Source organism: Anser anser (genome assembly GCF_964211835.1).
Source record: "Anser anser genome assembly, chromosome: 1".
Lineage (NCBI taxonomy): Eukaryota > Metazoa > Chordata > Aves > Anseriformes > Anatidae > Anser > Anser anser.
In genome coordinates, this window is record NC_139720.1 from 189,351,614 (window position 1) to 189,495,792 (window position 144,179).

At 40.7% G+C, this 144,179-nt stretch overlaps 2 protein-coding genes and 1 long non-coding RNA gene across 4 annotated transcripts; 2 read left to right on the plus strand and 1 right to left on the minus strand.

Annotated features, from left to right (window-relative positions):
* Positions 1–1,749: 1,749 nt before the first annotated feature.
* On the plus strand, positions 1,750–17,530 carry LOC310892750. Its single transcript, XR_014578376.1, has 2 exons — positions 1,750–8,190; positions 8,943–17,530. It is a non-coding gene; the product is annotated as an uncharacterized lncRNA (long non-coding RNA).
* On the minus strand, positions 17,517–78,525 carry B3GLCT (beta 3-glucosyltransferase). The gene is made up of 15 exons (XM_083820897.1): positions 78,264–78,525; positions 69,455–69,516; positions 68,032–68,071; positions 60,011–60,120; positions 48,084–48,160; positions 44,593–44,704; positions 40,515–40,651; positions 39,136–39,199; positions 33,591–33,722; positions 32,566–32,635; positions 28,117–28,230; positions 25,786–25,885; positions 24,675–24,794; positions 22,262–22,406; positions 17,517–19,156 (listed from the first exon to the last, which is right to left on the minus strand). The coding sequence occupies exons 1-15, from the start codon at positions 78,349–78,351 to the stop codon at positions 18,989–18,991; spliced, it is 1,539 nt and encodes a 512-aa protein (XP_083677023.1). The 5' UTR covers positions 78,352–78,525; the 3' UTR covers positions 17,517–18,988.
* A 19,252-nt stretch (positions 78,526–97,777) lies between these two features.
* Positions 97,778–120,106, plus strand: HSPH1 (heat shock protein family H (Hsp110) member 1). Of its 2 annotated transcripts, XM_083848373.1 has the most exons (18): positions 97,778–98,050; positions 98,316–98,373; positions 101,510–101,650; positions 103,387–103,509; positions 104,578–104,677; positions 107,917–108,050; positions 108,494–108,738; positions 109,644–109,872; positions 110,810–110,916; positions 112,254–112,387; positions 114,048–114,253; positions 115,018–115,149; positions 115,895–116,032; positions 116,449–116,574; positions 117,081–117,188; positions 117,290–117,409; positions 118,534–118,695; positions 119,242–120,106. In XM_083848373.1, exons 1-18 carry the CDS (start codon positions 97,944–97,946, stop codon positions 119,440–119,442), a joined length of 2,571 nt encoding a protein of 856 aa, XP_083704499.1. In that variant the 5' UTR covers positions 97,778–97,943; the 3' UTR covers positions 119,443–120,106. The 2 variants fall into 2 exon arrangements, with proteins under 2 accessions (XP_083704499.1, XP_083704500.1); XM_083848374.1 differs by lacking the exon at positions 115,018–115,149.
* Positions 120,107–144,179: the final 24,073 nt, after the last annotated feature.

Below are 144,179 nucleotides of genomic sequence, written 5' to 3' on the forward strand. Positions count from 1 at the left end.
GGAAGGAAGGAAGACATTATTTGCAAATATTAAATAGCAAAGAGTTTGTGTGGGGACTTAAAGTAATTCTTAGGAGCAGGGTATGGGCTTATGTTTGTTCTGATTTATGTGTAGAAATGGGGAGTCAGCTTCCAAACTGGCTTGTGCCACTGCGTGGCCCCAGTGGAGCTGTCATACTCCAGGCTTGCACAGGGCACAAACCAGGAAATAATTTGACTCAAGCTAATAGTAACTCAAACAAAGGGCTTTACATAGCAAAACATTGGGCCAGCAGATTATAAACAGTCCCTTAGTAATGCTATATTTCAAATTTCTTGACTCTTTACAGACTACAGGAGAAGCATCAGTTAAGAGGGGATGAGCCAGCTTCTCCTCTCAGCTAATGGTGTAGGAGGGTGGGGGGGATAATTCTTTTTGTTGCTGTGATATATTTTAAGGTCTCCACTGAAAAAAACATTGCTAAGTACAATTAGCAATTTTAAAAAGAAAGAAAGAGGTGAAAATGGAGGGCAGGAAAGATCCCAAATCCCTTAATTGACATATGAAAAGTTTAAGAAAACAAGCTGGGAGCCTGCTTTACTTGCAGTCACTGGACTGTGCTGATGGGAGGCCCTTGCAGGGTGACTTCCACAGGACTCTGGAGGCTGATATTCACAGCTCCGTTGGACAAACAAGCCAGAACAATACTAACACGATAAATGTTCTATGTTAAATTTTCATAAAATTCTCATTTTTATTAACTTTACATGAAATTGGGCAACTGAGTTTCTGGGAAACAGTGTGGTGATGTACTACACTTGAACTGAGCTTTGTCTCCAGTCAAGAGTCAAAAAAGGAGGGATGATCATACTCTGACTGGTTTTACACTCAGTAATAAATGCAGGTAGCAGGTCAGCAGCACAAATACAGCAGCTATTATATTTATTTGCAAAAATTATGTGTAGTTCTGTACTAGGATTACCAGACACTTTTCTGATGGCCTATAATTGTGCTGAATTTAGTGCTCTCAACTGTTTGAACAGCTTTCATACGGTTAATATTAGACATTTTGCAAGGTTGGATTTAATTGTTTATACATGCAAAGCCATCAATAACTGGTGAGCCAAACCATTTTTTCAGATTGACCACATATTCTTTTTATTTATTTTTTTTTTCCTGAAATAAAAGAATTCTCTGCAGCAATTTTATCAAAATAGAATTAGATGCCGGCACTGGAAAATTGTTTGGAGGAGGATGTAATTAATGTTTTGTAAGATTTGGATCTGCATGGTACCTTTTATAACTCATCTCTGTTTCGCTTGATACCATGTTTTTACCAGATACCATGTTTTACCTGATGGCTGCTAGAAGTGTCTTAACTGAGGCTGCTTAAAAACGACATATTCTTCATGACATGTTCAGTGACATTTCCCCTTTGCCTAATTAGCAGAGAGTGCTCATTATTTTGATAGTGCATAGCCAAACCAGCCCGGGAAACAGAGCTGATTTCTGTCCTACCTCCTATCAAACATTACTCATCATTTGAACTCTAGCCGAAGAACTCCAGACCTAGTTCTCATTTATGGCTTTTTAAATAATAAGAATCAAAACCCTGATCTTGATTAAGAACTAATTATTTAAACTCGAAGAAACATTTTTATCTGGTAGTGTTAAAGATGTGATCTTCAAAGATGTGCAGCTCACACTGACATCCTGAAAGGTGCAAGTGGTCACTTTGTAGTGGGACCATTAAAGCTGGCAAGACTTAAAGTGGTCCTGGGCCTGCTCAGTCTTGCAAGAGATGGGAGTTTTTTTGTTTGTTAGAACCTTTCTTACGTTTAGACTCCTGCTTTCAAGCATCTATGTGTGATTTCACTTATCTATGGATAACTTTCATTTGAGACTGTATAGCTGTGGTCAAAGCCCTGTAAGGTCTCACACCTGTTAAAAGAGCTCTGCAGTAAGGCATCCCATACATTTAAGGAAGGAAAAGGAAGTAGAAAAATGACAAGGACAGAAACCTGGATGAGGCTATAGGGTTTGGGGAGAGGAAGATTTTGTTCTATCTCCACAACCAGATCCCTGATCCACCATCTCATGTTCTACATCAGGGCTGAAGACAGGATGGGAGATGTTTTCAGTGTGGTTAAAATCCTGCAAAAACTGCACATCATTCAACCATTGGATTTACTTGTCAGAATTCTGAAAAATAAGATTACTCAAATGACAGAATCCCTCCCCATATGATATCATTCAAAATATACTGCACCTATTTTTTGATGAAAAACCAGCCCAGGGCAGCGTCACCAGCTTTGATGCAGAAACAGGACTGGCATCTCCTTCACTTGGAGCAATCAGTTGCTCCATGCATGTGCCAAACAGTGCCCAGAAATCAAACTAAATAATGCAATAATTAAATGGAAAGTTTCCAGAGCAAATATGTTGGACTTTAGTTATTCCCATCCATTTATTCCTTACGAAGCTACCACATTAAAACAATCTGCTTGTAGGCAATGTTTCCAAGAAGAATTTTTTTTTTTCTGAAGGTTCTCTCCAGCCAATCCCTCGTTGAAAACAAACAGAAACAGAAACAAAAACATGTGCCAATGGTGCTGATACCAGGGAAGTGGGGACATAAGCAAGCCGAGGACAGTGTTCAGCACTGCTCTGGTTCAGATGGAGGACAGCATGTAGGTCTTAAACAGCTTCAGGTTCCTTTCCTCAGTCTTTCTTACAGGGGAACAGAGTTAAACTGTGTTCTAAATAACTCCAGCTAACCACTTTAAGAGAGCTCCACATCTTCAAAAGAACCTGATAAAACGCGCAAGCTAACATGCATTATTTAAGAGCAGCTGTTGCCATAATGACTGTGTGCAAAGAATAACAGAGCCACAAATCCCAGGCACCACATCCTGCAACAAAACCCGTGCGGATGTAACCCTAGGACCTCATTAGCCTAATGGGACTTACTACAGCTAAGAAACATGTTGACAAGGGGCAATGGCTTTAACATCTTGCCGTCCAAAACTCAGTTTTTCCCCTTACTTCTGTCTGCTTGGTCCGGCCCTGGGAATTTTGCCACTGAGAGCTGGCTTATAATAGCTGGATCGGCTCACTTTTCTGAGTGCTTAGGGAAACTGTTAATGCCTGCACTGAGTGCTAGGCAGCAGCCAGCGACACTTTGGGATATGTCTGGCCCAACAAGGGAAAAGCACAGTGCAAGTGATAGCTGGTGCTAATGAAATCTGCCTCCTTCGAATCTATGCAATATTGGCCTGTGCAATATTGATTCATTCAGAGTTTCCTCCTGAGAGTACAATTATAATGCAGAGACAGCTCATGGCGGTGTATCAGAGCTACACACACAGCAGACACACACCAGTAAGACAGAGAAGACAAAAAGAAAGCACTAGGCAGAGCTCCAGAAGCACCACTTACAAGGTCCTAATGAGAGCTACAAAAGGGAGCTTTTTGGGTGCTGTTTTAAAAGGGAAAAGACTCAAACTTGTTCAGTTTTTCGCAGGCCAGACAGTTAGGTCATTTGCATTTTGGCTAGCTGCTCACTGAGAAGCAGTAAGTAGAGACTGCATAAAAGCTTGAATGATATTCAGCGAGAAAAAGGACTCTGAAAGCACCAGGTCATACATATTCTGCTTTCCGTTACTTGATAAAAGAGTTTTTACCAAATAACTCCCAGGACTTTATGTAAAGGCAGCTCGCAGAGGTATTCACATGCATGAAGGAGGTTTCAAGAGCGTTTCCTCAAGTGGATCTGATCACTGTGCTCATGTCCATCATCTCGCTAAGGGTGAAGCGCTGTAATTCAAGTATGACCTTCACAGAAATCTCCATTTGGGCAAAAGCTCAGTTTGCGTGGCCTTTGAGAGCTGAACAAAGCGCTACCTCTCTATTTGATCCCGAGCACAGGCCCTGGGGTTGGTCTGGGCTTAGGCATGTTTGTGTTGGAGCCCTACCCACTGTTTCCTCCGAGCAAACCCAGCCTCAGAGCCTGCTTTTATTTTTCCATCAGCCACAAGGCAGCCATCGTGCTCACTGTGACAGACAACCTCACATTAATCATGTGAGATAAGCCGTCAGGCAGCTCTGCCTTCCACCCAGCTGATGTTGCAGCTCCCATCCGTCTTCCTTCCTTTTCTTTGAAAGCAAACAGTTCACCTTGGCTTTAAATCTGCACATTAAATCAAGAGGAATACCTGTCTTTTTTTAGCCTTTGAAAACATTTTAATCTGTTCCTTTCCGACAGACAGATATAGCTAGAATTACCACTAATGGGTTTCAATACACAAAGGTTTATGACTTGGTGGCTGACACTGCTTATATCATGTGGGTTTTTATTTACATAATTGTGTTTGTCTTGATTCCCCAAGCTGATATTTATTAGCACAGAAGAACTGGCAGAGCTGATATAAGGAGCAGTATTTAAAATATATTTGTCAGCCAAAATGAATCTATGATACAATGTGCCTCTCTGGGGGTTTCATAGAAAAAGCCTTATTGAAGAGCGTTTTTGCAGGGGTTGTGCAATTATCCTGCTCTTAAATACAAACATATATGTGTACCAAACCAGTACTCAGTACTCATCTATCAAGTATAACACATGAGCATAGATAAAACTAACTGTAACCAAAATACTTAGCTTTCCAGAGATACAGGTTGTTCCTGTGGCCAGAAAACTAAGGTAAAATAAAACGGAGACACACTTCATGGAAGGTGGTTTAGTTTCAGGTGTTTGGCTTTAGATATCTGTGGCTTTACAGATTCCCCTGGACTTGTCTGCACTTTAACAGCCACGAGCCTGAGGTACCAGTTGATGTCTGAAGCTATTGCACCTCACCGGGCACAAAGTAACTTGCCTGTGGTCACACAAGGTTTTGCAAAGACCCCAAACTTATTTTTCCTGTCCTGTCCTGCCCACCTCAACCAATATGCATCCTATACCCATTGTCATGCTGGTGGGCTACTGCTGCTGCTGCAACACAGCTGCTCTGGCATCTGCTCTGTGCACCCCACCGGTGCTGCTCAGGATGGAGGAATACCCCAGGAGATGGCAGAGGGAGGGGACTTCGGCAGTCCTATAGAGGCTTCTCACTGCAGTCTCATAGCCTGTAGTGGTCCTCGGGGGGATGATTCGTGTCCTCTCTGTGTCTGTGGGGTTTAGCCCCCTTTGTCAGGATGGCAAAGCTCTGGCAGGAGGAGGTGAGCAAGAGGTGTATGCAGGGAGAAGTGCTTGGGCCTCGAAGGTGAGCTGGGGAGGGAGTTCATGGGATCACCCCAAGTGTACAAGGAGATAGGCACTGCCTGCAAACCTGCAGGTGGGGAGGAGAAGGAATTTTTATGGCTGACTGCTACTAAAAAACCTTGCCCAAAGGTAAACCATTACTGAGACCTGGTTTTGAATGAAATTTTGCTTAGCGTCATAACTAAATCATCACAAAGAAGGATTTCAGTAGAAAAAGCTATGGTTAAAAATAATCGAGATGCCATCAATCTTTGAATATTTGAGACTATTTAAACCTTTTTTCCTCTTAATGTGGGGGAAGAAGCTTGCTGTGCCCAGGGGAACAAGCCCTGTCATGAGGAGCCTGAGGCTGCTCTGGTGTCACCTCCTGAACCAAAGCAGCGTGGACCCAAGCGTACAGCCTGTGCTTCACCTAACTATTACTGCCCTGACAAACACTTAGATGCAGCTCCCAAGAATGAGAACAACCAGCACCCAGAAAGCTCTCCTCATTGTGAACACAGTCAGGAAGCATTTTGAAGCTGTTTTATTACTGCCTTAATATAGCGCTGCCTTTTACTAGACACAGGTTGAAAGCCCACTGTCACGTCCCACAGGAGCCCACTGACATGCTGTGGGCCACCTCCTGCTCTTCTCAACCCCACGGGACACCGTCTGAAGGCAGAGCCACCACGGGGTTGTCCAGGCCTTTTGGCACTCCTGAATTAAAACAGCTGCTCAGTGCATTTAGCTGCAGACTCTTGGTCATAGCAGAGAGCAAAACAGCCTGGTTTCCTGGGAAAATTATGTCAAAAGGAGTCCCACAGGCTATGGAGAATTTTCTCCCAGCTTTGCATAGAAATTATACGACAGCAGTGTTCATCGGCACTGCTGAGTTTTGCCTGGTGCAGAGGAATTGATTAATGACAAATTTCTAACTGTGCTTTGGTCTTCAACGGGCAGCAAAAATCCCCCTTTTCATTTTTATAGCACTGAGCTCTGTTCCTCCTATAAAGCTATTCCACTTTGACTGTATTCACCAGGCGTTTCCAATTCCTCTTCATGATAACCCTTTGGCCAAATCCTGAACGCATTCAGCAGTTACACACAGGAACCTTGCCACCAGGTAAGGGGCTGGCTGTTAAAGTGCAGAGAAGAGATTTGCCAAGGTGCTGCGAAGTGCAGAAGGCAGCTGAGCGCTGCTATGCAAGGAAACATCAGATTTCATTTTTGCAGACTATTTCATGCAGCAGGGACTGGAAGAAGTGTTGATGCTCCGTGGACCCGGGGTGCTTCCTTACATCATTCCTGTCAGCTGATGGCACGAATATCTCCTCTGTGGGAGAAAAGCAAAGTAAATATGCTGGTATGTGAGTGCATAGAAACAAGTGCAAAATGGCAGGTGGGAGGAGCAGGAGAACAAATCTGAGGTGCTCTGGGCATTTCCTACCCATCAGATAGCCTTGGTCTGAACAAGACAGCTCTGATGATGTAAAGGGCACTCCACATTGCTAAAGTCCCCTCAGCCTCCCTGCTAAATCTCTGTGTGGATGATGGGTTTATTAGACCATAAACAAGCCTAGGTAGGAGGAAAAAGAGAAAAATATTTTGGCAGGGAAGCAGAATAACACTGCATGAAAAAGAGCCTCTAAGGGTCTGGTAAGCCATAGGATCTCTGAAGCAGTACTGGGTCTGAGAGCCAAGTGGTGGGAAAGTTTGAAGGGTTTTGGAGGTCTTTTCCAACCTTAATGATTCTACGACTCTACGACTCTATGTTTTAGGAGGAACCTGCAGACTTGTAATTATCCCTGCAGGACTGATGAAGTCTAAAGCTTTGCAACACCCTGGGAAGAAGCCCCATCAGGTTAATCCACCTCAGCTCTTTTCACAGGATATTTCTCCCTGCCTGGCTGACAGGTCTGATCTACACCCCCAAACAAACAATGAGAGAAACAAAAAAATATATACTCTACCCTGTGAGTAAATCTTTTCTTTATTATTATTATTATTTTATTTTATTTCCCATATTCATAAATAAAATGACCCAAGACACTTACCCAGCAAAGATTATAACGTTTGTTGTTCAATAGCTTGCAGTTTAAAAGTCCTGCTTCCCACTGCTAGGGGCGCAGGACAGCAGTGAGGACAGACAGCCCAGTGCTGCCCAGGAAGGATGCTGTCACTCAGGAGCAGAGGCTGCAGGGAGAGGTTGGAAGCACGAAACTTGCTCGGGAAAGGGTGGTGAGGCAGGGCAAGCCAGGGAATCCACACATCCCGCTGTAACCATCGGTGATCTCCAATCTCTTTGAACCTATCTTGAAAATACTTGGAAGTTTATAAAGGTATTTCAAGCTATTTGTCACACCCTTCATAGATTTTTAAACATTTTTGAAAGTTTATCAAGGAAAAGAGCTCTTATGCCACATGGATGTGTATTTCTTGAATAATTAATATCCTCCAGGGGATGACTCAGTCAACTCAAATGTGATTTGTATGTGTAATGTGGACTATTTCTGCTTGTGCAGTTCCATGAGATGTATGAGATGTAAGAGTGCATTTTAAGATACATTCAAGGAAGACAGAATTAAGATAGTCCTGCAACATTACTCCCTGTGCCTGAGATGTAGAAGCCCAATATCCACTCACAGTTATCACACTTTCTTTACTTTGGTCTTGCAGTTACTCTGAGGGGATGCAAATGACTCTGTGCTGCAGAGATGCTCTGTGTCCACAACAATCTGGCTGTAACTTTGCTGAACACTGCTCAGCAGGAAGCTGGGTAAGCTCAGCCTTGCCATCTGTTTGGCACCTCATACCTTTCTTTCTGCCAGCAGATCTGGCAGCCGCTCAGCCAGTGGAGAGGAAGACCTGGGATTTACACACTGCTCCTCCGGGTGTACTCTGTGCAAAGCGGAACACCTTCAGCAGCAGCCCGTCCACCACTGCTGCTCCGTGGAGTCCAGTAGCTCCAGGTAGTACAGGGGGGTCCTGCTTAAAGCCTAGAGATGGGCGTTCAGGTTCCATTTCAGATGACATCCCACCTTGTAGGTGATGCTCTCACCACCATCTGCTTGGGTAGTGAAAGGCCTTGTGCTCTGGGTGGGGTTCATAAACACAGCCCATCACCAGCAGTAGATGCAGAAATGTCTCGTCTGTAAATCCCAGTGAAGGCTCAACATCAGTGCACGCTCACAACTGAGGACAATCTGCCTGTTCTCACTAATAGGTACTTGGGTGTCTGAACAGCTTAGACAGAAATGGTTGCAGCTGTGAAGTCTAAGCCTTAAATGCTTGGATCCCTTTGGGGAACTTCAGCCTGTGGAATGCAGGCACGTCAGGAAGGGTTTTAGCCAACAAAGGCATTATCCTAATCCAAAACATAGCACCCTACCAGCTACTATGAGGAAAATTAACTCTGTCCTAACTGGAACCAGGACACACACCTGAAAAAAAATAATGCACAGGACAGGATAAATCATTAGCTGTATGCTCATGGATATTGTACCATTTCCCAGTTCAGATGTAAATAAAGGTACTTATTGGTGGCCACTAGGTAAAATGAGTTCCCCAAAGCTGTTGAACACTGTGGTTTAACAGAAACAGGTGTCTTTGAAATGGGTCTTATACATGTACAAATGTGGTAAAGAAACACTTCTATATATTGTCTTTGAGCACCTGCTCCATTGAGATTGTCACTGAAATGCGGGGTTTTCTTTATTTGCAGATGGGAGAGGAGAATATGGCTTGGACATCTGGAAATCTGCAATTAATTACTACATTTTTCACTATTCAGGGGGACTTAATGGAGAATAGGACAATTTTTCTGAGGGTTAGAGTCATTACAGAAAACCGTATTCATATCTTAAAAGATGAAACAGCTTTAAAATTGTCTTCTCTAAGCTACGACCCACAGGTCATGTACCTGAGAGCTGTCTAAAAGACAGGCATAATTACATTATATTTTTAAGTGATTTGAGTGAGAAACTTTGTTCTTCACAGCCCAGCCTGCAAATGCCTGTCCCTTCAACCAGCAATCAGTAATTCCTCTGAAGGCTGACACGGGGCTGCAGAAAGCCAACACCAGAGAGCAGCTCCTTGGAAGAGAGCAGTAATTCGGAGCTCCCTTGCCAGTCCTGGTGTGCCCTGCACTTAGCAGTGGGGCTGCCAATTAGGTAGCTGGCTGCTCTTGACGTGCTTTGAAGATACAAATTGGTTCTTCGGTTCCATCAGGGCAACGAATGAAGCACTGCAATTTTTTTTTTTTCACAGTGGAAGCAATTGCATGTGAATATTAAAGGAGATATCTGCCTGCACCAGTCTGTATTCTGATTCCCCTTAGGTGCTTTGATGCTCAGCCTCAGCAGCGAGCACTTCTCTTCTTGCACCCATGCAGAGGCCGTGGTAGGGAGAAACCTCAATCCAACCAGCGAATAACCAAAGTGTGCACTCTTACAAGCAGCCCACCTGTGAGCTGGTGTGAGCAAGGTACGTCCACGCAGGATGCGACGGCAGCCACAGACCCAGCGGGGAGCTGGAGCAGGTCACCAAGCCTCCCCAGCCCCTCCGTGTCACAGCTCCACCTTCCAGGCCGCACAGTCCCTAGGAACCCTCATGCCAGATACTGGTAATGAGCCCTGTAAGGGGGCAGAGTTGTAATTGAAAACAGCCTCTCCTTCATGAGCAGAAGATTTAAAACCTGCACATCACTGCGGTAATCGGCCAATCAATTTCCCACAGGATGAAAGCAGTGGGAGGACCACAGGCAAAAGGGAGAGGGAAAAAAAAGGGAGGCAAAATCGAGGTAACAGGAGAGACGAGCTGAGCTGTGACTTGAAGTAAGTGATACAGACAGGCTGAGCTGCTTCCTATGGGGCCACAAGCTGCAGATAACCCCTCCTGTGGAAAGCTCCTGGGGCACCACTGGCCAAGCAGGGGGAAGGAATGGGCACTTGAGTGGGGGGCTTGCCCTGAACAGATGTGTAGGGTGCATGGATCCAGGGTCGGGGCCCTGCAGAGGTCCTGTGCTGCTACCGAAAAAAAAGTGGGAGTATTTTTGTATAAATGTTACGTTTGAATCTCTCTGACATTTTCCCCTCAGTGCTAATTATTCCCAGCAGCTTCCCATCATGCAGCAAATGCCTGGCACTGTGACAATAGCTAAAAATGTGTAAATAGACTCTAGAGGAAAGTGCCTGGAGTCACCTTGCAAAGTTAAAGAGAACCTGTCAACTAAGTAAAAATAAGTCAGATCTCAATCCATATTCAGCAGCTTCAAAGACCTCTCAGAGGCAGAGGCTCAGGGAGGATCTTATCAATGTGTGTAAGTATCTGGTGGGAAAGTATAGATTAGGTGGAGCCAAAGTCTTCTCAGTGCTGCCCAGTGCCAGGACAGGAGGCCATGGGCACAGCCGGGCACCCAGGAGGCTCCCTCTGAGCACCAGGCAGCACTTCTGTGCTGGGCGGGTGACGGAGCCCTGGCACAGGCTGCCCAGAGAGGCTGTGGGGTCTCCTCCTTGGGGATCTCCAGAAGCCGCCTGGACGTGGTCCTGGGCAGCCTGCTCTGGGTGTCCCTGCTTGGGCAGGGGTGGCACCAGGGGCCTCCAGGGGTGCCTGGACTACTCTGTGATTCTGAGTTTGTGTAAACGCTGTTCTCAGGGAAGTAGATGTGACAGGTACTCTTAGAGGTAACTAAAACATGGAGGGTCTGCTCACCCAGAAGCAGCTAGTACAGCATTGCCTCCAGTCCTGTCAGCAGTGTGATTAATACTGACTGGAGTCAATGAAATACTCACCAGGAGCTGAGCTCCGTCTTCTTCACCTTCTCACACCAGGATAAATGGCCTGGCTCTGTTCACAGCTCCAGCATTAAAAAGACTTTGCAGGATTTAAAAAGCTAGAGTTCCTGTCATGTACAAGTGGAAATTACAGACAAAGCCAAGCAACTTCACTGCTTGGAGCTTCAGCTTTCAGGAAGCAAGTGCCTCAGAGCAGGGTCTGGACAATGGTGGCACTGTACAGGCCCAAGGCTGTATCTCCACCCAGCTCCCTCCCTCATCTCTCTGCCAGTTTCCTGTGGTTTTAGCAATAAATTACCATCTTTAGAGACAAATTGTGGCAGGAACTGCAGTGTGTCAGAGGATACCACAAGCCCTGGGGAGAAGATCTCACTCCTGAATTACCAGAGTTTTCTGAATGCTAGTTCTCTTGTAAATTTAGGCCTGATGGGCCTGTGGGCTGTGCAGACCCGGAGCCAGTGGCAGTACTGCTCCATGGCTTGTCATGGTTCCCCTCATGCCTGTTTGTCAGAGCTGTGCCAAAGGAGCTGCTTGCACAAAGGTGTTCAAGAACATTTGGTCTCAGCTGGACACGTAGTCAAAAGTGTGCCTTGTGTCCATTCCTTTCAACCTGTGAAGCCAGAAAGTCAGGGTGTGGCAAAGCACACGAGAGTGGGATGTATCTTCAGATGGCCATCCAAACTACTCCAAATGAGGCCAGGCAGCGCCTACCAGAGTGTCAGCAACCTAAAAGGAGGCTTTGCAGTCCTTTTGGCGAAGTTCAGCACAGTTTTGCCAAGCCAAACCCCATTCCTGGATACTAGTGGACTTGAGGGAGCAGCAGTTCCAAGGACATCTGGAAGGAAGCTGTGGCCTCACAGGGCTGTCAAAGTGAATGCTGGAGCGTGTCCAAGAAGTTTGGTCCAAGATCCATCAGAATGGACAGAGCTTTCTTAGGATCTGGGGCACGCAGCCCCTATGGTGTGATGTCAAGGGAAACAAAACAGGTCAGCTGAACACCTAGTTTGAAGGAAACCGTCATAAGCACAGGAAAAGCTTCAGATACCTGAAGGTGCATCCTACTGATGGAGAAGATTTCTAGGGATAATCTGTCATTGTTTTTAATAACTTTTAATATATGTCCAGCAGAAACAGTGGCTATCAGATCACCTTCATGAATAGCTGTGACAGTTAGTAGGATGTCCAGAAACCTAAAGGAAGCTGCTGTGACAGATGTCAGGCCTGCAGAGGTGGGGCATCCTTCATGAAAAACATTAACTGGGCCCCACCAAAATATAAGAACTGTGAGATGTGGAAACCTTTAAAGAGTTTTTATTGGAGGGTGATCAGTGGAAATGACCCACAAAGAACTGAGTCCCTCAGCCCCAGCAGGCAGCACAAAAAAATGGAAATGTAAGTCCCTTAAAGGAGACCTGGAGTTTCTTAGCACTCGGAAGAGAAGGCAGGGTCTGCTAGGTAGCCATGGGTGGCCACCAGGCCAAAAGATTTCACCCAACACCTTAGCTGTGAGGGATGACAGGGTTGCATAGCAGCTCCCCCCAGGCACTGTGTGAGCAAATGTGGCAGGAAGGGGAAGCGGCCTTGGGTTTCTCTTTGCCACATTAGGAAAGCTGGTGAAGAGAATTTTTTCACGCAGGAGGAATTTTATTGAGTTATGATGCCTTGTCTGATGAAACTGGAAGTCAGCCAAATGAAGGAGAGACATAAGTTATTCCTACGAAACACGGGATTTAGAAAGAACACAGGTTCAGCCCTGCCTTGCAGCAGACTGTCATTTCTAGTTAGACTTTGGTGCAGATTGACCTCAAAGCACTTTGTATTCAAATATAGTCCCTAGGAGATCAAACCATAACTAGCCCATGTGATAAAGAGACTACCGACAGATGGGTCTGATGCTGTTGACGTATCAGCTCCAAAGCTTGTTCACTTCCTGGCATGAAAAGTTGCTCAGTTTCTCTGGGATCCTAAAACCACATTCAGCAAGGAGAGCTTGGCTGACTGCCCTGCAGAGCCTGGGCTTTGGGATCCTTGTCTTTAGCATGTTCCATAAGTTATGGTGAATCATCACTTAAGTTTGAATGTAAGGTCCATCATGGTCCATCATCCAAGCCTTGGCAAGAGTTTTCTTGTCTGGGCTCCTCAGGCACTGACAGAGCAGAGGAAAGCAGGGATTTGACAGATGCTCCGTTTTGACTCTTCAGCTCAGAGGTGGCTCCGGTCTTACACAACCACAGGATGCTCTGATGCTCTGTGTACACAGGGACTGAAGCACTACCCATAACCACCATCAGAAGAAACCAAAAACCCAAAGTCTCGACTTTGAACTAAACTGTATGCATACAAGCATTACATGTCCTCACAGTGAGGACAAAGGTCTATTAGCCTGGTGTATCTGCCCAGTTTTAAGTATTGGTAGTTTAGAGCCTTAGCTTGAAGTTGTTTTTTGTTTGTTTTGTTTGTTTGTTTTTGAAACCATTGTGTTTATAAGTTATTTATGGACCTTTGTTCTGTGATTTTGTACAAGTCCTTTTCAAGTCCTTTTGCAGTTTTCAGCCTCTGCCACAGCCTGTGCTGTCAGGTCCTGCAGTTTAGTTTTATGCTGTGGGAAGAGTCCTTGCCTGTCTTGAAACTACTCCGACAAGTTCACTATCAGAGTGTGACAAATCATTCCCTACTCACCCTTGCTGTATCACTCATAATTAAGGGGACCTCTGCTCCACTCGTGCCTTTTCAAATGGATAATTCTTGGCTGTTTAGTCTTCCCCTGTACAACTTCCCCGTGTTCTTACAGATCCCTATCACCCTTTGCATTGTTTCTCGCTGTCTTTAAAAACAAAAACGAGCAATGGAATACGTTACTTTTTAATCCAAAAGTATGTTTCCTACTTAAGTGAGTGTTGACAAGTAAACAGCTCAAGGGGCCATAAGAATCTGACTCATCTCGTTGCATTTAAAGTTTCTGTTCAATCTCTCTTCACATCTCATACAGGCAATAACAATTCAACAAGCCTGGCCACAACGTCACTTACTGGGATCTATTCAGTCCCTCAGCTGGATGGTTCTGCAGTACAATCTTGTGTTTTTCAGTGCATCCAGTAGAGTGCTGTGGTGCTTGAATAATGCTTGCCAAGACGAACAGCGTTGTTGTTACATTTGCCGATGGAGCTGTAAGCTGCATTAGCTGTGGTGTTTAAAATTGGCTGTAACTTCTGCTATTTTGGGACCTTGCCCGTGGGCAGATGGATGTAAAGGCAGGAGTTAACCCACCTCCACTCGGAGCCTGAGCGCTGCAGAGGCTGGGGAATGGTGCTAGATTTACACACGAGGAACCAAAGCAATGGTGTGCAGCAGGAAGCTGACCATAATGAAGGTAAATCCACAATCCTTCAAGCTGGCAGTGACACAAATGATAAAACTCCTCACAAAGGCTTGGTAAGACCAACCGTAACATGACCTAAAACCTACGAGCATACACGTGCATGCACCAATGTGAAGACATAAAAGCTGCACAGACTGTGGGACTGTGGTACGTTCTTATAGCTTCACCTCAGTGTATCTTTACTTTCTGCATTTCTACAACCTCTACCCCGTTCGTTGCAACCCATCTGACATTCCAGGACACTCTTGCGAGAAACCAGAAATATCTTAAGAATGCAGTGGCTGAATTGCTAGCAAAGGTCACGAGAGCACTCATAGGCAGCGGCTATGAGGATGCTGGAAGAGCAGCAGATGTTTTATCAGATTTTGAAAGACTGTCAGGACAATTACAGGCTTCTAAGAGGAGCATTTGTTGAAGCGTTAATTATACCACTTAGATGAACAAGTGGCAAGACTTGATGGAGGCGAGCCAGCTCTTGTAAAACAAAATCATGTCTTATTCTGATACGACTTTTAATCTTTTTTCAGACATTCAAACTGCACTTGACAGAGTTCTTCACAAGGAGATAATAACTTGGTAATTATGGGATGATTGTCCACATTTTATTGAGTTAAAAATGTATTTCAGTGTTTATTAAGCATCAAGTAATTCCACAGCTAGTATTTGTAAGATCAGAAGCATTTTAGTTCTTATAATCCATTAACAGGAAAGTTCCAGTATAAACAAACCATAATGGCAAGAGAAAGAACAAATGATTAACTTGGTTTGTCAGGACAAAAGTCCCACCAAGAACTTCTCAGCAGAGCTACATGAACGGGCAGAAGGAGGCCACAGGGCTGCTGTGCTGGCTGAACCGAAGCTCGTGACCTGCTCCACGTGAGAAGGTCCCTCAGGGAAGTATCCCTGATAACCACAGCCACACTTGTTTCCAAACACAAGTTGTGTTTTCCAAACACAAAGGAGGGTTTGGTGGGGAAAGGGAAGGTCAAAGGTGCAGCCTTGGCTGCAGTGACCGTGAAATAGTGGAGTTCAGGATCCTGAGGGCAGCAAGGAGGGTGCACAGCAAGCTCACAACATGAGACATCGGGAGAGCAGACTTTGGCTTCTTCAGGGATCTGCTTGGTAGAGTACCATGGGATAAGGCCCCGTGGGGAGGATGGGCCCAAGAAGACCGGTTAATATTCAAGAGTCAGCTCCTCCAAGTTCAAGAGCCATCCAACCCAACGAAGAGGAAGTCAGGCAACAATGCTAGGAGGCCTGCATGGAGGAGCAAGGAGCTCCTGGCCAAACTCAACTTCCCCTCCAGTCAACATTAGTAAAGCTGCACTTGGAATACTGCATCCAGTTCTGGGCCTCCCAGTACAAAAAAGACAAAGACATACTGGAAAAAGCCCATCAAAGGGTCAACCAAGATGATCAGGAGCCTGGAGAACCTCTTCTGTGAGGAAAGGCTGGGAGAGCTGGGGCTGCTCAGCCTGGAGAAGAGGAGGCTCAGGGGAATCTCATCCGTGTCCCTAAATCCCTGAAGGGAGGGTGCAGAGAGGACGGAGCCAGGCTCTGCTCAGCGGTGCCCAGTGCCAGTACAGGAGGCCATGGGCACAGCCGGGCACCCAGGAGGCTCCCTCTGAGCACCAGGCAGCACTTCTGTGCTGGGCGGGTGACGGAGCCCTGGCACAGGCTGCCCAGAGAGGCTGTGGGGTCTCCTCCTTGGGGATCTCCAAAAGCCGCCTGGACGTGGTCCTGGGCAGCCTGCTCTGGGTGTCCCTGCTTGGGGCAGGGTTGGCACCAGGGGCCAAGCAGACTCAGCCCTTCTGTGATTATGTGAAACATTGGATTCATAGCCCTCATTCTCACATTCAATCAAGTGTGAGACTCAAACATTTCATCACTCACCACTTATGTGTCCTGCTATATTAAAGACATCAGTATTTCAAGATTGTTTTTGTCTCCTAAATGCAAAGAGAATTCCATGAAAGAAACAGCTTAATACATGTGAATAAACATGTTATAAACACATTAAAAGGAATCAGTCAATAAGGATCCCCATGTGTTTTTTTTGTTTATTTCACAATACAGTTCTGGAACTTCTCAGAAAAGGGAACTTCATACAACTTTACAATCCCATTCTAATTTGCTTGCTACAGAAGTGATTTGTGAATTTCCTTCTCTTGCTTTGCTTTAACATTACACCATTTATAATCCCCTTGTTTTTCTTCAAAAATCCTTGCACTGCTCAAGCTTATTACAGACCAATTTTGTCCAGATTTCAGATAGTAACTGCCTTGCTGAGTCTTCTAAAACTAACTATAGAAGGCTTCAAATTTTGAGAGTTTTTTTCAGAAACTCTGTTTGAAAAAAAAAAATCTTGCATTTTTCAGTTCATGGAGTAAAACATCACTTTTGCCATGCTGCTGCTACGGATGCATATCATTAATTATGTCTAAAAATTTAGAATGACTTTTTGGGACAGGATACTTGAGTAAATTACTCCTTCATTGTTTTCAAAACTATGAAGACTGGAATCAGAAGTCTTATACTTACTAATACCTCCAGAATTCTTGCAGTAAAGCCCAGAGGAAACGGCAAGAGAAAAGGTGGACTTTAAAAGCTACTACAACCTTAGTCACATCCGAAGAAAATGTTTAAGTAAGTAACCAAGCAATGAGTGAGTTGATGTCTTCCAGTTAAGACAGAAGCACAGAAGTGCAACACAGTATGGATCCAAAGCTTATCAGCTTTGCCTGACCTATTCTGCCTCCACGAGGCCCAAGGAGATGTGAAATGTCACCAGTTTGAAGTTGGAAGTGAATGGACTATGTGATTAGACCTTTGAAGAATGTGATAATGATAGCATCATTATAGATGGAATTTTGTGATAGCATCAAGACTGCCAATCACATGAAGAGTCCACTGCAAAAGCATTTTTCATTTGTACAAAAATAGAGGCTTGAAAATTAACCTCATCTGGGGAAGTATGTAAGAACAGAATATGACATCAAACAAAAATCTTTAAACACTCTTTTAGTACAACTGACCATCAAATATTATTCAGCTGATAAAATTACGATGCAGTTGCTTAAAGAATCCTGTATTCTCTCTGCAAAAAGGAAGAAGGCACAAAAGGTTAAACAAGAATGCTTTTATTCAGCTCTCACAGTTCTAAACAGTAAACATAATTAACGATACATCCATGGTACCAGACAGCATACTCCTGGTATCAGTAAAATGTCTACTGTTTAAGGCACTGATAGTGGGAAGGAAAAAAAATACGTAACATGGATTGCTCCTATTTAATCAGTACTTGAATCTATTATGAATATGTGCTTGCTATTCAAATGCTTCTAATTCCACAAGCTACATTCACAAACAAGTGTTTATACAACTTCAGTAATTACTGAAACAGGAATCAGTGGCTCCCCTGTTTAGGCATAAGAACAAGTATTGCATTACTCTGAATGGAATCAATTTCTAACCTACCAAAAAATAAAATAAATCCAGAAACAACCCCACAAATGACTTCAGCAGTATGGCTTTAAGACCCTGTATTTGGTTACAATATAGCAAGCAAAGTTAAATAACAGCATACAAGTGCCATAGTCTGTTCTTGAGAAGTAACAGTTTTACAGTATAAAAATTAGTTCAAAACATACTAATGCCGGTTTTTGTACAAACATTTTTACAAAACTGAATTGCTCAAAGAAAAAAAAATCAAGAACATTTAAATATGAATCACTTTTTACATGTTTTAAGCATAAAATTACTTATTATCTTGGTGATATAAATTAGAAATCCTACAAACTTTTTAAAGCTGGCATTCACATACTACTGAAATGCACACGTCAGAAATACTGAAGTGTTAGTTCGTCGAAAATCCTTAAGAGTCACATTTATACTTGCCAAATAGATACACAGCAATTTAGATTTCTAAAGGAGCCACAGTGACCTCCCGTGGCCACTTAAGAAATCCCAGTCCTTAACCTTTTCGTCTATTTTGAACATGACATTCCTCAGAAATGCTAATCAACTTTAAGGTAAAATAGTAGTTCACACTTGGTCCGCCTACCCAAGGGAACTGCAATATTTCTGTTTGAAACGAGTATCAAGGAACACGGCCTTCACAGAATCCAGCTCCTGGCCACAGAAACAAAGTCATCTCTCCCCTCTATCAGGAACCTGTTCCAGAACGGTTTAGAGAACTGTTTTCTGCAGGTCAAGCAGACACGAAGTTCAATAGATGTTTAACAGATGTTCAGTATTAGGCTCCCAAATAAAGAACTTCAGTTTTTGCAAGAACAAAGGAAGGAAATGTGAACTGATGCTGACTCAAAGTCCAAAACAGAACACAGATGAAGTTGTAGGAGACATTTTAAATGTGTGGCAAGTTCATTGGTATGTAAAGCCCTAGAAGAGAAACCAAACTAACAGAAGAATCCAAATGTCAACTACATGCCTTCTTCCATTGCTCTGAAGGAATGTAACAACCAGGAACAAAACAACAACATCTATATTACAAACAGATGATCAATGTAAGAAAAGCACAAAAATCACAGTAGTGTCAGCCTCTCATCTGCAGTACATTCATCAACAACCTGCTGCTTATAAATCCTCCCTGTTGTAACCAACTTTCTTTCCATTGAGTACCTCTTCTGCGTTTGGTGCCAGCCATGTAAAATATACCTTCACTGGATCAATATTCCAATGCTTGTGAAATGATACTGGAATCTGGTGAGAAAGGTAGTCCTTTGGGTAGTCCATTGGCCGTGCCTAAGAAGGAAGAACAAAGCAAAAGCACCAGTAATCAGTTACGAAGGATAATTTTAGAATCAGAAAGTATCACCACTCAGTGGCCTCCGTTTCATAACAAAGCAATGTGGCATTGACAAACTACATAGGATGACAACAAAGGTTATTTGACATCATCCTGTTAAATTACAGGCAATATTTTAGATCTTAAACTCATGCTGCAGTCATCATGCTATGAAGTACACTGACAATAACTCTGCCCTGTTTCTTGAAATTAAATGGCTGCTATCTGTGAATGCAAGCAGCAAGCAGCATTGTTTGTATCACATCTGTTTAAACATTCAGTTTGGATTCAATAACGAGGAAATGATTTTACCTAACGTTCTCTTTGTTTCTCCTCTTACTGAGAGATGTCAGCACTGCCAGTGTGATTGTAGGATCCTAAATATAGCAACTAAAATGTATGAAGTTTTATGATGGCAAAAGATCACCAAACGCAGGTGATACTGTGGTGCCAGGAAACCGCATCATTTTTCTTGATCACATCACATAAGAAGAGACAGAATTACAACAAATGCACATAATGCAGCTGACTTCCTAATGTGTCAAGCATGTTTTATTTTCTCTGACAATTTGATGGCAGGTAAATGCATCATTATATAAACAAGCCTAATCTGTAGTGGTCTCTGTAAACTATTCTTTTTTCCTAAATAAAAATGTTGTATAGAGAAACGCAAGAAAGGCATGCAAAAACTTACTCAGAGGGAACTCTGTTTCAACATTTTAAAAATGATTTATTAAAAGATGCATTCATTTTTTTAGAAGTAAAAGAAAATTGAATCAATGAGTTGATGCTGAAGCTCGTAACTGATTTAGTTCTGTACATTTCACCCACTTATGGTCGCATTAATGAATTCTACATGCTGCATTCTTCATGCTCTTTCATGTACACCCACTCATAAAACCAGACAAGGGAATTTGACATTAAAAATCTGAGCTTTTTTTTTTTTCCCCTTTTATGCTTAGACCATGGACTACTTATTTAAAGAATTAAAATAAAATAATTCAGTGCAATCAAGAGGGAGCCCCAAAATAACTTTATGGTTTACAGAAAACCCAATTTTGGTTTCTTGATTTTAAAAATATTTGTTTAGTAATAGTGAAATTCAGAGAATAAGCACACTCCATTTTTATTCAGTAGTCTTCCCCCTCAGGCTTAGCTTTTGTTTAAGGTATGCTAAATTAGAATTTGTTATAAGTGACAGTAAAGGTGTATTACAATTCAACTGTAATTTTCTACATGGAAAATCAAACTGCTAGGATTTAGCTTTCAAACTGATTCTGTATCAAATGTATGCTATTAAGGATTACAAAGAAGTGCTTTGTTTTGTTGTGTAAGTGCCACTCCTACAAATCTGTAAAATGAGTTCTATTCTTTCCAGCACTCATTTAAAAAACAAAAACAACAAAACCACCACCCCCAGCTTCTACAAGCAAATTATTCAATAATTCTGTTGATGAAGATGCATTACTTGCTTTCTTTCATGCTTATACTGAAAGAAGCGATAATAAACCAGGAAAGAAAAATCAATACGATTTTTTTTATATGCACAAAGAATTAAAATTCTGAATGGTGCGTTCTCAGTCATCCCATTTCCCTAAATAGTAAAAGTAATCAGAAAGAAAATCTCAATACAGGAAAAGCTGATAATTTAATTAGCAAACTTCTTCCTCCCTCCCTGACAGCTGCTTTGAATTACTTAATTTTTCAAGCAGCCTATTATCTTAATTTCAGTTTATATTCAGCTACAGATCTTCCCATTTTTTTAAACTAGATTAACATCTGAAAAACATCCAACATTTTACTGATTTAAATGCTGATTTTTTTAAAAAAGTTTTGCCCTGTTTGGAAAAATCACAAGTGCTTCTTCTCTTTACTACCATGGGAGGAAGGCAAAGTGTTTATTTGGTTCGCGATGCAACAAATCTCTCCGGGACTCAGTGCATCATGTTTTCCACTATGATATCACAGATTATGAAAAATTCTGGAAAACAGAAAAAAAAGATTCAAATCTATTCCAATCCTCTTCTCCCAGACTGGAGAATATGCTCACAAGAAAATTATGTTTTGTGACCTTCTTCTCTTGTGCTAGCACAGGCCAATTTATTGAAAGATATTTCTATGATTCTTCAGAACCCACCATCAAAACAACAGTTACAGAACACTTTAACATTATATTCATATACACTCAGTAATAAGATGTTTCAGAATACTAAATTCTGAATCACTAGAAAAATTGGCTAAGTAGATGTACCGGGTTTACATAGCAAGGGTTTGGTGGCAGGGGGCTGCAGGGGTGAGGAACTGCCCCATGTTAAGTAAGAGCCAGCTCCAGCTGATGGCCAGAGCCAATCCAGGGAGCAACACTGGTTGTGCCTCTGGGAGAACAGATTGAAGGAAGCTAAGATCTTCTGCACAACAGCAGCTGAGAGAGAGATGAGTGAGAAATGAGAGACAATCAGCCCTGCAGCCCCCCCAAGGTCAGTGCAGCAGGAGGGCAGGAGGTGCTCCAGGCACACAGCAGCAGTTCCCCTGCGGCCCGTGGAGAGGCCCCTGGTGGAGCAGGCTGTCCCCCTGCAGCCCATGGGTCCCACACGGAGCAGATCTCCACGCTGCAGCCCGTGGAGGAGCCCCCGGTGGAGCAGGTGGATGTGGCCTGGAGGAGGCTGCGGCCCATGGAGAGCCCCCGCAGGAGCAGGCCCCGGGCCGGAGCTGCAGCCCGTGGAGAGGAGCCCACGCAGGAGCAGGGGGTCTGGGGGGAGCTGCCGCCCGTGGGGGACAAGTGCTGGAGCAGTTTGCTCCTGGGGGATGGACCCTGTGGTACAGAGCCGTGTGGGAGCAGTTCTTGAAGAGCTGCTGCCTGTGGGAAGCCCACGTAGGATCAGTTTGGGAAGGATGGCATCCCGTGGGAGGAGATGTTCTGGAGAGAAGTAAGCTACAGCAATAGCATCTTGGTTATAGTTATTACACATCGGTCTGCTTTGTAATATTTATGAGTCACATTTTATGTGTATACTTAAAAGAACAAAATGTATTATAAATGCTAGTAAAAATAACTCTCTGACCTGATGGAAGAGTGGACTATGTGTTATAGGGATTCCTAAGCCACTGAAACACATCCCAAGAACCATATCATCAGGCGCATCCATGCTGTAACACCGGCATTTACTAGCAAGTAGTTTCTGAACAGCTGTTCTGCTGAAAACCATCCTGAGTTTAAAAGAAAAAAAAAGAGTATTATACAATAAGTACTAGAGAAGCCAAATGACTGTAAATGATTAAATATTAATTATAAATATTATTCATACATATTATAAAATTGAAAGACAACAAGTAGCCCTCTGGTGCAGCTTATCAGAAATTTCAGAATTTGAGAAGTCAGTACTGACAAGTAATGCAAGAGGCATTGTCTGAAAGATAATTACTTCACATAAAGAAAATGAATTATGCTGTTATTCCAACAGTTACTTATCAGCAGTAAAAACAGTGGCTAGCTAATTACTCTTGAATTTCGCCAGGACTTTCTCTTCTATCTTACTCAAATATATTGTCTAGTTACTTCTCATGTAACCATTAAAAGGAAAAGAACTCAATCTGAATTGTCATTCCTTGAATCCTCTGCTGTACAGAATTCTCTTTATAAGTGAGAAATGTTCCTTGAAGCTATTTAAAAGGCTTTTCTGCTCACCCTCTCTTGCTCATCTAAATACGAAGAGCCCCACAGCTGTTAGATTGTTATCACTAAAATAAGCCTCCAGTAGACCAGAAACATGACAATGTCTTAAATTCAACAGCTGAGGGAAGATACTCTTGTCTAGCATTCCATAGCTGTCTTTTCTGAAGTTACATCATCCACACAGTTCAATACATGGTACTCCAGCTACTAGAAACTACACTAATTAGATTCACACTCCAAAATTACTACACAGCTTCATGAGTTCGTTCACAACATGACAATCCTTTGGTTGATACAGGGAAATGGCAAAACTTGTAGAAATACTGAGGCTAAGGCAAAAAGCCTGGCGTGAGAATATTGTCAGACTGGAGTTGTAGAGTATTTCACATTAGCATTGCAACTTTGAAGACAGGTCAACTGCTTGTATCATGAAAAGACAAAAAATGGCAAGCACAATAGGAAGTCGTATTTCAGTATTCGGATCAGAGAAAGAAAAGTCAGCTAAAGCCTTGAAAAAAAGAATCAGAACTTGTGACCAGCACGTGTTGCTACGCAGAAGGTGTGGTGTAAATTGCCCACATCTGGGGAAGATACTTGCTAGTTGATTACCTGGATCATGTCCCTTCATTTATATAGAATTCTTCACTTTAGACAAACCTCAAAATTAGAGTATGGAGCAAGACGCGTGATCTGTGCCTTCATCTGCTCAAATCCAAGAATAAAAATAATCCCCAAAATTATATATCTAGATGACAGAACAGAAACACTAAAGATGCAGAGGTATAGGACTGGTAACTAACGAACAGCAAGATCTTTCTCAACTCTAGCATAAACCCTACTTGAGCAAGATCTTCTGCAACTATGCAAAACAATGAGAACGTGAGTCAGCAGATCTTTATTTACTCATGGATGGATAAGAAAACTGGTAAGTTATTATAGTCATTACTTTTCACACAGAACGACGCTAAGGCTATTTGGATGTCCACACTACTTGCTTTAGACACAGATGGACAGATCAGAATCTTAAGATGGCTCTCACTGTAATAAGAGCCAAACCAAAAGATCACGCACACATTAATTTAAACCAAATTCTATATACAATCACAGCAGCCCATCTCTCTCATGCATGAGACCAACCCACAATGTTCTCTTTCTATGAGAAACTGTTTTCCAGGACATAAATATCAAGCTCCTTGCCCAGCTACCTCTCCATAAATCATTGCATAAACTTCCAAAACAGAAACTGAATCATCATCATTTTTATCCATGCTTGGACACAAAAAAAAAAAAGAAACAGGAAGGAATGTTTTCATTGCAGCAATTTGTATCACTAAGTGTGCTTCTTTAGGTTCTCCTGCAAACTCCACCACAGTTCAGTTCAGGAGTGTATTTTTTTAGGCAAGTATCCCAATTGTCTCTGCTCACAACACTTTGAATCACATTGTGAGGTGGTCTGAGTGTGCAAAAAGAATTCTATCAAATGAAACCGAGCTGTATGATCTGCTTCAAGAGAACATGTGGTGCTGATAACTAGTAACTGTTCACAGGAACGCTCAAGCTAAAATGAACCCCCTTAAACATGCGTGGTGCTCAGCACCAACTGCTTTGCTCTACAAACCTGTTCCTACTGGGCTGCACAGCTTCTTGCTAGTTGCGATATTTAGGTCTTTGAGCATCACTACGTTTTAGTTGCACTGAGCAACATCACAGTTCCTGTTGCAACTGATTTGTATTGTAATTCAAAACATTTGCATTCAAACTAGGAACTGATGTAGTTCTCAACAGGAATTTAAATACATTACCCTCCTCCTCCAGTGATGTAACTATATCCTCCTGTTCCCAAGCCGTAACCGTAACGCTCTCCAAGAAATACTGGTTCATTTGGGTCATAGCAGCTGAGCAGTTTTCGGAGCCTGAATATACTGTAACAGGAAAATCCATTGAAAAGAGAAAATAAACCATATAGATACTTATTTTGGAAAAGACATTGCTAGCCTAAGTGGCATTTTAGTAAATAGCACAAAACTGACGGGAGAAATCCAGAAGTTCTACAGAAAGCAGAGATACCAACATTTTAACAGAAATTTATGATGGACTATTTACTGAGATATGATTGTTTGATTTGCTCAAATGATGAATCAATTAGCTTAGAAATATTTTTTCTGAAGAAGGAGGCCACATTTCTCAGCAGAACAGTCTGATATCAGAGAAAATAGAAAATTATTTTTTCCAAACAACGGTAAGAACTTTGCAAATGATCACTGGCTCAGGAATTGAAAGACAAAAAGCTAGCTTTAATTATATGAATACTGCTTTATCTACATTTACAGCTTCTTCCAAATTCTTCTGGCATAATTTGATGTAAAGTATTATCTTGAACCACATATTCTCATGTTTATGACCATGTGACCTGATGGCTGATTACTGTGCCTTATTTTTCTTATACTGCAGTGTCGGTTTTCATGCAAATGGGATCTGATTTTCTACAAAGGCAAGTCCCTAAATATAGTTCTAGGTGGCTCTGACAATTGACTACATAATCTTTCTCGCGTATCATTTATGCAAGCAACGCAAGTTAAAAAACACATTATCAGCATTATTAGCATTAGCAAATTACTAAAACCAATCAGCTTGTACATGCCTACACTAAAGAATCACGCTGTGCAACCTCCAAATTTTGAGACTATAGGATTACGTAGTAACACTATGCACATAGTTTTTTTTTCAAGTTAGAAGACTACATTGTTTTTAATATCAGTGAAGGAAAAGGGACAATTTTATTCCTTGAGGGAATACGAAGGTACGTAACTAAAAATACAGTTGTATATCTTAAATACAGAAGAAGAGATGAATACTGCTAAAAACTTCAACCAACACGAACATTGGTGATTTCTGAAATATTGCAACATATACCTTATCAGTGTGTCATCATCCACTATGACTAACCAAGGAGTTCTGGGAGAGCTATGATTCAAAAACCTTTCCAAAATGGCAAAAGTTTTCCCACAGTGACCTAAAGGAAAAGGAATAACAGAAAATATGATTTAAATATGATGAGATTTTGTAATAAACAGTTATTCATGAATTAAAAGAATATTTTACAGCACTATGCAAAACATTTTGGAAATGACAGGCAAAATATTCAAGATGCAAGTTTAATTTATATCCTTCGTTATGCTGAATGGTATTTGTACAAATAGTTCCAACACAGTCATTGCTTTCTACACAGGAACATACTTATGAAGGATGCTAAAGTATAAAAGTTCTTTGATTATAAAAACCTAGAAAATAAACTATATTTGAGCTATCCTATTGAACTGTTGGACAGTTTGGGGCAAATTACTACTCTTAATTTCTGAAAATATAAAATGAGGAGATTATGACAGAAATATCTTCTGCAAAGTACTCCAAGATATTTTCGTGGTATTTCATGATGCATCTGGTCCATTGCTTGTACATAAATATTTCACAGAATCATAGAATCGTAGAATGGTTTGGGTTGGTAGGGACCATAAAGACCATTAAGTTCCACGCCCCCTGCCATGGGCAGGAACACCTCCCACCAGACCAGGCTGCCCAAAGGTTTGCAGAGGCCCACCTCTTGAGCCCATCAGGGTCCCTCTGGATGGCATCCCTTCCCTGCAGCATGCTGACTGCACCACACAGCTCGGTGCCATCAGCAAACTCCCTGAGGTTGCACTTGATCCCACTGCCCATGTCTCTGACAGTTAAACAGTGCTGGTCCCGGTACTCAGTTCCCTGAGGAACACCGCTCATTACTCATCTCCACCTGGACATTGAGCCATTGACCGCAACTCTTTGAATGCGACCATCCAGCCAATTCCTTACCCACAGAGCGGTCCATCCGTCAAATCCATGTCTCTCAGATTTGGAGACAAGGTTGTCATGGGGACAGTGTCAAATGCTTTGCACAAGTCCAGGTAGATGATGTCAGTTGCTCTTCCCCTATCCACCAATGCCGTAACCCCATCACAGAAGGCCACCAGATTTGTCAGACATGATCTGTCCTTAGCAAAGCCATGTTCGCTTAGGTCTACATTTATCTACTGTACTTATAACCAGCAACTCAGGTCCCCGTAAACTCCTCCAAGGAGAGGTCTTAACATTTAAGATCAGACTACAGTGAAACTGAGAGGTAAAACACCCTTTACTAGGAGTTGAAAGGTGAGACATCCTGCTTTAGAACGAGCAGGACAATAAAAACATTAATCTTCAGACTTCTACAGAATCCTTCTTAGATCTTGGAAAAGTCTAACTGCAAACAGTCTTTATTCATCTAGATTACAAATGACAGTGTAAAGCAATTATTGCTATCAATATTACAATTACTAAACAAGAATTAAAAAATAAGGATGGAATGCTGTATTCGAAGTTACACCCAGTTAGAATATTTTGAATGAATGCACTAACTCTCTGCTTAAGAAATAAAATAAGCCTTAGCTCTGCTGATTTTGTGAAACCACAAACAAACTTTATTTTAATTACTATTCTCTGTCTGCCTCTGATAAGCTGTATGGAAAAAAGGACAGCTGGAAATAATCCAGAGATCAGAACAACTGAATTAGTGGGTCAGATAAAGCTAACGGGCCACAGCTTGGACACCTCTAATTGAGAAGGTAATAGCCTGTAGCAGAGACCATAAGCCTAACAACAATAGAACATTAAACCCTAAAATGAACAAATTCTTTGAAGCCATCATATCCACAGCTTTTTTTCCTATTCAAAGGAAATGAGCACTTTAAAAATCACATCATTTATCATAAAAAAAACCTTCCAATATCAACATTTAGCTTTTGAATCTAAATTGAGGCATATTAGACACAAGCATACAATACTTGAATACCATATGGGAAGTAATTTATGTTCAGAAAGCAGTTGGCACTGTCTGAGGCCTTTGGTCATAAATCCAAAGTGAGCCCAGGTTAATTACACCATTTTTTGTTTCTTCGAGTATGTCAGCACACCCTCCTTTCAAACTCACAGTAGGTTTCTACTCAAAAAAAATACAATATTCTATCTAGATGGGTGAACTTTACTCTCCATCCATTTTCTGTGTGACAAAAGCATTCTTTTAGTTTTAGCTGCAGGAATGTGCTATGGAAACACACAATTTCTAGATGTCATCCTATGCATATCATCCTATGAAATATGCATATCATCCTGAAACATGCCATCTTTACACAGTCAGTCGTGCAAAAGTGAGAACAACAGCCACCGGCTCACCTCTTTCAGTATTAGGTACGCCTAAATCTATAGTAGGAATGGAGATGTCTGCGTAATCACTGTAGTATTCAATAAGTGCAGCTTCTCTTTCCCAAGTCTGCTTTACAACTGGTACTGCAAAACAATTGTTGACATTGAAATGTAAGTAACTGCTAGATTAAAATGTTGACATCCTTGTTAACTGTCACATTCCTTCACACTGTAAATAATATTTCCAATACAACAATTTCCAGAAAATAGTATTTCCAGTAGAGCATCAAGGTTGTAAACATTCATTCTTTTTTCCTTCCTACAATATTTAGGGAAACATTTTTACATTTTTATGTCATCTAGCCAGGACAGTTTTATTTACACCATAATGAATTTCCTCTAAGAATACAACTATAGTTTCATTCATATTACACTGAAAATGGTGATGTTTACATTTGTGCAAGCCCAACTATGGAATTCATTACTTTTACACTTGCTGTGTTAGACTTTATAGCATATATAAGCAAGAACACTATTAGAGACCAATCATTCTTCCAGTATTGAAACTGTCACATCATAAAACACAGCATATCCAACTGTACAGCATATAAAATACTCTGAAGCATAAGCAGACCAAATGCATCTTTTGAAACACTATGTATCTTTTGAAACACTATATACCTAATATTTGACAGCAACACCATGTTAATTTCAGAAGCACCTATCTCTGGAGACACACTCGCAAAAGAACATTTATAAATAGACAACCAATTTTTATCCCCTGCAGATTCCACTCAAAGGACTGTTTAACGCTCATCTACAAGAATAACTCTTTCCTTATTAGTTTGCCATTTGACTTAAACATTTAAAATTCATCACACCAAATTCTAGTAATGATGCTACAAGTGTTTAAATTATTGTCAGCCCCAAAGCAGTCTGACAGTGGGACTTGATGATCTTTGTACCTCCCTTCCAGATGGAACTATTCTGTTCTATATCCTCAAGTGAATGAATTATGATTAACACACACAAAACAAAAACAATACAGAATGGTAGCAAAACCTCTAGGACGTTTGGAGGAGAGTGATCAGCTTAACATCAATGATCTTGCTTATATTTTAAAAATTAAGAGGTCAGGACTTAGATGAGCAACTACTCTGAAACATCGTGCTTCTGCTCTCATTGTTTGCCTGCTCTATGTTCCGTTAAGTCTTATTAGGAGTTGCTAGTTATTTAATTGGTCACCAAAGCCCTAAATCCCAAGCATTTTACCTGTGTATAATTTCAGTAATTTTCTACGCTAGAAAAACTACTTTCCTACTAGGAGGAAATATTTATGTAAATTCCCTTTGCCACTATTTAACTGTGATGCTTGTGAGTAACTGATTTCAGCCCCTTGCTGGAACCATCCTTCACCTAAATGTTTGCTGGCTACTTACATGCTTGCTTCCCTCTATTCATAAGGATTAATTGTAGGATTAATTATTGATTGACCAACAGTCAGTTTGATAAGATTAAAATGAATTAGAAGGGGACTGTTAGGATAGAGTAGTAAGAACTCAATCCACTAACAGAAAAGGCAGTAGTATATGCAAAAAAATGCAATTCCACTTCTGTAGCAATGTGCAATAGAAAATATTGCTTTAAAAAGTTTTAGACACTTAAAACTGCCCACAATTTTTGCATTAAAACCTAAAAGGAACTGTGTACAAAAAAATAAGTTCATACAACATTATGGTGAAGTTCTGAAATGCAAAGTCAGAAATTTCACAATACATTAACTTTACCTCCTAAATAGTAGTGCTAAATAATATTACTATATAGTAATATTATTATATATATAATAAATATAGTATGTATATAGCATATAGATCATATAAGTGCATAACCATGCACTAATTGGCAGAGAATACCATGTAAAACTTATTTCATCCAGAATAAAAAAGAACAAGTAGAGAAGAAATGATTTTCTTATTTCGTCAAAGCATTCCACTTCAAAGAAATTTCTCAGAAGAAAACCAGAAAGCTTTCAGAAACTAAGGCCCGAAAACAGAAATGTCTCAGATATACAAAACTCTTCTAACCTTCACGTGGTAGCAGATGCACACCTCTAAAGGTTTTTTTTTCCACTCTTCTCCAAATAAGGACCTAAACCTCAGTACAGTGCTTTAACATACAGAACTATTTGCTGTTACGGACTAAGCCCCTCAGTTTCTTTGGTGGAGTCCCCTTTGTACAAACAAACAAACAAAAAAGTTCACTGAAGTGGGGACCTGCATGTCACCTTAGTTAAATGTTCTAATAAGGGAGCTACTAGCTAAAGCATCTCTTTTCCTTGCTTGTTTTGATGGAAGTGTCACCATCCAGACTAATGACTATTGTAAATTTAATTCCACAAAAATTTCCAATTTTTAACAACACGTTTTCCAGAGAAAAAAAAACTATTTGAAAATTTCTGACCAACCACTGCTTCAAATATTTATCAATATGTATTAGTACTAGTGATCACAAGGAACTTTAATACCACGCTGCAGAGATACTTACTTCTGTAAGTCAGCTCTAAGCTCTTAATTTCATTTTTGTTGTGCAATTTCTAGAACCCTGATGTATGTTTGCAGTCTTGAAATCTTCTTATATTACCATATACAGTATGCGTATGGAGAGTTATATTTGAATTAAATACTTAAATTTAGCTACTTTTGTACATCAAGCTCCAAGCCTTACTGTTGTATTTATGTAGATTTTGGTATACAATAAAAAAATGACTTACCAGGTAAAAGGAGCTCTCTGAAGCTGGCATCCATTAATCATTCAAAATCTTGAGTAAGATTATCCTCTATTGCATAACACTGGAAACTGTGAGGAAAGTTCAAGAATTTTCCTCAGTCTTCAACAGGTGTTTCTTGAAGGATATTTATGCTACCTTTTTGAAGTCATATGTTCCTTATTGACTTACTAGAAGGTGTTTGTTTTTTTTTTTTTTTTAATTTTGATTCAAGAAATTAAACATGGATCCAGAAAGGAGAACTCTTCAGTGAACTCCAGTTACAGGACAGTCAATTTTGTTTTGTCAAAAGCTATTTGCTAAAAATATCCAAATGACTATCACAAAACAGTGGAAAGAGGCATTCATCAAGTGCGGTAACAACATCAACAAAATTATTAAAATATTTTCAAAGAAAAAAAAGCACCCAGTAAATAATCTAAATTTAAAAGTGACAGAACCTACAGTTTTAGATGCATCAGTATATGGGGACTTAGTTAAGAAAAGCGCTTTTATCTTCATCCTGTCCTCTGACAATAGGTGTGGCAAACACCCCACAAAATACTAGCCCTTACTTCATTTTTTTCCCCAACAATAATCGCTTTAAGCTTATGAACAAAGTATGCTGACACTACTACATACCTGGAGTATTCAAGGGCATACAAAATTCAAATAAATCCATAAATTAATAATAAATAATAAAACCTGAATTTCTTTATTAACAGAATGTCTAAAAAGTAAAATAGAATGTGGCATCAAGTAGGTAGAATGTCTACTGTTAATTTGGAATTTTTCCTTCCAAATTTTGCATACGCTGTATCTACCTCAACTTAGCTATGCCTTACTGTTTATTAGCTGAAGCTGACTGTCTCTGTGTCTTTATTTTCCTGGTGCCTGAGACAGAAGTTAATACCCACTGTACAGATTTGTTTGGGCTGTGCTACATTTTTTTTTTAAACCATGGAAATCATGGTTCATGGTCATATTTTCAAGGTGACTATCATTACTTGTAGAACACCACAATTTCCAGATGAAATACTACAGTGTTGCACACTTGAGAGATTCTTGATCTGGACCATGGCTTCAACAAAGTCCTACAGCTGATAGATTTCTACAAGAGATAGAATTTCCCATTTCAAGCATTATAAAACACCTGCGCACAACCAATTGCTTAGGGTGACAACAGGTAGAAGCGGTATGACAGCGTAAGCCACTCAATCTCCTTTTTATCCTGCTCTCCAGTCCAATAAAAGAACAAGCGGAGAGAGCTTTCATCTTACTCAATCCTGAAGCAGTCACCATTGAGTTGCACAAGTGTCATTGCTAGCACAAAGAACAGAACTGAATCAACTAGCAGGGGAACACACTGAAGGATATAAAAAATTGGCAGTATTAATATCACAATAGCACCAAGTTACATCAATATAATTATGCATATTTGTAATACAGGTATTCAATTTTAATATTGCCAACCAATATCTAGCTATGAAATACCAAACTACTGTAACTTTGTCTTAAACATTTTGCAGCCTTCCTGAAGAACTCTGAATAGAAAAACAAAAAACTACCTAAAGAATAATTCAGGAAGACTTCTGAAGCTTTCATGCTTCCCAATGAATTTTGCAACACGGACAGCATGTATCAGCTTGTTTTTATATATTAATTTCATAAACTATATTGTACAGACCTACTACCTTGACTAACCAACAACTTACTTCTGTCTCCATGAAATTTCCGACATGTTTTTACGGCAACAAAGACATCTTCCTTTTTCACTGGCTCTTTCTATTTGGACAGAACAAAAATGCATTTTGTAATTGCAGGCTCTGCCTTTAACATTTTATAGGATATGTATGTCCATACATATAGTAAAACAGAAGATACCTTTTCATTGTACAGCGTATCAAGTCAAATAGTGTATTAGTAATAAAGTAGTACTGAAATTTTTGTCTCTTGAAAAAGGATCGTTAACAGTTTAAAATTCCTAGAATAACATTATTGAAATACTTTTTCTGTTGATGTAGTATTCTAACATGAACTAAAATATCTATCATTAAGAAAAGAAAATGAGTGGTGAAACTTGTTGCACTAAGAATGATTTGTCTGAAAAAAAGTTTGTTTTTTTTTAACTTCTTTGTGAACTATATGATGATCATAAAAAGAAGCTTAAACACTACACATGAGAAATGTGAATTTCCTCAACTCTACAAAAGACAAAAAAAATCATTTAACCACCTTTATTTTCCTTTTTGGCACCTAGAGTTTTGCTCTCCTGGAATCATGGAACACTTTTATACCTCTAGCAACAGTTAATGCATAACATCATAAATGTATTCTCCTAGAGGTAGAAGAGATGGATTGTACATTAATGTACCAAATACTGTGTTACATTTTATCTTTAGCCTAAACAAGTTTTAGATTTCCATCTGTGGGGAAAAAAAAAAAAAAAGAATATCTGTACTTTAGTATCTCACAGAAACACACAGAATTACTTTAAAGATCATAGGCTGCTAAAGCATTGTGGTAAAAAGACCCATTAAAGCATATGTGATAATTGTTTGCCAGGAAATATCCTGTGCCACGGAAGGCTGAAAACAAAGACAAATGCCACAACAAACTTTTTTTTTTTTAATTGAAAAATATTTTCTTAAGCTTTGAAATTTTTTAAAGTAAAATATTAAGCATTTTAGTAAGAGTTTTACCTTAACTAAGCAAGTGGTATTTAAAGTTTGGGACTTACACAAAGTGGCAGAAAATTACTGAATGTTGTAGCACACTGATCAACCTTATACGAGTTCACGTCATCTGTGCAGAACTCAGGCACTGGTGTAAGATGGGGTCCATCCCCTTTCTGCCAAATATACAGGGCAATCTATCGAAACAGAAAGCATTTACATCAGTAAGAAAAACTCGATAAACATATTCAGGGCTTACAAAAAAAAACACATTACAAGTTAAGCTTAACAAAGGAAATGGAAAATATGAGATGCCAGAGAGGATCTGCCTTTATTGATTTACTAGCTGGATACCTCTTGCTTACATTTACCTCTTGCTTACATTTCTAGAGCCAACATCTATTTTTTTTGCTATAACAAATTCTATACATACTCAAGCTTTAAAGGACTAAATTAGTTTAATATATTCAAGCACGTCAAAACAACTGATCTCTAACTTTTGTAAGAAGAGGTGGAATGAATATTTGCACCGTCCTTTAAATTAAACACAAGTTCTTATTTTGTTGCTTTTTGGAAATTATTTTGATAATTTGGAATAGGTAGGGCTACTTCTTCCTATGTAGAAGTTTTCAGCTTTTCAAAAGAGATACATTCTCTAGTGACAATTTGAAATTAAATTTAAAATTTAAAATCAGCGATGACATTGAGAAGTTGTAAAATACACTGAACGAAAATGTAGTAAATATTCTAAACTATAGTAGATCCTTGTCTATTTTAAACGGAACAACAACCAAGAAAGGCAGCAAAAATTTACAGAAAAAAGAGGAAGAGGCAAACCCGTGATGCCTGAAGCTGACAAAGAAAATACCCTTTGAGTTTATGTTACTAATTTTATTACAAAGTAAATGAGTACTTCAATCTATATTTTCTTAAACATCAAGAACAACCAGACTTGCCCAAAATTTGTACTGCAAACCTTTTACACTGCTTATAATGCCAGACTAAATATTCATGCAGAAGAATTCTATGCTGGATGCCTTCCTCAGACCAGTTAAAAGATTAACTTCAGTTCATCTAAAATTGTTCAAAAATTTGCTAGAACAAAGTGAAGTTTCTCAAAATCTAGAAGGCAGAAAAGAGCATCTCATTAAGTACGTGAATTCAGAGCTTCCCAGCTGCACTGACATACATTTTGAATGCTTAAACTCTCTCAAGGACAGCTCAAAGATGTGAAAACATCTTCCACTTTGTACAAGAGCTCTTTGAGCATAGACTGAAGATGTAGGAATCCCCGGGTTGCTTCCGCCTAACTGTCAGAAATTACAGTTTCTACTTTTGAAGAGGTTGCTATGCCAACAAACCATGGACATTCTGGGAAAAGACTCTCCATGCTACCTCATGAAACAGAGTCAGTGTGCAAAAATTAAGAGTCAAGGAACCAACACAGTGTAGCAAAGAGGAGTCTGACTCTACCATACAGAGTGAGTGGGACTCCTCCACGCAAAGAAAATCAGTCTTGGGTTTTCAAATGTTCCCAGCGACCACTGAATGAAGAATAAGCGTGTGTTTCACTGGAATATGGGACTAGACCCAGCACATACCAAAGGCAATGAAATTGAGTCTCCTTCTCACTGTTTCATGCCTGCTTGGGAAGTAGGAACCATTAGTTTAAAATTCCCTCAGGTTATGCAGGGCCAGAATACAAATCCTCTTTTAAGGATAATTCACCATTAATCTATTATTAAGAGAGCAAAATATTTTCTCCTCACCAGTGTTTGAGAAGAACTCAGTGCAAACCAAGAGCATTAAGTATGGTCTGGACATACCCAGGTCATCACAAATTAGAGACTTCTAATATCAGCCCTATCAACAGACTGAGTCACAGAATCACAGAGGGGTGAGGCTGGCAGGGAGCTCTGGTGGTCACTTTGTCCCGCCCCCTGCCCCAAGCAGGGACACCCAGAGCAGGCTGCCCAGGACCACGTCCAGGCGGCTTTTGGAGATCCCCAAGGAGGAGACCCCACAGCCTCTCTGGGCAGCCTGTGCCAGGGCTCCGTCACCCGCCCAGCACAGAAGTGCTGCCTGGTGCTCAGAGGGAGCCTCCTGGGTGCCCGGCTGTGCCCATGGCCTCCTGTCCTGGCACTGGGCACCGCTGAGCAGAGCCTGGCTCCGTCCTCTCTGCACCCTCCCTTCAGGGATTTAGGGACACGGATGGGATCCCCCTGAGCCTCCTCTTCTCCAGGCTGAGCAGTCCCAGCCCTCTCAGACTCTCCTCATAGAAAAGGTGCTCCAGTCCCTGCATCATCTTTGTGGCCCTATGTTGGTCCATTTCCAGTATATCCATTTACCTCTTGCACAGGGGAGATCCCAAACTGGACACCACGTGGACCTTCATCAATGCTGAGTAGAGTGGAAGAAGGACTATTTCTCTTTAGCTGCTGGCAGTATTTTGCCTAATGCAGTCAAAAACACTGCTAGCTTTCTTAGTGGCAAGGACACATTGCTGACTTGTTGAAGAATTTCAGCATCCTCAGAAAAATCCAGTAACCTATGCACAGCCAATTCTGGAACTCAGGGGGAATAAAAGAGAAGGACTGCTAGGACTGGAGGCAGGCTTGAGAACAGAACTGCATTCTTGAAACTTAAGCTTAGAGATTTGAAAGTTTTTAAACAGCAAACAACTAGTGTGCAGTCACATACTAAAACAATTAACTGACAAGATTTTAAAATGTTGCTGGTTATAAGTGCGCTGTCATAACTACACATGCACTCAGACCACTTCAATTGCACAGTACTCTTCAGTTTAATCGCACTGAAAAGAGTTTAAATTACTGCATTTTAATTTGTACCTGATGGGATACAGACAACAGCTGTGAGTGCAGACACAGTTGCCACCAATGCTCAGATGGCAGTGACTAGTTAAGGCACTGTAATTAAGTTGCAGGTTCTTCATACACAAGGAGAAGTTCTGTAGTTTGTAAATTCTGATTTCTTAAAGCCTCACCATTGTTAAGTGGTCTGTTTCTTTGCTGTTTTAGCAATATTTTGGAAACACACATGATCTTAGCATTAAAAGTGAGTTCAACAAGGTACTAAAGAGAAGGGCCTCTCTGTATTGAAGAAAATGGAGAAGCATGAGTAGCAGTTCAGCTTAATACCATTAATAGTGGTTGGAATAGAGGAAGAATATGGAGAAGACATGGAACATATACACACTTCTGGTAAGGAGCAGGCAATGAACACATCCGTCTCCAAAGTTCTCTCTTTGCCTTGCTACTATAATCATGTTACAGAATATAAGTGGTTTCTGACCCTGTCTTGTAGCTGGGAGAGTACGTAACTTCATAGCCTCCAGTACATTTTAAGATTGTATTAGTTCAAAATTCAGCTATTCAGAATGAACATTTACCACGTGAACCAAAAAAAAAAAAAAAAGCAATGTTTGTGCTGCACAAATAACATTTAAGAACTGTAAATTAACATTAATTATTTATGAAGGTTTGTGATGCGCTATGATTTCCCACTAAATAATGAATCTTGAATAAAAACCCTTAGACTAGTGTCAAACTCTTCAATTTCAGGGGCAAGGATAGACTGCCCTTTCGGTTATAGAACAGGATGACACTGTCCTTAAAATAACGGAAATAGATTTACAATACAAGATGAAAGATAGCCTTAATCCTAGTTTAAATCTAATATTAGATATATTATATATACTATATACTAATATATAAACTATATATATATATATATATTGTTCACTTCCAGTACAGAATAGCAGGACTTATGCTGTATCAAGCAATTACAAAAAGTCTAAAAAACCATCTAAAAATGAACAACAGCATGACCGTATTTAAAGATAGGCATTCCAGATGGGAAGGGAGATAAATGTTATGGATGTAAGTAAGAACTTGGGGAAAAAAGAAGGTTAAAAAAAGCTGATACAGAGCACAGTAAAACACCAAGGACTAGAGGAGCACGTTATTAGGACTCTGTCAAACTAAAACATTTCTTAAAACATTTATCATCTTTCATAAACTTAAACATTACGTGCAGCCATTAAAGATCACAGATTATATCCTTTCATGTGTTGTCAATCTTGATTCACACAAGAAGGCTGTAGGAAGATAGAAATGATTTAAGAAGACAGTGATTTATAAAATAAATGAGGAGGAATGGATCTGTCTCCAGGGAGCTGTGAGACTGTGCAGAAAGAATAACCACAGAGCTGAAGCAGGTTATCAATGGCAATAAATTTGAAATGAAACATATGCAAAGAATTGCTAACAGAATAAGGAGATGGAAATAATTTTTCTAGACAAGTGATCAATTGCTTTTCATTTATCAGCGTGTGGCACACAGAAGAAAAATCTGCTAATGATTTATTCTGATGACACTGTGTTTAGAGGCTTTGTCAGTGCTGAGGTAGACTAGAATATTGTGAATATCCAAATGACTTTGAGGTAAGTTACAAACACAAGATTAACACTGTGAAGCACAAAGTCTTGAATTCAGGAAAATTAACAAGTGGAAAGAAACAGCTTGTTGGCATGTTTCATGTAGGAAAATGGAGGCTGAGGGGGTCTAATTGCTTTGGAGAAATACATCAGTCAAGGAGGGAAAACCATGTGAAAGAACAGCACTGGCACAAAATCAAACTCAATTAAATATGCTACCAATGCATACTCTATAAATACACTACAGATTTATGTTGGAAATGAGGAGCTTTCTAACCATTACAGCAAAAAGATCTGGAACCGCAGCAATAGCTTTAAGATATTTTTTTTGTGTTTTTTTTTTTTTTTTTTCCTCTCGTTTCCATCTGAGCCAGAACCACAATTTATGGCTGACTTTTAGGAGAGTTTTTGGTTTTTTAAATTCAACATCACTCATTATTTCAGGCCCAAATCAGCAAGCTTACTCCATATTCATCTCCCCATTGCCCCACCATTCAGTTCACCTTTGGCGACAATACAAAATCCCGGGCTGTATAAACATTTCGAAGGAAAAAAAAATACAAAAACATCAGAAAAAGGCAGTGATCTTCTTTCAGATCCCCACTCCTTTCTTCTCATGCTCCTTTCAGTCAACTCACCTATTCTCTGAAGACCTAGTAGCTACGCTTTAAAACTGTTGGCAGCCAGAGGCAAAGAAATTTCCAAACTGCCCCACTGCAAGTTGATCACACTGACACAAGTTTCCATTCCTCAAGCTATTTCATCTGAAGTTCAACATATCTAGCTGTTAGAGTCCAATTTAGAAAGTAAATGAGGCTTGCCAGTGTCTGAGACGCTATTTGCACCAGCGTACGTTTCATTAATTAGAAGCCTCCCTCTCTATAGAGCAAGCCTCAGAAGATACCTCACTGTACACAATCATGCATATTAATATGAATGCAATTTTATTTATGAATTCTTCCGTGCTTGAAATGCAGTTTTAAAGTGTTACGTTATAATATTCTAAAGCAAGGGAAAGAAATTAAACATGCTATCGCATTCAGAATTTTTACCAACCTCAGAAAATACATCATTGCCATTATAAGTTTATCAATATTCAAACATGAGACTTTTTTTTTTTAAACTTAATTCACAGGTATAGCACACTGCTTACCTCATGTTTTAGATCTATAGTAAAGTCTGACTTGAGTGGTTCACTTTTCAACTTGATTGCAAGCCTATACAAATAAAGATGAAGTTTACTCACTTTAGAAAGCATATTAGAAAAATAAACATTCACTATTGTACGCAGTGAAGTGGCTGGTGTTTTAGACCATCTTATAAAAAAAATCCCACTTCCATATTTATTGCCACCCAAATCAACTTGTATTTCTTTTTTGTATCTTTTTTTTTCTTTGTCTGCACGCAGTGTGATGATGTTAATACTAGTTTTCAGCACACACATTTTGACATTTTCTTCCTGCCCAGGAAGAAAGTTCTCATCTGGAGAAGACAGGAACAGTCTGGCATAACATTTTCAACAGATTTAAAGCAGCAGTGTCTTTGAAGCTCCATACTGATCAGCATCTCAAACTTCAGACACTATTCTCTTTTTTTGTGTTTTACAAATTACAATATTTAGGCACCTTCAATTTACGGAAAGATCTTGCTACGGCAAGATGCATTCAACTTCTGAAATCTATGAACTTTTAAGTATCTAAACTGAGCTAACGATCCAGGCTCTCTCTACAGCATGAGAAAAACATTTCTAGAGGGCAGGGCAGTCACTGGAAGATCCAGGAATAAAACTACTGTCTGGAGGTGCCTACATTTTTAAAATGACAGAGATGGTATTGAAAATTAGCTGACGTGATGTTCACTTTTAGATAGGCAGAATTCAGCAAAAGAGATCATGCACAGGCACAACAATGATACAGAAATGTTATTTCTGTACATATGTCTATTTAAAAATTCTTAAGTGTTTATCTATAATAGCAACTCATGAATGTATAGAATAAGGAACAAATGGAATTTTGTCAAAGGAGTATTTTCAGGGTAAGTTTATAGTAGGAGTACAAATCTGTGCATGCATACCCTGAGCTAGTTGTACATTACCATGACTAGCTGGGTATCCTTTGTACCTTAGATCCTCAAACCAAAGTAGACTTGCAGGTATTAGAATGGATGCTGATAATAAAAGTAACAACAGCAAGAGCCCAATGTAGGCTAGAAAACCAATGCATGACGTCCAATAAACAGCTATGTCATCAGCCTGCAGTGACTGAGTATATCCCAAGCTGTCTGCCCTAGCTAAGCTGCAATCAGTATTCAAAGACAGCTCAGAACGAAAATTTGACTTTGGCTATTTACATGATCTGTAGATGCTCAAGTATACTGCAGGCACGTGTTCAACTTTTATAGAAAATATTAATCCATATGAAATCATAACATGTTAAAATAATATTGATTAGCAGCTAGAAAAAAAAAGTAGAAATTTAAAACTTAATTGCTATCAATAAACAATTAAGAAGTGATTAAAAATCCAATTCTTACTTGTTAACAAGTGGAATACTAAGTGCCCATCCAGCAGCAAAATCTGGAAATTTAAAGACTGTCGGATTTTCAGCAAAGGCATAGTGGTGAATTATTGTAGATTCTTCATCATACAATGCTTTACCTAAAAACCACTCCTGTAAAGGAATATAGGAAACAATTTTGTTCATCTACAGCATCCTTTTAGTGAAGATGATGACTGCATTCATGCTGAATAAAGCAAACCTGAAAACAAAAACAAGGGAAGCATATTGTTCACAATAATTCAGACAAAAATTGTCTGTACAAATGATGAAACAGAATTCCCAACTACCCTAATGGTTATATTAAATCACTCAGGTGTGGAGTTGTCAGCAAAATGACAGAAACTCAGACTGTCCTTTTTCTTTTTCCTGACAATTTACTAGTTCATCACTAAAATGGATTCAAATTAGGGCAATTTTTTTTCACTAAAGATACTCCTTCTCCATACTCCCTACCATATTTCATTTTTCTCCTCCTTTAAAGGGGCAGCTGTCAGCAAAAATGAAAAATACCATGCATTAGAATAGTTCACACACTTAAGGTAAATAAATAATTTACACAAAATTTGAGAAAAAAGGAAAAATATTCAAGTAAAAGTACTGTTAAAGCACCCATCTCCAAAAAATGTCTGACCCCAAGAGCATCCTCCTCGGTAGCCACCATCCTACCTCCAAGCACATGTAGCTATATAGTTTGTGCTAAATTTTATACCTGCCTAGAGTAAATGAGGAAGAACGTGTGAGATTTGGCCAAAGCAGGGAAAGTCGCAAATAGGAGAAGTGAGCTCTGCATGCACAAGACACACCTCCAGTCAAAACCGACTGGCTGAGCCTGGCAGGAGCATGAAAACATGACTGCCCCATAGGACATTCAGCCTGGCAAGCACCCAGCTGCCCAGAAGGCAATAAAAGGACACCAGGAGCTGCTGGTGATATGTGTTTTCCCACACACACTTGAGTCAAAGCTATGGGATGCTGCCTGCTTCGAGGGCCTCACCTCTGTAAGGATCCCTTGGTGTGGCCAGCTCATGGCTAGGACCCATATATAAGCAACTCAAGTTGAAGCAAATGGATGCCACCCACTCCTGCCCAGAATCCTGATGCTACAAGGGACTGATGCAGGTGTAACCTGCCTTGCATACGAACGCGTGTGTGAGGTGTTGAGTGCTTTAACCCTGAATTCTGATTTTTCTCCTCGCTTTGATCAGCTACTATCAATAAAACTAAATTGAATGAAGCTTGTATTTGACTAGTTACTTCTTCAGGTAACAAAGGCTGAAAAGTTGTTTGCTCCCAAAATCCCCACGTGCCTCCTGAGGCTGAGTGCTGTTCAGGAATCTGTTGAGGAAACAGCCAAAGTTAAACTGACACTATCCATTACGTGAAAAATATAAGGATGAGGAATTTATTCACCATTTTTTTTTAAAAATCAATTTCACAGGAGTTGCTACCAGGTACCTACTTACTCAGCCCTCAATTTACATCTTCAACCTTAACAGACCCTGTTTTCTCCTTCCTTTATTGGAACAATTCAAGAGTGTTCAGTTAAACAAAATATTGGGAGGTGAAAGAAAATGGACAAACATACTAATTTTTAAGTACAGAGGTGACTGCCTTGAAAAAAATCCAAGTAATTCTTTAGGACCATTTCCGCAAAATGTTTTTTAACACTTGTAAGGCCTCCAAGATTTCAGAGTGTTCAAAACACAAGTACTCTATTCAGTTTCAGAAACAGGTAATAAATACTAACATTTTCATCTGACAGCAATATTATTATCCTAGTTACCTTAATTCTGGATGCTAACTTTTACATCAAAACAATCTATTAACTACAAAACTTTTTTTTTTTTATTTCTCTATAAAATACATAAAATTAAATCCATCCATACACCCTTCTCTGGCTTTCACAGAGTATTGTCTCTGGCATTATTAAGCCACAAATCAACACAGTGAAGGCATTCCAGTTTACAGCTGATACTCTGCAAGCTGGTTTGTTCGTAACATCGCTTATTTACTACACTGATATGTAGGATGAGTTGTTTTGTGCAGGCTGGTTTTACAAGATGAAATCAGTTATGTACTAAGGAACTTACAAAGTACTTTGCATATAGGTATTAACAGCTATTAAGTCATTACTGCCCACCAGCTTGGTTTGCTCATTCTGCATGTCTCTGGAGCTACAGTCTGTCATCCTATTAGGATGATAGGAAGAGGAGTGGCACATACAATTTGGTTTAACCTTGCTGTCTCTCATTATGAAAGCACAGGTTGAATCAATTGGCTGTTAAATCATAGTATCACAGAGGGGTTGAGGGACACCCAGAGCAGGCTGCTCAGGACCATGTCCAGGTGGCTTTTGAAGATCCCCAAGGAGGGAGACTCCACAGCCTCTCTGGGCAGCCTGTGCCAGGGCTTGGTCATCCTCACACTAAAAAAAAAAACAGTGTTTCCTTATGTTTGGACACAACTCATCATCTGAGTGCTGGCCTTGTCATCTTTATGTAAATCAGATATTCCTCACTGTTTATTAGTTTTACTGCAGTCAGTAATATCCTTGGTTAACAACACAGGTCATTCTCTTAACATTCCTCTATGGTCTCTTATGGTGCTTCAACACATCTGTTTTCACTCATATTGCATTCGCATCACTCTCTATAGCTCTGTTACTAACCTCTACATATTGAGATTGAAAAGCTGCAGATTCATCAGCTATTCACATGCCCCTTGTAGACCTTTTATTATGATTAATGTATACCAGCTTTTTATTATGCAGACTGCTGACATGATAGAATGAATTATGAATAAGCTCATTCTGGTCTAGCTCATCTTAAATTATGTAAATGATGGACTACTACTTTATATAAGGAATCGGTTATGGACTGTTACACTAAGATGACTATCACTCTATAAAAGCAAAACATTTTATTTTCCTTTTAAAGCAGGTCAGAACATAATTTGTCGCCGTAATAGGATTTACACACCTGCAAAGGAGAGATTTAAAACTGGCATGCAAGCAGCATCTACAAGAAATGTTATGTTTCTGTTGAGGAAACATCAAGTAGAAGGAGGTGTTTCTGAAACAGAAATAATTGGATATCCCAAAGGCTTGGAAATATTCAATAGGCCGTTTTGAAGACAGTGTGTTTAAAAAATGTACAATGTCTAAATAATTATTGTTATCATTTTAGAAAAGAATTGTGTGAAAATGCAACAAGGCCATGTGCCTGCAACAGAAGTAAATACGCTACAATGAGATCTGAAGCAGAGTTCAATATTCAGTCAAGGTAACAATAACGAGGCAAAGCGTATTTCTCACAGGAGATTCTGGCTTCTTTTACTTCAGGCCAAAGAAGGACATCAAGCTGAGGCATTTTTTTCTGAACATTGAGAACTCTAAATATTAGCAGATTTCTTATTAGTTGCACTGCCAAATTCAACTGTGTTCCTTGGTGACTGCTTTTTTCTTTAGTTCTGCAAGTCTTTTGGTGTTCTTTCTTTTCCAGCAGGTGAAGATTTTACTTCTGTCTTATCACCAAGACAGTTCAGAAAGAGAATGCAAATAAAACACCCTAACATATTAGATCAGAAACAGTTTGCCTAGTATTAGTCATTCTGTCTGATAATAATCAGAATAGAGAACAGACAAGAAAAAGGGGAGGGGAAGACACAGCAGATTACATCCATCTTTTTACTGCTGATACATCATTTTTGGGATATCCACAGAAGGACTTCTTTTCTGCTCAATTTTAACAGTTATTCAACAGCTAGACATGTTCTCATGGTAGTTAAATACCTTGCTCACTCTCAGCATCAAAAATCTATTCCTCTATTTTAAGCTGTTTGAAGATATCATTTCCAATGCTTAAACTATAAGCCATACAAACAAAAGTGATATAAAATTGAATTCTTGACAATAGAAACACTTCTATAACATGAAATCCTAAAATTCTGTGTTTACACTTCTGTACTTAAAAACAAAATGATTCCCCCATTTAACCTAAAAACCTATTCAAGCACATTCAAAATAAAATGAAATATCTAAATTTTTACTTCACCTTAGAAGCATCAAATCTTCCAAGAGTTTCTAGCAGCTTTACAACTTGTATTCTTGTATCTTCTTCACAGAAGAAAATCCATGAGGAATTCCTACCATAAGCAACAGAGAAGCTAACAAAAGAAATTATCGTTTTACTACTAAACTGGCTTACAAACAGAAGGATAGATTCAACATCCCACTCCCCAAATATGAGTACTTGGCAATTAATTATTAATTTACACAAACTTTTACTATTAACGTAGTATTACATAATCAGAGCATAACAGTGAATGGATAGCAGCCTCTGCTGCTATCTACTTATATAGCACTAATTAGCCCAGAAAGAAAGGAACAGACAAACATAAAGAATGTCCACTCAAAAATGTCTATGTCCTACAGGTGTAGTCATCGATCAATTCAAAGTTTATAGGCGGCAGTTTAAGTTACCATCCTCTCTGTACCTCAACTTTCTTCCAACTAGCCTCATTATTGGGCACCTAACACTGCAATTAACCTGGAACTGCCTAAAGAGATGTTTCATGACGGCTGTTTGACACTGATCACATCGTTGTCCCCAACTTAAAAACTTCATTAGCTCTTTCAATACGGTTAAACTATGTAGACTGAAGAGACTCCCCACCTTCCTCAAAGATAACACTAATCCTGATGCAGATTTCCTGACTCCTTCATGAAACTGTCATCTTTAATTTCTCCACTCTTCCCAAATGATTTTTCCACAACTTAACAAAGAAAAAAAAAGCCTTAAAAATTCATGACATTGTAATGCTAGGAAAAAAAAATCTTTAATTGTCCTTCTCATAGCTTTTATGCTGGTTTAATTAAAGAAATCATCTGAGGAGAGGGATAAGAAATTAGATTCTGTAGACATCACAGCCTTTTTCCTCTGCAGCACTGTTTACTGATAAAATCAACAGTGAAAATAAACAACAGAAATGTAAGTCAGCAAAAATAAGTAAAATAGGGTGACAGGATTATTTATGTTTTAGGGAACTATATTTTCTTTTAAAAAATACACAAAAAAACAACCAAACAAAAAACAGAACAACACATAACATTGTCTGAAGGATATTTCTGCTAGACCATGAGACATCTGCATCTACAGGTCTTCAAATAATGTGCTAGAAGCACCAGATGGTTGCCTGGTACTAAACTAGTTTATTTTTTTTTATTCTGACATAAGTCGCATATTCCTGTAAAGCTACCTTTTCTCTGTGTCTTGCAATGGTATTTGATCACTCACTGCTTTCTGCTTTTGATATTTGATTTGCTGAACTATAATAGCTGGAAGAACTCACGGTTCATTCATCCTTTCAGTTTGTAAAAACATGTACTTGTCTTCTCAACACTGAAACCTAGGCACTTCTGTCATTCGGGCAACAAACAAAATGCAGTCAGCTAGGAAAAACCTATTTGTCATAACACTTCCTAGCTGTTCCTTCTAAAACCTGTCAAATAAGTACCTGAATTGGTATCAGATAACTTCATGTTTTTAAGTATGTACAGTATTCAGTGCCCTAAGTAGGCTGAAGGCTTTTCTCTCATGTTTTAGTGAACAGCTAGAACTTTAGGAGAGAAACATCTGGATTTATGTGAAAGCAGGTGGGTGAAGGACAAGGAGAAAACCATAATAATACACAAAACAATAATTAATGTATCTTGTGAATATAGCACATAAAATTTCACTAAAGGAATGACCTGTTCATCTAGCTGCTGATGGACAGATAATGATTTTCAGGGCTATGGACTTACACAGAGTTCATACCATACAAATTTGGAATTCAGAGTGCAAGGAACTATTGGAGAAACTCAGGGAAGACGCAGTTTTAGGGTAAGGGTGCTGTATGTCAGTAGATGTCTTATGACTGCATCTTCAGAAAGCAAACCTTTTTCCAAGTTAAACCCTGCCCAAGAACTAAAAATTAAGAATTTTTGTAACTGTTTAGAGGCCTCCTTAAAATTGCTGTCAACTATGAAATTGAGGGAAGCCATTCTCGTGAAAGCAGTTTTCAGGTAGGAATGCATCTGACATCACAATTCCTACCATTGTCAGCTCCTGCAGAATGGGACAATCCCTTGAATCTTTCTCTCTTCCTCCTCTTCTTTACATTGAAAAAAACTAAATAGTACAAGCCCCACAGCATGAACTTATTTCTAAATTACTCTAAGTGTTTATTCTGCCAAAATGATAAAAGAAACAGGCACAAGGAACTTGATATTCCAGAATTCACTTCAAGATGGAAATCCAGAAAGCGATTTTTCTTTATTGATTCCTGAAAAAAATCTTCTACTTTATCACACAAATGAATATCTGTATTTTTTCATCTACGTTTTGCTACCTTGTAAGAGCTGTATCTGTAAGCCTTGTCATTGAGACATAAATAATTCAGAAGAGAAGCCATGAGGTTACTGAAAGGGGAGCTAAGAAGAAAAAACAAAGATGACATAGCTGGAACATCATCTTCCAGTTTTTCATTTTATTTCAATTCTCCTTGTGCATCTTTTTCACATGCATCTTAAAAGATAACCATCATATAAGCACCATTTTCATGTTTCTGCTCATACAGAAAGCAATGGAAAGCAGAAGAAAGAATAGTAAGAAAATCCTGTCCTGTAATCAGTCTGATGCAAAACTCCCAAACCAAGCCAAAAAATATCTTGAGTACCTCTAGTAATATCGTTGTTCTTCTGATGTGCCATTAGCTAAACTAAACCTCAAGAGGCTGCACAGCGTCTGGCATCAATTTCAAAGGCAAGTTTGAGGTGAAAGACAGCCATTGGTACCCTGGAGCTTTAGGTCTTTCTCAAACGGGAATTGTTACTTCCTAACAGTTTGTAACATACTACCAAGTAAATGCTGCAAGTCTTCCTCAGGGCAATCTGCATAAGTTAAAATGAAAAGATATTTTAAATTCCCTGTGTCCTCTGACCATGGTAAGATAAAAATTGGCCATAAAAACTTCTAAAAAGATGTCAAAACCTACACCTTTCCTCTGTGGAGGAGTATTACCTCCTAGGAACACTGTGAGCAATGGAAGATAGAAACCAATACAGGTATTATTTACTACTTTTTTTTTTTTTTTTTATGACTTATCCTCTTCAGCCGAGTAATCTGACAAGTCAAAGATTCTAAAATACCTCACTCTTTACCCTGTGAGCAAATGGAGAATATACCTTTAAAAATAGTATTTCTTTTGACTAGTTTACTTTCCTAATAATTTTAAGACCCATAACTTTTTGAGGCAGGCAGTTGTTCGTTTATATTATCACTTCCGTAATTGTTCTTAAATTTAGAATATCCTTCTCTGATTTAATTAAATTTAACAGAAAACTGCTTTAGAAAGATTAAAAAAAAAAGAGCAAGAATGTAAAAAGGTAACAACTCTGATCCAAAAGTTGTTGCTTCTGTGAAAAAAAAGTCTGAGTAATCCATATTTATATCCTTTGTTAAAAATAAATAATCTGAAAATAATTAGCATTTATTACACTTACTCTCTCATTAATGGTAATATGGTCCATGCACCTTCATGCCTGTCCATCTGATGAATAAGCAGGACTATAGGTAATTCCTTTAAGAAAAATAAATACACTCTTATTAAACATAAACAATATACACTTTTTTTCCCCTAAACACCAACTAATCTTAAAAAAAAAAATTTTACTCTGGAATGACTACTTGGTTCTTCGTTGCTCTTACTGGTATGTAGCCCTGCAGAATAGATGACTTAAAATGTTACAAAATAAGGTGACCTACAGTTTAGAGAAAGTGCTTCTTACAGCTCATGATTCCTTCTTCTGTATTAGATATAAAGCTAATATACTTTGAGATAAATATTTTGCATAAATCCTATGTAATCAATGAAGCAATATATCATACTCACTTCTTTATCTTACCGTAAAAATCTCATACTGCACAGAAAGACAAATAATGTGGGGTATTTTACAAAGGCTTCCATTGACAGTGTTATTACAGAGTTTACAAGATTTTTTTATACTCTTAACTTTGCTAAATTCAGCTTTAAACGATCACAGTAACATCCTGACAGAAACTCACAGGTTTAAACAAAAATCAAGACGAAGCGTTAACATTTTTTTGTACTGAAAAATTGAAAAAACACCCTACAAACCAAAATCTTCCTATAATTTTTTTTTTTTTTTTTGCTCTTTTGCTACTTGAAATCTCTTTAGTTTGGCATTTCAAGACATTTAGCAAAAAAAGCCTGGAGGAAGTTCCAAAGAAAACACCCTTTAAAGATCGCCCATCGATAAACCAAACAGGGTAATTTACTCAGTTGTTCATACATGTAAAAAGTGGGAAATATATAATGCATGATATATAGGCAGCTTCTTACTCCATTGATTTACTCCCTGTTCATTCACAAGTACAGTTCTCTATTGCAGCACCATTAGGGTTACAACAGCCTCACAAATGACCAAAACCTTTGTGCTAAGCGACTGCAGTAGTAGTAAAGCAAAAATCTTCCTACCAGACATGCCTAACCTCCCAAACAGTTCATCTAAACTTTGCCACCAGCCAAGTATATTCCATTGCAAAAACTAACCTAACAAAGAGCTGGTGGTGTTAACGCATTTCAACACAAGTGACTTACTACCTGCAGGCACATGATCCCAGCTTTCCATTACGCAAACTGTTAGGTAATGTGATTAAAGACGCGTCTCCATAAACACAAAGAAACACAGAGCAATAGTGACAAGGGAGGAACCCTACAAACCTTACCAGAAAAAAGTGAGCACCCTGCTGCAGCTCTGCCCAGGGCTGTCAGAGGGGAGCCGCCAGGCACACTGCCCAGGTACGGCACCCACCAGGTCACTGCAGGGAAAGGCTCCCACTCGCCTTACAGCCTGATGGGGGTCACTGCCTACAGGGGTACAGGGGGGACGTTACAGGATTCAGGGGGGGAGCATTATAGGATGGTACAAAACTTACTATGAGATGCTTAGAGGAAGAATCAAAGGTTGTGAAAAAGATGGACGTAGTAGTCTGAGGAGGAATGAATGTGGGTTAACACAGGGAAGAAGGGAAAAAAGGGGTTGGTTGATTGAAACAGGTTGCTTGTCAGGATGCTTATCAGGCCATGCCCTGTACTGATCACCACAGCTTGTCCTGGCTTCTCATTACACTCCATTTCTAGCTATCTCCTTGGGCACAGGGTATCTGTGTGCATGGGCGTGCTTGGAGGTGAGACCGCAAGTCACAGGGGTCCACGCGTCCGTGTAGGAACTGGGCAGAGTGGGGTGCACATCAGTGCCACGAGCATCAAGCTGGGCTAGGAGGAGAGAAGAGAAAGAGGAGGTGGAGAGGCTTGGGAACCACGTACTAGAGCAGCTGTGAACAGGGGCAGACACTGGAGAGACCAAGGAGCCTGAGAGCTGGTTACTGGAGGGACCGCGAGGTCCCAGCTACCAGAGAGCCTCTTGGGTGCAGGGGTTAGCTACTGGTAGGGCTGCCAGTCTGCACCAGCTCCTGGAAAGACCCACGTGCAAGTACATGGCTGGGAGGCTGGGGAGGGAAGGGGTCAACTACTGGATAGCCCGAGCATCCAAAGCTTCTGGGAGGATCCACAGAGGATCCCTAGCATGTGTGTGCAAGCAGTGCTGTGGTTTGTGTCCGTGCTGATCCATGACTGAGCACGTACTGCACGGAGGTGTGCACATACCTTTTGGGAACGCATGCTTGGCCTTGCTACTGGCTGCTCCTGGAGACACGGGGCTGCAGCAGCATCGCCTTGGCCAGGCTAGCAAAGTCTGCAGCTCCCACCACGAGGTGCCTTCACCTCCCAATGGTTTAATTCCTTTCCACTTACACCACGCACATGCCAGTCATTTTTGGCTTGATTAATGCTTCTCATGAATGTAAGCTGATGCCATTGGCATAAAATTCACATTTAAGCACAAAAATATTTTATTCTCTAAGTAACGCTGTAAGATAAAGTTTACGCTTGTTGCTATGTCAGGTTTACATTAAAACCTTTTTAAGGGCAGTTAAACCATAGCAACTAGGCGTACATAAAACCTCCTAGTTTCATACACTAAAGAAAACATCTCTATCACTCTAGAGAATAACTGTGTCTTTCAAGATTGCATTAACCATCAAAAAATAACTACCTACTTCTTTTTTATTATTATTATGTTATCGTGAACAACACAAATTGAAAATGAATTTAAATGAACTATGCCAAAACCTTAATTTGGACCAGGATATTTAGCTGCATCTAAAACATGAGCTGTTCTGATTTATGGTTCTAGTTCAAGCCAATCTATCAAATTGCTTCTGGCTACAGTTTCGATTTATTGCAAAACCACAAAGTCCAGAGCTTTTTAGTGGATGTGGCAAATCTTAGTATGATCAACATCTGGTGTTTCATCACAACAATCTAAATACACTTTATGGAGAAACAATAAAAATGATCTCTTTTGGGATTGCAGATAAGAAGGTAAAAGGACAAACCTCTGTCTTTACATGAACGGCTGTTTTTACATGCATACAAACCCTACAGTTGTGCTAGGATTTGTATATGGCCACGGATCTTATTTCATGTGCAATAGGACAGACAAGAGATACAGACAGTTAATATCAACATATTCAGTGTCTATATTACATTAAAGGCTGAAGATGTATTCTTTTAAGTTAAATTTCCCATGCAAAAGGTATGAAATTATGTGATTTAGAGAAGCTCTATCACTTACTCAACTATCTCCACTTTAACAGAAAAACTCTTTCCTTTATGCAGATCAAAGGTGTAATGATACAGAAAAGGTACTCTTTCTTGAGCTGATCTGATACTTTTAAAAGCTATCTCTTCTCTCTGACATTTTCATAAGCCTGCTCTCTTTCTGTCCCTACCCAACTCCCTCTAAAACATGAAAATACATCTCTGGCATATATCACTCTTTCAACTCATCTCTAACAATGCATCAATTCTGATTTAGTAAGTGAGATGTTTAAAAGAACTGTACAGATAGAATAGCCTCCTCCTCTCCCCCCTCAATAAAAAAATTAAAAAAAAAACTACTAACCAGGATGACCTTCGTCGCTTTTCCTTTCTTATTTTATGCATTTTCACTCTGAACCTGTTCATTTTACTTATTCTCCTTTGGTACAAATATAGAAAAAAGGCAAAAAGTAAGTGATAGCAGCTTTGGGAAGCAAAAGGGCATATACAGATTGGCTTACAGAGGATGGCTAGATAGTCAAAGTAGTGATAAGCTTACAGTAAGCTAGACACGGTTTCTGCGCATCTCAAAAACTCTCCTCCAAATGCTCAAGTCCTTACAACATCTATACCCTGTACTGTATTCATTAGTTTTCTTTACCTTGAAATTATTATGCTTCCCCAATTACAGAGCCCATATGCCTACAGGGATTAACACTTTAAATTTTACTTACACCATGTGTAATCTAAATAAGATAATGTAATCACTTTTAATGACCAAGAAACCATCCTCTCCACTTCCACAATCAAGCTGGCTTTAAAAAGGCAAAAACCAGAAAATGGAATCTCTTGTGGCCTGAAATAAAGCGTAAAACACTTTAGCTCCAAATGTCACCTGCTGTATCAGCACGCTGAGTGCAGCAATACCTGCCACACGCTACAGCTGTAAATTCTGCACACAAAATAAGCCCTAAGCAATGTGTGACTAAAGGAGTCATATCCACATCTTTAAACCAGTTCAGAAACATTGACACAGCCTCTTATCTTTAAAATTCTGTATGACATAGAAATGTAAATAAGTGGAAAATGTATCTTTAAAATCAGTTAGTATTACTTTTACCAGTTGAAGTACAAGGATGCTAGTGACATGCTCAGTTTCACAGTAAATCAGCAGCAGAACTGAATTGTAAACTCTGGCTCTTGAATCCAAATATTAAAAGTCATCCCCAACTCTCTGTTCTACTCTCAGATGCCTAGTTATCATTTTGAAAATGTACCAAGTTTCCTGAAAATATTATATGCAGTTTCAAAGGGTTCAGGGAAAGGCCACAGCAGTACGCTGCCTCCATAAATCAAGAGAAAGGTGCCGTGTATACATCTGGCTTCAGCTGATCTTACATTAAAAGAAAGATGGAAGCATTTACCCAATCACACTGAGGCAATAACTGCAACTTAAGAAAGTGATTTCGAGTGTTCCTGACTATAACTTGAGGTAAGAGGCAAAAAGAAGGAATAGATGTAACGGAGCAGAAGAATTTTAATTCATTTTCCTACTGTACATTATATTGAGATCCTCAGCACACAACTTCGCAAAGTACACGTGAATGCATACCCAAAGCACTGACTGCTGAGTGCCCACACGCTAGATCCAACAATTCAACGCCTGGCAAAATAGCTGCAATAAGTATTTCTATTTGAAAGCACATTTTAGGCAGTTAGTTTATTGCATAAGGATTGATTTTACAACTATTTCATCATGAAAATAAAGCTTTCTGCAACAATATATTCCATCTCAAAACCCAACAATTATCATTGCTCTATCTTTTTCATGTGGGTAAGATGCTGGTAGCCATTGATTTTTTGATTTTACCAGGCTGCTCCTCAGCAATAGCTGGAGTAAATTTCAGCATGCTTATTACAACGCTGTCAATTGCTAACGCGCTGCCTAGAGTTCCCACAATTAGAAAATCAGTAAAAAAAAAATATCCGGTAAGGTTTTTGTTATCCAGAAAGAATTATTTGTTTCAGTAGTCATCAGTGTTCATTTGGTTTGCATTATGTTCATGGCTCCACAGGATTTTCCTCAAATACTGGTACAATCAGGTCTCCTGCAGCAAACTGAGAAACAGTTATTCACCTAGGAATTTTTAAGTGTGTCTGTTTTCCACTACCAGGAGCAGAAAATGTGTTGACATCAACACACTTGCCTCCAATCTTGTAGATGAAAATGTGAACAGATCATCATTCAGGTGACAAGGACATGAGAAGACTCAAGAAACCACTAAAATGAAATATATATATATATTCAAAATATATGTTCATCAACAGATTAATTACACACACACACCCCAAAAGGTCTAAAAATATAAAATAGTTCTAATTCAATCTATTTTTAATCTAGACTGGCTACATGTTTCAAAGACCAAAATGAATCTGGAGTCTTCAATTAGTACTTCCTAACGGAGTTGTCAACTCCTGACTTTTTGAACTGAACGACATAAAAAGCTGATTAATTTAATTCTTATAATTACTGAGATGTGAACAGCATTCAGAGGTCTTGCCCCACTTCTAAATGATTATCATAATTGTTAATACTTACCAAAAAAAAGATATATTTACTAACTGAAGTTCAAACCTAATGAGAAGATTGAGACCTAGACCAAAACCAACCCCTACTGTTTGCTAACACTGCTCTGTATATTCAGACTAGGCTAGTCCAGCATGCATTTTCGTGCATTTTTTTTTTCTACTCACTGCATCTTCTTGCATCATAGAGTGCACAAATTATATTCCTTTGGGATGAAACTAAACCAAAAGATGTGCTCCATCTGCAAACAGATCTCCAGTTCACAGAAACAAGTCATAGCTAGTCCAGAGTAAAACCCCTGGAAACATGGTGTAACATGGGTGCTAGCTCCTCAGCAACGACTGCACTGGGCTGTGCATTTGTCCCTGTTACAACACACTAGTTATTAATGTAGAAATAGCCTAAATAAACTAGTGGGGGACATTTACTATAGTTTCAGTTAACTGGGATTTAATAATAAAATTATATGAATTTTAAGTCAGTCTAACTTGAGCAGCAGTCAGAATTCTAAGAACTAAGACAAGCATGTGAACTTGCTAATTATAAAGTGTAGCTTTGGATGAAGACACTTAATAAAGATAAAACAGATCTCACCAGTTTATTCTGCACCTTATTTTCCTTTTCCTTCCCTAGAATTATCCAACATCTTCCCTGTTCCGTTCTTCTGAGAGATAATTATCATCAACATCCCAAAGTAAGTTTTATTTTGTAACAAGACAAAAAAGATGTGGAAAAATACAGAAGAGATTCAAATGTTTATTACAATAAATGCTACCAGACATGTATGTAATGTGACAGTAGCCTAGAATGACAATAAATTGCACTGAAGCACCATTTGCTTGCTCATCACTTGTCTGGATAAAAACCAGTCTCAAATAGTGTCTGCACAGCTCACAGTTTGCAAGAATCCCATATAAAATTGATCATATAGAAGACAGACACACGACATATAGTACGCAGCTCTTATTCATGAAAGCAAGTATCAATGATGAACCGTAATAATTATATTGCTAACTGATCCAAATAAAATTCTCAATTTACAAAGTCTGTTGATGATAGATTTTGCTTTCAAGCAAAAACCCTAATATTATCAGCCACAATATTAAAATCCTTTCTCATCCAAAACTAATGCATAAAGACATTGCAAACATTGAAATTTGGCTATTTATAGGGTTTTGTTGCTCTTTTTTTTATTAGAAAAATTGACCTTTCAAAACCTATGAAGTCTATTCTAATGTCGGCCGTTTTGCAAAATCCACATGTACATAGAAATGGAGGGCAGTTTACTTCTGCTCTTTGCCTTTAATTAAGTCTTTAAATCACTCTTATTCACTCTTCACTAAGAAAGACATACCTTGGCAAAATTGTTTCAGTCAAATTTCATGATTTATGTAGAGATTATTGTAGAAGAGCCTGAGAGGCATCAGTGCTTAAATCACTTAAACTGGGCAATTTCATGGATACATTTTGTCCTGACATGATTTAGTCACCTCTGAGGAGACGTGGAGATTCGAGGAAGCCACTGATAAAAGGCTGTAACTTCTTCCTTCCTCCCTTCTGCTGCAGTATCATTCCTCCAATTTTTATTTTTTTATTTTTTTTAAAGTTCATGAGGGACCCCTTTGAGGGACTTCAATTCTGGAGGAAGTATGAGTGTCAATTGCTCCACGTACCCATCAGCATCTCTGCCCTCAGCACAGAAGCTCAGGCCTTGTCATCTCAGTGAGATACCTTCACACAATCTATTGCCAGGCATGTGTCACATTCATCATTTTCCTGTGGAAAGGGTCCCACTGATCAGCCAAAAATCAAACAAGAATCAGGCCAACCAGAGTGGAATACAAGATCCTGTCATGACATCTACGACACTAATCTTCACAATGAATTTCAGTATAGACTGCTGTCTGAGCTTTGTTCTACCTAGAGGGGAAAGCAATGGAAAGCTAATGCAGAAGGTGTGCTGAAGAACCTTGTTTTTCATAAATCAAGTCAATAAAAACTGTCCACCACCAGGCAAGATAAACTGACATCTTAAGGGATAAACACTTAAAGAACTAAAGGTGACAGAAGCAATTTGAGAGACTGCCGAATTTATTTGGCCTGAATAAATCCTTGCAGCTGAAAAGAAAGCTGCTTGGAGGAAGGAAGCAGACCTGTACACTAACATGGTAAAAAAAATGACATTTGATCTAATAACACTGGGAAATAAAACAGTGATGTGTAAAACAGCTCTGTTCTAACAAAAAAAAAAAAGCGGGGGGAGTCATGAATCATTCTACACATGGAGATGGATGGGCAGGACTGAATGCAGCCCAACACTTTACTTAAATAATTCATTAAACTTTGTTAAAACTGCAAGATGCAGAAGTGAAGCATCTGACCAGTATCAGATGGAATCGGCTTCCATGGTGTGGGAAGCTGTTCTAGAATCTAGAATTTGAGGAAGAAATCTGTGATTTGAAGCCTCAGACACATTATGGATTGCGCTGCATTGATGGTACTAATTTTAAAAGGCTTCCAGAAAATTAAGTCTATGAATAGCTCTTCTAAATATACAGATTAAACAAATCAGTCACAGCGAATAAGTTCTTCCACTAAATTTTATACGCAAAGCTTTATTAACATGCATGTAAGCTTTACAGCCACAGTAAGACACGGATCAGTTCAGACCTAGTTCAATACTCAAAATCATCGGAAAAATCTAGCTACAGAGTTTGTTGGAAAAGTATGCCTGTTCCTTTGTGGAATACATCTAATAAGGAACAAAATACAGAAACTACTACTACAGCCCACGGAAAATATAGATGCATTTTTCAGAGTTATTTCCACCACAGCCTGATACAGCATTTTGAAATTTCTTTCAGGTGAGATATGGACACCAGAACTCACAGTGGGAACCATGGACGTCAGAACTCAGAGTGGGAATAGTATCAAACAAGAACAAAACTATTTAATGAAGCTTTTGGACAACAGAACTTCACCTAGAACCCTCCAAAGAATCTGAGAACAGAGGTGGAAGTTGAGCTAGGAAAAACTTTAGAAAACATTAATTCACCCAGAAAAGGAATGCATGTCCCACTGGCAAATTAAGAAACAAAGAAAATATACTCTAGAAATCCCCCAAAAGCAGTCTTTCACAGATGGTCAAAACATGAGCAGGAACAATTTGGAGATCATTTCAGACAGGAATATGGTGAATATATACATTAAAATTCAAGCGAGCTCTTTAGACTTTTTTTCCTCTCAATGCTTTAACAAGGAAATCTGACCCTTCGTTGAAACAGTGCAATGCTGCTGCCAGTACAGCCTAGGTAATTAAAAGTAGCAGATTTTTAAAGCACATAATGCCATACTCAACAGCAACTGGCACATGAACAATAGATATCGAGGCCATGACTCTAATGGCATAATAAAACAAAGCTGAGACAGGCACCAAGAGGCTTTTCCAGGTTACAGAGGACACGAAGCAGCAAGGACACTGAGTTATGGTCACTGGGTGTTGGAGGCAAAAAAACCACAGCCTTCCGTAAGCACGAACCTGCCAGACAACAGGCCGAGCTTCTGAGGCACAGACCAACAGCCAGCTGGATTTCTGATCGTATTTGTTCCCGCTTCACTTCAGGACACGTGGATTTTGCAAAATTTTTTAAATAAACAAACAACAGCACAACTACAGGATGCACCTAACATTTGTCACCTAATTTTAAAATATATATAGGATACCATTCGATCTCTAGCCTTTTCAGAAAAAAATAAAAGCTTTGTGAACATGATAAATTGTTTGAGAGTGTTCAACATAAGAACCTTCAAGAAAAGGAAATAAAAAGTAATCTACTATACCAGTTTTCATAACGAAATACACAGTCCTTTGTCTTCAAAACAGTATCATGACCCCAGGCAATTAAATAGCATTAACTGCATCAAGAACAGTATTTCAGACAAAATCCATCATTTTTAATAACAGTATTTACCTGTGTTTTAGTCTTAAATGTAATAACCAAAAAAAGTAATATTGTTGCTAAATTTTTAAAGAAGATGGGAGGACAGTCCCAAATATTAGAATTTCATAAACTAGCAGCTTGTTTCTTCTTATGTTTTTTTTTTTCTTAGGAAGGTCTGGTTTACAGAACTTCTTAGAACAGAAATCTCAGAAAATTAAGAAAATTGGTGAAAATCTTTACAAATTTTCATCATTATGTCCTAGACCTTGTTTAATATATTTCAGAGTTTTGGTTAATATCTAATAAATAGTGATTAATTATGCTATAAGGAATGAAAACAATACTGACATCTACTGGTGACCAAAATTATAGATTAAATTTACTTTTTTTAAACGCACAATGAAAGAAATGGACAAATTACTTGTAAAGATGTAAAGTAAATATGAATGTGAGTGATATAATCCATTTTAAAGCAATGCAGATACGCTAGTGCCATTAAAAAATAATAAAAATAAATAAATCAAGCAACTTGTTTCTACTTGTTTTAAAACAGTGAAAATAACTAATAAATTCTTAGGGACTAAATATCTACTGTTTGGTACTGTGAAACAGGGAAGTGAACCTCATATAGATGATCTACTCTTTTGTTTTTATACTGCCATTGTTCTTTTAATACAAGGATTTAGCTTCCTACACCTCCAAGTAACAATTTCATATATACTCTTATTAATGAAAAATGCAAACTTGAAATGCTAATGGGCAGGGTTCTGGTGACCTTTTGTCTCTTCTCCATAATCAGTACTATTAGGTTATGCCTCTCCATGGCCTACAGTGGAATTGAGAGTTTACAAAAAACAGGCAACACACCCCAAGTACATGCCGGCTATACTCATTTTTTCCTGTATATTAATGGCTTTCCCCTTTTCCCAGATTTCAGGTATGAAATTTTTGCTGTGATATAATTCCATCGCTGCTTCTCTAAAATTCCATAAATGCTGTTTAACAGGTAGCGCTTACCGTTGGAAAAGCATTACTATTTCAGCATCCCCACAAAGGAATCTCCTTAACAACAAAATAAACTTTCCTAAAACCAATTCAGTTTGCTAAAGGCTGAGGGACTCACAGGTGTAACTCTTGATTACAAAAAAGATTTTACCTCTCTCACATAAAACATGCTTATGCTCATGCCTCACAGAAACTATTTACATTTCCACTTATTGATCTTTTAATCATTCATATTCTGCGCTATCAATTAAGAGAATTCACCTGAAATCCTTGTTTTTAACAACTAGAGTCATAATCCTCTCTGCACACTTACCCCAACCCCAAAGAGGACTCTGCAGAGCAAAGGCTGTTCACATGACTGATTTCATTAAGGGATTAAAAAGTACATTTAGAATTAATTTAATTGCAATAGTTTTGATAAGCTTGGATAAACAAAGCCTAAAGCAACCAGGAACATAACTTAGACGCTCCAGCTCAGGGCCAAGATATACCAGACACAACCTAAATCAAACTTATTTTTCCTTTACGCCGAAGATCCTGGAGCTGAAAAGTAGGTCCAAAAACCTCACAGCAGGCTGTATCAGGGTATGTAACCCCCTCCTACTTTTTTTTTTAATTTTTATTGAAGAAAAAAATTATAAAGCATTGTTTATGTACATCTTAACTTTCAATGCAAGGCTCTCAAAAAAACCTCTTCTCTCCAGGCTAAAGCTTTGCAAGTAAAATTTCATATCAGAGTATGTCAAAATCAGACCTGAACAGCATGCTACAGTTGTGCAATGAAATTCTGACAAAATCTATATAACAGCATTTTCATCGACACTAACAAAACGATGTACTGACCTAAAAATTATTCTAAGTATTACTAGAGAGATTATGGTGTTTACCTCATAAAGAAAGCAACTTTTTTTTTAATAATAAAAAAAACCACTTTACAGTAGCATGGGAAAACTACTCTTCACAGTTTTTGCTTTTTATCACTTCTATATCAAATGCCATCCAGGGAGTTCAAATTAAAATCATTTGGTGATAAATTATGGTGAACAATCAGTGAATAACCATTGAAACAGTTTTCTTATACACACACAGACGACAATTAACAAAGGCAATACAATGGAACAGAAAAAGGGCGTAATAGAAAACTATTCTTTTTTAGTAAAATGCAGACATAAAAGACATACATAAAGTACAATCTGTATTATCTAAACATACCTTTCCAAGATTTGCAGCCTGTTTCAAAATATCTCTTTTTAGATCTTCTGCTCTCTTGGAATGAAATGAATTACTTTGACTCTGGATGACAAATACAATTTCTTTTAATTCTGTGAACCAAAAAAATAAACAGATTTAAAAGACAAAAGAATTATTTTCAGTTTTGTTCCCAAGATGCTTAGAACCCAGACATGGGTGTTAATTATTACATAAGAAGCTATTTCTTTACTTATACAAACACCTCCAGAAAACAGTAAAAAGGCGTAATTTAACACAAAAATAAATCCAAGACAATCCTTTTAAGGATTAACATATAAAAACCATGTCTTGAGGATGAGATCTGCAGCAACAAAGAAAATTATGCATATAGAAATAGTAGCCACATTCATGAAATTGCCTTTTCTCCAATAGCCCTGCACTCCCAGCTACCACTGAGTTAAACATTACAGCCAGAGACCAGCATCCACCTCACTAGTCGGTAGATGAACATAAAATGGAAAAGATGCTTCCTCAATAAAGAACTGAAAACCTTAGCTGGAAGCAAACATTAGATGGAGGGAGACACACATGAGAACACTGAGGTATTACTCTTTTATATGATAGGGCAGTATCAATACCTCACGCGTTTCTTCATAGTGTTCAGAGCCATCACAACTAAGAACTTCCAATGGGAAAGGAGACTGAGAAATTTGAAAGAAAGTAATTAAGTGGCTTTGCCACTTAACGGCACTTATGGACAGAAAAAAAAAGTGCTTATTGAAAAGTACAAGTAGATGATTAAGATGATACCATGGGGAAACTGTAGATAGTCAAAGTTTTGTTGATGATAGTATATAACTTTGGAACTGTGAAGGGATTATTTTGAGAAAAACTGACAAATTTTACCCAGATCAGGAGCAGAAGACAGCAGAGGATAAGAAGGTAAAAGGAAGAGAACAGGTACCCTTTCCAAAATTCTTAGCTAGTTTGACCTGTATCCACTCAAGACCCTAACCAAATAGCAATCAAGATATGAGATGAAGAAACATAGTGCTGTATCTGGTTGGTTGGCCAGATAAGGTGGAACTTTGCAGATACCATGCAGAAAGTGTGCAGATGAGAGAAGGCGGAGTATAAAAGCTTAGAGGTCCAAGTCAACAGCCGACCAATGACTGGATAAGGAAAAAAATAAAAGGACAGTAACAATCTTTTTCAGAGCTCGAGTAGATAAATAGAGGACTAGTTAGGAGGGGAAGGATTGAAAACTGCATTTAAATTCTGTCAAGATGACAGTCATATCAAGCATGAGAGAGAAGAGATTCTAGTTAATTCAAGGAGAAGACAGCACAGAAAAGGGAGCTGAATTGATGCTTACAGGTGACTTCACTCCAAGATGAGACAGAAGGAAAGAAATCAATGATGAAGTCTAATGGGAATTGTGCAGAATGTTAAAGAAACAAAGAGCACACCTATATATATATATATATATTTATTTATTGTAACATACATATATATATGTATGTATGTTACAAAAAAAGATGTAGGAGTCAAACTCCACAAAAGCAAAACTTCAAGACCACTCTCGTTAGGAACATTATGAAATCTGGCAGGAAAAAAAAAATAAGATAAACCCTGTAGGAGAGTTTTTAAGATCAGTTACCGGCATTCCATTGAAACAAAGCTTTTACTGGGATATAGAAGATATCAAGTAGAAGATAGTCCAGAAGTGAAAGTTCAGTAGAAAAAATCCATAGTCGTAGTTGCCTGAAAACAGCCAGATTTGACTACAGGCAATGTCTGTGTGAAGACAAATCTCCCAAGGGCAGAGCACTCAGAGGAGGCAGATGAAGCTTCTTGTCAGGCAGCAGAGCATTTCAGCACTTTTAATCTGCAGTGCCACTGCAGCAGAAATTCAAATTTTACATCATGCAATATTTATTTTCAAAGCGTGTACTTCTGCATTGTAGATCGAGTCAATCTAAAAAGTCCTAGTGTCACACTGAGATTTTGACCTCTAAGATAAAAATATTACCTTGGCAAATAGAGTAGAAGGAATGAACAGGGGAACAACAAAGACGGAGAGAATAAATGCTCAAAGAAAGAAAGAAATAGTCTCAAAGAAATGTGAAACTGAGCACATGAAGAAGGATCACAAAAAACAGTGACGATAAAAAGAATACTAACCCCAAATAATCATCACTAAGTTTACAAGAACATTGCAGCGTCCAACATCTGACCATTGGTTACACTCCTTTGTCCTTCTACAATTACTTGCTTGTTAATTTAGACCTATGACAGCTCAGAGCTGCCAGTTAAATGTTTTTCTGCCTTTCCTGATATCCTTTTCCCTCAGTTTATTAGCTTATTCACCAAGACAAACCCTGAAAATGTCGAATTGTGCAAGGTTTCTGGTGATAAAGCTGGGGATATGGCCTAAGTATTGACATAGATCTAAGCTCCGATTTCACATTTTTCCCAAACAACACCCCTGCCTGTTCTACCCCAACCCTACGAACTGCTTAAAAACACCCTGAGCAATAAAATTTTATGAATAGTAACTATTTGCTATCTAGCACAGAATTTGCTAATTTTCCTGTGCAGAAATGAAAATTGGTGCAAAATTTAAAACTACACTTCACTGATGCTAGCAGGAGTCAAAAGGCTAAATCTATATGCACAATGCTGAAAATATCCCCAGAGATAAGAAGTAAAAACTAGACTGCTTTATCTAATTGCTGTTTTACTATCAGTAATCTACAAACATCTGAATTACAGCCAGTTTCACTTACGGTACATTTAACAACAGCTGTGATATCCCCCAACGAAATACTTTCGAGGAGTAATCTAACAGCCAGTTTGGTGTTACTGCTTTAATCCAGTGGAAATCGTTTCCTCCAGCACAGGCACTTCAAAATAGTTCATAAAAGGAAATATTCTCAGTATTGAAATGCCAACAGAAAGCACGTAGAATTTTCACCTTTTTATTGCACACCTGAACTGTTTCTCAAGTTGAGAAATAGCCAACCAAGCAAGACAAAGAAGAGAGTCTTTTGGAAGATTAATAAGCAGAAGAGCTACTAATACACTGATTTTCTTTCTCATTTTGTCTTCTTTTCTCTTTTATTTCCCAAAGGCATTTCTATATCTGGAAAATATCCTCAACAATCCCAAATGCTCACTGATTGGAAAGGTGCTCCAAGTTCACAATGATAAAACAAGAACTGGGAAACAGGAAGACTGAAATTTCCTGAGTGTTAACATAACTCTGTTTCATTGCTAAGCAGAATGGAGAGGTAATGAACTTTTAATGAGCCATTACCAGCAGTGTGTGTTTTAGAGAGTATACAGAGACTATGCAAAATACATCTCTTTTGGAATTATCACTAAATTAACTGAGAGGTGAGCATGATATTTTTTTTTTTTGGCAAAGTTTCACCATAAAAGGTTGTTTGATACGATTCAGAACTACTGAAAACATTAAAACAGACATTTCAGGGGAAAAAAAATAATAATAAATAAAACAGAAAAAGAGGACAAAAGCTCCAAATACTGGAAGAACGTATGATGATGCTATTGCTTGCTAGCCTTTTTCTTCTAGCCAGAGGATAAAGCATTTAGTCAGGATGCAAGAAACCCAAATTCTCATCTGTGAGGCAGTTTGGGCTTGAATCTCTGCCTTGAATGTCTTGGGTTTCTGGTGTTCCAAGTCAGACCCTTAATTACCAGGCTGCAGGTGGGTCTCACCATTCCCTCCTATTGGTCTAGAAATGGAGAAGAATGAAAACAACTCTTGAGCTTCCTAATTTCATAACTCTCCTTAAACAGTAGGAGTCTCGAACCATTTCTCAAACTTACTGAATGTTAAAACACATCATTAGAAAGGTAGAATAGGCATCAACAGAAAAGAGAGCATTACATTATGATTTATATACTTCCCTGGAGAATGGGTGACATGGTCCAAATCATTTCTGGCAAAGAAGCCAATGATACCTACATCTTTAAAACAGCTATCATGCCCTCTAAGCACTGGTCTATTAGGTAAATGAATGCTGCTGACATCTTTGCAGCTCAGTCAATGGTGCTTAAATCTAGCTCTTCTTTTCTTTGGTTTTTTCTTTCCAAAAAAACGATGGAAATAAAACCAACTTGTTTAAGTCTAAATGGAATATCTGCACAATGAAAAACGAGTTTTTATTCCAGTGAGAAAGGACAAAACGTCTCTTAATTTTCGTCTGACTAAATAATAAACTGCAGAAGCGCTGTGGTGCTTTAACTCACAAACTGGAGACTCTAGTATGTGTACCAAAAAACGGCGCTTCCAATGTCAGTATCTTAATTAGGCCACTTGCATATTCTGTAGGCTTCCATGGTATGCCAACTCTAAAAGCAACTTGAAACTCCAAATCAGGATCTTGTACTTCAAGAACCTTATTGCAGCATAGTATAAAGTTAAACCCACAGTTAAACTCAAAGATAAATCTTTTCTCACACTAAGAACGATAATTTGCAAATGTGTTTAGAGGAAATTATTCGGATCTCTCTGGATTAAAAGTAGTGTATCTTTATATATAGATAAACGTGTACATACATACATAAACACGCAATCTCAAACGTATGTGCTTATTTATTTATAATCTATTCAATACGCATTGTAATGACTGGTGGTCTGTTTATGGCCTGCAGCATGAGAACTGAAAGTCATCCTAACTTCAAACACCAACTCTCAACAGTTTGAATATTTGTGGTACTTCTGCTTTCTGATTTTACTAAACCATTTGCCTTATTAGCATCTAAAAAAAAAAACAACTTTAAAATCAGTTCCAATCAGCCATATTTTTGAGAACACTTCTTAAAATTGGAAATATAATAGTACCCAGTTGTTCTTCAACAAACTGCATACCCTTTTACAGTTTTGTGATGGATGAAGTATGTTGCTTACCACTTCAGAACTCATGATTTGTGCTAACACTTACTTAGAAAGAAAAGTCCGTCACCTATGCATTTGCTCTGATACTAAAGAAATCCTTATTGATGAATAGCAGTTCCCTACCTTACGACTTTGCAGGCAGAGTGATTTTCAAGATGATTTTTCCATGTGTCTCATGCTCATAATATCAAATACTTAACCAGCAGGATTTAAACCTTGCAAGTTGTTCTCACCTTTCCACCCAGGCTTCCCATACTAATTCTCAGAGAGCCTGGGTAACAGGCAACGCTCAGCCAGGCAGGATATTAAAAGGACATTACTGAGAAAAACCCCTTTGATCCTTTCCCAGTACTGCGGGTGTTTGCAGATCAGAGGGGTATAATATCGCCACATTCGCAAGAATCAAATCCAAGAAAAGAAGCCTGCACCCTTTTCACTTAACGCATAAGAAAACAAACAAATAAACAAAGATTTCCCCTCCAAAACAAATAGCCCCAACCCCAGAGCCAAAAGCTGGTAGCCATCCTTGTGGTGAAAGGAATAGCTCCGGAGAGGAAGACTCAACCTACCTCGGATCTCAATCACCCTCTGGAAGTTGCCCTCTCATTCCACACAAGGAATCTAACATAAGCGCTTCCTTGAGTTTCCAAAGAAGGTGGAATCACTGTACCCTAGCTCCAGTCAACACAGTGCTCAACGAGTAACCCTCTGCAACCTCTGTCTTTAGGTTTCCTAGCACACTGAATTAAGCAGATGCGAAAGGATAAGCTTAATCATCACTGGCAAGAGAACAGCCAATACTACAGACAGGATCGATGCCAATTAGTTGTTCAACACCTGTGCTGAGGCTGGACTGCTGCCTGCAAAGTTTGTAAACTGCAACCTTGGAAGCTGCCAAATCCTGCCTAGAGCTTCAAGCTATAAATAACTCCACAGATCTTCAATGCCAATGTCATCTACTTCACTGAAGCAATGATAAATATTCAATAAACTTTCTCAATTATCTACTCTGTCTAAACTCACCCACAAAGATTTATCCTACGTTCTCAGAAATCACAACATACACTAAACTCACGCAAAGTTTTCAGCAGAAGTGTTACTCCCGGAGCCCAACCTTCACACGTTTAAACATATGGAAGATGAGTAATTGCTACACTTATCTGAAACAGCCAGTGCCTCACTTCAAGAAGAGATCTGCTTTTGTTATTCAAAAATGCTAAAAGCTGAAAATACTGTTGGTCAGCAATAGCCTACCTTCTGGGGACAAATGCACCCACCATTAAAGTACCTACATGCCCATCTGAAGGGCAAGGCTTTTTGGCACGGTGTGTCAATGATGGCCCAACATCAGCACTGGTCTTGTGTCTGGACTGTAACATCCACGCAAGAAAATCCAGAAAGCCACACCACATTCTGGGTGGACAAAGGGATAACAGTTTAATAAAGATGATTGAAAAAAATCACAAGAACTAAGAACCATCAAGAATTTCACTCTGTTTCATGTCCTTTGATTCTACCCTCCTAAAAGAAATGCTTGAAAACATGCATATTAGAAAAACTTTTTTTTTTTTTTATTTGTTTCTTAGGGAGAGGTAGGGTCTCCATTAAAAAAGATAGAGAACACAAGAAATGACGTATTGGATCCACCTAGTCCAGTTTATAGTCTTTAATAACAGCAACAAGAAACGCTATGTAGGGACACCACACTTCACTTTATCCGGTACTCCTCACACTCTACCAGCATCTGCAACTAATGGATTAGGAAATGCTAGAGAATAAATCACTGCTTATTTCTCTTCCCATACATTTATGGACTTGATCCTCTTGAAAAATGCCAGTACTGTCGGCTTCCTGCAGTAATAAGTTCCTAAATTTTGCTACCTACTGTATAAAATACTTTCATTTGTCTGCTTTTAAGGGAAAAAATTGCAGATGGTAGCTACATCAGTAATGTACCATCATAATATTCCTATAAATAGCTTTCTTAAGTAATGAGATTTTATAGAAAGTTGTGAAAACAGAGCATTGGCAAAAGCCAAAAGAAGTCTGTCGATGCCTCTCTGGATGGTTTATGAAGTGAGACACAACAGGTCTGCAGAGAGTGATAAAAGCAGCAACCAGAACCTGGCTGCGCTAAGAGATTCAACAGAAAGAGATGAAAGAACACAGACAAAGAGGAAAATGACTTCGTTTGACACCACATAAGGAAAGGTGATCAAGAAAGGAGAGTAATAAAACTTCTATAAAAAGGTCCTGACCTTTCAGTGGTAAAATGGGAGGTAAGTGGGACAACGGGAGAATAGTTATCTGTACTAGGGACAGAGCTTACAACTAGGTTCAAAAAAGTCCAACAACACAAAAAAAAACAACAGATCTTCTCAGAACCATTAAGAGTTCTGTTAGCAACTCCAGTAAAAGCATGATAACGTTCCTGGCATTCAGCTTTGAAGTCAGAATGAACTCTCAACTTCTGAGAAATATGGTCAACATGTCTCTTTTTAGAAGCGGATCTAGGTGCTCAGGGTTTAGAAGAATGAGAAATACCATAACAGTCCAAATTTGTTTTACCACTTAGTATACCATTAATGTTTAAGAAAGGTGTCAGATACTTGTTCCTAGTTATTACAAAGTTATTACCAGTAATTTATAGTAATTCCAGTTATTACAATTATAATCAGAGCCTGGCAGACTGGTAGCGTTCAGTTTCATGTTACATTTTTACAGGAACTGCTACTAAGTATCATGAAATTTGATTTAAAATTCTGTGTATGACAAAAAGCAATGTGTCAATTTCATAGTGCAAGTGCACATTTTCAGAAAAAAGCTTAACTACAAGGATTGCAAATAAAAATGAAGATCAAGAGGCTTATGTCTGATGAGACTACATGAGCGAGAAAAACAAAAAAGTATTTGGGAATCAGCAATTAATTAGCAATGCTGTTGAGCATTTAGACGCTGTTCAGAGACTCGCTTTTCGAAGCATAACCATGTTATATTTATACAAAAAAGACAGCCACAATTAAAAAACAAACTAGCTGGACTCAAAACAAACTTGGAATGCAGAATCTTCAATACAAGATTAGTAGAAGTTTGCACAAAACAATTCTGTACTTACCTCTGCTTCTTTTACTCACTGTTCCACTTTTTTCAGACTTCTGGAAGGGGAAAAAGGAAAATTAGGATGCAGGCAAAAACTCAAGTATTTCTACAGAGTGGTAAACAAGGTGACGAAAAAACATTTTACAATTACCTTTATTAAAGAGCAAAACAAATTGTTTACATTTTTTTCCTGTTATACTCCTGCTTAAGAAGAATAATCCTGAAGAGTTCTAGGAGTCACCTCAGACTTCATGTGAGAAACGGTTTTGAAGCTAAAACAGCGCAAAAACTTTCATAAATTATATCCTATGTAAAAATGATAAAACTTAACATTTATGCTGGATTGAGGTGGTTCTGGCATTTCACAAAGAGTAACGAAACCATGATGACGCTATCTTGTCTGCCATATACATGACAGCATATCAGCAGTTTGCAATTAATTTACTACAGATTCAGCAATCATCATCAAGAGCAAAAGCTATTTAGAAACACACATCTCTGACCATTCTTTTATTGCATCTGATGTGAGATCACTAGATTTAAATGGCTTGTTATAGATTCTAACTCCTGATTAGTTCCAGGATTTTTATTTGATTTTTCTCCATTAAATCTTCTATGTAAACACACACTTCTGTTACAAATGTATACACGTGCACGTATGTGTACATATATATATAAATTTGCATGTAGAGGTCTATTAAAAGACATGCATGCACACACACATTATGCTCTTTAATTGAACGGCAGGGCTAGCTCTGACCATTTGTTCTTCTAATCTGTTAATTTGAAATTTCATAAGCGAGCATTACCTGAGATGTGATCTGGGTAGCAATAAAGCTAATCTGACAGGAAGGCAGCCATTTCCCTCTCAATGTATAGTACAGTTAACAAAATGGAGAAGAAAGGATGACACATCTCTAACCAGTAAGAGAGATGCTCAAAAACTATTCTGGACAGCATGTAATAACACTATCAACCTGTAGAAGCTAAGCCAAACAGCAGGGGTTTTTATTATAAGTTTCTAATGTACTCCTCAGGTTCTCTTGGAAAAAGAAAATAAATCTTCTCAATTATAATTTTGTTCCACATTAAAACTTTTAAAAACTAATTCTCTTAATAAAAATATCAACAATTAGAAAATCCAATGTAAGAAAGAATCAAAGGTGGCAAGTGTAAGTTTATTCCAGTCATTCTAAGAATCCAGGGGATAAGTTAAGATGCTAACAATACCAGAAGAGTAGTATTGTAGTAGTATTACATGTACAGTGTGTCCTGGGAAAGACATCTTACTTGCTTGACAGACCAGGACAACAAGTGACAATGAGCACCACTGAAGTCCTAACAATGTCACAGATGTTAAGACTTTTTCCTCTGGTCTCTTCTAGATGATTTTATAACGGCTGTAAAATGTTTCTGCTCTGGCAATTAAAATTTATTACCTGCAGCACTGGTAGTTCAGTCTTATCTTCTGCATCTTCAAGAACTACACTTACGGCAAAAGCTGAAAGAAAGAGCAGATGTTTTTAAATATTATAGGAGCTCATTTTCACACTTGACAAAGCTCCACAGAAAAAGAAAAAAAAATGTGCAATTTTTCACATTATATGATACTATATTGATAATCTTACAGGAACTAAGGCAGTCCTTTCTGACAAAATCTATACTTTTCATGCCTGACAATTCTATTCCTGCACATTTTTAAAAAAACAAAAATCACTCTGATGTGAAGCCAATTTACCTTGGCTTCAAGGCAAGAAAATCCCATTAAAAAAATACACACACATCTGTTCGGTACAGTAGTTCACCTGACAAGAGCATAATGTGCTATCACATGGGGACCTGTATTCCACTCTGCCTTTAGGTGAAGGCTTGGATTATCAAAGCTTCAGTCAGAACCACAGGAATGACATCACTGATGTAAATCTGAGTCCAACTTGAAGACGGTTAATATAAATCTTGAATGCAGTCTTTGGACAACAGTCTAAATTGCTGATGTTTTAGAGACCCAAATAAGTGTTTTAAAAAAGAAGAGACCCAGCAGAGCAGATTTGCACAAACTTAGTATCCTAAGTCTTTTACACTGACACCTCCCTAAGCATATCCTTTGGTTTGCATTAGGGAAAAAAAAAAAAAAAAACTAAGAAAGGGTTCTATAATTTTTTTGATTGCCTTCCTGTTGATGTACTCTAATCGATTTGTCTCAGTTTGCTCATTTGTAAAACTGTAATCCTATTAACATAAGAAAGCTTTGCTAAGGTTCTTCATAACGACTCTTTTTCTTGAATGTACTGAAGATACGCAAATTAAAGCTAATTGCTATGACTTGGAAGGAACTAAAGGTACAACTCGTCACAGTCAAGTAGATGATTTTCTTAAAAACTGAGAAAAAACAACAGATTCAAGTGGAGTGTCTCACTGCAATTTTAAATTATTTACCATCTGAAACTGATTTCAAAGTGAATTACCAGCAACTCTCAGTTCCTTAGGCTGGAAATCTGGAATGTAGGAGAAGGAGAAGACAAGATTGTGCAAAGCCTGTGATGCTCCACCTCTGATTGCCTCTAATCCTATGCTGTTTCAACTGGAGACCAAATTTGACGAAATATCCAGGAGCTGTGTTTCACACTGACCCGTTAGGTCATCTCAAACCACACGACTAGATGTAGACATCCCCAAACTTATTTTACTCATGTTGGCCATAGCCACATTTCAATAAGACATCAAGCCAGGAAGAAGAACAAGGGTACAAATAGGGGTCACCCGCCCCCCCCCCCCCTTCCACCCCAAAAGTCAGGCTGAGGAAATGTTTCGCACTTCTCTTTCAAAAGGGCACAGCAAGTATCTCGATCTGACTATTAAATCCCTTTCTCACTGCGTGTTCTGATCATTTTCATCCTCTTCTTCCAGCCTAACACTCCCTAGGACACCAGATAAGGGATATCTTCCCTTACCCAAACCAGACCCACACATTCTACTAGACACGATCCAAATTACAAGATAAACACCAACACCCTTATTCTGAGAAACGTCTTCATTGCACAGCATTAACAAGAAGAATCACCACGTACATTTGGCTTACTTGCAAAAGTGAACGCGAGCCGAAATTTCATGGGTTTATGGGTTTGTTTTCATTCTGCACAGAAGGAATGGCATACAGAGACCTGAAACAGCTGTGACTGACAGGCGGCGCTGCCTGTCTCACCGTAACATTGAATAACTCGTGTCACACAGCTCCTAGGATTTATAAAATTTTAGTGTGTGTGACGCTTGAAACAAAACAAACAAGACTCGGATAAACTGGAAAAAAAAGACCTGCTCCATACTGTGTCTTTCTGAGAACACATATAAAGCTCCTCAAGGAATTATTTTAACAGCCTATTTCATCTGTGTATCACAGAACCACACAACACTTAAGGTTGCAAAGGACTTCTGCAGACCATTTAGTACAACCACACCAATCAAGGCACCTTCTTTACTCCCCCGCCTGCCCTGTACAGGTGTTTACACACGTTAGAAAGACATTCCCTGAGCCTTCTCCTCTGCAGGCTGAGCAGCCCCAGTTCTCTCAGCCTTTCCTCGTATGTCAGGCCCATTAACAACCTTCGCGGTCCTTTGCTGGCCTTGCTCCAGTACATTCATGTCTCTCTTATACTGGGAAGCCCAAGACTGGACACTGCACTCAAGGTGAGCCTCACCAGCACTGAGCAGATGGGAAGAATCACCTCCCTTGGCCTGCTAACCACCCTTGTCATAGTCACAGAATCATTAGGGTTGGACAAGACCTCCAAGATCATCTGGTCCAACCATCCCCCTGCCACCAATGTCACCCACTGAACCATGTCCCCAAGCATCACGTCCAACCTTTCCTTGAACACCCCCAGGGACGGTGACTCCACCACCTCCCTGGGCAACCCGTCCCAGTGCCTGACTGCTCTTTCTGAGAAGAAATGTCTCCTCGTTTCCAACCTAAACCTCCCCTAGAGCAACTTGAGGCCATTCCCTCTAGTCCTATCACTAGTTATCTGTGAGAAGAGGCCGACCCCCAGCTCCCCACACCTTCCTTTCAGGTAGTTGCAGAGAGCAATAAGGTCTTCCCTGAGCCTCCTCTTCTCCAGACACAACAACCCCAGTGCCCTCAGCCGCTCCTCACAGGACTTGTGCTCCAGGCCCTTCACCAGCTTTGTAGCCCTTCTCTGGACACCTTCCAGGGCCTCGATGTCCTTCTTGTACTGAGGGGCCCAAAACTGAACACAGTACATGGCACAGTGCAGGTTCCTGGTCAGCTTTGTCCACCAGGAGCCCCGGGTCCTTGCTGCAGAGCTGCTGGCCAGACAGCAAGCTCCCCGTGTGCACTGGTGGGGGGGGCAGTTCCTCCCCAGGGGAAGGACATGACATCCCCTTTGAACTGAAGTTAATGGGATTCCTGTCACCCCACTTCTCCAGCCTGTTGAGGTCCCTCTGAATGGCAGCACAGGCAGCCGGTACCTCCTCTTCATTCGCAACATATGCAGACCTGCTGGGGGTGCGCTCTGCACCGCTGTCCAGGCAGGAGGACATTACGGCAGGCGGTGCTGAACTCCTGGCTAAAGCTGAGATAAACACCACCTACTGCTTTCCCCACATCCACCACTGCAGTCATTTCATTGCAGAAGTCCGTGGGGTTGCTCAAGCATCATTTCCCCTTCATAAAAACATGCTGACATTTCCTGATCAACTTCTTGTCCTTCACACGTCTGGAAAGGGTTTCCAGGACTATTTGCTCCACCACGTTCACAGGGATTGAAGCGACACGGCACTGTGCTTTAAGCTGGCAGGCAGCTGATCATTAGAGTCCACCGTGGGATGGGGCAGAAAATCAGAAAAAAGGCAGACCTCTTGGGTTGAGATAAAGACAGTACAGCAGGACAGAAAAGCAAGGGAAAATAATGATAGAATACATGAACCAAGTGACGCATGATGGAACTGCTCACCACCCGCTGACCGATGCCCAGCCAGACCCCAAGCAATGGTCACCCCCTGGCCAACTTCCCCCCAGTTTTACTGCTCGGCATGGTGCCATGTGGCATGGAATACGTTAGGGTCCTGGCTGCATCCTCTCTCAGCTCCTCGTGCACCCCCAGGTACCTCACTGCCAGGGCAGCGCGAGGAGCTGAACAGTCCTTGGCTCTGCGTGGGCGCTGCTCTGCAGCAACTAAAACATCCCTGTGTTATCAACACGGTTTTCATCAAAAATCCAAAGGACAGCACCACATGAGCCTCTACAAAGGAAATTAGCTCTATCCCAGCCCAAACCAGGACACAAGGATTCTCCTTCTTGCCCTTCTTGAAGACAAGTGTGATATTTGCTCTCATAGTCAAGAGTGGCCTTGCAACAACACTGCCAAGCTCCCATCAGCGCTCCCATGGGCTTCTGGATGTCCTGTTTAAGTGTTCCCTAAACTGGCCCTACTCCAGTAAGGCTGAGTCTTCTTGGTTCAGGCTTTCTGATGCGTCTTATGGCCCTGGGATTGCTGAAGTAGTACTGGCCTTACCAGTAGAGATGTGGAACTCAAAACCTTCTCTGCCTTGGTCTTCTACATCCTGTCTTGCCGGTTCACTTCCCCCATTCAGCAGCAAGCCCACATTTTTCCCAGCCTCCCTTTTGCTGCCAGTGCAGCTGTAGAAGCCCTTCTTGCCTTCCACGTCCCTCACCAGATTCAACTGCGGGTGGGCTTTTGCTTTCCTAACCCCACACTCAGCATACTCGGCATCTCTGTGTTACTCCCAGGGTGACCTGACCTTGCCTCTACATTTTGTGTCTGAGTTTTATCAGGAACTTTTTCATACATGTGGGCTTCTTGCCATCTTCGCTTGCCTTCCTGCACGTGGGGATGGACCGTTCTTAACCTTCCAAGAGGTGAACTTTCAAAATCAGCCAGCTGTCCTGGACCATCTCCCACACCAATCGTTCTGTACTGTTGAGGAGGGCGGTCAACTGAATATGCCTGGCTGAAAATGATTTTTGTTGCAGCTGACCTTAATAAAGTGCAAGTTCAACACCGACACGTACCATTTATTAAACAAACTGAACTCTGACAGTGATGAATGTTAAGTCTCTCTCTATACTTTTACCATTACAGAGATTTCAAACATGCTGCCTCCCCATCTTTTCCAAGAATTAAACTTATTTAAATGATTCTGTATCTTTTACTTTAAATATTATAGGAAGATTTTTTTTCCAGCTAATTCATTTTAAGGATGAGACAAGCACTGTTCTGATTATTTTTAAACTACTGAAGCTCAACTGACCCCCAAAGACACTCCAAAGAAGCCTCAAGAGTCTCCACCCAACAGCATCTGAGCTTTTCGCTCAGGCAGAGCATATGAGTTTATTTTAGTGATGATTATGCCACGGTCCCTGTACAACATTGTAAGCAAATCCATTATGATCACACAATGTAATTTGGTATGAGTAAAGCAGTCTTCAGGATTACACAGGTATGTACTTGTGGGGTAACAAGTCTTACTAACATACGGCCAAGACGAACTGCTCTGGCTAAGCAACCTGATCTCTCAGCCTGGACACAAATATCCTCTTTTAGGGATTTATCAGAAAAAGGGTGGAGTGAGGAGAACGTGCTAAGTCCAGCTGGTGTAACACTCATCAACAAAGGGGTCACAGGGTTGAAGGGAAATACAGTGCCTGAAAGCCAGTGGTCATCTCTAAGGCGAATTCATCCACCCACAATTAATTCCCCATAACTTTCTGAAAAGGGTATGCCCAGAAGCAGAGAAAAATTCTAAGAAAAGAAAAAACAGACAGAAAAATTCTAACTACAGACACAGGTCATGAGCACTCAGTTGCACAACACAGGTAGAAACTATAAGCTCTGTGGAAAGAATTTCTTTTTGTTGTGTGTATGGTACACAAACAGAGAGGGATGACCAATGTCTGGGAACTTACAGATGCTACTGTTAAAAAAAAAAAAAAAAAGAGTAACTTTTCATGCCCAAATACCATTACTAATTCAGAAAACTGCAGCAGATTTGTTTCAGTACAGAATTCCCTAGGAAAGGCACCAGTCTCTGGTGTTAGAGCTACCTCTACCAAAGCCAGGATTTGCCCCTCTCCCTTTGGTTCTGTTGAGGAAATACAAACCTCAAGTGGGCCACTGACTTATCGAGGGGCACAGAGAAAATATATTAACACAAAGAAACTAATTACCTGGTAATAGTTCAAACTCTCTAGGCACCACCATGATCAAAAAGGTTAGGATGATAAACCGTACAATTTCTCACAAACAAAGCTATCTAAAGCAGAAAAACATAAAACAAACAAACAAAAACCCACCAGCACCGTGTTAAATGCAAGCTGTAATTTTGTTTTGTCACTTCATTACTTAATGCATTGTGTTCATTGACATTTGTTAGCACAGGCAGCTATTTACTAGCTCTGGCACATGCAGCCAGAAGCTGAACATGTCAATTGCTAGTCCTCACCTCCTTCTGCTAGCTGCTCGAGGACTGAGGCTAAGAAAGGAAAGCAAAGAAACTTCAGACAGATTTTAAAGCTCTTTCTCTTCATCAAGCTTATCTTTATTTCCTTTGAAAGTAGGGCCAAAATCAACTGAAATGCCAGACAACATTTCTGAATCAATTTCCACAAAAATTGGAAATTTAATCAGAGAATGGAATACAAGCAGTTTCAATTGCTAAATAGTTTTCTCAATCATTCCATTATTTCAACCAAAATTTTGGTGAGCAAGGAGATTTGCTTATGGCACTATAAAATAAAATAAATTAAAAATCCACAACCATTTATTTTCATTATTCAGCAGCTGAACTGCATGAATATGTACCAACAAACTGCTAGGGAAGTGGAAATAAATACTGCAGCATTAAAGTACAATATACTGTATAATGTAATAAAACCATGTTATAAAAGTAGAAACAATTCTCTTTTTTAGAATTACCCTTTCAAGTATAAACAATGATTATGTGTCCTTTAAGTGCAAAAGATGTTGTTAACTGAGGAGTTACTTCTTTTGCCTTCGTAGACAAAACCATTCCAGGCAACGCTTCTAGTGCTCTTCTCTCCGATGGTCTGATTCAAGGCTGCCTGAACCACTTCACCAAGCCGTGGGTTGACTTAAACGAGCTACAGAAAAGTTGTGATTCTATGGCTTATGTACTGCAAAACCACAATCAATAACCACTTCAAATAACAAAAGCTGTGCACAACAGACAAAACATTTAAAACAATTTCCTTATACTTCTAAATATAATTTAATGAAAGGCCTATTTTTGCTTCGGTTGGAGGCTGCTTGTTTTTCTTCCCCCCATATTTTCAAAGAACATAAGAGTCTACAGATTGACGTGATTCCAGAGAAAATCTGCACTGCCACTGTCAGTCAAAGGGATAGGATCTTCCATAATGAGACAGCGTGAGAGCACTAGCAGGCTAAATAAATTAGTTTTTTATGTATTTACATCCATGTTTTTATGACATTTCTTTATTGTTGCTACCCTATAAGCAAAGACCCTGATCTAGCCAGGTAAGGCTGAAGACTGGGGAGAAAGCAGGGGGAAGGGGGAATGCAAGCAAATTTCCAACATCTGAAGCTTTTTGTAAAATAAAAGCAACTCTTTTTTTTTTTTTTTTTTTTACTATATTTCTCTAAGCTGATAGCACATATACAAAGAAGTCAGCTAAAATCACCACTTGTAAAGCACTGAAATGTCTGTGCGAGCGTTGCATACACCAGTATCTTTATAAAAGGTGACCAAAGGAAAACCATGGAAGAAAAAGCATCATCACTATTCCTTCCGATCATCTGAAAGCTAGAGCAAACAACATCACCTGAACACATCTTCCCATTCTGCAAGTTGTCACCTGCAAGCTGGAATTTATAAAATAACTACTAACAGACACGCTGTTTCCTCCTCTGAAATGAAATCCAAATGATTTCCAATTTGCAAACTTGTTATCCTTGCCATCTCAAAAGTCTACAATACTTACAAAAGAAAGGATTTTAAAATAAAAGGATATTTAAAAAATGGAAGAAAGCCCTGATACTGCAAAAAGCTTCAGGTAAGCAAATTTTATAGCAATATCTACCAAGCAAGAGATAACTGCGCAAGCAAGAACGCAAGCTTTTCCACTTCTATCTACAAAATATATTTATATACACTTATACACACAGGGAAATTGAAGCTGCTATCCTCAGAGCGTTATCACACTCCTCTTAGAAGTTATGGGTGCAATAGCATCTTGCTGAACCACTGGAGGAAAAATTACTCATTCTTAGAGGCATGGAATACAGCTTCAGGAAAAGCAGTAGGGTATCACGACTGCAAAGCCCAAGCTGTATGGGTAAAAGGAAAAATGTTTTACGAGGCAAAAATCTAAATATCACCCTTTTGCTTTGCTAAAAACTAGATTTATTTGCATGAGGTTTCTCCGGCAGGATTTTGATCCACGAGCCAACCTACAGCAGAAGGCAATCACACCCCAAGATCCAGAATAAAGTGATGAGCCTATGCTGACAGAGCCTGGATGCATTTGGGAACACAAATAACGAGAAACAGAGCAGCTGTAAACATTTATTTCTGCTTTCCGCACTTCAGGCAACAGCTCCTAACTCCAAGAGCCCGTGGCGAGCTGACTGCTGACATACCCTCCTCTTGCAATCTTCCCCCACCTGCCTAGACAGATTAAAAAGGTCTCTAGAAATCAAGCCACATCAAGAAATGAGATTTTATTTTTCCCTTCGCGCTGACATTTTAACCGGGCGGCGTTCCCCCCCCCCCCCCCCCCCCCCGAAACACCCGCTCTCGGTCCGGTGCTCTTCCACATAGGGCTCCGGGGGGGGGGTTCCACACGCTGTTGAGGGAAGGGTTGTTGAAAGAAGGGTTGATGAGGGCAGGGGTTGTTGAGGGAAGGGTTGTTGAGGGAAGGGGTTCTCTGAGGGCCGCCCAGGGCTGCCCCCTGCCCGCTCCTCGCCGCGGAGCCGCGGCCGCCTCCCCTCAGGCGGCCCCGGGGCGGGAAGCTGCGCCGGCACCGGCCCTCAGAGGCACCACAGCGCCGGGGCCGCTGAGGGGAGCCCGAGCGGCCGGGCCCCGCTGCCCGCCCTCCAACAAAGTTGAGGGGAAGGGTTAAGGGACGGGGTGTCCCCCCCTTCCCGTCCCGTCCCGTCCCAGCCCCAGGGGCTCCGTCCCGTACCCTCCTCCCTTCACTTCGCCATGGCGTCCCGGCCCCCGGTCACTCACCGCGGGTACGGGGCGGCGGGAGGAGGACGAAGACGTGGGCGCAAGCGGCGATGAGGAGCCAGCGCTCGCAGCCGGGCTGCCGAGGCATCGCGGCGGGGGAAGGAGAGGAGCGGGGGGCACGGCGCTGCCCGCCTCTGCCGAGCGGCCTCCGGCTGGTGGCGGTGCCGCCGCCCGCCCTCCTCCCCTCCCTCCCCCGCCAGGGCCCGGCAGGACCGGGCGCCAGCGCCGGGAGGAGGAGGAGGAGGACGAGGAGGAGGAAGGGAGGGAGGGAGGGAGGCGGCGTGGGGCCGCGGCGCCCTCTGGCGGGCGGCAGCGGCCGCTCCTCCCCGCCGGCTCCGGCCTCTCGCTGCCGGGGCCCGCAGGAGGCCCCGCGCCCTTCTGGTTGGTGCCTGCCTGAGGGGCGGCTCCGGCCGAAGGATACGGCTTAATTTTAAAACCGTTAGTTATGACACATACCCCCATTTATCGTTATGGACTGTATGGTTACGGACTCTAAAGTTACGGACCATATAGTTACGGATTAAGTTCGCAATATTAGAACACCAAATCATCCTGATAAGCACAGCTCTCCATAACCAGTATCAAACATCAAGCAGCCATTACCAAAAACAATTAAGATGTCTTTAATTCTTAATGCTCAATTACAAACTCCACAGGAGGTCCTCCCAACAAGGTTTATACATTGTCCAATTTAAAGAATTTTTTTTTCTTCATTTCTCATAAGCAAACTTAAATATTGTCAAACAAATGATATCCAGCACTCTTACAGGAACAGGGTCCAAATTAACAAGTGGCCTAGTACATCTCTAAATGCCTCACAAAGCGTTGCCCCAGAGTATGCTAAGCCTCCAGGCAGCCATCTCATAGCTCCGTGTAACCACATAGCCCTTGTACTGCCATGAGCAGGCCGTCAGTTTTGTAGTGAATTTGCAAGGCCTCGGGGCTGCAGCCAGTCTGAACTTTCTTGACCTGCCCGCACCTTTATTTCACTTTGTTAAGCTGTGACAGCTTGCTCTCTAATCGACCAGGTGTCCAAGACTACATGTACAGTTATCTGTCTTTCTTCAGCTGCAGATCATTGAAGAAAGATCACTAATACGAAAGCTTGTTCACAAACAAAAAGTGACCCCACATGTATTCTGGAGTGAGGATGAAGCAGCCACCAACACGAACATCATATTCTTCCCAGTGAAAGACTCCTCAGGCTGACAACTTGCTGTGATGTCCCCAGCACCAGGATGAAACTGCCAGCCTTCAGACCCAGAGGAGCAGCAGAACAGTGAGCATAACACCAGGAAAAGGAATAGAAACCAGGCGGTGTATGTACAATGTTAACTACACTGTCATTTTTTCACCATTCACTATCATTCTTTTCATTTGTACCAACTAGGTCTGCATTAATAATGATGAGATCCTTTACCTTTTATTTAACAAAAAATTCTTGGTTTTACTTACACGTAAGGTGTGTTTCCTCTGTGCCCTTAAACACAATTTAGGGTGTGACACCTGGCATCCCGAGATAACAATTGCTTACACACTGGGTACTCATAGCCATGAATTCCACCCAACTCTGTATGTACACATTTTTTCACATCAAATACAAATTTCCATCACAGACACTCCCCTCCTACCAACCCAATCAGTCAGTACCCACTGATCTCACTGGACACATCTGGTTCAACCTCCAGGTAAACCATAAACTTCCTGTTTTTAATTCAGTAAGGCCAACAGCATGGTACCCGACCTAGACCCTTCATAAATACTCTGCAGCTTTTAGATATATTGCCTTCGTTTCCTGACAGATCAAGCATTCAGTAGGGTACCTTAAGTATGCCAGAGAGGTGATTTTGAAGATGAATGGAAAACTTTTCATAGTGATAAATGTTCACTCTCACTGCAAGTTCAGGCAAGCACATCTATATCACCGTAACTTGGTAGCAGACTTCACACTTCCCTTTAAAACTACCTCAATAGAAATATATTAGCCAGACTTCCTTAGGGAATAAGACTTGCTAAATCTATTTGCATAGATCCATCTTATATTACTGGTGGTTGAAGAGAAAGGGAAAATTGGACATGAGAGTGAGCAACCAGTTTGTTATTTCCCTTACAGAACAATCTCTTGTAGCTGACATTCTGATTCACTAAATACGTTACTGGCCTCGAGAACAATTATTCTTATACAAAAGAAGTAGAAACTTTCATACTATGTTTCTCTAATTCTAATTTTCGAAATTCTGATTTAGAGAATTCTCTAAATTCTCTAATTCTCTAAAAGTTATGAATTCTTCTGCATATCTGCATATGTATATCTGCATTTGATTGTTTTTCCCTGTAGGTTTCAGGCATGTTTCCTGCCCTTTCTCCTATTTCTCTGTTCTGTGCTGGTTTCTGTAAGAGTGCATGTCACAAAGATCGTGCCCTCAACAGTTGGGATAAACACGATACTTCTCACTTTCAAGATGTTTAAGAAACACCCATATTCGAATGTTTCCCTGCTCAGCAATCAATAAGAAAAAAAGAAAAAGAAAGAAGGAAAGGAAGGAAAGGAAAGGAAAGGAAAGGAAAGGAAAGGAAAGGAAAGGAAAGGAAAGGAAAGGAAAGGAAAGGAAAGGAAAGGAAAGGAAAGGAAAGGAAAGGAAAGGAAAGGAAAGGAAAGGAAAGGAAAGGAAAGGAAAGGAAAGGAAAGGAAAGGAAAGGAAAGGAAAGGAAAGGAAAGGAAAGGAAAGGAAAGGAAAGGAAAGGAAAGGAAAGGAAAGGAAAGGAAAGGAAAGGAAAGGAAAGGAAGGAAGGAAGGAAGGAAGGAAGGAAGGAAGGAAGGAAGGAAGGAAGGAAGGAAGGAAGGAAGGAAGGAAGGAAGGAAGGAAGGAAGGGAAAAAAGATGGGACGTAGCCAATGTTTTGGTTTCTTTCAAGTATAACAGAAATTTCACTGTAACAACCTTACTCAAAATATGGAACTCTTACATGAATCGTAATGTTCTCCAACTGTTAAGAAAAATACCACTTAAATGTTTTATATTCAAGGCTGGGAAGGGGAAGAAATAAATCCTTTTCTTCGATTCTACTGTACGTACAAACTCAGATTATGGATGTCTGTTGTTCTAACTACTCCACTGGGAGTTTCCATTTCAGGAAGGATGAAAATAAGGAACTTTCTGGTAAGTAATACAGAAGTTCAGAGCAACACTAAACATCCTTTCCTGATAATATTACATTATATTATAATCATACATTAATAACTAATTCAAATGTAGCACTGATGCTGTCCCATGTTTTAGATTAATTAGGGGGACTACAAATCCCAAAGAAATACTGTCAAATATATATGCGTAGAGTTATGCACATCGAATTTACTTTGTCCTTATAGGATGTCTTTTCCAGATATTAAATACAAATTAAGCATTTCAGATAAATTATTCTTCACAATGACATTTTTAGAAGAAAACAAAGCAAAAAAAGGCATGTTTTCCAGAACTAAAAGTAAATTAGGACTTTCTGGAAAAAGAGTAATGAAAAAAGTAAATGACTGTGTCTTCTGAAAATTTGCAATAGCATGTGTGTTACAGAAATTTTACATCCAATTTACTATATTTTAGTCAATAAAATTTAGTATTGTAGTGTAAACTGTGTGATTACGAGGCCTGTAGAATTTCTGAGGTTTTTTACTTACCACTTTGTGGAAGATTTGCTGCTTTACTTCAGCTTGACAGTTTGATCCGAAAGACAGAGCAATATTTCACCAATTAAAAATTGTCCATGATTTAAATGGGGACAACTTTTCACCTGTTATTTTGGTCCTAAAACCACTTTATGGGCCTAAACAGTTAGAGATCAACAGGACCCTGCACATGGTAAATTTCAGTCTTTACACCTTTTAATAGATTCAGTGTTACTATTTTAATCTTTTTCATGTATCAAGTGGCTGCAAGAAGATAGAGAATCCAGAGTCCCAATGGAGAAAGAAGCTTGTAGTAGTTATAGCAAGTGTTTATTATTATACAAAGCATAAGGATAAGCTTTCACAATATAAACTTGTATTCCAACTGTGCCATTTAGGCTAATGTTTTATTCAGTCCTTCCTTTACATAAACCAAAGAACAGATAATGTTTCTAGCCCAGAACAAAATGCTCAGATAGCCGTGTTAGAAAAAATGCAACAGTGGGAGAAGTTCCAAGGTAGAAGATGACAACCAAGTCCACTTGAGACCAGCTGGGCTGGCATGCGGTGCAAGGGTGGTTTGACTTTGAGCACAGGCAGCCCAACAGCGATTCAGGATACTCAAATGGCTTCGTCATCTATTCCTGCAGGGCTATAATATGGAAAAAGCAAAGGGAAATAATGAACCAGAAACAAGAACAATTACTGAGGTGGAGAACTTGACTGAAACTAATCTGTTATATCATCCATTTGAATTATGTCGAACTAATCCAGGAATGACAGTGCACTTGCATGGTTTCTTGCAATGGATAGGGCAGGAAGGCCTTTTCAGCAGTGGGACATGCCTGTTAGTCACACGAGTTGCGCTCCGTTCCAGCTCTTCCTCAGGCTGCTGCAGTTTCACCTCTTTGTCCAGCTCAGCAAGTGATATAAGCGGGGTCCAAACTTGAGGCTGTGAATAATCCTGTAGGAATCAGCAAAAACAATCAAATGAATCCAAAACTGCACAATTAATCTGAATCACAAGATGCATCTAGAAACTGAATTTCTCAGTTTTCAGCTAGTGGGGACCAAAATTCATTGATAGTTTTCTATTAACGTCATGATATCCAGCTGAACCCTTGGCAGTACATCTACATTTGTTAAATGAGAGGCAGTGAGCTTGATCATGGGTGCTCTGATAGTCTACGCTGCTCAGCCCTTAACTTCACTCCCTCATCCCATTTGGATCACTCAAAATAGCTCTCCCTAGGAGAAGTCTGCAGTAGTGTGGAAAGCCCTGTGTGGTGTGGATGTGGCTCGGGTCAGTGCGTCTTGGGCTGGGCTTTGCCCCATCTTGTTCAGAAGGATTGGTCTAATTGCAGTATTGGAGCACGTGTGTGCTGCAAGCCTGACAAGCAAAATGCTGAGGGAGATCAGCACTACAGTCAACCCTGGGGCAGCCTGCAGTGCAGTCTGAATTCCTTAGTCTCTCTCCTTCTGGGGTTAATTTGGGAAGCACCTGCTCTTTATTAAAAACTGAGGACTCCACCTTGAGGTAAGCCTTAGGGTATTCAATCCAACCTTTATGGAGAATGACCTGGGACTTGGGATGGAAGAAGGGAACATGACAATACAGGTATTTCAGCATCTTTGAATCATAAAGACTAAGCCATGGGTGAGAATCAGGAGTTCTGTCAATTCATGACACAGATCCCCAGCATCTTGAGAAAGCTGCTTTAGGCATCAGTGCTTCAATCTACTTTTTTAGTCCCCACCTTGAAATTTCTGATCGGATCATTCTTGCAAGCATCGCTGAACATCTTTTGCCTCTGGACTGCCAGATTCCAGATGTGAGTTACCTTCTGAAATGCATAATCTCAGAGAAAAAAATGGTCATGCTTATTATTCAGGTAGCGTAAAGAATATAACCTTGTAGCTGCAGTTTGTCAGGTTTAACGTTTCCTAAATTTGTGGTTTAAAATGTGCAATAGCAGTAAAACAACAGGTCTGTGTAGGAGAGATGCAACCTTGGATACTGCAATACTTTGGAAGGTGAAGCTAGAAACTAAATTTCCTCCCTTTCCCCAGGCCCCCAAAGCCTTCATTCCCTCGTTCCCACAGGATCATATCTTAGTTGCAGAATCTGATCCTTTATTGTTCTTGCCATATTGTTTTGGCCCTTAAATTTCACTGACTGTAATTTAGAACATCCACAGATGTGCAAAGTCCGAATGTTGGCTTTAGTCATTCTGCACCCCTGAATTTCTACCTCCTCTTTGGCTTTGTTCTAACTACTACAGTATTTCTAATCTATCCAAAAAAAAATCTACCAAAAAAAATATATCAAACTGTCAGTGTCCTGTGGACAGCACATAAAGCACATTATCCCTAAGATAGTGTTAACATTTTGTAACATTCAACAATGTACAATTATCTTTTTTTTTTTTTTGCTTTTCTACTATTGGAAACTCAGTGTTTTGTCCAGTTTTATTTGATAATACCTTTAAAAGCCAATAATTTGATTAGAAATGTATCTAGGTTCAGAACTGTTTTAAGTGATTTAATCCCATGTGATATGGATAGGATGATTCAGTTATAAATTATTTTAGTCCAAGATTTTTGAAAAACTCTTTCAGAATTGGTATCTGCAGACAAATAGCTGTCAGGCTAAAATTATGGGGGGAAAAGCATTATTTTAATTTCTTGAGACTCTTGGGTGATGAGAAGATGATTTTTGCATCTGTCTTTGTATCGCACACAGTCAAGGAGAAACAAGGGTAATGCTTCTAGAGGCAAATGTAGAGGAACGAAGCTTTTCAGCCTTGATTATAAACCATGGGCATATTGCCGACTCCGTTGGTCAAATGAACAGACTGCCTAAAAGAACTGTCAGACTTGATACTCTTTCCTGTTTTGTCTCCTGCTGCTTCCATCTGACACAAAATTGCCTCTACCAAGCGTATCTGAGCTCTTTGTATTTTCCGTGCTGAGTGCAGCTATCTGAAAATAACGAACATCAGTCCTAAAGTACTTGATAGTCTCTTTTTATCAATATATGAAAATACCACCTTTTCAACGGAGAGAGTCACAGTATAGTTGAACAGCAAGGGCTTTAAGTGAGCAAAATGACATAGGAACCAAATGTTTCCATATATTATAAAGAGCTTAGTGGACATACTGACTACTTTCCTCTTCTTCTGTTCCTACAGGAAAAGAAAGAGTGGTATAGAGAATTGCCTTCCCTTCTCCACTGTGTGCTAAGTCATAGTGGCAGGGAGAAGAACAGGTGAACTGCTCAAGGAACACTGCAGTGGATAGGCAAATAGTGTTCTCTGATTTTGTCTCAGCAATTTTTCTGCTGTTTTGATGCTGTTTGAGATGTGTCTCTCAAGGGTTCCATCAGCTGCTGAGTTTACTGCCTCAACATTACAATTCTCACAAGTGGCTTCCACATATTTTATAGTTTTATTACATCTGCACTGTAAACTATGACGGTTTGGGAACCAAGTCAAGAGTTGTTATGCCATCCCAACATGGCAGAAGAAAAAAAAATCCCTGAGAGCAGGACAGACAAGTAGGCATTCAGAGATGTCCAAAGAGTGTGCAACATCCGAAGTAGGTTTCAAACCAAGGAAAAATCCATCCTGCAAGATGGCAATACCAAAGACTTTGAGGTATGTCTGTCTTACAACTTTTAATGCCAATAATCCCAAGAAATTCAGGGGGTTATACTCTCATCAGAACACTGTAAGCAATGGCTGGAATATAAGAGCTAGATTCTTTAGCTGAAGTAGTTCTCCTGTGATCCAGCTTGGGTGTGCACAATAATCACGCCGTGGAACAAGTAAGGTTGGAAAATCCTCACTAGCTGGTAAGTCTCCATATTTTATTTTGATGTAACTAGATTAGGTGTAGTTTTCTTATTTAGTCATGTGTTTCCATAGCTTTGTAGCTACATCGTTTCATAAATACTCTGCTCTTATCTTAATGACACTTGAGAGAAATCTCATCTCTAGTTGAGTAGCTAATGCCAACGCTATTTCTATAGGAGTTGGCTTCAAACCAGGAAACATGGATACTCTCACAGCATCCTGGCACATAGGGTTTTAAAAAGCTAGTGAGTTGCATGGACTGATACAGAGGACCAGCATGTAGAAGAGCCCTCTTTTCATAGAATCATGATCATTATCAGTCAGGAACGTTTTCTGGTGTAGAGCAAAATAACAGGAGGGAGTCCAAACCTCAGATCCAAATAAAGCTTTGACAATGACATCAGTGCTAGGTTGTGTCCTGATATCTGAAGACGTTTAGCACAGAGTGATAAACCACAGCAGCTGCTTTCACGCTGACAGCTCTGGGTTATACAGGCAGCTGGTGGCCTTATTTGATCACTGTCCTAAACAGTTCCTGAGGGGATGCACCTTCAGCATGCTTGCAGATGGCTCCAAGCCGGGGGATCAGTCAAAATCCTGGAGGGCAAGGCTGCCATTCAAAAGGCCTCAGAGGGGAAGCTAGAGATTTTTCTCAAAAAGAGCACAAGAAGAGTAAGTGGTCACAGGTTAGAGTGAGGGAAATTCTAAGGGGATGTAATGAAAAAAGTCACAGTGAGACAGGTTTGCCCAAAGAGGCTGAAAAGTCTCCATCCTTGGAGACATTCAGAACTTACTGGACAGGAGGCTGGGCAACCTCATCTAGGTACAGAGGTAGCCCTGCTCTGAGCGAGGGGTTGGACCAGATGACCTCCTGAGGTCCTTCCCAACTTAAATTATTATTCTATGATAGTAGGGAAAAGAACAGAAAATGACACAACACCTTTAAGGCACATACCTGCAGACATAATCAACCTATAATTCTGGGGTTGTAAACCATCTCATAGCACCGAAGTTGGTATTTTCTGCCTGAGGCCCCCACTTTGGCAAAACAGTGGTTTAAAATGATTATTTGGCAGAAGCATCAGTCATTATTAAAGGTAAACTGGTTCAACTCTGAGCTTGCCAGCCATTCTTGCCCATGAGTAGTCACTTAACAACTATCCCTTGACATGAACAAAATCATCCTCTTTGCTACAAAAATAGTTTTAATTATGACTGCATCTTGATCTTCTTTGCTTAAAGGTGGGCATCTGCATCATCCTGCTGAGTGGGGTTAGGGGAAACAAGGGCTGGGATAGTTAATCAGGTGAGGACATTCTTGAGCAAAACTGACAGAGGCAACCAGAGCACTCCTCGTTCCAGAAATCTTCAGTTATGAAATGGGCCTTAGGAGCCACTACAGTCTGGTGTCACTTCAGAGCACCTGCACTTACTGCAGCCTGTATTAGCCTCAAGATGTTTTAGATTATGTCCGCCAGCAACTGCTCCCTTAGGACTACTTCTGCTTTTGATACAGAAATTCAACTGGAACTGGATCACAAAAAACAAAGAATGTCACATGTGGTGCAGAGCCACTCACATACAACAACATCAAATGAACATGATGCATGAAAAAAGTCAAAGATGTTTAGGACATTAATGTCAAAGCCATAAAGAAAAAAAAATACTGAAGCAAAATATACAGTTCTAAATCAAAAATGCTGTTAAGACTCTTTGGAAAAAAATGCTTTTCAGACATGCCCAGTATGCTGTATTGCTTAACAGCAGTAACAAAACTGTATGTAGCTCTACAAAAACACCACTAACCCTGAGAAAATGCCTAAGAGATGCACAGTAAGCCCCAGAAACTGGAGCCTTGTGTAAACAGTGTGGAAAACAACCGAAGTGTTGAATTTTGCCTCAAAAGCTGTACAGACTTGGTGTGCTGGGTCTGGCCAGGATGGAGTTAACTTTCTTCACAACAGCCCTTGTGCTGCTATCCTTCCACCCCATCCCATCCACTGAGCAAGAAGCTGGGAGGGGAAGAAGCTGGAAACCCTGACCTGAACTGGCCAAAGGGATACTTCACACCATGTAACCCCATGCTCAGCAAGAAAAACTGGGTTAGAGGAAGAAGGGGGGGTTGAACTCCAGTACGGCTGTTGCTTGGAGACTGGCTAACACTGCACTGCTTGTGAGAGGTGATGACTTACTGCCTTTGTGTCACTTCATGTTTTATCTTCCTTATCCTCTTTCCTTTATTTATTAAACTGTCTTTTTTCTCAATCCACAAGTTTTCTCCCTTTTGCTCTTCCTTTCTCCCCTGTTCTGCTGGGCAAAGGTGAGAGCGAGTGAGCAGCTGTGGGTGTTCACCTGCTGGCCAGGGTCAACCTACGACACTCAGCAATGATGTTCTCTAAATCAGTAACAATTTTGTCTTTTCATCACCATTATTTGGCAGAGAATGTACTTGGAAGGACCTTGATCTGATAAGTAGGTTTGAAAGACAAATTATTGTTTCCAATAGATTCTACTACAGAATGTACAATATTAAAATTATGTGGTGGGGAGGGATGGGACAGAACTTATGAGTTAGATGACCTCTTGAGGTTTCTTCTGTGTACTCACAGCTACAGGACACATGCTGCCTGTCAAAGCATGGAGACACCACAAATCAAAACCATTTTCCAGTTATGCAAGAGTCCCATGCCCTGGCTGACACCAAGCACCAAATTCAGGGATCCAAATGAACCCCCATGAAAGGAAAAATACAATCCAGGACATCACTTCTTCAGCCACAGTCCCTAGTCCTCCTCTGCCCCTTTTCCAGTTCTAGTCAGAAGGCACAAGGAACTGGGTCTAAACCCTTTTGACAGTTTGAAACACCCATCAACAGAAGCTGCTATGCAAAAATAAGCCAGTGATCTACCTCAGTATTTGCCTCTACTCTTGTTTAGAATAATTTTTTATTTATTTATCTTTCCCTCTGATGTCAGACTTAAATCTTACCTATTTCAGTTTTAGGACTTTACATCTTGTTTTATCATTTATGGGCCTAGGAAAAAAAAAATCCTTACCTAGTTTTTCAGTAATATTACCAGAATTCAGGCATAGTATCAAGCTTCTTCTCAATTTCTTTTTCCACTAAGGAATAGAGGAGTGGGATTCTTCTTATGTTGAGCCACTGATCCTCACTGGTTCTCTCACTGTGTATTTAAAGCTTCTGTCCACTTTTCAGGTCTGAAAGTGGATTGTCTGTTACTCCAAGTTTACTTGTGAGCCTTTAAGTATTTGGAGAAGGAAAGATCTTGAACTTGCAAAACTGCACTGTGATCAGTTTTGGAGCAGTATAAACAGGTATAGGTGGTCAGATAATGCATTACAAATAGAAAATCCAGTAAATTTATTTTAATAATCTGTTTGTGAGTTTTGTATTTGGGTCAGATTCTACCGAACACATTTCTTACAAGGCTTGAACTAACACTGCAAACTTCTATAGGTTCACAAACAGTTTATAGCAGATACTATGGATATTTGATTTGTTATTGTTTCTGATATCTCATTTGATGGCAACATTTTCAAAAAAATAAGCAATATTTTTATGCTGATTTCTATTTAGCCCAAAATTTAGGATCAACAGCCAACAATCATTCAGTTAGCCTTTAGCCAAAAGCTGTTGTATATCCAAATACTGTATTCCTTTTTACTTGTCTGTCCTGCAGTAGTAAGCACTGTATAACTGGTCAGTCAATTTTCAAAATGAAGCCTCTGTCAATTGACTTAATCTAATGGTAAAATGTTTTTAGTTATCTACTATTTCAATATTTTTGTTCTGTACGATAAATTTAATTAACCTCAGAAAAAAAATAAACACAAACATATATATATATATAAATACACACACACACACCAGCAGCTAAAAGAACTATTTGTCATATGCTTTATACCACTAATACATTAATTTTGAAAGTGGCATACATATAAGCGTTTCCTGATCTAAAACAAACTTTGTACCTGCCAGCAAGAAGATTAAGATCCAATTAAAAAGACCTACATACATTGTAAAAGTAAGCTGCTTAGAGGAGATGTGGCATTTGCAGAAGCATATAACAATATCCAGTATGTCAGCTATGTCACCAATGCAAAGCAGCTTTTAATTCAGAAATCATTTTAAACTGAAGGAGATGAGAATAAACCACCCAAGAGCGATTCCTGCTTTTTGCATTACAGCACAGCTTCACTGTAGGTTGGCTGGGGCACACGCGCACGAAAGCAGATGGGATGAAAAGCACATCTTCCTGTTTTCAGCAAAAAGCTTCACAGATGATCTGCAGATCAGCACTTGAAACAAGAGTTCCTTAAATTAAGCAACATCAGTTCTTAGTCAGAAATCCTTTACCATTTAGAGCAAGATGATTACTTAAAAGCAAGCTAAAAAAAATAAAATAGGCAGTTATTAGTTCTGCTTTTTGACTTGCCTAATATAGTTATGCTAGAAGAAAAAAAGAAGCTGAGCCAACATAGTACAAGTTAAGATAGGAGGTTTACGTGAGGCTATAGTGCCCCCCAATGTCCACGTTATAGATAAGCTTGTTTTTCTTTATTGAGCAAACAAGCAAAACAAAAAAAAAGCAACAACTATGAAATGCTTATTAATAATCATTCCCATATGCCAAAGCTTGGCTTAGAAATAAGATTAAAGAGTGCGATAAGTTTCAAAACATGTAAATATTTCTTATTTCATTTGCTTTGGCTTGAATTCCCTGTAAAATGGATATTAGCACAGGTAAATTCAGAAAAGCTGTCAAAGTTCCTGAGTTCCTTGTTATTTTAGTTTCCCCACCTTTTGGGCCCACCTGGTTAGAGTCTCTCATAGGGCTTAGTCTTCGGCATGTTCCAAATAGTGCTGTGACACCATGAAAATCAAATCTCTTGCATGACAATCGAGTTCCATCCATCGAGCCTTGAATCTAGCCCATGTTCAAAGGTCAAACTTTTTTTTAGAAAGACAGCCATCCATAACTGTAAAGAATTCAAATGACTTTACCATATTGGAAAAGTCTACCAGGAGATCATTAATGACAGTCACTGTTAAATGTGTACATCTCTTTTTTATTTTGAATTTTGCTCTCATCCTTATAAGAGAGGAACATTAGATGACTATGTCTAAACTTAAAAAAAAAAAAAAGGTCCTCCACTAAGAATACTTTTGTGCTGCAAGTAAATTGAAGTCTCTAAGTAAATCTAAGTAATGGATTACTTATACCACTTTACAGAGTATGCTATTCGTACTACACACAATAAATCATACTTACACAAGTGTCCAGATCACATGAAGTAGTCTTGTGCTAAGAGCTATATCTCTGTAGTGGAATGCTCTGATGAAGTTTTTCTGATAGCGCTTCCTTCATGCTTACTAGTCCTTTCTACAGCCAAGGATTTATGTTACCTTATTTTCACCACAAATTCATAACTGAATCTTATGTCCACCTAACAAATAAACAAGCACCCTTCATAGTCCCTCAATTTCCAGAATACACTTAATATTTCTTAGTCACGCATATCACATTTTTTTTCTTTTAAAGATTCATTTTTATAAGCCTTGGATGTACCACCTTTCAGACATTTCTGATGGAGAAGAAAGCAATCAGACCTTTTAGAGCACTTAGCCTGCTGATTTTTAACTTTCAATATCTGATATTGTATTCAATGTTTGTAGCTTTCATATGAAGACAATCTGAAGTTTTAAATTCTCAAAATATATTTTATTAAGTGTTCTGTGACAGCATGCTTAAGATGGTTGTGTATTTATAATAGCTAATTTATTCTAAGTATAGCCATGCACATGCTATAAATGCTAAAAGAAAACCCTCTTGCAGTACTCCATTTGTTTGTGGCAATTGTTTACTTTGTGACTATGCAAGCAGGCAAATAACAAACCTAGCAGCCTATTCTTAGGAAATAATATATTAAAATGTTGGACTTCTTGTAAGCACAGACACACACCATACCATGCACAGACGCTTTAAAAGATTATTACAAAAAGATTAACTACAGATGTAATAAAGGCTGGCTCTTTCAAAGCATGCTTTCAGTAAAGTGCAATGTAGCTATATCTAGTTCTCTACCTTTTCATGCGGTTCAGGCCTAACTGCTTAGTCAGTATAAGTTCAGCAAGCTGCTGAAAAAGAAAAATTAATTTCTTAGTACAGAGGATACTGATATTTGACTGTTGATTGGCTTTTTTTAGTTCACATAAAAATCAAAGTTTGGATGGTCTTTGAAGTGCTTGGGGTATTTTCTAATGAAAAAAAAAAGTTTGGATTGCTGTCAGAAATTCATAGCAAGTACATGTCATACTAATATTGCAAGTGTTATTTTTAAAACATTCTACCAATGTTGAAAGCACAAGAAGTCTGCATAATCCCTGCACATCTCATTAGCACTGAGTCATACGAAGGATACATAATGATTTGGCAGCATATTGCCAGATGGTTTGCTATCAGATCAAGGAGTAATAACTCAGCTTCTTCTCCATTACACCCTCCCCCCAATTTTTTCATTTATATCCATTTTCATTTTCTCTATTTAAAAATAAGTTCCAGTTTCTTTGATTTGATATACGCAAACCAGTCAACAGCACATTTTTTTTAATCCACACTGCCTCTTTACAGTCTTTTTACATTTACAAATGTATTTATTTTATTAATTGCACTTAGGCACCAGACAGTTTATGCAATCAAATTCTGTATTTATTTAAAAACTGTTCAACTCTTCTCTTCTTCCAATTAGTGATGTGCAGCTGGTCACCTACATGAAATTTGTTTTGCACCATAATCAGATTGTCTTTTCTCTTGCTCAAAACACTTCTTGTGTCCAAGCAACAGGAAAAAAAAAAAGTTATGAGGGAATTGCAAACAGATGATCACTCATGTTAAAGTATTTGAGATTCATGAATACTTAAGGCTTAGTATTATTGAGTGCTCCTGAACACCTTGTAACATTAATTTTGTAATTTAAGTCGTTCATGGTACACGTACCATACTGTAGCAAGTTTATTAAGTACAAAACAAATAGTTTTAGTGTTCCTTTTCCTAGTCTTCACATTTTCCAGTAGCACAATCCAGCTGATTAAGTGAAGGCATTAAAACATCTGTATACGTAAGTGATTAAGACTGCAATGTTTACAGTAACCTCAGCACTATAATTTTTAATTTACCTTCTCCAGCATTGCATTCTTTAGTTTCATTGCTTGTTTTGAAATCCAAAGAACACTTAACCAACATGAGACAGTAATGGTAGTTTCCCAGCAATCAAAGCAAACATTTATAATACTTAATTTTTGAGTAATCCTTGCTAACCTCAAAAGCAACACCTGCTCCATTTTAATCCATGTTCTATAAGCACACTGCTTAGATCTGTTATTCAGTGTGAAAATTAAGTGTGGAAAAAAAAAAAAGAGATCACGGTAAAAAGGACACCCTTGTACGCAGATTAAAAAGCCATTCTTGTGTTAAGAATCTTATTCAGAGTGTCAGGAAGATAAAGTGTCACCCCCTCGGTTACAATGGGCTTTGGATCCATGCTATGCTGGGTGTTAAAATATTCTGATACATGGACAGAACCATGAAGACTCACGTTAGAGTTTGCAGACTGCTGAGACTTACCAAGAGGCATGCAAAATCTACGAAGTGAAGAATGCTTACCTTACTCAAGAGGCTGCACTTTTTTTTTTTTTTCAGTGGATTTTCCCCACACTAGGATGCTCTTAACAACGCAGCTCAGATGTCAGCCTTGGGAAAGTAGTGCCCACTGGTTGCTGTGCTTCAAACTGCTTACACTACCACCTTGGCACATATCCCCTTCATTCTTTCTTTCCTTCTCCAGGCTAAGTATGTGGATCAAAGTATTAACAAGGATAATGCTATAAACCCTCATCATTAATGCTTTCTATACAGAAAAGACAAAAGGCCAAATGAAAACACTTAGTTATTTACAAGCATAATGTGACTTATTGCTTCATATAGTTGAACAAACATTTGGCATTTCATATTATATGTGGATGTAGAAATGTATATGCCTGCAAATCCCCATGGCATTTTACTTATTACTGTCATCTGTTTCACTCAAGTTGCGAATTGTTTATGTGTATTAAAATAAATATCATACGGTGTTAACACAGTGACGTGAAAATCTGTGTCAAAAAAAAATAACTGTAGTGCAGCATTGTATAGCAAGGAACTACTGGAGCTATGCTGCAAATTTATTCATAGTTCTCGAGAACCATGACTTGATAGGAACATCAGTCTGTCCTTGGGATAAGCAATGATCTTAGATGCCCTTCATCCTTTGAAACTTAGTGTCCTACACAAGATCAAAAGAACCCTAATCTCCTCAGGTTTGCATTAAAGGCCTTCTCAAATGAGGAGAGGCAGAAATGATGTGGAACCTCAGACTGACCAGCATGTCCATTGGTACTATCATAGGAGCCAACTGCTTACAGTTACGGAACGCCAGCTGCAGTAAAGCTGGGACAGGCAGCCTCCAAATAGATCAGAATGATACAGCATGGGCTGGAATGCAAGCTCAGTCCACAAATGGAAAGTGAGTACACACATGAAACCCCCAAATAAATGATACAGAGGTCTATTTACTTTTAATGCAATGTACAGATGTTGCCTGCCTGTGCTGGGGTGGGCCTTCCTGTTTTCTGTTTTGAATAAAACATGAAGATTATGTACAGGAGGTCTGCTGGAACAGTAGAGGCAGCATTCTTTGTACTTCTCAATATCTGGGCCCCTGAAACACAGCAGAAATCCTCAGAACTCAGTAGATTCTTATGTTGTGTTCTGTGACACTTTGGCCTTCCACCAGGTCATTAGCTAGTCTCCTTTAGTTCACCTGGGTCATCTTTTACAATGGTAATATTCACTGTGTATACACTAATGTCATTCTGACTCTACCCCACAAGACAGTTTACAAACATTAGGTTTGGTGTAAGAGATGAGATCACCCTTGTCCTAGTTTCAAATTCAGTTTCTCAACACACATTAATGCCTCTAGTTCTGGTAGAGGCCACAACATAGAACATCCAGTACCAAATAAAAATAATTCCTTAAAGGCCTGATCAACTACTATTTTAAAGCATTGCTTGGGCTGATGAAGACCAGATTGCACTTTTTTCCAAGTCAGAGTGTGGACATAATTAAAGAAGCCTTTAACTGCCACAGACAGCAAGAGCACCTACGTAGCTCCACATGCTGAGGAACAAAGGAAAATTCACAATATATACCACGGCCACCGAACCATCTTATTTACCATAAGCTAAGCACCTACGTAGATACGATGAGTGTAGCTCAGTTTACCCAAATATTCTAACTGTGCAAGCCAACTTTAAAAAGCTGAAAAACATTGGTCAACCATTATATATTCTGGTAATGAGCTGCAGTGGGACAAATGAAGGGAAGGGCAGCACACCAGTTATTCTCTAAACTCACAAGCATTGCAACAAAACTAATCCCCACAGGAAGTTAGTTAGTGTTCTCCCCCAAGCCAAGACATTTAAGCTGTCCTTATGTGACCCATAGTATCTCTAGTTCAGAAAGGAGAGACACACACAATCTCCACATCATCAGAAGAAATTTTCAGCACTTTTGACTTCTTTTTTTTTTTTAGTTTAGTTTTTTTTTTATTTTTCCTCCTAGATTTTATAAAAGGTGTATTACCTTGTCTCTAAACCTTTGGTAACTCACAGTTGTAATGATTCCAGTCCTGCTGGCTATATACAGAGCATCACAGTCTAGCCAGACAGACACAAATCTCACCATCAGGCCTAACCAGTGTGTCAACCTTAGCCAATCAACGTCGTATCATTTCTTGATAGCTCTTTGATCTGATTATTTGTTGGCTTCCGCCAGCAATGAAAACCACAGGTTTGTTATGCATGATAAAACAGTCAAATGACTCCTTCAACAGAGCTCTCTCCTGGCGGTACATGGGCTGCATTCATCACCACAGCTCTGCAGGCTGCGGCGTGCAGACCCTGCAGGGCAGCCCGGGCTGCTGCCCTCTCCGATTGACCCTCACCACTGCCTTGGCTACCCAGGCCCAGCCTTAGGGAACATCCTGAGCAGGCACCTTAGCACTAGTGCTTCCCTCCCCTCCACACCGCTCCGTAGCGGCGATTCGCCTCACAGACAGCAAGTCACCGTCAGTACGGGCTTCAGCTCCAGGCCAAGAAAAACTCTGCTCCTCTGCTGGGTTCCCAGGTCAGTGAAGCTGCAGCCTAGCGACTGCACTGCACAACACCGTACTAAACCATCGGATAGATGATGCCAGCAGAGTAACTTCCAAATTCACTGTTTGAGCTTAACATTTTTCTCCCTTTAGAGACCAGCTGCAAATCTGGGCAAACAGTCAAGTTTTCCGTATTTCTATTCAAGGATAAACAATTTACAGCAAAGAATGAAAAAGCAAGAGGAATGTTTGGTATCTACTTTAATCATCTATGGTGACGCTTAAACTAGCAGTTACGCAGTATGTTTATCACATACACAACAGGATTTTCTAAACAACCACTGAAAATACAAGGCACTGAGCTTCTTGTTAGATAGGACTAAGGCTGATGTACAGATGAGCTGGTAATAAAGAGACTGGGTTTTCACCTGCACACTCTATACAAGTACTATCCAGGATTCAAGGATGGTTCTGATTCAAGGAATTAATACATTTGTACAGAAGATGGAAGCATTTTGAGCATATCCGCATCACCCAAGAAAAATTGGGATATTTAAGCACCTTAAATAATTTGAAGAAATCGACCTCCTCATTGAAAATTGGAAGTGCAGTATCAGGAACATTTCCTGTGTCAAGCAGGGATGGAAAACCTCATCAACAGGCACACAGGCCTTAATGTTTGGCTATTTAAGTTATAAATTACATCCTCAGCTACAGCCACAGAACAGTCTCAGTGGATTTTCAGCTATCTGCCTCCTCTAAAATAAGCAAGCATTATTTTAGGGTGCCAATTCCTTCCCATATATACTCAAGGGTGAAGATCTGACAGAGAACTGAATGTTAATCTGTTGTGAAGTGAAGCTTTAGAGGTAGGTTTGTACAGCATAGTGTCTAGAAAAGGAGTAGGGGCAAAATACTGGTGTTTTTACAACTACTTGAAAGGAAGTTGTGGGGAGCTGGGGGTTGACCTCTTCTCATAGATAACTAGTGATAGGATTAGAGGGAATGGCCTCAAGTTGTGCCAGGGGAGGTTCAGGTTGGAAACGAGGAGACATTTCTTCTCAGAAAGAGCAGTCAGGCATTGGGACGGGTTGCCCAGGGAGGTGGTGGAGTCACCGTCCCTGGGGGTGTTCAAGGAAAGGTTGGACGTGGTGCTTGGGGACATGGTTTAGTGGGTGACATTGGTGGTAGGGGGCTGGTTGGACCAGATGATCTTGGAGGTCTTGTCCAACCCTAATGATTCTATGATTCCACACAGAGACACACAGGGCCATGAAATGCAACCCTCTCTCCCTGCCCTTCGGAGCAGGCAGGACCAGAAGGCAGCAGATGAGGGATGTACCCCTGACAACAGAAACGAAATCCCTGTGCCCAGCGTGCTTCCGCATGGAACACTGGGGGCTGGGACCTGCTTCTGGCAGGAGATGGGGTCCTGAACGAGCATACGTGGGACATTTACACAGCAGTGGGTTGTAGCACTGGACACACAGTGAGGCAAAGTCCTCTTAAAAGAAAGCCAGCGGTCTCTACCCCTACTTTATTTAACCCTCCCGGTTAACGCAGCCCGTTCTGAGAGGGAGAGGGCAGAGCTGCTCACCCCTCCCCCCTCGGGCCGGCCGTTAACGGCCCGCCCCGCGCGCGCTTCCCGCCCCGCAACCTCTCCCCCCCAAACCCCTCCCCTTCCCGCCTGACCCCGCCCCCTCCCCCTCAGAGCCGGCGGCGTCCGCGGTCTCCATGGCAACACGTGACGTCACGGCTCCCCCGGCGGCGCTGATTGGCGGGCATCGTTCGAGAAGGCGGCCGAAGGCGGAAGCGGAAGCCGCACGTGGAGCCGGCGAGCGGCCGCCGCAGCTTCTGGAAACTTCGCCCCGTTGTCATATTTAAAGCGGCGCCGCCGCCCGCCCGCCCCCCTCCCTCCGCGCCCGCGCAGCGCCGGCACCGCGGCTCGGCCATGGCCGTGGTGGGCTTCGACCTGGGCTTCCAGAGCTGCTACATCGCCGTGGCGCGGGCCGGCGGCATCGAGACGGTGGCCAACGAGTTCAGCGACCGCTGCACGCCGTGAGTACGGGGGGGGAGGGGGGTGGGAGCGGGGAGGGGGCGCAGCGCGAGGCCCCCTTCACGGCTGGAAGGGTCCCCCTCACGGCTGGAAGGTGCTGGAAGCTTCCCGGCGGTGCCCCCGGGCGGGCTGCGCTGCGAGCGGGGCAGATTCCCTCGCCTTCTCTCCCCTGGTTTAATAAATCCTCACCGAAAGCCTGGTAGTTTAAGTTGAAAGCTATCCCAGCGGGTCCGGGTGCCGAGTTAAGCAGCCTCTTGTCCTTTGCAGCTCCGTGGTTTCCTTCGGGTCCAAAAACAGAGCTATCGGCGTCTCGGCTAAAAACCAGGTAGGTCCTTTCCAGGCACTTGTAACTATAAAACAGCCGCGGCAAGCTGCTCAAGTACTGCTGGGTGTAAGAATAGTCCCTGCCCTGTAGTTCAAATCAAGTAACTTAATTTTCATTGTCAAATCCTGTGCTATGTGCCGTACTTCCTTCAGAGAAATGCAGGGTGGCTTTGCTAGAACTTCACTGTCTTCTCTTTCATTAATAGTAATATTTGCCAACTGAACGCGCTATTTTTCTGACAGGTTAGGCATCATGTTTTTGTTCTAAATGCCTGTATGTACCCTTTTCCTTGCATTTAAAGTAAAACCTTTGAATTGCTGCGTAGAGCTGGTTAAAATTATATGGAACAAGAAAGTGTTGCCTAAGATTCCTAAAGTAATTAAGGTTCCTTACTACCTTTCCTTTCACTAGAAGGTAAATGCCTGTGTGGTTTTTTGAAAGTATAAATCATTAGGTTTAATTGGTTAAGCTGCTCTGAATAGGATTTGAAGAAATACCAAACGTTTTCTTCATTAAAGTAATATTTTCATGTTAAAGGGAGAGGTGAATTCTCTCACAACTCCTAATAACTAAATGTAGTGGTTAAATAAATTCTCAGGTATTCTCAAGCCCCGTATTGGAGGCTTGTTGCGTAACTACTGCTGGTAGAGACCAAGCTTGCAGCCTCTGCTGGCCTGTGCAGATCTCTGCTGTAGTAGAAGGACTGCAGTGGGTTTCCATGGAGAGAGCACAAAAGGAGACTTTTTTTCCCCTGTAATAACTTCTTTATTTTGAACGGCCAATGAAATGTGAATGGCTTACATGCTCACATGTATGTATGCCCTCTTAGTTACAGGTTAATGTTTGGAATAATACAGTGAATATATAAGTATGTGTTTTTTCTTCAGAGAAACTTGATTTTAGCATTGCTTTTGCTTATTTGACTGTGATTCCACTGATTCAGATCAGAAACTAACAATCTGCGTGCAAAAATGAGTTGTTATTCAAAACAGCAAGTGATGTATATCTTATGTAGATGCTCTTGAGAGTGTTTCAGTGTTCTGTTAAGTGCAGCTGAAGACTTGAAGTAAGCTGAAAGTGAAGTAGATTCTGTCTCTAAAACTGCATTTAAAGGAATGCACTCCCAGTGATGAATACCTGTGAGTTCAGTTGACTTCAGACTAACCTTTAGTGTATATTAATGTGTTGTCTTTGTGCTTGGTGAGCATCTGTTTTTCTTGCTGTAAGTGTTCAGTCTGTCAGGTATATTGTTTCTTTTGTAAATGTGGGAGTTTCTTCACATGAGCAACTGAGTTACATTTTCTATGTCTTAGAGTATATTAGCTTCTTAAATCGAGGAGTAAGATGGTCCCTTTCATTTTGTTGTTTCGTGTTTTAAAATTAAAAAAGTTCTTGACTAATGACTTAACAATGTGACTATATGAGAGCTTATAATACTCAGAGGTGATCACTTTAACACTTGAGGAGCTGCTGTTGGAACGTATTTTCTGAGAACTGGTTTCCTCTTAAATAAGTCAGATAGCACTGCAGATGAGAGCAGTATCTTAGTTAACAGGCCATAATTCTCTTTCTTAATTGTGACTAAGCAGGGAGATATTGAAACATGCTACAGATCTAATGGCATACAATTACTCTAAAAATATCTTAAGATTGTTCTCTTGGAAAAGGCTGTGAGTGTAATTCTAAATTAGGCTGTAAAAGCCATCAGTGTTTGTGCTGCTCTGCCCACTACATAAAAATTATTTTTGCTTCCATGTTCTTCAACAATACAGCTATGGATTACGTAGCATTCAAGTACGCTGGAGTTATGGCTATACAAATAAATGAAGCCATGCCAGGAAATGGTCTTGGACACAGGAACTTAAATAATTCTATTGCATTACAGTGTTGGAATAGTTCCTGGCATGATTTCAGCCTGTACTAACTAGTGTTCTTCCTAATAACTGTTGAGTACTGTTGGGTGATTAGAATAAGCCAGGGACGACAACTTGCAGTAGGAAATTTGGGTGTGACATCTTTCACCCCAACCCACAGCTTTTTGAAGGTTTGTCTTTAATAATACAGATACAGCTGGATTCTGTGTCAGAGCTGTTCTGTTGGAGAACTGTCATAGTTTTATAGCTTTCTAATATAAGATGTAGCTTGAATTCTTTAATTCCATGATGGATATTTTTTATGCAATAGGAAAATGATACTTTTCTTTGAGGGTAGTGAAAGCTAGAAGTCTTCCTCAGAATGTTCGTCATTTGACTCACGCAGTCTGTTGGTGCCTGCCTAAGGCTATTCTAGAGAAGAACACGCTTTTAGTTTCTCTCCAAAAGAACAGGATTCATTCTACTTTGAGATACGTGCTGTATCTCTTTTAGGACAGTCCAGCTGTATACTTTCAGTTCTGCACTGTATTCCTGATAAAAGAATGCTTCTCTTGGTCAGTTGGTTCTGTGGGCAGCTCACGCTGTAGTTCAGTGTGTACTTTAAACTGACATTGGTACCAAAATAGTGTCTCATGCTTCTCACTGTGTCTGTGAACCGTGTCCTTTTATGGTCTGGTACAAGAATTTAAGGAACTGCTAGGTGAATGTGAACAGGGAGCTCACCTGGTTTAAGAACAGTTGAAGGAAAAAAAAAAGTATCAAAATGAATGAGGAGATCAGCTTGAAGCTAATAATGGAACAAACAGTTGTGTGCTTAATGTAGTGGCGATTCGACTGAATAGCTGGAGGTGAGGTGGCTGGCATTGGAGTACCAGTTGACAGACATGGCAAATACTTGGGAAACTGGCTCCTCTCTTCATTTGCTTAAAGCAAATGCTGCTTCTAAAGTAGATGACTAAAGAATAGGCGCTATAAAAACTGTGCTATTGCTCACCTGATTGCTTTGAGGTCTTAGGGATACTTCTATAATACTTATAGTATATAATATATGATGGTCTGTAACTGTGTAGCCCTCTGAGTCATTTTTTTGTAGTAATGAGCTAGTATGAAGTACCAGATAGTAATTACAGGTGCTATAGAAACTGATGTGGTAAGCAAAAGTTTTCTTAAAACATGGCTGATGCTGGGGGGTACATAGAGCAGCACTGAATGTTGCAGGTTGATGAAGAATAGATTTCTAAATGTCCTGTGTTTCCTTGCAGCAAATCACTCATGCCCACAACACGGTATCTAACTTCAAGAGGTTCCATGGCCGTGCATTTAATGATCCTTTTGTTCAAAAGGAAAAAGAAAAGTTGAGTTATGATTTAGTTCCTATGAAGAATGGTGGAGTCGGAGTAAAGGTATGCTTGTGGTATAGCTCTTCTTGGTTTTATATCTACATGGAAAAGTTTACATTTCAACACCTAGTCAGCAAAACACAAGCTTCCTTTCATTGCCCTAAAGGTTTACTTTAACCTTTCTCTTGAAGAGGAGCTCTTGTATAGCCAGTTTCATCTTTAAGTAGTGCATGTTAAGTATCAAATTAAGGTTCATTTGCAAGTAATTGCTGAAATACGAACTTCCCTGTTGGCAAATCGTACATCCAGCTCAAACATTACAGCGGAGGAACTGCTAAGATAATTACAAGGTTGCATGGCTTTACTTTGAAGTATTAACCTTTCTGTCACTCCTGTGTGAATGCACTGTTAGTCTAATTACATGGTTACATATGCCTTATAAAGTAGTGTGAAACTTGATTTAGAATTGTTATGAGTGATTGCCTTTAGAGGACTATCTGGTATCCTGTAAGTTACATGAATTGTAACTGACCAGCTTGTACAACTCAGTCTGGGTCTGAGCCTTGCTTATGCTACAAGGAGTTCACTGCTAGAATGTCAGCTTTTCCTAGGATAGGTGCCATCAACACTGGATTCATTTACAGAAGTGTACAAAAATACTGATAAAGTCTTGTAACTTCACGTGTAATGCTGCTTCACTAATGAAGACCAGAGCTTATTTAAGGCTGTGCATTTTATTTGCTCCTTTTCTCCATACCTTGAACTAATGCCTCAAAACTTCAGCACAGATCCAGCCTTGGTAATGAACAGATTGCATAAGAGATTATGTTTTAAAAAAAAAAAAAACTGTCTGGAAGGATAGTTGAGCTTTTCAAAAAGAGGAGGTACCTTTTCTTATACTGGTTGTGACTTGTGATGTTAACATGCATTGCAGACAGAAATTAATGTTTTCCTTTAATTAAAGTGCATGTAGGAGTCTTTTATGTAAGTGAAGGCATAGTGTAGTAAAAGAACAGTGCTACTTGGTATCTTTTCTGCAAAGACTGAGGAAAAAAGAACAAATCAGTAGGTTTTTTGCAATTTTTTCATTCTAACTGTGCAAAACAAGTTTTAAGAATTGATTCAGTATGTCATACTTGGTAAGGCTGGGACGTTTTTCCGCTGAAAGTGAAATGCTTTATTTTTCCCCATTGGAATGATGTGGATGAAAGGCAAGCGCTGCTTTCAAGAATCAATTGTAATGTTCCCTTGCTTGATCATTGGCATAATTACCCAGAAGACTGATTCAAGAATATTTTTGTACTGTTCCCTTACCAATAAATTAAACTTTTTGCTGAGCTTCATCTTAAGTTTTTAGTTGGTTTACGTGAACTGTTGTGTAGCTCTTCTTTTAGAGGCTCCTCAAGTCTTGAGCAGACATACAAAAGTGTTAAGAGGAAAGAGCAGGTAGTTTGGGACTTTTCTGTAGTTGGCAGCAGTTACAAAATTAATAACTTTACTGTGTTTGGCATAATACATGACCTAGCCTTATTCATGTTCTAGACTCAATCAATTCTAAAATCATTATAAACTCCTAGTCATTTCCTTCATCTATAGTATTGGTACTGTTTTCAGTGTTTTAAATCTGAAAATGAAATTACTGCTTCTGTAGACACTTAAATGGTAAATCAAATTGTAAATTGCAGTTCTATAATGAACTAATTAAGCATGTCAAGGTTAAAATTATTAGTCAGTCTAGCAAAAATAATTTTTCTTCCTATTGAAACTATGGTATTACTTTCCCTATTTCTTCTTTTCAGGTCATGTACATGGATGAGGAGCATATCTTCAGTGTGGAGCAGATTTCAGCTATGTTGTTGACTAAATTAAAGGAGACTGCAGAGAGTAACCTGAAAAAGCCAGTAACAGACTGTGTTATTTCTGTAAGTAATTGTAGTGCACAGGAACATTGTCTTTTTAACTTCAACTATTGAGGACATTTTGTTTCTATTAGTGTATACTGAAAAAGAACTTGAGATAAGCACTTACAAAGGGATTAATCCTAACTAGCTTTAGAGCTTCTGACTTAAAGAAGTCCCAGGGCTACTTCCATGTTCCAGTCCCTGAACTCATTCCTTTGGGAATGTGTGAATTTCGGGACAAAGAATGCCCCTGATCCAGGTGTTTACCCTTCTGCAACTTCATTCCATGACTAAACACACTCAGTAAAGATGCCTTTGTTTACCAGAGTTAACCCTCTGGCAGCTGAAATTAACTTCACTTTTTTCAATTTATGACTGTACAAGAAAACTATCTCAGACCAAGAACAGTCATTCCATTCTAAAGTATAAAATGACATCTGCTTGTGTTCACTGACTGAACAAGTCTGTCTGCTGTTGCATCTACAAGTATTTGAGTCTGTTGAGAAGAGTTTGTCTAGTTGATACCTGAGAAGTTAATGTCCGCCGATGATAAAGTTTCAGTCTCTGAGGACATCACAGGTCACTGTCCAAAGTGGATGCAAGAGATCTGTAGTAAATTTTCAATGTACTCCTTCAGAATCTTACCACTTGTCCAAAGTCCTTTTGGCCAAAGCAGATTCTCTTTATTTGTGACCACTTTTTGACATCTCTCATCTGTAATGCTGTACTGCATTTTTCTGCTTTCTTGGACAGCAATACATCTGCTAATTGATAGATTATTCTGTCTCTCCCCATAACACCTTTTTATATTTTGCACTAGTATTTAAGGTCCCTAGTATTTGTATACAAACAATTCAATTACTTCTTGCTAATATATGCTCATGTAAAATAGCGGATGCTTATTTAATTTCATCTCAGCTTGACTGAGTAGAATACTTGAAGTCTTAATTCAGCAAACTAGTTACATGTTAAAAATTTGCAGTGAGCCTCATTCTTAAGAATGAGGAATGGATACAATTTTTATGAATGCTTTCAAATAGTGTCTCATGTTCTGGTATTACTAACTTCTTTCTCACCTGCTTTCTTCAGGTTCCATCATTTTTCACAGATGCTGAAAGGAGGTCTGTTCTGGATGCAGCTCAGATTGTTGGATTAAACTGTCTTAGGTTAATGAATGACATGACAGCTGGTAAGTATGGTAAAATAGCAGGTCCTTCAAATTGTGTGTATGGTAGCAGGTGCATTTTAGTTACTCTAGGAAACAGCACTGGCTTTAAAATCAGACATGAAACACAAGCACTCTAAACACTTGTTTCTCTTCTCTTTATTTTGCGTCTTCCATCTTAATGTCTTATGTGAAGGGGTAGAAGAGATGAAGCTTTAGTGGTGGTAATGTCCCTGAGTATGTACTCCGGAGTTGCCCCATGTGCTTGGACTACTACTTGTCTGTTTAGTGTCCACATTTCCTGGAGGAAGACTTACAGTGCACAGTTGTGGGTTCTAGGCACTCTTAAAATAAATTAATTATTAACACTAACTTCCAAAGTATTTGTCAGTATAATTGTGGTTTTAAAACAAAAAAAATAGCAATTGATTTCCTCTTGCTAATGTGTTCAGGACTCTACAAACACACTGGCACAACCAAGAGCTTGTCTGGACTTTTCTTAAAACAAGTGTTCTTATCCTAAGTTTTCCTGCATTTCCTGTTTGTGTTTGGGGACAGAGCACTGTTCCATGTTTTTAAATGTTGTAATGATTAGCACTTGTTTCCTCTAGCCCTTTGGTTATTTTCATGGCCTTCCTCTGGACTTGCTCTAGCAGGTCCATGTCCTTCTTGTGCTGGGGACCCCAGAGCTGAATGCGGGGCTCCAGGTGGGGCCTCAGAAGAGCAGAGGGGAAGAATCACCTCCCTCACCCTGCTGGCCATGCTGCTTTTGATGCAGCTCAGGATACAGGTGGCTTTCTGGGCTGCAGGCGCATGTTGCCAGCTCATGTTGAGCTTTTCTACAACCAACATCCCCAGGTCCTTCTCCTCAGGGCTGCTCTCAATCTGTTCTCCCTGTAGCCTGTGTTTTTGCTTGGGATTGCCCTGGCCCAAATGCAGGACCTTGGCACCTGGCCTTGTTGAACTTCATGAGTTTTGCACAGGGCCTGCCTCTTGGGTCTGTCAGAGTCCCTCTGGATGACATCCCTTCCCTCCAGCATGTTGATCACACCACACAGCTTGGTGTCATCAACAAACTTGCTGAGGGTGCCCTAGATCCCACTGCCCATGTCACTGACAAAGATGTTAAATGGTGCTGGTGCCAATACTGACCCCTTGAGGAACACCACTTGTCACTGGTCTTCACCTGAACATTGAGCCATTGACCACAACTCTGAATGCAACCATCCAGCCAATTCCTTACTTGCTGTGTGGTCCACCCATCAAATTCATGTCTCCAATTTAGAGACAAGGATATCATGGGGGGGGACAGTGTCAAATGCTTTGCACAGGTCTGGGTAGATGTCAGTTGCTCTTCCCCTAAGGAAGATAATTTTAAGGGTTTAAGTAACTTAATGTACATTGATGGAGTGGTATCTTAAAAGTTTTTCTATAATAATTTTCAGCTGGATATCTGGCAAAGCATAAGATTCCTAATAAACATACGTGCTTGGTCAGTATGATGTTTATGTTGAATGCTAGGTATTTTCACCTAATGAAGAGCGAATCTGACAGTATCATTACAGAAGCCATATATACCTGTTCCCATCATCTAGTTTTAGCTTAATTCTTTGTTTATATAGCAAAGAGTGCTCTAGAAAATGTGGTAACGTGAATTCTTGAGCTGGGCAAGTGTGGAGCCCACATCAGGTATACTTTTTAGTAAGGATCTTCAGAAGCTTTGGTGTTGGAATGAACAAATCACAAAAATTTAGATCTTTCATCTCCGTAGTAGAACCAGCAGCTTTCCTTTATTGTGTAATACAGCATTTCTCACTTTGTTTTCCTTACCTTGTAGGGCTACTGAGTACTGTCCAACTTTTTCTAATTTTAAGTGTTACAATCTTTTTATAGTATCTGTGGGAAGGGGTCCTTGATTATAGTAGAGCAGAAAATAAAAATAGTTGTGTTTTTTCTAATGAGACAAATTCTGCTGTGACATATTTTTCATAAAACTTGACTTGGGAACAAGGGTAATGTATTTTTTGAGCATGCTGAACACAAACGTGTGTTGGTCTGTTCATTCACATTTCAATCAAATCTAGATCTCAAGGATATATCACTTGGATGTATTCCATGCAGTATAGTTTGGTTTTAGTTAAACACCTGTTCATGACTGGCTGTGGGAGGGATTGATGTGGGGGAGGGGCTAGGATTTATAGACTGCCAAAGAATCCACATAGATGAGAATGAGTGTACCAAGTGCAGGGGAACTTTACTAGACACCAGAATCCCTAAGTCTCAAGCCACTGATCGATGGGAAATGAGGCTGAACTTGTTCCAGATAGTCACATCAAAATCTGTAGCTCCAGACTAAGGAAGCCAGTGAGCCAGTGTCCCTTCCTCTTATGTGAGAAGGTGTCAGAAGGTGTCAATGTGATAATAAAACATTGTTCTTCAGAGCATGTGTTCTCTGCCTTCATTACCACCTTTGCTAATGTTCTAATTCTCTTGCCTGATAATCTGGCTGGGAGCCTGGCCTATTATCTTCAGTTTGGGTTTCTTCATCCTAGAAAATGAGAGAATGTGCACTTATATATGCCAAAATCTGAGCCTTTCCTACATAACTGTGTAGGTGAAACTCTCTAGGCCTTTGTTTTTCTTTAATTACTGCATCAGCCTCCTACCTTGCTGTGACATTGCTATATATCCAAAATGCTGTGGCAAAACTGTTACTGTTCTGTCCTTTGACTGTATCACCCTGCGTTTACATGCCAAACTGGCTTCTGTTCCACACTTTTGCAGTACTTCACAAATCCTCTGTCTGATACGATGCATAGACTGAGAATATTCCCTTTTGCAGCCTCTCCTGACCATTCATAGCATTCTCAGACATAACCTTCATGCCTGTGAGATATTTTTAAACTCAAAACTAGGTTTTTCTTACAATGCTCTGCATCTTTGATTACTATGAGACACTAAAAACTGAGCTGTTAGTAAACAGATCGAAGATTAACCCTTCAAACAGGGTTATTGATTCTTAGTTTTGCATGCTTAAACATTTAGGGATAGAGCATGCACATGACTGAGGAAGGATTTGCTTCCTCGGGTCCTACAACATCCATGTTAATGGAATAAAGCTTTCATGTAGGAAAGACCTTGCATAGGTGAATCTTTTTTTTTCTGGTTGTTCTTTATTCTGTAGCTTAATGTTCACAGGGATGTGATGGCATACAATTGGAGACCAACCAGAGGTTACACTGATATATCTGTTGTTTTTGCAGTGGCTTTGAATTATGGAATTTATAAACAAGACCTTCCAGCACCTGAAGAGAAGCCACGAATAGTTGTGTTTGTTGATATGGGACATTCTGCATTTCAAGTATCAGCCTGTGCATTCAACAAGAGTAAACTAAAGGTAGTAAGATTAAATGAAGATAAAAGGCTTTGAGACACTAGAATCAGCTGTATAAACCTGTTTTTAAAATTCTGAAGTAATTTAGGCATGTAAGGTGCAAAGAGAAGATTTTGTCAGTATTCTTCATTGGGATGACTTTAAATGGAGGCTGCAAATTGCTCTGTAATATACCACTGTGAGATACACAGTGTAACTGCTACCACTTAAACTAAGTGGATGGATTAAAATTGTAAATACTTAGTTGTCACCTACTAAGGTTTACTTCCCCTGTAAAGTTGAAAAGCAATTTTTACAGATGTGGTTGATATAAATACTTAAGCCTGAGCACAGGCTGACTTGCCCATCACTTTTTTGGGAGCAAATGCTTGTTGGTATTTGAAGACTGCTGTTCTATTTGATTTCTGTTGAGTGTTAGACTAAATAATTGTGTTCTTTCAAACCAGGTGCTTGGCACAGCGTTTGACCCTTTCCTAGGTGGAAGGAACTTTGATGCAAAGTTGGTAGATTACTTTTGTGCAGAAATAAAAGCAAAGTACAAACTGGATCCAAAATCAAAAGTTCGAGCTCTTCTTCGTCTGTATCAGGAGTGTGAGAAGCTGAAGAAACTGATGAGTTCTAATAGCACAGACATTCCCCTAAACATTGAGTGCTTCATGAATGATACAGATGTATCTGGAAAAATGAACAGGTGAGCTCTATTGGACATGGTTAGGTTGTTGCTTTGGTGGCTGCATTTCTTGAGTGTTTGTTCCCATATCTGAAAGAAGCTTTCTGTGCTAAAATAAAGGGCAAGTGTTGAATAGCTGTGGAGTTTAAGTGTTAGAATAACTAAGCTCTGATAGGTGAGCGCTACATTTCAGCCTGTGTTTTCAGTGTAATAAGTGCGTAAGAAGCTTGTTCTTTCTGTGAAATGGCACACTTTTAAAACCATGGGTTGGTGCATGCAAACCAGGGCGGGGGGTTGGCTACGTATTTAGGTCTGCAGTATATTTTAGGTAACCTAAATCCCATACTGCTCTTAAGATAGGAACAATTCAAGCTCTCCTTTTTATCTGCTCTTACTGAACTGTGGATATTGGGAAAGAAATGGAGGACAGGAATGGTACTTCTGGGGGTGACTCGATTATGCCCAGAGTGTAAATAGTCTTTCCCTGTGCATCTCTCCTGCGTGCACTCACAGGCACAACTTCATTTGTAGTCACTGCACTGCTAGTCTTCTAACTGCTGTCAAGTGAGTATTTTTCTCCAGTATTTAGGAAACAGATTTTCTTTGTAAAGGAAGTATGAGTGTTTTCTGTATTCTTATCTCTAACCTCTGCTTAGAGGCAAACATACAGTGCCTGCCCAAACAATACCTTCATCTTACTGCGTTAGCTACATTGATAGCAGCATAGGAAAATCTGTAGGCAGCTGTTCATGTACTGCCTTGTTGCTGGCTGTCACTTCAGCCTGCTCACGGGGGCTTGGCTTTTCAAGTCTTTTTGCAGTGTAGTTAATAAACCTGATCAGAAATCAGAATCAGTTTAGAAACAAATACCAGAAAATCTTAAGGGGAGGGGACAGGCATGGTGTGGTTGACATTTCTTTCCTTAGGTCTCAGTTTGAAGAATTGTGTGCTGACCTGCTGCAGAGGATAGAGATGCCTCTGCTTTCATTAATGGAACAAACACAGCTCAAAGTGGAAGATGTGACTGCTGTAGAGATTGTGGGAGGAGCAACGCGCATTCCTGCTGTCAAAGAGAGGATTGCTAAATTCTTTGGCAAAGATGTCAGTACAACGCTGAATGCAGATGAAGCCATAGCTAGAGGCTGTGCTCTGCAGGTATGGTACCGGCAGCATGTGAGAAACTGAAAAGCTGAATTTCCTGAGAGTGCTGTCTGGAGAGGTGGCCAAGCACTTGTGAGAAACGGCTAAGTGTGCATACATTGCTCACTGAGTCTTTTAATGGGATTATGCTGTTAAAGAATTCAGAGTACTCTTCTGTGGTGCAATACTTTATTTAAAGTACTGATGTTGGATGTATTCTGTAAGTAGCCCGCTCTTCTCTTCAGATGAATGGGCCTAGGAATCTTCTTTAATGAGTGGAATTTAAGAGTCACTGTCAAGCCGAGAGGTGTTTTTATCAATAAAGTGTACAAGATTTATCTACGTAGAACGTAAAATGTTGCAGCTCTGCATTTTCTGGTATCAAGCTTCCCATCAATGCCAAACTGACTTTTATTCTATTTTCCCTGTCACCTCCAAATTATTTATAGATTCTAATCAATGAACTATGTTTTACAGGCAAATCACTCATTGTCTTCTTCCTTTCCTGCTTTACCTGTTCTCTTATTTCACTTCTTTTTCTGACTTGTTTCTTTACCCCATCTCACTAATTGCTTTCTATCACTAGTAATCATTGTCTGTGGGGAGAGAAGTAGAACCTGTAAAATACACACCTGTTATTCTTTATTTTTTTTAAATCTTAGACCTAAGTAATGCAGCACTTCTGTTCTTTACAGTCTTGCCGTTCCTTTAGACTGCTTCCCTTTTCACAAGCTGCAGTAAGAACAAGGTTGAAAGTGTTGCTAACTCAAAAATATGAACATACCTGTATATCTCTGTTCTCTGATCAGACTTCATTGAAATTGAGCAACTCACCTAGCTCTGTTTTAGTGAAGTCACCACAGTTCTTTCTCTTGTTTAAATATGTTAAAAGGTTGGGGGCAGGAGCTAGAGCAGTTAACCAACTGTAATGTAATGCATCTCTTTCTTTTAGTGTGCAATTCTTTCTCCAGCTTTTAAAGTGAGAGAGTTCTCTGTGACAGATGCTACACCATTCCCAATATCTCTGTTGTGGAACACAGAAGCAGAGGACACTGAAGGGTAGGTAGCTCAAACTACATTTCTGTGAAACTTTTAGCCTTCACTGTTGAAGGATAGTTTTCTTGTTTGCATTTAAACAAGGTTCTTGGCATTCTGGTGCAGAAAGCCTTGTATGTCATATACCGCAGGTGGTTCATGGTGGAGATTCTGTTGTAAAGGCACAAATTAAAGTTTTAGCCATGACTATCCTCATATGTTAAAGATTTAAAAAAAAAACTTGAATGAACTGACAAGCAATATACTCGTGTTACCTGTATCTGTTTGTCATGTTTTGAAATATAAAATGAACTACAAAAGCTGTTGTATAGAGACCATTTTTCTTTATGGCTTTTTTTATCCAAGGTGTTTCTAACACCCATCAAGATTCTAGTTTCTGTAGTAACATTATGCACTGTGTGAACATTGTGAACTTACATGGCTACTATTTGGCTGGAAACAGAAGCAAAATTTTTCATAAGACAAATTTCTTGCAATTGCTGTGTCTGAAACTCTGACCTATGTTATTAACTGTGCTATGCCTGTGGGAAATAGTTCTTGCTGTCTAAGATGTTGAAAGTTCTGAGATTAACTTTTGGGGAGCTTTAAGTGCTAGAGCAGCTGTTGATACTCTTTTGCCTTTTTTTCCCTCCAAGTTCTTTGCAACCCAGCTTTCTTTTGTATTCCTTCCTGTGGAGACACAGTATCTAACATTTCTTCTGTCACAGGCTTCTGAGAGCAAACTCTAGATCTATATTCTAGGTGGAGCTCTTATTTTCTCACACTTAGGTTGTTAGATGATCTCGTTTGATAGTTCGGAGATAAAAATTGGTTGGAAAACAGAATCAGGCAGGCATAATGGCAGACAGAATCTAGAAGAAGAATATAAAATAAAGCTGGTTGTCTTTCTGTCATATCAGGGAATGAATAATAATCTGGTGTCAGTGTTCTCAAATGAGCCATAGAAGGTAAGTGAGAAAGGAATTAATGGGACTATAATTAGCCTTTTGAGACTTAAGTGAGGAACAGTGCAAATTATGATTTAAATTATGCTATTCCAAACTCAGAATGTCTTTGGGAGAAACAAATTTTGGAGGTCTGCTGATGGTCCGTTGCTAAACTGCCACCTACATCCAACCTTAATTCTGAGTCTCAAAATTAGAACAGGATACTTTCTGATTACGATACACAACGATATTTTTTTTCCTTGCAGTATGGTGTTTAAGTATCTTTCTTGGAGTTGTTCAGAAGGGTAAATGTGTCAAAGCATAGTGGTGTTTCTGTGAAGAGTTCTGATGCTAAATCTAAGTCATTCAGCTCAAAGTTTGTGCTAAAAGTGATTTTTTTCCTCCTAATCATAGGGTTCATGAAGTGTTCAGCAGAAATCATGCAGCGCCTTTCTCCAAAGTTCTTACCTTCTACAGGAAAGGTCCATTTGAGTTAGAAGCATTTTATTCTGATCCTAATGGAGTCCCGTATCCAGAGACAAAAATTGGTGAGTAACTGTCTTAGAACTGTTGCTGTCTTACATTGTTTGATATCAATGCTGGTGTTAAATCAGCTCTTTAACAGTGTGCTGTGCTGTGTTGCGGTAAAGCTGTATGATGTATATATTTACGTTTTGGTCTCTTGAGAACTCAGTTATCGACTGTCCTGTTCCATAGGTAAACAAATTTGGATTTTGCCTGGCTTCAAAAGTTGTTTCCTTCTTATGATGAAATAAAGGGGAACTATAACAGAATGCTCATGACTAGAATGAGAATTGCAAGATCTTACTGTCTTATTTACCCCTGAGCTATCAATTGGTTAGGTATTTCATAATACAGCTGTTCTGTTTGTTAACAATAGACTTACAGTTTCACCAGAATCATAGTGCTAAAGATAAACTTCATAAATCTTGATGTGGTTGGGAGAATGCATAGGGCAGAAACAGTCTGATTTACCAATACTTCACCTGCTACCTAATGCACTACAAAGTCCCCTATAACTTTCCCAGCAGGAAAAATCAGTTATTTTCCCTACACTGAACTAAATTCTCTGGTTGGTTCACTGAGAGTCACAAAGTTCAAACACCATGTCTTAGAAGCTAGTTCGATATTTCGTAGTCACAGAAATGACAGGCTTTGTTTCATGTTAGCTATTTCTGTAAAGACCAGTAGTGGGATTTCAAGTTATATGGATTTAACAAATGAGATGTTTAACTGCTGTGTGGCAACTGAGCATGGATTTTGAAAAATCAGATTGGTTTCAGCTTATTCACCAATTAATTTTGCTCAGAACAGAGTTAGTAGCCCTAATGGGTGAGTCAGTAGCTCTGATGAGACTACCAAAAGAGGACAGGTCACAACTGCAGCATTATTGGATTTACAAGAGAGGGGATTACATTTTTTTGGTCTGTAAAGTAAGCTGATAAAAGCTCATATGCATAAGGATCAGATCTGCTGATGAGGAAATGATGCATGTGGATCCAGCCAGTGAGGATATCAGTAAAGCATCATCGTCTCCAGGTCACTGTTTTTGTGATATACATATAATAGGCAGGAAAAACAAGTGTGTTCTTTTGAGTATCAGATCCTGCTTTTTGTATATTGTTAACCTAGCTGTCTGTTTCCTGGTTTAAAATTTCAAATGTTGCAGGAGCTACAAAACAATTTCACACTTTCCCTAGAGTAAAAGATGATGACAGACCTATATGGATGAAAAGCTAAAAACTCATTTTTCATTATACTTCTAGAAATCTAGAAATACTGTTGCTCTGTTGACCTACAAAAGATACACCACAACATTGGCATTAGATTAAATCCTTATAGCTTTTGTTCGTCCCATTATAGCATCACAGATAACACAAGCAAGGGGAGTAAGCTTTTACTTTCTGTATTCTATATTTCTCTATAACTAGTGACAGGGGAACCTACCCTGGGTGATGAAAATAAATGTTATGCCTTTTTATTTGTAAGGTAAAACTGATAGAACAATAATATTCTTTTTGTGTTTAATAGTACTCATTTCATTTGGGGACCATGTGATTAGCACAGTTATTAGTGGTGTGGTCAAATATTTGAAGTCTCTTGTGTGAAAGAGTGAAGTATTTTTCTAGCTCTGTAATGTTGCCTATTTTGTTCCACTGTGTGAATTCTGATTCTTTTGATTTTTAGGTAGGTATGTTATCCAGAATGTGGCAGCCCAGAAAGATGGAGAGAAGTCTAAAGTCAAAGTGAAAGTCCGTGTCAATACTCACGGCATTTTCAGTGTGTCCACTGCATCCATGGTAGAACCAGTTAAAAGTGAAGATAGTGAAGATGTTGGTGTTGAGACTGAAGTGGAAACCCAGGACCAGAGGCCTCCTGAAAATTCAGATGATGTGAGTTGACCCTTCCTTGTGTGTGAATGTCCTGACTGATCAAAGTGTGTTCTGCTGGTACATACTTGGGAAGAGAAAAACATCTAAGAATGCGAAATGAGGCTAACTTTGAGATGTGCATAGCTGTTAGAAAAAAATGTATTTATAAGAAAAGGAGAAAATTATTGCCATCTTGAAAATTATGTGGATTTTAAATTCACTTTTCAGGGAAAATGCCAAATGGCAGGAAGTGGGTTGCTTACAGCTGACATAGTTATCAGAGTGTTCCAGATAGGAAGACTTGGTTTGGGTTGTTAGTCATCCATGTTCTCTGTGTCAAAAGGATTTGTGTATAATCCTCTGTATTAGTGAAGTTTTGGAACTTCTTGTGGAAGGGAAAATCGGACCATTTTGTACAGCATTGAAGGGAAGGGGAACAGTGGGGAATAATGTGGTGGACTTGATGTTTTAATATTTTTCTGAGGGGGGGAAAACCTTAAGCTATGACTTAATAAATTAAAAGCCACTTTTTTAAAAAGAAAGTGGTAGAGTGCACACACGCAAGTATTGTAGTGCCAGACTGGCACTAGTAGGTAGCATTTTCACCAGGTCCTTCTGATCTTATACCTAGTCTGTATCAGTTAAAGCGTGTGTGTCTGCGTGTGCACAGAATGTTTTGTAGGGCACTTGGTATAGTATGTGCATCAGAAGTGGTGCCCTATAACTTTGATTAAATTCAAGTGCACATGCCTTCTACATCCTTTGTGCCTGGGCTTTCATTTCAGAAAAATATCCAGCAAGAGAACAGTGAGGCTGGAACACAGTCCCAGGTACAAACTGATGGTCAGCAAACGTCACAGTCTCCCCCTTCATCAGAACCTCCCTCTGAAGAAAACAAAATCCCAGATGTCAAGAAAGTGAGTGACCCTTTAACTCTGTTGAAAATGTTATACTGTATAATGGTGGCATTTAAAATTGTAATGTTCCAGGAAAAAAAGTAAGGAACTTGGTACTCAAAACCTTTTTCACTTCTAAACCTTTTATTAATTATGAAAAATAATCTGTATATCTTGTGATGATTTTTCATAAAGAGTTTGTAAAAGAAATCCTGCAAGAAGTCCCTCTCTACCACTTCCCTGTCTTTATGCAGTGTTCTATAGCGAATTTGTTTGAGGTGCAGACACTTCAATTTAACAGCTGTCAAGAGGCCAACTGACTAGGTCTGCTGAGAGAAGCTGGAATTAGGAACTCATAAACCAAAGGGGAGATAATCAATGTGAAACATGTGCCTGCATGATACTGTTAGTAGTTTCCTTTCATCTGTGTAAGATGAAAAATGTTTTGGATTAAAATCTTGCCACTGTCAGCACCACTAGTGAAATGCTAAGCTATAGAGGGGTACTTCTGGAAAAACCTGCAAATAGATGATAGATCTGGGAAGTGTCCTTGCTGTTGTTCAGTACTTGTTGTGAAATAGACTGGAAACAGGCTAGGATGAGAGGTGGGCTGCCTGAAGGGAAAGTGCCTTGCAAGTACTTTTCGAAGATTTTCAAAGAAAACAATCTCTGCGTGTTCTTCCCCATGAATGCTTCTATCATCATCGTGTTAATTCATCAGAAGGAAGTCAGGAATATTATCTTATTTTTCTTCTCTCCAACTCAGACAAATGAGAAGAAAGGTGACCAGCCTCCAGAAGCTAAAAAACCCAAGATAAAGGTGAAGAATGTGGAACTGCCCATTGAAGCTAACTTGGTTTGGCAGTTAGGAAAAGATCTTCTCAATATGTATATTGAAACAGAGGTGAGTTAGTGTGGCTTAGACTGCTTTCATGGTTGCAGTTATTAACCGTTCGTCTGCTCTTCAAGGCAGTGTCTGATCTTTTACTGTAACCCTAGAGTGTAAATTCAGCTAATTTACAGTGAGCTAATAACACTGTCCAACTTTAACACAACTGAGAAATGTTAACAAAATATCGGAGTGTTGTTTATAACAATAGTATCAGAGCACTGGTGCATGGAATGAAATCACAGATTGGTTCAAGCTATTGTAACCTAGAAAAGGACATTCCATTTCTTCAGGTGAGTCTACTTGGTAGTTATGAGAATTCCAGAAGTTAATGTGAGCTAAGGAGATTTGGGTGTTTTACACCAGCCATGCTTGTTAGAAATCTGTTTGAATATAGGTATTTTTTAATGAAATTTTTTGTGATTACACAGGGAAAGATGATCATGCAAGACAAGCTGGAAAAAGAAAGAAATGATGCAAAGAATGCAGTGGAGGAATATGTGTATGAGTTCAGGGACAAATTGTCTGGACCATATGAGAAGTTTGTTTGTGAAAAGGTAGGTTATAGTTTAAGCAGCTTCTCTGTAAATGCTGACACTAAATATCTATTCTGTAGTCCTTGGTCAAGCTTTCTCATCCACCTATCATGGAAATACTAATTCCATTGAATAATGGCTGGGGCTGATCCAGAATTAAGGCCAGGCTTAGCAAATAGCGCACATCCCTGACAACTTCACTCCCTTTGCAACAAAACTTATTTTGCTTCCAAGTAAAGTCCTTGACTAGAAAGGGAAGCTGCATTGTATTCACAGCGAAAACCATGAATGAAAACCACAGCCCAATTGTTGGCCAAGTCCAAGGCAAGTGGCTATAGATGTTGGCTGTGTTGCAGGTGTTTCTCAGTTCAAAAGCTGGTGTGGTTTATAGGACTTAATTAGACAAAAGAAATTAACTTATGCAGGAGGCCGAGAATTAATGTTTACACTTAGTGTACTGTTACTACAAGCATAGTCAATTGGTGCGTATTTTGGTGTTTGACATGTTGATTTATATTGATACGTAGGATCTTCAAGGCTTCTCTGCGCTCCTAACAGAGACAGAAGGCTGGCTGTATGAAGAGGGTGAGGATGAAGCTAAGCAGGTGTACGTAGACAAACTAGAGGATTTAAAGGTAGGTCTGTTACTATGCCCAAAGCAAAATGCAGAGTTCCCAAAATACCCCAGGAAACAATGCTAATGAAATACGTAATGCATGGGAATTGCTTTTTCTAGAAATTAGGTACTCCAATTGAAATGCGCTATCAAGAAGCAGAAGAACGACCGAAGGTGTTAGAAGAACTGGGACACAGGCTCCAGTATTATGCCACAATAGCTGGGGAATTCAGGAATAAGGTATGTGGCCTCGAAGTACCTTTCTTTTACCACATAGGGTTTCATTGAGGCTCACCAGCTGGCAGAGGTTTCAAATTCTCTCAGATTAGCTGCAGTCTCTGGTTATGTAGGTCACAAATTTAACACCACAAGTGTTTCCTAGTACTCAACAAAACCTCGCACAGTGTGTCGTTTTCAGTTGCTTGATACTTCTGGATGTTTTCAGGCTAAAAAGTACATTCCTTAAAAGAGGAAGAGGGATTAGACTGTGTTCTGATTCTTGACCCTTTAAAGGCTAATTTGACTACTTTAGAGCTGTGCTCTTCTTTATGTTCTTTTGGGAACAAGAATGGGTATGGCACTGTGCTGAGAAGCATTAATATAAAAGCTACGTAGGAGAAACTAAAACACCTAGCATGTTTATGTACATACTACTTTTGCCACTGCCATTTGGAGATACTTTCTTGATAAGCATGCCTGCCTCTGAATATTTAGTCCTCGGGTTTTAATGGGGCAGTCCACAACACCCAAAGTAACATTGAGATTTGCAGCAAATAACTGTGTTCACAGCTGTAACTACAAAATTAGCATTAAGTGAAATTATTCAGTAGTTTTACAGTCTTGAAATTAATATTACTGAATATAGTACACTTAAGTATATCAAATCCATCTTTTGAATTCCCAGCCAAAGTCAAAGGTGATGCTGCGGAATAGGTCAGGAGAAATCATGATATCAGTTAATTGTGTGACTGTCTCTGGGGCTCAAAGTTGAGCAACTCTGATTGTAACCCCTTCTACATACAGCAGAATGGCATGTTCTTAACTGCTGGGGGTCTGTGTAAGATCCTCAAGAGGGAGAGGAGGGTGTACTTAGCAAAAAGCGTTAATATTGTGTTACTTTGTTGTGCAACTTCTTTGTAAAAATCTGTATTCCCTCTGAACTAACTTTCCTATTTGAATCTTGGACAAAGGAAACTTTATTGTTGTCTGTATTTCTTGTCTCTTTTTGTAACATATCTAACTTGTTGCTGACTTCATTTTTTTGAAAATCAATGAAGATAATCTGTAAGTAACTGGGATATTCTTGTAACTTGATGCCACTAAACTTGACATTTTTAACTAATACAAAATGTGTATTTGTGCAGGATGAAAAATATATCCATATTGATGAAATGGAAATGATGAAAGTAGAGAAGTGTGTTAGTGAAGTGGTAGAGTGGATGAACAATGCTGTGAGTGCACAGGCGAAGAAGAGCTTAGATCAGGATCCAGCTGTGCGGTCAAGTGAAATTAAGGCAAAGCTACAAGTAAGTACCACAAGAAACTAAGTTTAGAGGCTGTTACTAAAGATAGGATAGCATAAAAAGCTAGACTGATTCTTGCCTCTTCCCTCCACCCCTTCCTTTCTTATTTTACCTTACTGCTCCAGTACTCTTAAAGGGTGGTTAGAAGCGTGGACAAAATGAGATTCAGAAGAAGGCAGAGGAACTGTGCTATACCGTTAATAATTTTGTGGAGCTATTCACATTTTGTGTCTTTCATTCACGTTAAAAACTCGGATTTTTCAGAATGATAGAAAGGTACAAAATCTTCTCTTTAAAAAAAGGCAAAACCAAGAAAGAAAACAATCACATGTGACATTGAAAATGTGAACTGAAGAACTTTGCCCAGAACTTTGAAAAGTAAATCTGTTACTTTATTTCAGGGTACAATATGTGCTTGTCAGTTTGGACTTGGGAAACAAATAAGCAAGTTTAAAATAGCCTTTTAGGCACAGGATTCTTCACACTAGTGAAGCTGATGTGTCCTTAATGCATATTTTGACCGTATTTTTTTCCCCTCACTCTTTTCAGGAGTTGAACAATGTCTGTGAGCCTATTGTGACCCAACCAAAACCAAAAGTTGACTCTCCTAAGGAGGAAAACCCCTTAAATGAACGGAGCGATTATAAAACTGAAGACATGGGAGAAGATGACAAAAATTCAGAAATGCCTCAACAAAATGGCGAATGTCATCCAAGTGATCAAAGCACTGTTAGCATGGACTTGGACTAAACCACAGCACTTGCAGCAAGTTATTTCATCCCATGACAGAAGATATTTTTGCTGTCGTCTGTGATTGGGGGGGGTGGGAATGCATTGTTTTGGGAACTATTTATATTTTTTCTTAACTTGTCTGGAATATGTTGTGTTATGGGAGGAAAGAATAGTAATAGTGTTGGTCATGACTATCCTAAAAGGAAAATTGCCTTGGTAACTTTCAGATTCCTGTGGAATTGTGAGTTCATACTAAGCTTCTGTGCAGTATTTAACCATTTGCATCACTAAAGATGAAAAGAAGCCCTTGCTCTGAAATATACTGCTCCTTCAAAAGGTTGTAATCGAAACCTTCGTAGGCATTTGTGGATGCCAAGGTAGTTTTCTTTCATCTGGACATCTGATTGGGTATGTCAGTAAAAAGCCAGTGTCTGTCCCGTTCATAAGGACTTTCCAGAATAAATTCTTCTGTTCTAAGGCTTTTGGTTATTGCAGTCCAAAGCATTTATCAGACAATAAGATGGTGAAATGTGTTAGTAGCATGCAGAAACGCTTACGTTTCGTCTCTTGCTAAACAATACATTTTTCATGTGGGGTATATAAAATGAAGGAAATGCTAATTCTGTTAGTGTTATTGTGAAGCCTTTTAATGAGCTTTAAAATAAAGTTCATTTTACTGGTATCTCCTGACTTGATTTTTTTTCTGGTTTTGGTACGTCTGGTGTAAGTATTGACTGTCCCACTGTTGGCGACAGATAAACAAGGCTGTTCTGTTCTTCCACAAGAGTTAAAAAAAAAAAAAAACTCAACATTTAGCATAGAAGATAGAAGGGACATAGTTTAGTCATGGGACTCAGCAGGTCAGCTTGACAGTTGGACTTGATCTTTGAAAGTCATTTCCAACCTAAATGATGGTCTTAGAAGAAAGAGTTGTGCAGTGAGTTGAAAGCATTGTCATAAATGTACAGAATCCTGTACCTTAGAGACAAGGATCTGCAGTTTGGAATAAGATGCTAAAAATGGCTAAATACTTAAGCTAGGCTCTACTGCATTTTGTTGCAGACCAAACTGAAAAATTAAAATTCTTTCATCCCATTCTGAGTAAATGGCTCTGGTTAGACCTTGGTAGCAATTTTAAAAATTAAGAATTCCTCTAAAATCTGTCTGCTGGAGCTTAGTTTTTAGGTACATGTAGCAGAGGATGCTGAAAAAGATCAGCTGCATTCTGAGAGCCATCAAACTACGGTATGGAGTTAGGCACCTGAAGTCAGGAGGGAAGGATTTTTGTTCTTGGAAGCATATTCCGAAAGGTGTTATCTCTAGTGATGCATGGGAGCATAGAGTGCATGTGTAATTCTGTGACACTGGATGCTGGAAGAAGCTATGGAAGTCTCATCAGATTTCAAAATCCTGTTTGAAGTGTGGAAGGTGGAGTACATTGACACCAGTATAATGGTAGCATCAAGGGTTAACAGATGACTGCTTGCTAGTTTATTACTTGCTGAAATGGAAAGTATTGCTCTGGCACTATAAAAGACACTAGAACTTACATTGCAATATCAGTAGGATGCCGTAGCAGGAAACAGCTTGATCAGAGAGAGGCTTTGTGGGGACATTTTATTTTAAGTAGGATTCTTCCAGAACATCTAGTCCTGGATCTACAGAAAGAAGCTTTGCTGGCCCCGGAGTGATGAATTATGTCTTCAGTTACCTTGAGAGAAGGTACTGCTCTATTTTTCCTCTAATGAACTTTCATAAAAGAAGTCTGTACTGAGAACAGACGAGTCTGTTTTTTCACAGGTTTCTGGAACACTTACATAGCAGCTAATAGTGTGGTAAATGCTTGATCCCTAATGATTAAGTGGCTTATTTAAATACTTAGAGTGCTTAGGCTTCAGTCTGAGGTTAAAAAAAAAAAATGAAGGCAGAAATCAGTGATTCAATTTTTTTTCTCTTCTCCCTTCCCCCTAATTCAATGAACTTCTTGCTTTATAATTTCTTTTACCAGACACACGTGAAAGCCACTTGTTTGTTTCCTTTTTCATCTCATCAGTAATCATCAGTAACAGAGAGGTGAGGATGTTCGGGATGGCAGTTCCCTTCATGCTGCAGCATACTGAAGCAATGCTTGGCAGTGCAAGGAATAGGTGGTCAGGTTAATCTTATTGGCATGGTGATTTACTAGTCTCTTACCGTGTTACTGATTAATTACTGCACAAAGGTCTGAGTCTTTTTTTTCTAAAGGAAGAAAACTTAATTGCTCTACAAAAAGGTTTTGAAAGCCTTTTGATGGAGGAACTTGGATAGTGTGAGCTAAGTCATTTACTTACAATGCTTGTCTCCTAAATTCCCTACAAAATCTTTACAACTCTTTTTTGCTCTTGCAGCATTACTAATAAGGAGAATATCCATCAGTATTCAATGTATTCTTACTGAGATAATGGTTTTCTCAAGCTGTATTCTGGATTCTTCGGACTTCTTTCAAAGATCATTGAAAAGTCTAAGGAATACAGTCACATTTCTAGAAATGTGTGATGTATATGAGGAGGTTAAATCCCCTCTAAAAATGTTAAAGGGCATACATGGAAAATACTCAAGAGCACTTACTCTTTCTGCCTTACTGGGTCATTATTAACCCTAGCTCAGAGTAGAAATATGCCTCAATTGCCATTGTCTTGTCCAACATAAGACTTGTGAATTAACTTTGTCTTTAAAGTGACTCTTATAAGCTCATACCACATGAATTGTCTGAAATTTGATCTTCCTGTAATTCTGGATTTCATGTGATTCAAAGTTATGCAAAACACCTGAGATTTACCAGATTTGTTATATTTTACTTTTCCATTACATTTTTTTCAAAGACTTGGTGGAACAAAAATTTTGAAATGATGCACTGATTAAGTATTCTAAGCCACTAAGAACTGAGATGCACAGAAGGTTAAGGACAAAAGAAAGTTAAACCTTATTCTTTTATCTACTGTATATCCACTCTTGAAGGGTCGATCTAGCATATTTTTATGGGCTAACAGTGCATAGATTATTATTAAAGTTTGGCTGATGCATTTTAACACTTGATTGTCTTGTCCCTCAGTGAAATGTTCCTTTTATTTACTGCTTCTCACATTTTTGCAATAGATCTTGCTTGCTTTGTGGATGTACGTGATCCAAATGATGGAGCCATAAGATAAACTCTCTGGACTATGGAGTATACTTCCTGCAAACAAAGAAGTTTTGGTTTACCATATAGTAGTCTACTTAGTGCATCTCAGGTTGCATTTCATTCTTTTTGTTTCTTAACCAGCTGTACAGAGCTCAATGGCATGCGCTGCTGCCTGTGCACAAACCTTAGGCACAGGTTCCCCCAAATTTGGGGCCTCTGATCTGAGTAGATGACTTGTAGAACCAAACTGTTCCTAACACCAGGTGAACGGGCAGATTTTGGGGCTCTGTCAGCGCTCTACAGCCTGGAATGGTTCAGCCTGGCTGGCTAAAGCCTCCTGGTGGGGGTGAGAAACAAAACCAAAAAGACAAAAAAAAAAAAAAAAAGACAACCCTGGGGAGAGGCAGGCATGCTGACTGTGCCCAGGAAGGACTCCTGTCAAAGCTCGGGGTGGTGCTGGCTAAAGGCGGTAGGAAGTCTTCCAGGAAAACTTCTTTTGGGGAGAGGAGGAGCAAAAGCAGGATCACAGTACACACGCGACAGAAGGCTCAAAGAGAGGAAATTGTCACCCTTTAAAACAATATATAAAAGAAGGAGGGACTTGAAGCATTGCTGTGAGTGATCTTTGGGTCCTGGCTCTTCATTTATGTGAACCAGGGGTACTGGTTGTCTTAACTCTACAAATAAAGACACTGGGCTGCCAGGTGAGTGTCGGGATGTGGTGGAGGGGAGGTATTAACTTCCCCATTACAGCTGAGCACCTGACTACCAGGGTCTCTACCGCTCTGGTAGAGATGTGTATAGGGCCTTTGACTATATCTGTATTTTTTGTTTTGTCTCCCTGTAATTAAGCCACAGTGCACCTCTTTGAATAATGTTCCAAAAATAAATAGATTCATGTTTATGTAATAGTCCAAGTCAGGCGCTACCTATTGCATGAACCTTGATCAATCCCCCAAACTGGTGTTGATTTCAGAGGATGGTAATTGTACTCGTTTTGGCTGGTAAAAAGTTTGTTTTCTTCATAGAGGCTTGTGTGATGCTGTGCTTGGGGTTTTTAACGAAAAGAGTGTTGATAACACACCAATGTTTTAGTTATTGCAGAGCAGTGCTCACACAGAGCCAAGGACTTTGCAGCTTCTGGTGCCCTGCCAGGGGGAAGGCTGCGGTTGCACGAGGCGCTGGGAGGGATTAGTTTGCTTGCTTTAAAAAAAAAAAAAAAAGGCATAATAAAACCTTTCAACATCTGCATTTTTAGCGTTTGAGATACCTTAAATTTGGGTCTCTAGCCTTTCTGCCTGAGGGAAGTCAATTTCAAATGTGGATAGACCGTATTCTTGCTTCTCGGAACGTAGGATGCACATGGGAAAGTAGGAAAAAAAGTTCCCTGTGGAATTGACGAAACCCATCCTGGAGGACGAGAGGACTGTCTTCACGTACCACCTCTCATCTACCGAAAGAGGGGCAGAGCGGCATGCAGGTGCACAGGCTCCAGAGGCTGTCCCATGCTGCCAGCAGTGATGGGTGGCTTTAAAGGCAGACCCCTACATACGATGCTCATCCCTCTTGGGATCGCCCTGCAAGGAACGGGATGGAGAGGGATGCTCCAAGGAGAGGTTCAGAAGGAGAACCTCCTCCCTCTCGGACTGTGGAGTGGCCGGGGGCTCTGTGCTGATGCTGTAACCCACGGCGTGTTTCCAGCAGCTGCATCTCCAGATCAGATGTATCTGAATGACTCCAAAATAAAGCCGGAATCACAAATGTCACTTCGTGTGGTCTGGGAAGTGATTGCCACCAGCAACCTCTGGACGATGGCAGAGAGCAGAGCTGAGGTCTCCCGTGGTGCTGCTGGGGTGATAATGAGGTAACCCAACTGCGTTGCCATTGCAAAGCAGCTGTCTGTAACAGGCCTGTGCGCTTGGTGGATATTCACACAGCTCTTATACAACTGGGTTTGTGTGTGCTAGCCAGTGATTCATAGCTGCAGTAAAATAAAGGATAAATCTATACTATTTCATCAGATTTGCAGTAGCACATACATGCATGCCAATATCAACGTTTCAGTGAATGACATTGCAAAGAGGCAATATTTTGTGCCGGGTCAGACACAAAGGCCAGCAAATAGAAACTAAGAAGTGTCCCTGCCTCAGGAATGTTTTCATACAACAAGGCATTAAAACAGTTTTCAGGCAGAGCGGGAGGCAGACCCACGTCGGTAAATAGCTTCCACTAGACCGCAAGGATTCGTGTGGCATGGGGGGATATGCCAAAGCCCTCACTGAGATTTTACTCAGTCCTTACCTCCTGCTGAATTCCAAGTAGGTTTGTCAGCATTTAGCCAATGGGCCATTAAATTGTTTGACTTGAAATGCTACACGGGGACAAATGTAGCTGTGCTGACAACAAGCCACCGCATAACCAAGGGCGGACTTATGAGAACGTGCAAGAGGAGAAAAGAGATTACCATGGGGAAGGAGGAGGGAGGTTGATTTGTTTGGTTTTCATGTGTAGCCACAGATCTTAGGAGGGTCTTTGCTCATTTAAATCCTTATTTTCCCTTATGATGTTTGCCCAGATGCACGCGCATACGTACACACAGCACCTCGAACTGTGTTCTGGCCTGAGCCAGACAGACGCGCCGTTTGTACGATTACCTGGTAATTTAAGGTCTGAGGTAATGCAGCACAGGCTGTTTTAATGGGCATAAATTGCATCATACGGGTGTCTGTAACAAATCTGAGGTGGGGATGCACATCTACAGCTGCTCTTCAGAGAAAATATGCTTTTCCTCCCTCCTCACATGCGTGCCACCGATGTGTACTACCTCTGTGTGCCACCAGCATGTGCCAGTGCCAGCAGGCAAACCGACTGGTAGGGCTCCAGAAGCAGTCAGAACCTGCCAGAAACCAAATTGTGACGCCAAAATGCTTCTTGGTAGCAGTGGGAGGAGCCCACAGCTGATGAAATCAGGACTAATCAGAGAAAATCAGACTTTACCAACTCGCAGCAGGGCCAGAGGTCCAGCGGATGTGAGCACACAAGAGAGGCATGTTGCACGGCCACCAATTTAAGGTAAATGTTCTAAAATGATGAAAATCAATAATCTGCAGTATACGTCCTTATGGATTAAAAGCAGAGGGAGAGGGGAGATTAGTTATGACTGCAACCTGAAAAACAACTAATTCACAGCATTCTAAAAAAAACATAAGCATAATCCTTTTATTTTTTTTGAAAAACTGTTTCACAGACCATTTTAAAGAAATACCCTATATAGCACAGAGCTGTGATGTTCTGGGATATACGCCATGTCTCAGGGTTAACTCCTGCCTTGAGGCCCCCTGGAAATGAGAGCGGCTGCTTCAGATTCGAGCCCAGCCATGCGAGTCCATAGAGATACCACTTGGGTAACACTTGTGTCTGCAGCTTGGAAAGCAAAAGGAAGAAATAAATCTGTACCTTCCCTGTAAGCCTGCTTAAATATGGGAGAGTTGAGAATTGCTTTCCTGTAAAGAATGATGTTCAGTGAATAAAACGCATCATGTTGACACAGCAAGATGCTCCCCCTTTTGCTGTACTGAAGTTACAGTGAAGAAGTCCCCTGCCCTTGATTTTTTCTAAGCAATGCATTGATTCATTGGAGCTGTCCCTTCAAAGCCTCACAAGACTTTTACTGACGTCAGACATCAGCCCTGGCAGCTTTCATCAGGGCTGGTCAAGGAATGATGAAAACACCGGAAAACTTGAGTCTATTGAAACGGAAAGCAATCTGCCAAACCACGGCTTTCAGCACCATTTCACTGTGGGGTTAACAGAAGGAAAAGCCTGACTGTCTCTAAAAGAGGCTGTTTTAGCATGTTTAGCGTAAAAATCATTTTATTTTCCTTTAGAAAACACTTCAAATGAGGTTTTCAATCTGTTCAATAAATATACGACAGGAGTAACCTCATAAAAGTCAAAGCCAACCACTTGGATCTATCTTAAATATGTTCCCGATGTTCCTCTCATGAAGACTTCGGAAAGCTGAGCTGTATTCCCCGTAGGCACCTTCCTCCTCCGCCAGCACAGCTGGTGGGAAGCAGACAAAGCTGGAGCATGTCCACCAAGCCAGGCTGCAGGTGGGTCCTCCTGCCAAGAGGGCTGAGGCTTCAGAACATGATGGAGCTCACCCGCCCAGTCCTGGACCAAAGAGACGGACAAGGTGGGGTTGGTGTGGCCATGGCCACAGGAGGTTTGTCCTCCCCGGCCCCAGACATGCGTCCCCTGCTCAGGGGTGGCAAGGTCAGTGCTGCGCAGGCTTCATGGCCCTGCCAGCAAAAAGGGCTGGCCAGAAAGTCAGAAATACACTTCACAGGCAGTAAAGAGTTGTCTTTTTTTTTTTTCTTTCCCATTTTTGGATAAAATAAACGACTTTTTATTTTAAAGAGAAAACAAGCAGGAGAAATGTCCTATTGCAAGCTTTTTCTTTTCTATTCCATCCCTTTCTCAACATTGTCCAGTTTGTTGAAGCTAACATGTTTGTTTCTAACAAATTAACTTTTTTTCGATGAAAACCCCCTCTGTGGAAAGATGCCTGGGCCTAGGAGGGAAACCTGGGAAACATTTTTGGTCTCAAGCCCAAACAGCATGTTCTTGTGGTGGTAAAATTACTTTTGTTCCATTTTTTACCAGCATCAAAACACTGAATTCAGGTTTTCATTGAAAGCAATCTCATATTATTTGACGTGAAAAAAACACCTCTTTTCAAAGCAGCCTGTCTACTCACAAATTACATGTTTATTCTTCTGTCCCACCCAATAACCAGAATAAACCAGAACATTCAGGGCTGCTCAGGATGTATTTGATTTATCAGCACACTTCTCCAAAATTAGACAGAGATGTGCTATTCACACATGGCTAGTTCAAATATCCCGGCATGGCCACTTTTCTCTAGAAGGATGAAATGGAGATAATTTTCTGCTCTGGGGTGACTTTTCCTCTTGGAACCTACAGCACTTTTCACTGATGTACCTGCTCCTATGCTTAGTGCAATAGGCTCTGACCTATAGGCTCAACCTGGGGTTGCTACGAAGGCTGGGGACCTCCCCGGCCATCCTGGCCTTTGCAGGTGACCAGGGGATGTGAATGAACACAAGGAACCCTGTGGCCAGACCCTTCCTCATCCAGCCTCTTCCACCAGGCAGCTCCTGCAGGTGTGCAGGCCCCTGGTCCTCACGGGCAGCTCCCCTGGCTTGTGCCACTGCTCTGCTTGGCTTTATTTTTCTTATTCTTTTTTTTTTTCCAGAAGCTGCAGCACACGTTTCTTTCTGAGGCATGCGAAGCTGACTAATCCTTCAGGAATGTCTCAGGGGAGGAACTTCCCACAGAAAAGCACGGTGACTTGCAGCAACTCCCACTGGGTGCATCTGGCTCTGGGGCAAGGCTCACGCAGTGCTGGGGAAGACCTAACTCGCTCCTCTTCACCTCCGCAGAGGCGCAGTCACAGACCTTAGCACAATTTCCTCCTGCAGGGGAAAGAAAAAAGCAATCCACTCCCATTTATATTCTTTAAACCTTTTCCAGTCTTTCTTCCAGAAATCAGCGGACTGCTTACCTGCCTTTAGAGCATGCAGACAATGCCTGTTGTTGTGACCCCGTATCTTCAGGCATCTGTCCCAGCCTCATGTAACCAGCCTAGCACAGGACTTGGTATCAGTGCTCTTTGCCGCATGCACCAGCAATAATGCCTGCAGAGATGTAACAGATATACGCAGAAATGCACCTTCTTCCACTGCTATCAGAAGTCAAAGAGGTGATTGCTGCCTCTCCATGAGCATTGGTGAACTCAGATAACTGCTTTCCTATTTCAATATCCCACAATTTAATTGCCCTTTAAAAGGGAGATACAAGGCAAAGGAAATTTGGAGTCTGAAAAGAAACTTAAACCTTTTCAATTCCCACCCCTCATGCCCACCTTCATGCCCCAGCTTTCTTTTCTGCTGAAGAACAGTGAAAAGGCATGTCCTTTGGTCACCATTAGTAAGGTCTCAGATGTCTCATCAGTGCTGTAATGGGGGCCAGAGGACAAATTTGAGTGGGCCTTAGTACGTAAAGGCCCTTTGAATTAAAGTGGATCTGGGTGCCTAGCACCTGTGTGTAAGTGGCCATGGCTAGGTAGGCACAGCTGCTTGGATCACCCCGGGCACTGGTGGGATCCATGACATAGGCCAACCACCACCTCATTTGCAGGACCTGCCCCATGACTGTGCTCAGAGCACATCCCACCTCCTTCAAAGGACAGGTGGAGATGGTAATGTTGCCAGCCCTGTTTTAAGCCAATATCCAGTGGTTACCTGCAGTTCCTCCCACAGGAGCTGCTCCCATTTGTGCAGGAGATGCTCAGATGCTCCAGTGGAAGGATGCAAGTCAAGTGGTTCCAAGGCAAGGGACTGATGCCACCCTGCAGGGACACCAGAGCCCAAAGAGTGGAGAGTCAAAGTCCAGGACCAGTCTGCCTACTGGCTGTCCCACCGGAATTGCTCTGGAGGAACCCAGCATCCAGCACAGCTGCTGGGCTTCATTGCTGCTGGAGTCACTCATGCACCCAAGGGAAAGCCCAGGGCAGGCTCTGGATGGACACTGTCTGATTGGCACGGGAACAGGAAAATGAGCAGCATAAATAATAAAATTGTGTTCTTGGGAGCAGCTGCCTGGAAGATGACTAGGACGTGCAGCTGAATACCTGGCAGAGAGCAGGGCATTGAAATGCCACAGGAGGGAATAAATGATGTTCCCATGGGTGTATTAGAAATGGTGCTGCTGGTGCAGCTCCGTTCCTGCTTACAGATGCTTGCAAGCTGCTCAACACCTGCAGCACAGGATGGGTGCCATGTGAGGAACCTCTCTGCTTTGTCATGGAAACCACTTGGTTGACACACAGAGTGCCCAGCATGCCCCAGTGATGTGCACAGCATGCCCCAGTGATGGCCACCCCACATCCCCCTGGCTCCCAAGGGAAACACCCAGCTCCCTCAGCCGCTCCTCATAAGGCTTGTTCTCTAGTTTCTATTTAGATAGAAAGAACCAGCATATGGTATCAGTGGCCTCTACAGACATTAAAATGTTCTCTGTGGACACAGAAAATATTATAACATCTTCAGATTGGCAGAGGTAAAAGATTGGTGCTTTATGGCTTTGGCTTCTGAGCTTGCCTGTGTCTCACCTGATATTTAGATGAGAACAGTTCAGCGTTAAGCAGTCTCAGACTGAGTTTCTCATTAAGTCACGTCACATGTAATGGACCTAAATCTATTACTACCTGTGTTTTGGAGAGCAAAGCTGTGCAAAATTTCTTGTGAAGGTTTAGCCAGCAAGAGCAGCTCTTCACTGAAATGACAGCCGAGATGCTACAAGCATTTGCCTGAGGAAAGCAGCTTTTCCTGATAGTTGGCATTGTTTCATTGCTTTCCTGTGTGCCTAATCCTTTTCTGCTGCCATCTCCCCTGCAGGCTGTAAGTGAGCTCTGCTCCTGATATCTGCATCTTCCCTTCAGGGACTTATGGACATGGATGAGATCCCCCTGAGCCTCCTCCTCTCCATGCTGAGCAGTCCCAGCTCTCCCAGCCTCTGCTTACAGGAGATGCTCCAGCCCCTTCTTTGTCTTTGCGGTCCTTCACTGGGTTCTTCTCAGCTGAAAGCCATGGGGCATCTGCTTGGGCAGAAACCACCGTGTGGTGGTTTTACCAAGCTGGGCAGCTGAGCTCCACCACAACCCGTCTCTTCACTCCCCCTCCACAAAGGGAAAGCGGTAGAAAATAGGATAAAAAGTGCTCAGGGGTTGAGATAAGGACAGGGAGATCACTCAACAAACAGTTATCATCACGAGCAAAACAGACTTAGCATGGGGAGATTTATGTAATTTATTGCCTATTACTAGCAAGCAGTGAGAAATAAAAAATAATAAAAAAAAAACAAAGTAAAGACACCTTCCCCCAATCTATCCTTTTCCACCTCCTCCCCCTGAGCAGCACAGGGGAACGGGGTATGGGGGCTGCGGTCAGTCCGTAGCACTTCATCTCCGCCGCTCCCTCACGGTCCCTCTCTGCCCCTGCTCCCCGTGGGGTCCCTCCCACGGGATGCCGTCCTTCCCGAACTGAGCCTGGGGGGCTGCCCACAGGCCGCAGCTCTTCCAGAACTGCTCCCACACGGCTCCGTACCACGGGGTCCATCCCCCAGGAGCAAACTGCTCCAGCACGGGTCCCCCACGGGCGGCAGCTCCCCCCAGACCCCCTGCTCCTGCGTGGGCTCCTCTCCACGGGCTGCAGCTCCGGCCCGGGGCCTGCTCCTGCGGGGGCTCTCCATGGGCCGCAGCCTCCTCCAGGCCACATCCACCTGCTCCACCGGGGGCTCCTCCACGGGCTGCAGCGTGGAGATCTGCTCCGTGTGGGACCCATGGGCTGCAGGGGGACAGCCTGCTCCACCAGGGGCCTCTCCACGGGCCGCAGGGGAGCCCTGGAGTCAGCAGATACTGGCCCTTATCTAACACGGGACTTTCTCACAGAGGCCAACCCCCAATACCAAAACCTTGCCATGTAAACCCAGTACGTGCGGGGAGCTGGGGGAAGAGGACCAGCTCCAGCCAAGCTCCCAGTGAGAACAGTTTGCCTTCTTGCAAAGCATTTATGGCAGTGGGTTATTCGCTGGGGTTTGTACAGGCCGGCGGTATGCAGTGTGAGGAGCAGTGGGCTGCAGTGCTGTGCTCTGGGATGTCTGCCATGTCCAAAGCAAGGCAACAGAGCTGCGGTCCTGAGCTCACATCTCAGCAAAGCCACCAGCAACTCGCTTCCCACACCCAACGGCAGGTTGCTTTTCTTACTGAGCATGAACACTTTCACTCCTCTGTGGACTCTGAACACACCTGATCCCCTCCAGCTCTCCTTGGAGCTGCCACCGCTGTGGTGCCGGCACAAGGCACCAGGGCCAGCTCTGGGCAAGGGGGAAACATTGGAGGGACCAAGTGATGGTTTCTAGCACAGGTTAGAAATGAAGAGAGAAACAAACCATTCTGCCATCTTGCAAACCCAACTTTGTTTTCCTAATGCAGGGGTAGAACAAAGAGAAAAGCCCAGGGCAGCTAGAAGCCAGCACCAAAGGTGGAGTCCAGGTCCTTTCTTCCCCTTGCGGGGTCCATCTACCTTTTTAAGCAGGCTGGAGTTGCACGAAGTTACAAGTGTGGCTGCATCTGCTGCTGCCTAGGATTCCAGAAATCCTGCCCCGGAGTTTCAGAGCTGAGCAATTATCTATTGCTAATTTTATAACCTTGAATTAAACACATTCTCCATTTATGATCTACCCAGGAAAAATGAGCTTTGCGAGACTGAAAAGCAACGGGTGTTTATAGTCGGATGATGAAGTAAGAGGGTTATTGTCATTGTGCCAGTGTCAGCTATTTCAGATAACTTTATGTCTGCCTGCTGTCTGCTGAATGAAACCATAGACAACGTGATATCAGCTTTGTCTGCAATTGCGACTTTTAGGCTGGAAAAAAAATAACCTTCTTGACATCTCTTGGGTCTGCAGTGTAGATGGGCCATTAACTTTGTGCACACTCTTCACACCATGCAGACAATAATATTTGACTAACTCGCAGTGTTGCTGCTAAGTGATGACTGTGCTCTGCGTTGAGGTTACTGGAAGGAAGGCTCTGTTCTTGCATACTGTCACGAGAAAGATACAGAGGAACAAAATATCACCATTTGCTTGTTCTTCTGAGTGCCTGGGGACGGAGTGACATGAGGCCCTGAGCTAGGAAGGGAAAGACTGAACTCCTCAGGTTTCAGGTTTTCATATTCCTCATGAAAATGATGATTTTTAAGATGTGTTGCTTTTGCAGTTGTGCAGCAAAGAGGACCTTTGAGTAACTGGAGCAAAAGGACAATAGCCTCATCACAAGGGTTGTTCTGGATGACAGTATAGGATAGCTAAAGGGGAAAAAATGTAAGAAACATCGCACCAGCAGTTAATTTGCACTATTTCCAACAATTCAGCTAAGACCAGAGAAAACAAATATATGGGTTTAAAGACGGTTGCTATAGAAACCAGAAGAGATTTTATAGTTGCTTATGAAAGTAACGGAGGTTCTGATTGATAAGACAATCGCATTCACAGAGTCACTATGGAAACCCAAGGTGACCCGGAGGAGACGTGACTCCTCTCGCTCTGCTCCTGGGGGCAGATGGAGGCAGCGTGGATGGGGGAAGGTCTGGGCTGGGCGATGAAGCATGCTTGCTGTCAGGCTAGAGATGCTCAGCATTTCACATTTCAAAGCTGTGAGAGTGCTGATCGCTGTAGTGGTGAGCTATATTTATTTACTTACCCTTGGAAGGGTTTTTCTCTCATTGAAATCGATAGGAGCTCTGCAATTGACTTCCTTGGTAGCAAAGCAGGTTTTAGAGACCTTTCTGTGTCTTCAATCCATCAAAGCAAGGAAGCAAATTTGCATGTCTCCCGCCGAGCTCAATGTTTAGCAACTGCTTGTGCTTTGTTGAAACAGGGCCACGGAGCTGCTGAGCACTTTTCACCTTCTGTGATGGGAGCTGTGCATGCACCATGGTCCCAGACACAGGAAAGAAAGTGAGCTGAATATGAAAGTCCTTTTTCTTGCAGACTGGGTATTAGAGGAACCTCTCAGTTCCTCTGCTCAAGCCTAGACATAATCTAGACACATCTAAATAATTTAGAAAAATGTTTGATTCACACTACCCACATACGAACAGATCACACAGTTTTTAGTCAGTCAGAGATTTTTATTTTGCATAATTTCCAGCAAGGTAAAAAGAACCAGTTGACAATCTCAGCAAACCACCGATATTTCTGAGATTTCACCAAGTGCTGACCTGCAGTCAAGAAGAAATTATATATTTTGAGAAAACCTGAGAATGAAGGTCTGACTGTCAGGAGCAGGCACCAAGCAGCACAGGTTCCTGGCAACCCTTGGTCAGCTGCCAAAGTTGGTAAGAATAGTCAGGAAACCAGTCCAGCCCAACCACAAGACCAGTGCCTTTTCTAACCAGCCTTGATGTGTTTCTAAATTGCCCTCCCATGTAGAAAACCTAGCTGGGCTTTTACAATAGCTAATCCTTCAAACAGAAAAAAAAAATGCAAAAAAAAAAAAGATAATACTGCTTCTGCTTCCATCATCAAAGGAGACATTGAAACTGCAGGCTACTACTGGAAATGGAGGCATCACCACCGCTGTGGTGGGGCCACAGTAACCCGGAATGGCTGCAGGCCTGGAAGCAGGGAGAGCGGATCGGATGCACATTACCTTGAATGAAGTTCCTGCTGGTTTTAGAGATAAGCAAAATTGTTACCTATTACTAAAGCTGTCGACTCATGGCTGGAGGTAGAAATCACTGCTTTAATGGAGTCCTAATAATCCTGCTACAAAGAATGAGAGAAAGAGAGTAATATTTAATAAAAGATGTGCTCACGGGAAGGTGCAGTCTGCCAGGCTATTTTCTGTTCTGTTTGTGTGTCTGTTGAAAGGAAACACATCGATGAATAAAGAAGGACAAGTTAAGGTCTTTGAATGGGTATGAATGGTGTAAACATTCAATAGAGCTTTTCATCCTCAGCACTCTTGTGCTTGCACTCTTGCTCAACAAATGACAGCATAGCTCATATATATAAACACTGAACAGCCTGCCGGGAGCCCTGATGTGCTTCTCCACAGGTACTCCCCCAGCCTCCCAAAGCACAGGTGGGCATCCAACAGCTTTCTCCCCTTGGCAGGAAGGACCTGCAGTGTGCCCAGGTGGCCAAGGAGGCCAACGGCATCCTGGCCTGTGTCAGAACTGGTGTGACCAGCAGGACCAGGGAAGTGATTGTCCCCTTGTACTTGGCACTGGTGAGCTGGCACCTTGAATATCGTCGTGTTCAGTTTTGGGTCCCTCACTTCAAGAAGGACATCGAGGTGCTGGGGTGTGTGCAGAGAGGGGCTACGAAGCTGGTGAAGGGCCTGGCACACAAGTCCTGTGAGGAGCGGCTGAGGGAATTGGGGTTGTCTGGTCTGGAGAAGGGGAGGCTGAGGGGAGACCTTATTGCTCTCTACAACTACCTGAAAGGAGGTTGCAGCAAGGTGCGTGTGGGTCTCTTTTCTAACAAGTTATGGGATGTGAGGAAATGGCTTCAAGTTTGTCCAGGAGAGGTTTAGGTTGGACATCAGGAAGAATTTCTTGATGGAAAGAGTGGCCAACCATTGGAATGGGCTGTCCAGGGAATGGTGGGGGTCCCCATCGCTGGAGGCATTTAAGAGATGTGTGGACGTGGCACTAAGGGACATGGTTTAGTGATGAGAATTAGTAGGTCAAGTTAATGGCTGGACTTGATGATCTTGAAGTCCTTTCCAACCCAGTCAATTACATGATTCTATGATGGGTAGCACTTCTTCACCGGTGCAGGGAATGTCTCAGGAAGGTACTTTTCTGAGACATTTTTCACTCTTTTCTTTCAGGCTGAAGAGGTCTCAGAGCACCCCTCCTGTAAGCACACGCTGATCAATATTCCCTGTGAATTATCCCGGCTTGCACAGGCTCCCCCGGGCCTCAGCAACCTCATACAAGAGCAAAAGCTGTCTCGTACAGACTGCTCCTGCGAGCTGCATTTTGAAAACCTGTCCAAGGAGATGATAAAACTCCCTCTCCTCCTCCCACCTTCCAATTCTAAAGAAGAAAAAACAAATGATTATGGTGGCAGCAAAGCAGCATTTTGAGAAAACAGCCCGTGAAAACAGCCCAAATCAGAGGGGTTTCAAATCCTAAAGCTCTGAACACTGTAGGATGTGTTTTGCTTCAGTGTCCAATCCTTCAGCCCTCTGAAAAGTGACAAGTAGCTGTGAGCCTCATCGCTCTCCCCGGGTGACTTCCATAAATAAGCGAGTGGGTAGCAGAGGAACAAGCTGAGCCGGACAGGAGCTCTCAGAGGCTTTCTTCGAGCATCGTGCACAGACAGTAAGCACCATCTGCTGGCTTCCTCCTGAAAAAGGAAAAGAGAATTTTTTTTGTCTGGTTGCACATCTCTGCAGCTGTTCTGCCCCCAGTTTCAGGGCAAACATAAAGAAACGGGTGCAACAACGACAGAATGGGTGATCCTCACCAGAGCAGGGCTGTCTGGGGAGCATCACTGACCCTGCTGGCAGATCGAGATAATATAGGATAAAGAGAAGAAAGCTAAACTCAGTGAAAAATCACATGAATTTTATTAGCATTCAAACTGAGCAACACTAAAGACCTTTTCACCTGTTTTTGCACTGTATTCAAAACGTAAATGCTTACCTTGGGAGTTCTCCCACCAAGGGCATGAGCCAAATATCAACACAGCCCTAAAAAAAAAAGAGAAAGAAAGAAAGAAACAGCCAAGAAACATTTTGCAGAGAAATTCATTTTTCCTCCTCAAAGGCAGGTTTGCCCAAATAAGGATGTGGGGATCTGGCACACGTAGAGCAGGGCAGTATTTAGCAGATGGCTAATTCATGTTGTAGATACTCATTACCAAAGGACCAGCGATTAAGGCAGCGAGAGCTGAAGGCACACATCAGCTTCACAAAGCTGCTCAGCAATTTGCAAAGAGCAAGCCCAGAGTACCAATAAAAGCAATGAATACGTGAGAGTTGCCAGCTTCCAAACAACCAGCAGAGCCAGCGCCAGCCTGCAGAGCAAGACACGAAATGCCCTGAGGACAGATAATTCACGGGGAAGTCCAGATCCTGCTGGTCGTTGGGAGTTACAGACCTCTGGCCATTCAAGTGTGGCCCCACGGCATGGGAAGGGACAGGAACTGAGCTGCCCAAGACCCTGGGGATGAGCTGGGGGAGAGGAGAGCAGCAGGGGAGCCTCCGGGTGCTATCTGTCAAGAAGGGCTCCATCAGCACCAGGTGGGGAAATAAAAAGAGTTTGTCATGGCCTGAGTGCTGGAAACCCCACTTGTTCTGCCAGACAGGGAGAAAAGGGGAAGGATGCCCATCTTGCTAGCTCTATCCAAGGGATAGCTCTTCCTGAGAAGATGCTTTAATGCACTTTTGGAGCTGTCTCCTCAGGCTATGTCTGCAATATGAAAATTGTGAGGTTTAGCTGTCTTGAGCCTACCATTGCTGTACTGACGGCAAGACAAAGTCCATTTGGTAACTTCTTCCTGATCAGGTTTGTCCTCCTAGGCAGTGGTGGGAAATGATGGCAGCAGAAATGAGAGACAGCTTAACACTCGGCATGGCTGGGGTCGAGTTGGCGGACTCATAGCACGAGATCTCTCACAGCTCCTTACATTCACAGTCTCTGGCTTATCCAGAACAAGATGAATGGCAAGTGCTGGAGGTTTCACTTGAGGAAAACAGCTCATCCCAAACCTCTCAAACTTCTTCTTTCAGTCTCTAATCAGCCAATTAGACAACTTAATGGCAAATGCTAGCTATGTTCGTGTAGTCATAATGCACTGAGAATGCCTTACTCGGAACACGAATCAGTATTTCAGTGTCAATGCCAACATTCAGGTCACCTAATGTATCTTTAAGTACAACTTGACCCAACACATATCTTTAAACATTATCTGTCAACAAACCCCAGCTTCATTAAAGTCTCTGCTAAAACATCCCCATCCCTTCATCGGTGTAGCTTCACAATAACATGTTCGATCATTGCAAGGCTGATGGCTTTATCATCCCACTAACCCAATCTTTTGTTTGGCAAAGGTCTCGCTTTTATTCCTGTTTGCAAATGAGTAATACTAAGCTTCCCAAGAGCTTAATTGCTTTTGTGTGCAATACTACAGCTTAATATGGGCAGTTGTTTGTAGGTACTTACTATATATCCTTGTAGTACCTGGTAATAAACATCATGTGCAAAATTAACTGCGACATGTCTTGTTAATTATAAAAGGTGCACTAAAGCGTATGTTTCATTTAACAAAATGATTAGTTATAAATATTTTAGTGCAACAGCAGGCTGTTCTGTACACTGCACAGTGGTAAACAGGGACATTTTACTGCAGTGGGTCCAGCCCTGCTTTTTGTCACCTGAAAGGGAGCAGGATTAAAGCTGTCCCTAATCGGCTTCCCCAGGATGGCCTGGCTCTTCCCAGGGACCGGGGTCAAGCCACTTCACCAGCTTGCATGGCTAGAAATTAAGCTCAAGGGGCTTGCACAAGTCCACACAGCATGTAAATGCATACGTATATAGCTATGCCTGAGTTGAAAGAAGACCATTTAATGTTTCTATAATATTTTGGAATCAAAACAAAATACCTCTCTCTGGGAGACGCAGCACTTTCCCCCCAGTAACCGCCCACAGGGAAAAGGAGCGAGTGGCTAGGTGTGAGGAAGTTTGGGGGCCAGCTGGCCAAGCTGTGTAGTCAATCAGTGTCATCTCTCATTTGCACTGAGCGTTTCTGGGTACCAAATACTTTGGAGGCAGGCTCTCCACAAGCATTAGCTGCCTTTTGTGTTCACTCACCGTCAAGGCCAGGATGCATCCCCATGCTACCATTTATGTCCGACTTCAAGCTGAATAAACACCCAAGCATATCATAGGATCACAGAATCATTTAGGTTGGAAAAGACCTTCAAGATCACCAAGTCCAACCATCAACCCAACCTACCAAGCCCCATCTCTTAGTGCCATGTCCACACATCTCCTGAATGCTTTCAGGGATGAGGACTCCACCACCACCCTGGGCAGCCCATTCCAATGCTTGACCACCCTCTCCATAAAGAAATTCTTCCTAATGTGCAATCTAAACCTCCCTTGGCACAACTTGAGACCATTTCCTTGTGTCCTATCACATGTTTCCTGAGAAAAGTGGCCCACACCCACCTTGTTACAACCTCCTTTTGGTAGCTGCAGAGAGCAATGAGGTCTCCCCTCAGCCTCATCTTCTCCAGACTAAAGTGGCTACAGCCATAAAATTAAGATTATAGCAAACAACCTTTTTAATGATACAGCTTTCTGCATCTAATGAGAGATTGTAGAAGTATGACATGGGACTATAACTGCTGTCAAAGCCAGAGATTTGCAACGGTGTGAATGGTGGCACAGAAACAGGGGAGGAAGGTGTGCTGATGCAGAAGTGGGACTGGCAGCAGCAGCAGCCGTGCTCACCCGTCTTCTCCTAAATGGCAAGAGAAGACGTTGCCATCCCCACACTCCAAGGGACGACAAGGTGCTGCTGCCAAACCTGGGCTGTGGGAGTGGCTGCCCTCTGACACCTCCATGGACCTCAAACACCTTGCTGAGATCATAGGCAAGCGTTATGGGACCTTCCCCAGGCTGAGCACGGTGTAGACTGCATCCTATTAAATATATGGAGAATGAAGAGCCATTGTGCCCCACTGAGGACAAGACCTTTACTTGTTACCTGTAGCACTGACAGATCAATTATTCCACAATATCTTTTCTTATTGGTGGGCTGACCTTTGTCTCCTGCCTTCATAAAGTCTCACTACTGCAATCAAGTGTAAGAAGATGGACCTGTACAACTTTCCCTTGGGTACTTGTCTGAATTAGAGTTTATGCACCTCATTGTTTGCCTTAATGTGGTTTTTATTACTTCAGGGAAACCTTTTGCCTTTGCTAAAGTCTTGGTGTTCCTCACGTCCTCCTAGAGGTAAGACTTTCCAGATGCCGAAGGAGTACAACTCTTCTCCCAACCAATAAATGCCATTTTTTAAACCACCAGCAGCTCCCCATTACAGAACATCAGCAGCTACCATCCAAACATGATGTGCCCATGAACTGTGGCGGCAATGGATGCTTTTCTGCAAGGACCACTTTCCAGATGGGAGATGCTGGAGGAAATGAAAAGGGTAGGCATTTTCAGCAACATGAAGTGCCTCAGGGATTTCAGGTCCTCATGCAAGCAAGAGCAGCTACTGGGAACTGGGGATCTCAGATTGCATTTCCAGCAGCACCATGCTGCATGTGCACATACATTGCATGTACGCTACCGTGTACTTGCTGCATAGGAAGGATGATACCGTTCTGCAGATAGTTTTCTACTGTGATTTTATTGTAATTTAGATTCCCTCTGCAGCGTAACATATCACAGGTAGTGGGAAGAAACGCTCTTTTCTCATTATTAAAGTGATCAGTAATTTTTATAGCTTGTATAAGCTGATGTTTAGCTACCTAAAGGTTCACAGTATGAGATTGCCTGGATCAGGATACTGCTGCATTTGGAAGAAAAAAAACGTACCTTTTTTGTGCTGGTCCCCCATCTGCAAAGAAATGGCATAAAACCTGGATTTTTGAAGTCTGTCTGGTGCAGAGGCATGCAAGCTCCCAACCATGCAGGGGGACACCAGACTGTGGGGCTGGGGATGTTGCTTGATCACTTTTCCCAAGGCTGTGGGGGCAAAGGCATTAGGATGGAGGGGTTCTTCCTAAATAAACCCACCTGATGAAGCACCTCATAGGAAGGGCTGAATCTAATCACATTTGGGAGTGGTATCCTGAGGCTCAGGTGGTTGTTGGAAGACTGTCCATCCAGCATGTCCTGGTTGCAGTGCAGGGATAGGAGCAGGGACACTGGTGTGCATTATGCCTTTGGGTAGTTTGAGCCCAACTGGGGTTTCAGGATCATTTTCCTAAATTCTTGTTCAATTTGTACAAAACCCAGAAAGAAGCTAGGATCCTCTACCAAGCAAACTGTGAAATAGAATAAGAAGTGCATTTTACAGAAAAATTTTCATAAGAAAATTTGAATCCCATTTAACACTTTCTCTGTCTAATATACCATAAGCCATGACTTAAATCCTACTAATGAGTTTCTGAGGCTGAGGTTCTCACTCCTGTTTTTAGATGGCTAAAAGATTTGTTCTCCAAGTTAGAGAAAAAGAAATTAAAAGAGCCCCAAAGCTGTTCCACATACACCCTCACCCACTGAATTCCCCCTGTCATAGCATGGTCTGTTTTCATGAAATGCCTTTCAACTCGCTCGTGACTCTGAAAAGTTTGGCTGATAGGACTTTGAGACAAATAAGCGAAGAGGAACTGTATTAGCATGCATTTTTTTCACAACAGATTTCTAGTCAGCTGGAAATAATGGGGTTTTCCAGTCTCAGTTTCAATATTGGTTTCTGGATGAGTACCAGAATTTCAGAAATGTGTCTTTTTTTTTTCTTCCTTTTTCCCTAACATGCTTCAGATTAATCCAGCTAAGGGTTCGTTTTACATAAAAGTGCCGAACCCTTCATGACAGAGCAAAATGTGGCCCAAACACTGTTCTGTTCAGTTTTCAGAGTTATCCTACAATCCTGTTGTTTTCACTCAAGGCAAACAACCTTCCTTCCATCTTTCCACAACAAACAAGTAACCACTCTGGATACAAGCACAAATGATACATTTAAAATATATCATGAATTTGTTTCACTATTCCATATTTTTTGAATGCCTAATAATCTGTATTTCTGGAGAAATTCAGTGACTGGCCGCACAGAAGCTGTTGAATTATTTCTCCTGCCTGCAGGATTAGGTCCACGGAGCAGAGCCAGGTTTTAACAAACTGCTGTCTTGCTTCTCAAGCATTTTAAAATTGTATTTCACTTACTGTGCTATGTGGACTCATGCACTTCTTCATTATCTGCTTAAGCTTCTCTACACCCAATGATTTATTGTTCTTATTTTCCAGCTCCTGGCAGTAAAAGGACACATTGCTGAAAAAGATTGCATTTGGTTTGCTTAAAAATCATTCATTAGTAAGTGTGTTAATGTGAGCCTACACTTCTGAAAAAAAAAGAATTGTCTAGAAATACAATAATTTTCTTAAATCCATGCTGAGTTCATTATTCTAGTAGGCAAGAAAATACAGCTTTGTATTAGCACCTTGGGATGGATCCTGTCACCTGACTCGGAGAAATTGTGACAACTGGGTTTAATCTCTCATGCTGCTTGCAGCCTGACTATACCATTTAATAAAATGCAAATCTGCTTGGCTACTGTTCAGTCATCTGGATACAGTGGTATCATTGCTGTTAAATAATGAAGGAAAACAAAAGCCAGGAAATATACCCAGGGCTTTCTCTGTGCTCGGAAACAAATTACGGTAATTTCAGGCTCCTTAGAAATACAGCTATTGTTGAGAAAAACATATTTTGCAGCTGGTGAGAAGTCTATATACGTATGTCAAACGGCTTTAAAAATCCCACGGACCAGGTTAAGTTATGGCTCTTGTGTGTACCAAATATAACTGTGGGGCAATTTTTAATGGCTACCAAAAGGGGCCCTCTTGCCACCTCCAGGATCATAGAATCATTAAGGTTGGAAAAGCCCTCCAAGATCCTCCATGGTCCAACCATCCCCCTACCACCAATGTCACCCACTAAACCACGTCCCCAAGCACCACGTCCAACCTCTCCTTGAACACCCCCAGGGACGGTGACCCCGCCACCTCCCTGGGCAACCCATCCCAGTGCCTGACTGCTCCTTCTGAGAAGAAATGTCTCCTCATTTCCAACCTGAACCTCCCCTGGTGCATCCTGAGGCCATTCCCTCTAGTCCTGTCACTAGCTACCGTAATGGAGACCTCCATCACACCTCTCTGACAGAGAGGCCCCTCTGATAGAGCGGGTGTCTCCAAAAGGCACTCAGACCTGGAGGATCAAGATTTTGGCTGTAGAGTTGGATTAAGATTGCTGATAATCCACTTCTGGTCTTGAGAGAGGGGTAATGTGTTTGTGAGCCTGTCTGAACAGAGGAGGCTGGCAAAGGGGGCCAGGATGGAGTGGCTGGTGCTGTTTGTCACCTGCCCGGGCAATGGATGGTGTGGGAAGGAAGGCGGCAATTCCCCTGAAGCCACTGTAGAGATGGATGTCCCCCGTGTCCTCCTGGGGCTTGTCAGGTGGAGGTGCAGAGCAACTTTCGCTCAGTGGCCAGCAGGTTAGCCACCTCCCTGTCTGAGCCCTGAGGGCCCTGAGGCATGATCACATCAGGTGGCCTAGAAAACAGTGCTGCCCGTGTATTATTTAAAGGGCCTCGCACTTGAATGCAGCCAGCGGGGAACTTTTGCTGCCCTGCCAGTGCTGGCAGCATCTGCAGAGCTGTCAGGGTGCTGCTGGGGGGGGGGGCTTCATCTGCACAGCCCCACTCATCTGCAGCTGGACCCATGCCTCCATGGCAAGCAATTTGCAGAGCCGTGAGCAGAGGAAGAGACCTCATCACCTCTCCTGCCCTCACCCACAGCCCCACCAAGCACCCCTCTGCATGACTCCAGCCCCTGGTCCCATGAACTGCAGCAGGAGAAAGGACGTGTTTTACAGTACTTTTGCAGCTTGGAGGGTGAGCAAAGGAACAGTGTTGCTTGTTCTACAGTGCCACATGCCCCCCTGTGCAGGCTGCCCAGCCTGCATCTGCCTCTCCTTCTCCGTGGGTGCCAGCTTTCCTCCTCCAGCAGAGATATTTCCTTCTGACAGCACTTGGCTCCTTCCCTGTTAGGGAAGCAGCTGTGACTCCGATCCCAGAGCACAGCTGCCATTTCTTTTCCGAAGCTTTTTCTTCATCCCGACAGCAGGAATCATACTGATGAAGAGTAAATCTATCAGCGGCAAAGAGCACACACCACCAGCATCTGTAGGCTGGATAACCACTGTAAGAAGGCTTCCCTCCCTCCACCTCCACCCGGACCAGCTAAGGGAACCCCTCTGGCCCAGGGAGGCTGGAGCAGTGCAGGCATCACTTGCAGTGCTTGGCCCAGTCCCACCCAGTGCACCCAGTCACTGGGATTTATGGGTTTTGCTCTCTCTGGGCATTTGTTCTGATGCTTGTGTCTGGGGAGACCCAGACCAACCTTCCTGGTTGATTATAAGGCACTGGGCAGGGGAACATCTGGGTAACCACTTGGAAATGAGCTGCCTGTGTACAGAACATGCTCTGAAGACACTGCCAGGTCAAGCCATCAATAAAACATGCACATTTCAGAGACAGCGAATGACCGATGTCATATACTTCATAAATTCCAAGTTTTCCAATCCCAAAGATGATCAGATGTGATGATCGCAGTGAAGAATGTGCTGATTAGTAGCATTAAATAGAAATAAAATACACAACACATACAAAATGTTATCCCTGCTCCAATATTTTTCTCCAGTCAACATGTGGTTCTGGCCATTTTTGTGTGTGATCCAAGCATGCATCTTTTTGATCAGTGCCACAATGAGAGAGAAAAATTTCCCTGACAACCATACCTGAAATGGAGAATTCAGTCTCTGAAGATCTTCTTTTGTTGCTCAGTTTTGCAAAGTAACAAAAGAAAGCAGGTGTCAAAAAAAAAAAAAAAAAAAGCATCACCCACAGTGCTATTAGTCACACGCAGTAATGCTGTGCAATGAATTATTTAGGTGCCTGGAGTGCAGGCTTCTAGAAGGGGCAGATCTGAATTAATTAGCAGATACTTTTTGCCTTTTCCTGTCAGATTATTTTCTTAAACAAATTTACTGTACCTATGCAAAGAAGGTCCCATCTATCCAAGTCCCCTAAATAAAATCTTTCCTACGCCTATTGAAAATAAATGAGGATTCAACACTATGAAGGGAGCAGTGCCTTCTCATTGCAAACTAAGGGTCTTCTCCTGATAGCTG

Excerpts from the sequence above, each read along its gene's own strand:
- HSPH1 (XM_083848373.1), top strand. The coding sequence starts at position 97,944 with ATGGCCGTGGTGGGCTTCGACCTGGGCTTCCAGAGCTGCTACATCGCC. Across the intron at positions 104,678-107,916 it reads AATGAATGACATGACAGCTG|TGGCTTTGAATTATGGAATT; the intron begins GTAAGTATGGTA and ends TTGTTTTTGCAG. Across the intron at positions 108,739-109,643 it reads GTATCTGGAAAAATGAACAG|GTCTCAGTTTGAAGAATTGT; the intron begins GTGAGCTCTATT and ends TTCTTTCCTTAG.
- B3GLCT (XM_083820897.1), bottom strand. The coding sequence starts at position 78,351 with ATGCCTCGGCAGCCCGGCTGCGAGCGCTGGCTCCTCATCGCCGCTTGC. Across the intron at positions 69,517-78,263 it reads CCCGCCGCCCCGTACCCGCG|CTTTTGCCGTAAGTGTAGTT; the intron begins GTGAGTGACCGG and ends TCTTTCTTTCAG. Across the intron at positions 28,231-32,565 it reads GAAATTTCATGGAGACAGAA|TACCAGTTGTAAAGCAGACT; the intron begins GTAAGTTGTTGG and ends ATTGTTTTGCAG.